This window comes from Mustela lutreola, chromosome 4 (assembly GCF_030435805.1).
Source record: "Mustela lutreola isolate mMusLut2 chromosome 4, mMusLut2.pri, whole genome shotgun sequence".
Lineage (NCBI taxonomy): Eukaryota > Metazoa > Chordata > Mammalia > Carnivora > Mustelidae > Mustela > Mustela lutreola.
Genome location: NC_081293.1, coordinates 1,268,831 through 1,389,424, shown reverse-complemented (window position 1 = coordinate 1,389,424; position 120,594 = coordinate 1,268,831). Strand labels below are relative to the sequence as shown.

The 120,594-nt window shown below is 58.3% G+C and overlaps 2 protein-coding genes and 1 long non-coding RNA gene across 4 annotated transcripts; 2 read left to right on the top strand and 1 right to left on the bottom strand.

Moving 5' to 3' along the window:
* Positions 1-55,996: 55,996 nt before the first annotated feature.
* On the top strand, positions 55,997-101,796 carry PPP2R2D (protein phosphatase 2 regulatory subunit Bdelta). Of its 2 annotated transcripts, none has more exons than XM_059172806.1 (10): positions 55,997-56,150; positions 56,252-56,344; positions 87,333-87,498; positions 87,608-87,637; positions 87,905-88,017; positions 90,872-91,049; positions 93,872-94,036; positions 96,094-96,263; positions 96,336-96,427; positions 101,040-101,796. In XM_059172806.1, the coding sequence occupies exons 6-10, from the start codon at positions 90,890-90,892 to the stop codon at positions 101,317-101,319; spliced, it is 867 nt and encodes a 288-aa protein (XP_059028789.1). In that variant the 5' UTR covers positions 55,997-56,150; positions 56,252-56,344; positions 87,333-87,498; positions 87,608-87,637; positions 87,905-88,017; positions 90,872-90,889; the 3' UTR covers positions 101,320-101,796. The 2 variants fall into 2 exon arrangements, with proteins under 2 accessions (XP_059028789.1, XP_059028790.1); XM_059172807.1 differs by lacking the exon at positions 87,608-87,637 and adding an exon at positions 83,319-83,416 and having other exon boundaries at positions 56,095-56,150.
* A 5,429-nt stretch (positions 101,797-107,225) lies between these two features.
* Positions 107,226-109,296, top strand: LOC131830530 (uncharacterized). Its single transcript, XR_009353197.1, has 2 exons — positions 107,226-108,970; positions 109,250-109,296. It is a non-coding gene; the product is annotated as an uncharacterized LOC131830530 (long non-coding RNA).
* Positions 109,122-119,693, bottom strand: BNIP3 (BCL2 interacting protein 3). The gene is made up of 6 exons (XM_059172808.1): positions 119,545-119,693; positions 113,520-113,667; positions 112,942-113,026; positions 111,728-111,834; positions 111,507-111,656; positions 109,122-110,044 (listed from the first exon to the last, which is right to left on the bottom strand). The coding sequence occupies exons 1-6, from the start codon at positions 119,588-119,590 to the stop codon at positions 109,999-110,001; spliced, it is 582 nt and encodes a 193-aa protein (XP_059028791.1). The 5' UTR covers positions 119,591-119,693; the 3' UTR covers positions 109,122-109,998.
* Positions 119,694-120,594: the final 901 nt, after the last annotated feature.

Here is a 120,594-nt window from a genome sequence, read left to right as displayed (position 1 = left end):
GATGGACCCCATATGAGATTTGTCAGAGGACGTGCCGGGGGAAACAGGAAGGGAGGCCGAGTGGACTGGCCGGCGGACGGTGGGCAGGGCCAGGCCTCAGGAGAGGAGGCAGGGGAAGGAGAGCTGGCGGGGGCAGAAGCCTGAGACCTCAGGGTGCAAAGCAGCTGTGAGGAGCCCCGCACCCTCAGCCACCCCTCAGCCCCGTGCCCCGCCTAGCCCCAGGCCCGGCGCGACGGCACCCTGTTGGCCCTGCTGCCGCAGCTCTCGGGCCCAGTCAGGAGGGGAGGCTCCCACGAGGGCAGGACGGGGCAGAAAGGCTAGACGGTTCCTTTACAGGAGCCCGACGCACGAGCCCCATCTTCGGCAGGAGAGCGTCCCAGTCCCGCCATTAATCCCTCCGAGCCCACCGCAGCCGGAGAAGCAGCGAGGTCCCCGGGCTGCAGCAGATGGACCCCAGCACGGACTTGCTCGGAGCACTTTGGGAGGGGGGAGGGGTGCCCTAAGTGGCCCAGGGGTGGGACTGGCTGCCCAGACAGGAGGGTCCCACCGAGGCTGCCTCCCTTGCTGACATGGGCCTCCCCGGGGAACCTGAGCAGACTTCACTGTTTGCACGAGGCAGGCCCTGCCTTTCCGAAGCAGAGTTCATCGCACCTGCCAGCAAGCACCCGGGACAGCAGGACCGTTCATGGAAACGCAGCCCAGCTGCCCCACAGGGAAGGAGGGACGATCTCTGTGTGACTCTGCTCCTGGCTCCCCGGCACCTGGGCCGGTTCATCGGGAATACCGCCTTCATGAAGCCTTTCCAGGGGTCTCCGGGACAGAGATGGCAGAGCCACCATCTGCCCCTGCAAATGCTCCTACTTCCCCAGAAGTTACCAAGACGCCTCCACACGCATGGACGCCTGAATGGCTATTACAACCCCCCAGAGACAGGCCTCTCTCTGGGACACTGGGACTCCCAGCCTCGCAGAAGCCATGCCCAGAGGACAACCAGTGGCTCACAGAGATGTGGGAGCTCACAGGCGGGGCCAGCTCCTGTGCCACCGAGGAGGGACCCAAGTGCCACATCTCACAGGACAGAGTCCCGGGCACCCGGAGTGGAGGATCTGGCCTCTGTGCCCGACGCAGCCCTGTCAGTCCCCATGGCTGAGACGCCCCCAGCCCCACAGCCCCTGGTGTTCCTGGACCTGCTCGGCCTTGCCGGGGCCCTTCTGACATGAGGACTGGGTCAGGAACCGGGGGACGGGGTGGCTTCTCAGAGAACCCGGCCCAGAAGAACGCGGACTGGACTGCGTGGCCTCTGTGTGCGCTGGGGTCCCCACTCCTGTCCGCTGCAGCGGCTGACCTCATTGGGCGCAGACCCCTGAGATGGTGTGGAACCAGGGCGGCCGTGACCTTGGGCATTGACCCTCGCTGCTGAGCCTTCACACTACAAGCACGTGGCTCACATCATGACCCACGAACCACCACGTTCGCGTTTGCTGAGCAAGCCCAGGGCCCACCCATGGGCCTCCCGGGGGGGCAGGTGCCACTTCACTGAGGGGCCTCTGACCACAGCCTCCCCGAGCGTGCCCGGGGCCGGGTGTGCCCAGCACTTGTCCTGCGCCCTGTTGCTGACCGGCCTAGAGACGGGTCCCCGTGCCCTTCTGGGGCTGAAGGAACTCGGGGCTGCAGCAGAGACGCCACAGCCGCCCGCGGCCCAAGCCTGCCCCCATTACCGGGGCTCTGTCCGGGCCCACGGCCTCAGGGATGGGCAAGACATGGGGATGCCGTCCGCCCCGAGAGTTCCCAGCCCCGGACGGGGACACTCACCGGGCAAGAGCGCAGGCTGGATGCCGGAGACACACGTTTTCCATGAGGCTCTGAGAACGTGTCGGCCTCCCTCCTGCTCACGGCTTCACCTCAGAATCGAAGGGCACCCCCACCTTCAGGGGCAGAGCCCTGTGAATCAGGGACACGGCGTCACTCTAAAAGCTGCAGAAAACCCATTCTGGCAATCCTCGGGCTATCTGCTGTTTAAATACAGTAAAATCCCTTGTATTTGGTGCACAATTCTCTAAATTTAGACAAATGCATAATATTACATCACCAACGACACAGGGTACAGAACAGCTCCATCACCCCCAAAACATCACTCCTCCTGGCCCCCCGTGGTCAGCGCCTCCCGCCACGCCAACTCCCCACCATCGCTCATCTGTTCCCGGTCCGCACGGATCTGCCTTCCCTAGAACATGAGACAGGCTGGGCATATTATTGTAAGTCACGTCACCTTCACTAGGAGTAATGCCTGTGACAGTCATTCATGCCGGACGCACCGCTGGTTCGCTCCGTTTCTGTCGCAGAGGAAGATCCCGCTGTCCGAGGGCATCCGTTTTCCTGCGGGGGGTAATTGTGTTGACTCCCACTGGGAACAGTCGTGAGTAAAGCTGCAGTAGTCGTTCCCGGACGTGTTCGTGCTAACGTGAGTTTTCCCTTCTCTCTGGTAAAGGCCCGGCAGTGGGATCGTCGGACCAAGTCGAAGTGGGTTTCTCCGCATGAGAACCCCCAGGCTGGTTTCGGGGCGTCTGCCGCACCGTCCACTGCCCCAGCAGCGGATGAGCGTCGCAGCAGCTCCGCGTCCCGTCAGCACAGGGTCCCGTCCTCGGAGTCTTCGTCGTGGGGGTGCGGGGTCTGCCCCTCCCGTGTCCCTGCTGACCGACCGAGCTGAGCACCGCTTCCTGGGCGGGTTCGCCGTCGGCGTGCCGCTGTGCTGCGGGGCTGGTCGGGTTCCCCGTCTGTTGTTTAAATCGGGTTTTCATCTTCCTGTGGCTGAGTCTTAGTGTTTCTCACACACTCGGCTCACCATCCCTTCGGTGAATAACTACGTAATTTCCAATCTCTCGGCAATCCATCTGAGAAGCAGAATTCTGAATTGTGAGGAAATAGTATTAATTTTTACGACTCTTGCTTTCAGGGTCGTATCGAAGAACTCTCGCCCAACCCAAGTTCACAAAAATTCTCTCCCACATTGCTCTGGGGCCTGCCTCGCTGCAGCTTCACGTCTGGGTCTGCCGCGTCCTCCGGCCGGTTTCGTGGGTGCGCGCAGACGGGGAAGAGTCTCGCTTCTTGTCTTCTGTGCATCTGGAGAGCCACTTGTTCGGCACCATTCCCCGACGCGCACTCCTTTCTGCCTGTGACAGCCTTCACACTCAGAGGGACCAGGATCCCCAGGCACATGGGGACACTCGAGGACAGTGCTCGGTCCAGAGTACCTTTAAACCCCACCTTCTCCGTGTCCCAGAAGTCTGCATGGCAGGCGAGGTCCATGCAGAGATCCCAGAGGATCTCTGCAGCGTCGCAGGCTTCGGGGGGTTCGGAGGAAGACCATATTCTGCCCAGTCTTGGCCGCTGCCCGAGGACGGCAGGAAGGACCGTCCTTGGAGGCACAGGGCAGCCCCCAAGTCCCTCCTGAGGGCAAGTACAGGGCTTGTGCCCCCAGATAAACCCGCATATAAGCACATCTAGAGCTTTATAAACCTGAGGCCTCATTGTTTGTTTCCAGACGGCCGTATTTAGAGAATCTTTACTCGGAAATTTTTTATTAATAATTGATTAGGTGATTACTTTTCACTCGGCCCACTCAGGACATTATTTGCTTCATGCATAGCACAATTGGTTTTATAAACAGAGCATATTTAAACATAATTTGACAACAGTGATGGTTTATTTGATGTGATCCTTTAAAATTATGTTTATCAAGCCTCTATGCTTGGCATTGGCAACAGCCACGGCTGAACAAAGCCATCGTGAGTCCGGCCAGCCTCAGTCTCCCAGAGCTGCATGCCCGCTCCTGCGGGGGAGGGATTAACACGCAGGGCTGGGTGCCAGACTCTGTCCTCGCCCCGCATCCACCCTGCCCTGCCTGAGGGCCTGGACGTTCCTGCGCACCTGAGCGTGGACTGCACACCCCTCTCCAGCTCACCCCACCAGCACACGGGGGCGCGGGAGCTAGAGGCCGCATTCCAAGGAACACTGTGTGTCCAGAGGGGGTGATCCAAACTACATCCACTCCCCTGTCCTCACCAGCTTGGAGGATGGGGCTCCCAGCCTTCTCACCGATGGCCCCAGAAGGCCCAGTACCTCGTGCTCCCTGAAGCCCTGGCAGAAATGCAGGCATGCTCTCCAAACCCAGTCCGTGCTTCAGGTTCCCCCAGACTCTACACAGAAACCCCTCACGGTCCCCCCTAGCCCCTACGGGGGCCACCACCACCTCATAGCCAGGCTCAGGCTTCTGCTGCCTGTCCCAGCACACAGTCCACTCTCCACTAGCAGCCCAAGCGATTCTCCAGAAACACAATTCAGACTGAGTCATAAACACGCTACTCCTGCCCCCACTCGCTCCCTGACTGCCGACTGCGGTTTCTCTTGGGTCTTTGCGAGCAGCAGCCTCCACTGCCTCAGGGCCTTTGCACCCGCCTCCTCTGCCTGAGGATGCTTCCAGCCACCATTGTGATCCTGGCTCCTGCCAAGGGCTCCCGGCCTGGGAAAGTCTTCCCACGTCTTTCCTTATAGAGTAATCTTCCTCTTTGTCCCTTGGGTACTCGTCGCATTTTGAATTATCTGATGTATTTGTTTACTTGTAGACTGTGAGCTCCACGAGAGCAGGAGTCTGGCGGTGCCAGGTGCATCCCACAGTGGGCTTCCTGCGAACACGCGGTGAATGAATGCATGAAGACCGCCTCCGCCAGGGCCGCAGCCAGAACACTCAGACCCATGTGTTTGCTTTTCATTTCTAAAGCAATGTTTCCTTCCTCTCACTAACACATTTCTCTGGCGAGGGATGATCTCCCCAAAAGGGCAGCAGCACCTGGGAAGGGCTCCTCACCGCAGGACGTCCACGTGCGCCCTCCTGGGGTCTGTGTATGACTGTCCTGTCACTGGGCAGCCTTCCCCGGGTGGCATCCTGGGACCGAGGCCCTGCAGGTGCACAGATGACACTGAAGTCTGTGCTCTGGGCTCGGGCCGGTGAAGAAGTGAGTACGCAGCCTCCTGGGGTCTGCACTGAGCACAGTGATCTCCCAGAGGGGAGCTGAGCCCGGGTCCTGGCTTCAGGGCTCCGTGGGTGGTGAGTTCACCACTAATGGCTTACAGCGTGTTGGAGGAAAAACAGAACTGCCCCGAGCAGGGCTGCACACACCATCTGGTGGGCCCCAGGCCTAGGGGGGTCCAAGACTGAGGACTTTCTGGGGAAGGCAGGATTCCCGTGCTAATACCCGAGCCCCCCAGGGCCGGCCGGGGTCCCCCGCGGCAGCCCACTGCCAGGATGTTCAGGTGCAGCGGGGAGGGGGAGGGGAGACACAGCTGGGAATTCGCAACATCTTCCAACCACGCGCCAAATCGTTTAAAGGGCACCTCGCAGGTTCCCCCAGAGCTGTCTTCGGGAAACGGCCAGCTGAGCCCATACTCAGAGAATTTGCACCTGCCCAGGCCTCAGACAGACCCAGACCCGTGGCTCCCACCCGACAGGACACCGACGAGCCTGGCAGGGAGCTCGTCCGGACCCGAGGCCGCTGGGCCCACACAGACCCCTTCACCTGCTGGATGGAGACCTTTCCCGTGCAGCGGGACGGAGGAGCCTGTGCCCGCAGGGGCGGCAGACGGGATTAGCGAGGTCGCTGGGGTCAGCCGCTCACGGTCCGCCGGCAGGAGCCAGAGCAGCCTTGAGCCCTCGGGACATTTCCGTCGTCATTAACCTGCCTGGTCACCCAGATCGAGCCTAGCGGCCGAGATTTAATGATCTCCATTTTTAGCAAAAACACGAGTCTCGGGGAAATCAGTGTGGTGACTCCGTTTAGCCTTCATAAGAAATCAAAATTGGGTTTAGGAGAAAACAATCACACGCATAGTATTAGGACCCGAGCATGAGGGAATGTGAAAACATTTTGCCCCTTTTAATAACCAGAATGTTTTAACAACTGAATAATCCCGGAGCACTCGTGGGAAGAGACCGTCGCCGTCTGGAAGGGGGTCGAGCTGACAGGCAGCACCGGGGACGCGGACGCCGTGTGTGGGGAACGCCCGGCTCGAGGGGGGGCTCCTGGAAGCCACTGCAGCAGTCCAGGCAGAAGATGCCCCGGGGCGGGCAGATTCTAAAATCTGCAGGAGGGCAAGCGGCTTTTGAGCAAAAACAATGCTGGAAAGGAAGCCCGAAGTTGGAGGCCGTGCCCCGTGCGTTTTTAGGATGCGGCGCGACATAACACAAGTGGGGCAACGCTGGCATCAGAGTGGGCACGTAGATCAGCGGAGCGGGACAGTCCGGAGGCAGACCCACACCGCAGGCCACCGGGCATCAGCACCAAACCAGAGCAGTTTAACAAGGGAAGTAGTATGTTTGCAAGAAACAGTGTCGGCGCAGCTGGAGAGCCGTCAGCAGAAAACACCGTCGCCCCTTGCCACGCGCCACGGCAAAGCCCGCCTCTCAACCTAGAACCATAAACCACAAAGCTTCTAGAAGAAAATACAGGAAAACATCCCTGTGATCCTGGGCTGACCCATGATTTCTTAGAATCATTCAGAAATCGATAAAGTGGATTTCATCAAAACGAGAAACTTCTGCTCTTCAAAAGGGTCATTAAGGAAAGAAACAGGCAAGACAGACCCAGCAAAGATTGGCCAGACATGCATGGGACAAAGGACCTAGAGCCAGAGCGCTCAAGGGACTCGTGTAGCTCCATATTAAGAAGATAAACAATTGGGGTTTTTAATGGGCAAAATTTTGAGCAGACAATTCATGCAAGAAATACGCTGGGGGCAACTGAGGCTGTGAAAGGTGCTGGTGGGAAGCGAGGGGAGACCCCACCACCACGTGCTCCCGGCGGATGGTGGGAAGCGAGGGGAGACCCCACCACCACGTGCTCCCGGCGGATGGTGGGAAGCGAGGGGAGACCCCACCACCACGTGCTCCCCGCGGATGGTGGGAAGCGAGGGGAGACCCCACCACCACGTGCTCCCGGCGGACGAGCTCACCGGAGCACCTGACGAGAAGACCGCCCGGGCCCGGGGTCGAGGAGAAGGCGTGGCGGCTCGAAGCCCCTCGTCCTGCTAGGGGGAGCGCGAGGCGGCACAGCCGCTGGGGCCAGCCTTGAACTAAAGGACGGAGGACAGGGCAGCCGGGACACGCCTGACCAAGGGAAGAGAATTCCAGAAGCAATTCAAGACTGAGCCACAGACCCAGAGCCAAACCAATCCCAACCACGATAAACCTGGCAAAGCTCACCCAGGACACATCGCCCTGAAACTTGACAAGACCCCAGAGTGGCGAGAGAGAAAAGAAATCCCTCCCTCGGGGTCAGCAGGAGACACAAAGCCAATCTGCTCTCCGAGCCGTTGGGGTCAATGTCAAGTCATTCGAGTGGTCTCATCCCCACTGGCTGTGCCCCCTGCTCCCGACATGGGCACCGGCCTCTGTACACCTGAATCCCCCAACCCCGCACCCGTGCATGTCTACCGGACTCCTCTACAACCCTCAAAGCCCTCTCGGGCCACACTCACCGTGTTAAGCCTCTTCCCGAGTTCTCCTTGAGGACCCATGGCCTTTCTCTGTCTGCGTCACCCGCCGAGCCCCTCTGCCTCCTATGCCGGAACCTGCTTCGTTAGCCTGGGCATCCATAGCGCAAGCTGCTTCGGGCTGAAGCTTATCTCCTCTGCAGACAGAGGTTCCTGGAGAAGATAGTCCGTCTCACCCGCTGCCCTGCTCCACAGCCGGTCCCATGGGTGAATGCACAGCACTGACCAGCAGAGCGCCACGAGGAAAACGCAGCTCCAGCAACCCCCACGAATGAGGGCCAGGAGCCCGCATAGAAGTGGGGCACGCTTCAGCCTCCAGTGGAAAGAGGGGCCACGCCCCCAGACCCCCAGAGCAGCAAAGACGCACAGGGGAATCTGCCGGCACGCCGCAGCTTGAACCGCCACGTTGTGGGGAGAAGACACGTGCCCACAGCCAGGAGTGGCGTCCGGCCTCCTGTCTCCAGGACAATAGGGTCTGGGGACCTGGCGGAGTCCCCAAAAGCTGCTGCATGGAGCCCGACCCTGCATCCAGGCTATGGGCGAGCTGGGTGGGGACCTTCTGCTCCACGACACACACACACCACCCCACTGTTCAAAAGGCACAGCACGTCACTGATCCGCGCGCCCATCCAACAGAACATAAAGCTCCACGGCGGGCTGACGGCCACCGCGGGAAATCAATGTTAGCATTAACCAAAGAAATCCATCGAATCACAAATATTCTGAAGTACTTATGGGGAGAGCTTCCTTGTTAGGAAGTGGGTTCGCAGATAGCAAAAAATAGCACCAGCCCTCTGCTTCCAGAGCGACTAACTCACAGCGAGGAAGCGGAGGCAGATCTAGTTTATTCTTAGTCCCACGGTTTGGTCGTTAACCAAGCCTGTCCGGCTAAAGCGGGCATCGGTCAGATTCGGGCTTTAGCGGAAGCTGTCTACAGCAACTGCCCCCAAAACAGAAGCGTGCAGCCCCAGATGGAGAAAGACCATTTCAAGGAAAGTCATTGCCCACAGTGGCCCCCCGAGAGCCGCGCCCCGAGGCTGGCCACGAACTGGTGGTCTGGTGCTTCTGGGAGCAAAGAGCAGGACAGCAGTTTGCTCCAGGGGATGTGAAACCTGCCGTCCACACCACAGAGCACAGGGGCGCTGGGCCTCCGTGTCCACGCACCTGCTCCCCTCTGCGGCGCCACAGAACCGGCCACGAGCCCCACAGCGTGGGAGGCCTCCCCTCTGTCTGCCTCGCAGACTTTACACCAAAGAGTTTAAAAGTTACGGGGAGCCCCACAGAGCTTCCATGCACATGGCTGAGCTCTATGTATACCGTAGTGCGGATGAGAGCAAAGAAATGTTAAAAATTGATCAATCAATTCATTTAAAAATAACAATTATAAACTCATTCTATGCTAACATAAATAACATATTTTAATGAAAAAAGTAGATCTTCCAAATTAAAAAGTAATAGTGAGAAGGTCAATGTTTTAATGTACGTGTATGTGTGTCCAACGTGTGGCAACAGAGGACAGAGCCTCGTAACTGCTGTGGTGCAATCTTTCCTGATATTTGTTTACAGTTTTTTAAGAAAACACAACCTCACGACCAACATGTGGTAGGAAAAAGAGGATTGTTCCAAAAGCCTTTTCGGAAAACCGCAGACCCCCTTGTGCGTCCTCCACCGAAAGTCCAGCAGTGGGAGTTTGCTGAGCGCCCGCTGAAGCCCGGGAGCCCGCATCAACGTCCTTCACGCTTGTGCCTTCAGCTGCCCCGACCTCTCCCGCACATCGGTGGTTCCCCCCGCCCCCGAAGTAGGGCCTGGGCGTCTTGTGTCCCGCAGACACCCCCGCGCAGTTCCGTTTCCTGCAGAGCAGCCCCAGGATGGGTACCGGAGGCACAGGTTACAAGAGCTCCCAACCCTTCCACAGCACTGTCCGGGGCACTCCCACAGGCTCTGGGTCTGTTCTGTGACCCTGGGGGCACTACCGTCACCAGGACCCCAGGCTGCTGCCCAATGCCCACCGAGTGAGGCGCTCCTGCCCCTCTGCGTGACCTCAACACTGTGAGAACCGCAGGCGGCATCTTAGGGTGGTTACGAATGTCATTCTTACCTTCCAGACCCGCCCGGAAGGACCTTAGGGGCCCCCGCGGTCGGCGCCCATGACTGCAGTGGTGCTGGAAACTCCCGACTCTGGGTGCTGGCCCAGAGCTGGCCAGAAGAGGACGGGAGTCCCAGGGTGGGGGACTCGGGACACGCCGTCTGCTCCCAGGAAACCACCCCCACCACCCTGCATCATAACTTCACACGGGGATGCCCGGCACCACCAAGCTCTCCAAGTGCCCCACCAGGGACATGTGGTACCTGCAGGACACAAGAGCCCGTGACCACAGCTGGACCTGGAGGGACCGACAGTGGCCTCTCAGGGCGTCCAGCCCCCCTCCAGACTCAGGGTCTGTGTGTCTCTTCTAGACCACACTTGAAACCCAAACAGCCCATCCTGCTGGTTTTTCTGTCTTCTGTCCATTTCCTTGGCACAGACATTTTTATCTTGCTCCAAAACGCTAGCCTCCGGTCAGCTGCCTATCATCTGTTCCTGCTGCTACCCCAGAGCAGCGGAGCGGCCCCGCAGAACGTTCCCAACGCTCTGGAACGGCCCCCATACCAGCGCGGCCCCAGACAGCTCTCCCGACTTGGAGAGCTCCCTCCACAAGAAGTGCTCGTCCCGCGCCTCCGCGCACCCCCCACGCAGAGATAAGAGCAGAGATGCCCTACTTCTGTGTGCGCTGTTATCAGGGACAGTGAAGAAACATGGATTTCCAGAAAGAACAGCTTCCAAGTCACAGCAGCCTGAGGGGAGAAAAGCATCTCTCAGCGACAAAATACTGTTCCCAAATTTATCCAGACTGACCCTGGATATTGGAAAACAGGAAAGGTCACCTACGTCACTCTAAGGTACGATGTCTTTTGTTTAAATGTCTCAGCATGACAAGTCTATTCTCTCTGCAAGGGGAGGGGCTTGGAATCCGTGGTCCCACGTGGCGGGAAGACGGGGTCTGGGGGAAGCTCCACACCTCCACCTGGTCCTGCCCGATGGGGACTTGTTAGCGCCAGTCCCTGCTGCGTGCTGTCTTCCTCACACCCAACCCCTTCCAAGATTGTGGGAATCACGAAAGAGCACCTTTGTGCTAAACTCAGATGAAAAGCAGGAGAAAGGGCGGATGAGGGATCTCTACGCGAGGGTCCCCCGAGGGAGGCATTCCCTCCCTCACTTCCCTCGGAAGCACCTGCCCGGGGGCGCCCTGCAGGGATGCAGCCTCCTGCACCATCGCTCCCAGAGCTGCTCTTCTGGGCAGCAACGGCACTGGAATAGCAGTAAAGACTGATTTTCAGAGCAGGGTCGCTAAGACCCTCTCATCTCTCTCTTCGGACAAGGTTCAGAGGTGAATCGACAAGTGTGTGAGCCCAGCAGGGGTCTCAGGTGGGCTGGGTGCCAGCACTGCGACAGACAGCAGGACGCTGCCCAGCCACTTCCACCTACCTTCTCTCCCCCAGGACCCCAGCTCACGAAGATGCCACAGCAACAGAGATGCCGAGGTGGGAGGGCCCAGAGGGAGGACCAGAACAGCTGGGAGCCCGCAGGTCACGTAACGTTGTCCTCTGGACTTGTGCCAACACATGCTTAGCTGGTAGGAGTGCTCCTCTACCGCCAGCGCCATTGCCATCAGCAAGACCACCATCGTTACCAGAGCTTTGTCTGAGAGGACTGGTCATCTGGACCACCTGAGCAGCTCTGTTTTCCCACTTCGGGGATCCCCCCTAAAAAGGAAGGAGTCCAAGAGGCAGCTGGGACAGTGCATGGAACACCCTTCTGGCATCACACGGAGGGTCTAGGATCTCAGGTCTGCCGCCTGCAAGTTACGGACCTCCCTGCACCTCCGTCCCCTCCCCCGTAAAATAGACAAGAGCCGTGACTCATCGTGGACATTGACGAAGGGCCCAGAGCAGTCCCGACTCACCGGAAGCACTATTTGTCTGTTCCTTAGACAGATGTCTGTTATCCTGGCTTGGTCACTGGGCAGCTGAGTTCCAGCATCCAGCCTGAGTCTGTGCCTGCATTCGCGCTGAAACCACAGCAGAGGACCCCATCTACTTCCATAGACAGAGGGAGCCTGTGTCTGCCACTTGGGGCTTATTGTGAAGAGGTTCGTTCTCACTTTGCAGTGTGAGAGGGAAAGCAACAGGTGCATTGTCCGTAGCCGTGGCAGGTCAGTAATAGGAAGCCAGAGGTCTCCTCCTTGTAAGTTATTTCTACTTCACAAGCACAGAAATAAGCAAGGCAGGAAAATTCTGCAGCTAAGATAGTAGGTAAGTCAGCTGACATTATGAACCAGAAAGAAGAGCTGCCCATCATACTCGGCAGACACAGACCAGATGGCCAGAGATGCCACAGAGATGTCACAGACACAGATCCCCGCATCCACCCCAAAATCCAGGCAGTGCTTCTGCTGCCTCATGAATTTCAATGCAAAATCACCTTCAAGTAAACAGATCTGTGAATGCAAATCAAATGTCTGGCTGTCCCCATTACAAGTCTCTGGATATAGAAGGAAAAGCAATGAACTGGCCATCTCCTACCAAGGGCCGGGTCCCGCTCAACCAATTCTGAGAACAGTGAATGAGTCCCAGGATCAAGTGCATGAGATCTCTCTCACCTCTAACTGTGGGGTCCACCCTCTGCACTCAGACCCCCATCCCACTGTCATACGCAGTCACCAAGCCTGGTCCTTAACTCTGTGATGGTATGTCCCCAACAGATGGACAAGGCAGCAGACTGGCCATCTCTGGCTATGTTTCATCTCACATCTCTCCTTCATTCAACAGGCTTCATTCTTTGCTTCCGTTTGTGCCCATCACGCAGCACTCCACCATGTCTTCCCTGTTTCTGGGTCCTCTGAGAAGAAGATCCCAAGGCAGAGTTCCCTGAGAAAGAAAGTCTTAGGAAGTGTCTTAGGGAAAAATGCCAACAGAGCAGGGAAGCTGAGTAAACTGTCAGACTGTGTGGGGCCTGACCTGCAAGCAGGAGCTGGGGAGGAAGAAGACACCAGAGGCCTCCATGCCTCCAGCAACGCCCAGCCTGCCTGCCTCAGCGTCCCTGCTGCACGCTCTCGCTTTTGTGGGGAATGAGACCTCCATGCAGAGCTATAATGCAAAGATAAATAAGTTAAAATATAAATATAACCGAATGCTCAAATAACCCAAAAGAAGGCAGAAAAAATGGAAAGAGATAAAATAAAACCTGTGGAAAGGAACAGACATAAATAATAAAACAGTAGAGCTAAATCCAACCATATCAATAGTTATATTAAATGCAAATGGTCAAAAATACAAATTATAAGGCAGAGATTATCAGAGTGTATTTTTTTTAAAAAATCTGAGTATATGCGGTCTGGAAGCCCACTTCAAATATACTGATATGCACGAATTAAAATAAATGGATCACCTACACACACACACACAACTAAAAATAATCAAAGGCTGAAATGGCTACATTAGTATCAGACAAAAAAGAATTCAGAACGAGAAAAATTACCAGGCTAATAGGGGACACAGCATGATCATGAAAGTCTCAACTCACCAAGAACCCATAACATCATAAATGTATATGAACCTGATAATAGTGCGGTAAAAGATATGAGGCAAAAACTGATTGAACTGAAAAGAGAAATAGACTATCGTAGTTAGGGATTCCAACACTTGTCTCTCGGCAACCGATAAAAAAATAAGTAGAGAGTAAGTCAGCAAAGATATGGAAAACCTAAGCTCCTCAACAACTGGATGATGTTTATAGAGCACTCCATCCCAAAGCAGCAGAAGGCACATTCTATTAAAGTGCACATGGGACATTTGCCAAGGCAAACCAGATCCATATCCTGGATCATAAAACAAGCCAGCACACATTTAGAAGAATAGAAATCATAAAATGTATGTTCCTCAACAGGAATGGAATTAAATTAGAAATTAATATTTGGAAAATCTCCTTATACTTAGAATTTATACAAAATAATTCTAAGTAGCCCATGGGTCAAAGAGGAAGTCTCAAAGAAACATTAGAAATTATTATAATTAAATGAAAATTAAAATATATTAAAATTTATGGGATGGAGCTGAAGCAACGCTTAAAGAAAATGTACGCCATTAAATGTGCACATTACAAAAGAAAAGAAGCACTCAAACCAATGATCTATGTTTCCACCTTAAGAAGCCAGAAAAAGAAAGAACAAAATAAACACAGAGCAAGAAGACAGAAGGAAAAAAAAATCAGATAAGAGTAGAAACTGATTATCTTGAAAACAGGAAAATAATACCAAAAAAAAAAAAAAAAACCATAACCTGCTCCCATGAAAAAAAGTTCAATAAAATTGATAAACTTTTAGCCAGTTTGACCAAGAGAAAACAAAGACAAAGATACAAAATAGCATCATAAGGAAAGATGTGAGAATATTGCTACCAACCCGCAGACATTATACGGTAACGTTCGCACAACTTTATGCACACAAACTCAATAGCTTATATGACACAGATCAATTCCTTCCAAAACACAGATTACCAAAACTGACTCAAGGAGAAACAGGTCATCGGAATCATCCTATTGAAGAAACGTGTTTGTAAGAAAGAGAGAAAGAGCTGGGTGAGAGTGCTTCCAGAAAAGTAAGCTCCGGGACATTCCACCAAACGCCTGAGGAAGACGTGATACAGCAACCCACAATCTTCCCAGAAAACAGAAGGACAGTTAATCCTTTCCCCCTTAATTCTGTGAGGCCAGCATTACCTTGATATCAAAATCAGACAAAACAGTACAAGAAAACCACAGACCAATACACTCATGAACACATAACCAAAACATTCAGCAGAATATTGGCAAACTGGATTCCTCGATACATTAAAAGAACAGTGCGTCACAATGAACTTGGGTTTGTACTGGGAATGCCAAGTTGATGCAGCACTTGTAAATCAATTAATGGAACACACTACACTTACAGACTAAAAAATAAAACCACATAAACCTATGGATTAATTAGCAGAGAACATATTTGACAAAATTCAACATCCTTTCACTCAGGAAAGAGAGAAAAGAACTTCCTTATTTATTTTATTTTATTTTATTTATTTTGTTTTTATATTTGAGAGAGAGTGAGAGAGATCACAGAGGAAGAGGGAGAGGAAGAAGCAGACTCCCCATGAGCAGAGAGCCCAACACAGGGCTTGATCCCAAGATCCTGAGATCATGACCTGAGCCAAAGGCAGACACTTAACCAACTAAGCCACCTGGGTGCACCCTTATCTTAATAAAGCACATTGGCCAAAAAAAAATCTATGAATATCATCTTATTTAATAGTTAAAGACTAAATGCTTTTGCTATAATATTGGTGACAAGCCAAGAATGGCTTCTCTTTCTTTTGCCATCCCTAATCAATACTGTTCTAATTATAGCCAATGCAATAACATAAGAAAAAGAAACCTAAGGGCACACAGATTAAAAAGGAAGAAATAAAACTGTCCCTCTACACAAATAATAGGATTGCAAAAAATTTTGAAGAATCTACACTCCCCCCTCCCAAAAAAAAGTCCTGGTGCCAATGCATGAATTATAAATCTTCTCACAAAATGTAAGGTCAACATACAAAAACCCCCTATTATTCTACACACAAGCAATGAATGCTTAGAAAAGAAAATTTTAAAAACAATGCCATTTACTTTAGCTCCAAAAAAATGAAATATGTAGGCATGAATCCAGCAAAGTAAGTAAAAGATCTATAGGCTGAAAACTATAAAATACTGGCAAGAGGAATCAAAAAAGGGATGAATGAATGGGAAGACAAACCATGTTCATGGACGGAGACATTCAGTTTAGGTAGATGTCAATTTTCCCCATAACAATCCACACGCTTAACACATTCCCAGGCAGATTCACAGCAGGGTTTTTTATAGACATGCTGATGCTATTCTAAAATATCTGTAGAAAGAAACCATAATAGATAAATATTTTTTAAAAGAACAAAGTTGGCAGGCTCTGTTTCCAGATTTTGACTTATTCTAAAGCCACAGTGATTAAGACAGCCCCGTGTTGGTGAAAGAAGAAATACGTCTGTCCGTGGAACAGAACTGAGAGTCCAGGATAAACCCACGCAAACACGGTCAGTTGTTCTCTGACAAAGGAGCAAAGGTAGTTCAGTGGGGGAATGGCTATCTTTTTGACAAATATTTCTGGAGCAATTGGACATCCATATACAAAAAAAAAAAAAAAAAAATGAGCTCAACCTATACTTTACACATTATACAAAAATTAACTCAAAATAGATCCTAGGCTCAAATGTAACATGCAAAATTACAACACTCCTAAAAGAAAACACAGGAGAAAATATAACCCTTTGGGCCAGGCAGAGTTCTCGAGCGGGACGCCAAGAGCCTGGTCCATGAGGAAAAGCAAACCGACTTCATCAAAGTGAAGCATGTCTGCTCTTTGAAAGGCACAGTTAAGAGGAGGAAAGACGGGGCACTTGGAAGCCTCAGTCGTTAAGCATCTGCTTCAGCTCAGGTCACAATCTCAGGGTCCTGGGATCCAGCCTCACATCGGGCTCCCCACTCTGCAGGAAACCTGCTTCTCCCTCTCCCACTCCCCCTGCTTGTGTTCTCTCTCTCCCTGTCTCTCTCTCTCTCACACATAAATAAATAAAATCTTTTTTTAAAAAATAGAGAGAGAGAAGAAAAGATAAGTCACAGACCTGGGGAATATTTCAAATCATAAAGCTGATGAAGGACTTGTATCTGGAGGATATAAATAATTGTCTAACTCAACCATAGAAATATAAAAACTCGGGTTTTTTAATGGCAAAAGATTTCAACAGATACTTTTCCAAAGAAGATACAGAGATGAGAAGCAGCTGAGCAATGATGGTTTTCCTGCTCTCTCCCTGGAAGGAGCTGTGCAGAGCCACCGGCCGTGGGTACTCACACCCGTGCAGCCTCTCTGTGTCCTGGGGCCCCGGCCTCTGTCTCTGCACATCCGTGCTGGTCGCGAAGCCCCGGCAGCAGTCATAAAGAGGAAGATCTACAGCCGGTCCAGCATGCGGCGCGCCAGCTAAGCAGACTCACTTAAAAGACTGAAATGGAATTTTCTTCCTTGGCCTTTTCTCGGACAACCTGGATTTATGAGCTTTGGTAAAGAGCATCTTCGAGAAGGCCAAGTTTGTAAAACACGGTTCCCTGCTGGAGGACGACGGCTGTCTGAACTCCTAACTCTCCCAACTTCACACTCGTGCGTCTCAGCCTGCACACTGCGGATGCACACGCAGCCCTGGGAGAGAGCCCCTTGGTAGACCCCAGACCCCCACATCCCGTCCTGGTGCAGCGTCCCCCTCTCTCCCCTTCCCCCGGGATCTGCAGGCCTCCAGCCCGCTGCGGCCTGATGGCACAGGGACAATTTGCAGCAGACAAGGGGCCTAAGTCATACTCGCACCCAACACGGCCTCACCTGCATAAAACCCCGAGGCTCCAGGAAAGAAAAAGTCTACATTGGCAAGACCAAACTAGAGAACAGACAGCCCTGCCCCTGCCCCGCCAGGCTGGCGGAACCATCTGCAGGGGCTGGAACTGCATTTCCCAGAAGCCCCTTCCCCTGCCTGGCTCCCGACTGGATTCGGCCGCAGGAGAATGTGTGCAAGTCACGGACGGCAGAAGTGACCCAGGCAACTTCCAGGGCTGGGTCACAAGAGACGCGTCCCTCCGTCTCGCTCACTGGAACACTCATGCTGAGCCGCCTCAGGCCGCCATGCTGTGAGAAAGCCAGGTCAGCCGGGGTAGCCCCGGGTTCTAGTCCTCCCAGGCCAGGCTCCAAGAGCACGTGGCCACGCCTCCCAATGAGTCCAGTGCCCGGCTTCAGGTCACCCCCAGCCTCTGAGTCCTCCTGGCTAAGGCCCAGACACTGAGGGTTGGAGACCAGCCATCCCCGGTGTCCCCGTCCATCCCCCGACCCTCTGAATCCGTGAGCGCAATAAGACGACAGCTGAGTTCCAGGGTGATTTGTTACGCACAGTAGCACCTGAGACGCTGCCTGTGACCGCCCGTGACCGTCCACCATGCACCAGAGAGCCAAAGCTCTGGGCAAGACTGGGAGGTCCAGAGAAGTCGTGCTTGCAGACATGCCCTGCTTTCTCCTGCTCGCAAGGACCCATTTGCCCAGTCTAAGCCAGATGCTCCATGGCTGGCTTCTTCCCTGTTCCAAAAGAGCAGCGCTAACGGCACTGGCCAGACTCGGCTCGTCACCGTCCCTTTGCCGCCGAGAGGCCGTGGTGACGCGTCGCAGGTGAAGGCTGCTCTGGACGGTGGTCACGGGCTGCCGGGTCACGGCGAAGCCCCTTCTGGGAGGGGGTTTCCTCGAATTTCTGCTCGTCCCCATCCTTCGGCCCTGCGGGAGCCTCGGGGGGGGGACAGTTCTCCGACGACGAGCCTGGGCAGCCGCGGCGCGTCCCCCGTACTGCGGCAGGGGAAGGGGACGCCGCACGCGGCCCCGAGGAGGGCTTCGGCGGGCGTCCGTCTCGAGAACGTTTGTTGCAGTAAACACACCGGGATACATTTCTTCAAGGGTGTTTGACAGACAGTCTCGGGAGGCCATCTTCCCACACCACTTTTCTAGCAAAGGCACGGTGTTTACTCTCACTCTGGAAGATTTCCTTCCTTCCTAATGGGAGTCCCGACGTGGGCGGGTTTCATCGCGCGCCGGAGCTAATGCTGGCTTGTGCAGCCCATTCCCTGTGCGAGAGGCCTCGTTGACGACTTGAGATTTGCTGCAGCGAGGAGACGGGACATCTGGGGAGCGGGAGAACCGCGTGTTTCTGCAGCCTTGGGGCCACCAGCAATGTGATGAGCAGAAGATACGGATAATTTAAGTGTTTAAGCATTTAATTACTAGCAAACGGGAGAGGTTTTGTTTTATGTTCTGTAGCCTATTATTTCATAGGTCTACATGGAAAGCACGTGGGAGCAGGAGCCAACTTTCTAAGCGTCTCTCCCCGAAGCCGTGGCTTTCTGAGAGCGAGCACGACGCGGCCTGGGGGGCCCCGGGCGGAGCACAGCCCGACCCTCCGCCGCCAGCAGCTCACCCAGACCCACCTCGCGCAGCCACAGTGGAGCGCAGGCGGCCACCACCTGAAGGACGGTCTCCGGCGGCCGCCAACAGCCCCCACCCAGCACTAGCGGGGCCGCCAAGCCTCTGCGGAGACCCAGGGCAAGAACCAGGACCAGCCTTTCCCCGCCCGCCGAGACCGCTCTCGGTCTCCCTGGGCAGGGAGAGTTTCGGGGAACCTCAGACGCACGACCACAGATGGGACCTGAAGACACCCCCGTGCCGGCATCCTATGGACAGCGTGGGAGCCCAGGCCGGCTCCTTCCCACCTGCCTGCCGGCTCCTCCCGGCGACCGCGCCTCCCTCCACTGGCGTCGGCTCCCCGCCTGCCTCCAGGAGACCCGCGGTGTAAGGATCTCGGATGACGGGTTTGTCCTCCCCCTCACAGAGACACGGGTGTCCAGATGCTCAGACGAAGATACAGTTACAGGGTCCTTTGTTTGTTCGGCAAAAACAAGAACATGATCCATAAGTTTCTCTGAGATCGGCTTTTCTTTCCTAACAAACTCTGACACAACGGCTGCTGCTGCGTTCCTGTCTTGGTATCAAGGGCTCCGCCTCTGTGTCTGTGGCGTCCTGGGCCCTGGACACACGAGGTGGTGTCACGCGTGGCCTCTGTGCATGAGGCTCCGGTCGCTGTTGTAGAACACGAGTCCTTCTGGAATCACGGTCTCCTATAAGGAGAACATGTGTATTTTCAGTATTACCATGAAGTATTATGATAAACAATATTATGAAATACTGGGGATGCAAGATGAGGCGATGTTCTAGAACAACTGTGAAGGGGGCGCGCACACGAACATGGTCACTAGGTTGAGACGGGCCGCCGAGCATGGAGGGAGCCGCGGAGCCAGCAGCGCACCCCTGCCCAGTCACGCTTTCAACCTGACGCGAATTCTCCATGTGGGGGGAGCGGCAGCTCCATGTGGGAAGGTCCAAACGCCACCTTAATGGGGGGCAGCTCTGTCTGCCGCCATTCCAGAACCTGAGTAAATCTACAAGCACCGGCCCGCTCTCCGCCAGCGTCCAGGGCTGGTTCTCGCCACGCGCCGTCAGCTTCCCTGCCGGCCATGTGAGTGTCCTCCAGCAGCAGCAATGCCAAACCTGCTCTGCCAGCCTTGCTGGACGAGCCCCCACTGGGCAGGTTCCATCTGGCCACTGTACACCTGACCTCACCATGATTGCCACCTGACGTCTTCCAGAGCAGTACCCAGAGCTGGTCCTGCCACCTGGGGGACCACCCATCCCACTATCTACAGTCAGACGACAGGCAGTCTGAGCCAGGCACTGGGCGTGGAATGGCCAGACAGACAGATCTGTCATGCGCCAGGAGCTGGAAAGGGGAGGCTGACGGCCCCTGAACAGAGGAGGGACAGGCGTCCCAGCTGGGGACAGGCCTCCCAAGAGAGGGGAAGAAAGAAGGGCTAGACCATTTCCTGGGAAGTCTCCAGGTGGGAAAGGGCCAGCACACAAGGGGACCGCAGAGAGCAGCCCAGGGTAGCTGGAGCTCGACAGGACAGGCAGGGCTGTGAGTGTGGGGCCGGACCCCAGCAAGGCAGGGCTGTTCAGCAAAAGTGACAGGATCCCTGAGCCTGCCCGGTGCCCCGGATCCTCAAGCCGGCAGAGAATTCCCAGCATGGCCCATTTACTGCCACGGAGTGCCCAGGCCGCTGCGGGGGCAGCCCCCAGGCCTGTGTGACCCCAGCAGCACCACCGTCCCAGCACCCTGCGGACCGACTCCAATTCAGACTGCATGTGTGCAACTCTAAGCGCCGTGCTGACTTTTAAATCTGGCCAGCTCAGCAGAAAGATGGGAAGCAGAGAGTGCCGATGCTGAGAACAAAGGTCACTGGGGAGACGGGGCTGGGCGGGCAGACACGCCCCACATCTGAGTCCTGCTCCCGTCACTTACGGCTTATGTCGAAGAGTGGTTTCGGGTTATTTACGGCAACGCCTAATCCTCCAAAATCCCCCGGAGAAGCAGCTCAGCAACAAATGATAAAGCAAATCTCCATGATTCAGGCCACGAGGGGAAAGCCTGGCCTTAATTCAGACCCCAGGTAATTGGCGCAGGACACTAGCAAGAAGCCAGTTCACGGCCCTTATTAACACGGCGGCCGAGCCGCTCCTTAGCGGCATGAATAGGAAATGTGAAATCCCACAGCTCTGCGTCAGTTATTTGAACCCTGCACAATTTGGGTGGTTAGGCTAACCCACAGGAGGGCTGGTGAAGGCCATGTCCAGAAGGCTCCTCCCAATCTGGCAGGGCCCGGGGCCTCCCCCTCGCCTGTTCCGTGATCAACACCCCAGGACGGCCGAGGGGAGCTTTCACCTGGCACCCCCCATGCCACCCCCACGGGCTCCCTGACACCCGACACCTATGCGCCCCACTGATCCGTTCTCCCTCCAAGAGGAACGCACGTGCTGCCTGGTTTCTGAAGGTTCGGCTTCCGTGGAGGGTAAGGCGGTGCCCCGTCCCATCCGACAGTGTTTCCTTCACGTCTTCTGTGAGTTCCGTAAATATTTGGTAGCACCGTGAAAACAGTAATTCTGATTTGAAATCCAGACTGTGAAGGCAGGAAAACCTGAGTGAAATATTTATTCCAGCCAGATGCCCACTTTCCCCAAAGCAGGAAAACACTAAAGTTGGCGTTTAGTTTGAATCTGAGATCATAAGACAAACTAAATGGCTTTCCCTCATTTTATGATTCGTGTTATTCCCACCGTAACAAACCCTACGTGAGCGAAGGTAGCAGCACTAAACAGCACCCAGGCAGATGCCAGAGCCACGTGCGAAGACATTGCATCTTCCGACGGTGGGTGTGCGCGTCCGTCCAACTATGACTCACCAGATCCAGAGACCAGTGGGCAGCGGGGGAGCCCAGGCCACTCCCAAACCCGTCAGCGTCAGTGGAAGGGGAGGGAGTGACACACGTCTAACCCACTTCCTCCCACCGCGGCACCAAACACTCCCCCAGATGCTCGGAGAAAGGGGAAGGGGCACCCCAACCCCAACCCCAGAACTTGCTCTGCAGGATCCAGCAGCTGTCCCCCCGCCCCCACTGGCCAGTGTGAGGTCTGGGGACAGTCCCATGTGGCTCCCATTGGCCCCACACCAGAGGGAGGAAGCAGAGTCCCCAAGCCTGCCTACCCCGATCAGGCCCCTCTCTCCTCCCTGAAACAGTCCTAGCACCAGACACCCTAAAACCGCCCACCCCCACCCTAAAACCGCCCACCCCCACCGCAGGGCCTCTCCGCCCCATCTGCTCCCTGAGATTTTCCAGGCCCAAGGCCTCGAGATGCATCACAGGGAGGCCAGTGTTCCCCTGGGGATGAAAGGATGGAAGTCGTGTGCTTTCAGAGCACACCGTCCGGAGCCCCAGCAGACTGCTCCCGCCTCGCCCCCACCCCACCCCCGTCCAGGAGTGGGCCTCACACTGCCAATGGGGCTGTCCGCACCCGATGCTGGGCGGTGACCGGAGCCACGGAAGGTTGTCTCGTTGCAGTGAGACGGAGTGGGGTGGAGGCAGGAAGAGCCGCCCTCCCTCAGCCCTTGGGGACGCACAGAGGTCTCCGCGGCTGTCTCCAGGGGCCTATCTCTGGCGAGAGCGTGTGGACCCCTGCCTCAGGCAGCAGCACCTTCCTGCCCCATCTGGTGTCCGAGACGCGGCGGGTTCCCGAGGACGCTCTGGAAGGCCTTCCTAGGTAAAGCAGAGAACACAGGTCCCGGCTGCAGAAGCACATGCTGCGGGCAAACGTGGGGGATGGGTTCGGAATGTGTCCGGTGCTGGGAACACGGGGCGGGGCGCGCGGGTCACTCTTATTCAGGAGGAGCGGCACCAGGGATCGGGAGGAGGCAGGAGCCCAAGACCAGCCGTTCCCCTCCCCAGGCCTGGAGGGTGCCCTGACTCCCTTGTGGGCTCAGGCTGCTCGGCCCTCAGCCCCGGAGCTGCCGGAGGCCAACGGACCACAGGGCTTGGAGGTAAGGATGCCAGACCCGGGGCCGCGGGTGGGTCTACGGGAAGTCACACGGGGCCAGCCGCTTCTCTCGCCGTGAGCCTGACCCAGCTGGCAGTGACAGGAGGGGTGCACTCAAGCCTGCTCAAGTGTGACGTCATGCTCGAGCCCCTACTCCAGTGAGGGTCCACAGAGCCTGAGTTGGGCAGTTCTGGACGCAGGTGCCCTCGGGGATGCCACGGCAGGGCCCCAGGCACCCTCACTCCTCCTGAGAGCTGCCCAGGTGCCCCCCGGGCTCTGTTCCACCTGCTCCAAGCCCTTGGTCTCATTTCTACCCAGATCTCCCGGCCAAGGGACCAGCCTTAGCTTCTCTCCAAGCAGTCCCGTGAGATCTGGACAGTCTGATTGACTAGCCGATCTACTGACCACGACCCAGAGGCCCAAGGTCACCGGCCAGCCTGATGCTGGTGCCCTCGGCCAGGTGCCCTTGACGCTTGACTGTGCCCAAGGGACCCAGTGTGGTGGCTGTTCCCAGCAGAAGCTGCGGGGAGGCGTTTTCCTTGGAAGTGAGAGGGGCTGATGGTTTCGTGAGTCACCAGTGAACATGAAAGGAGAGAAAACAGGGTCTTCCCTGGGCCTCATCAGACACACGGTGCCTAGCGGGGCCTCCAGCCCTGCACGCTGCCCCAACAGAGGAGCTCGTGGGGACTGTCCAGGGAGGCATCCGGGATCCCGGCCGGTGCCACCGTCCACCCCCAAGAGTCCTCCTGGGCCGCTCAACATACGACCACCCACGAGACGCCTGAGAAGCCCCGGTCAGCTGCTGAGAGTCCAGCCGCTGCCCCCCAGATGTCCCCGAGACCCCCCCAGGAGTCTGGGGCAGGAGTTCAGCCCGTCCAGGCAGCCCGAGAGCAGGTCCTCATCTGGTGGTCCGAGCGGCCTGTGGGTCTGAGACAGCTGAGAAAGGCCAGACCACACAGGAAAATAAGCACTTGGCTGCGAACCCTGCTTCTGCGGGACAGCCGCTGCTTTTCCAGAGATTGTGAGCGCCGTCTCCCCACGAAAGAGAGCAAATGGGCCTGGGGAAGAGGTGGGCTGCTGGCCACACGCCCCACGCACAGGCCTTTATTACGAGAGAAAACACGATCCCCCCACGGAGATGCTTCTCTAACGGGGAACACCCGGCCACGACACGCCCGGCCACACTGGTCCTGCGGGAGGAGGTGGCTGACGTCACAGCGTGCCCCGTCTGCTGGCTGTGCGGCGGCCACACTGTCCTGAGCCCCCAAGCCCCGCGCTGGCTATGCCTCTAGGTTCCCATTGGACCACCGCCCCGCTGCCCCCCACCCCCGCCGGTTCTCACAGACAGAGCCCAGGCCTCGGCCCCTCGCGCCCCGTAGAGACCTTGTGAACTCCAGCCACCCACCCCCAGGAGTGTAACATGCCCGGCTTCCGCTTAGCCCTGCCTGGGTCCCGTCAGAGGTTCCATTGTCCCGCCATGACCCTCCCCCAGCTTAGCTCCCCGTCTGCCCCACACCCAGATGGAGCCACACATTCCATTCCCCAGAAGCACGCAGAGAAAACGGACCAGCGCCCCGACACCCTGACCTGGGGAGGAAAATGGGGGGTCGTGGGGGACAGAATGACAAGCCAACAGCCTAGGAATGGTTCGTGTTTTCTTCCAAAAACAACCCCCCTTCTGAGACGTTATCTTGACACCCTGGTGGGGGTTTCTGCTGAGCCATGACAGGTAAACCAAGGCCGCGCTCTCCTATAACCTCCTGACACAGAAGGAATTGAGAAATGGCAAAGGGAGAAACCTGCACCCCGCTTAGGGACAGAAGCCACAATGGGGGTCCCCAGACATGAGAACCAAAGGCCCAGCCCCTGAACGTGGTGGTTCAGGAGATGCTAACACAGGTGGCTTGTGCCGCCGCAGCCCCCAGTGGTACACACAGCCGGCCCAGCAGAGGACGGGGCTGTCCTTCCGGGGAGGCGCGCAGACCCCACACCCAGACGTGGGAGGCCGCAGCGGGGCTTGAGCCCCCAGAGAAAGGGTCTGCGGACCCTCGGCGAGGACCCAGCCGTCCACCGTCATGCCGATCGGGGGCCCGACACTCAGCAAGCCACCAGGCACCTGACTTCCTGTCGCTTTCCACTTGCCTCATGCCTTAACACCGGGGCGTCATCCAGAGACCAGAAGACATCTGGGAAAAAGCTTCCTACCTTAGGACGGGCAGAGGGATGGGGTGAGCAGAGGGCTGGGGAGACAGAAAACACAGGGCTCCGAGAGAAAATTTTTTTAAATTATAATTAATCACCTGATGTTGATAAGAAAAGTTATCTCACCTACAGAAAAGAACAGGCTCCCATTTTTCAAATTTAGAGAATGATTTAAATTATTCTGTAATTTCAAAGTGAGAAGGTACAGGAAGGAAAGCAGGAGGAAGATGAGGTGGAGTGTGATCTGTTCGGGAGATCAAACCTCCGACTGAATCCATTCCGGAGTGTGACCTGTTCGGGAGATCAGACCTCGGACTGAATCCATTCTGGAGTGTGACCTGTTCGGGAGATCGAACCTCCGACTGAAGTCCATTCCGGAGTGTGACCTGTTCGGGAGATCAGACCTCGGACTGAATCCATTCCGGAGTGTGACCTGTTCGGGAGATCGAACCTCCGACTGAAGTCCATTCCGGAGTGTGACCTGTTCGGGAGATCGAACCTCCGACTGAAGTCCATTCCGGAGTGTGACCTGTTCGGGAGATCAAACCTCGGACTGAATCCATTCCGGAGTGTGATCTGTTCGGGAGATCGAATCTTGGACTGAATCCATTCCGGAGTGTGACCTGTTCGGGAGATCAGACCTCGGACTGAATCCATTCCGGAGTGTGACCTGTTCGGGAGATCGAACCTCCGACTGAATCCATTCCGGAGTGTGACCTGTTCGGGAGATCGAACCTCCGACTGAAGTCCATTCCGGAGTGTGACCTGTTCGGGAGATCGAACCTCCGACTGAAGTCCATTCCGGAGTGTGACCTGTTCGGGAGATCAAACCTCGGACTGAATCCATTCCGGAGTGTGATCTGTTCGGGAGATCGAATCTTGGACTGAATCCATTCCGGAGTGTGACCTGTTCGGGAGATCAGACCTCGGACTGAATCCATTCCGGAAAGTGGAAGCAGAAAAGGAAAAGAGAGAGGGAGAGGACATCACCAAAGAACTAACACAAGAAAATTTCCCAGAACTGGAGGTTCTGGATTGAATCAGTCCAGCAAAAGTCCAACATGGAACCTGAAAACCGACTTATCCTGAGAACAGGGAGTGATGAAACTTCCAGAAACAATATAAAAGGCCCAATTTTTTAAAGAAAGAAATAAATCTTCCCCTTGTGGTTAGAACTCGGGATTCCGTGTCTCAGCGGCGTCTCCATGGGCCCCTAGGCCGTGTCCCATGGTACCTGGCATCCCCAGGCCGTTTTATCTCACAGATGAAAGTCTGCGCCTCTGACCTCTCCTCACCCTCTGCCTCTGGCAGCCACAGGTCCCTCTCCTTTTCTGAGTTTTTCAGGTTTTTTTAGATTCTGCATGTCAGTGAGTTCACACAGTTTGTCTTTCTGTCTGACTGCCCTTACTGAGCATGATGCCTTTGAGGTCCATCCACGGACAACCTCACTCTTTTTTTTTTTAAGATTTTATTTATTTATTTGACAGACAGAGATCACAGTAGGCAGAGAGGCAGGCAGAGAGAGAGAGAGGGAAGCAGGCTCCCCGCTGAGCAGAGAGCCCGATGCTGGGCTCGATCCCAGGATCCTGAGACCATGACCTGAGCCGGAGGCAGAGGCTTTAACCCACTGAGCCACCCAGGCACTCCAACCTCACTCTTAATGACGAGAGGCAGCTGTGGTACCCATGTGTCCAGTGCGTGTGCACCCCAGACCCAAGGGAGTAAGGCCCACCGGCTCCTGCGTGCTGCGGAGTACAGCCGTTAAAAATGATTATGCAGACCCACGTTGGTTGATAGGAAAATGGGCACAGTGTATTGTTAAGTGGGGAAAAGGCATATTCAGAGATTGCTATCCTATGGTTCTTCTTATCGAGGTTTACAAGAAAACCTGAAAGGACTCACGGCGGCGTCGGGAGAGGGACCTTGGGGACGAGCCTGCAGGTGCGTTTCCCTCGCCCTTGGCACTTTCCTACCTTCGCAGTTTCTTCCAAGTTAAAATACAAGTGATTTCGGGGAATGTGTTCATTGAGCTTTCTTGAGACGGTTTCCCCGACGCAGGCCACCCCCACGGACTCCCTGCGGGCGGCACGCACTCCGCATGGCCCCGGGGTTGTCCAGTCCTCAGGCAGCTGACAACAGCTGGGCTACGAGCCCCTCCCTGCTGCGGGCGGCCAGAAGCCGTCACACGCAAGCGTCACCTGAGCTGTCCCTGAAGGTGGCTGGCAGTACGCTAAGTGCCCCAGCACCCCATGGACCTCCCCCAAGAATGTTCTGGAAAAGAGGCCTCGCTGCCCAGAAGAGTCACCTTCCTGGGAGGCCCCTGGCTTCTTGGGACCTCAGCGCACCTGGTACCAGGTTTTTGGAAGCAAAGGGAGGGAGCGGTAACTAACCCATTTTTTCACTTTTCAAAACTGTATTTTTTGTGTGTGCCGTTCTGTAGGTTAGATCCCCAGCGCAGTCAAAATACGGGACCTCCTCACCACCCCAACCCCCCCAACGCTTCACCAGCCTCAGCCTCTGGCCATGGAGCTTAGAAGACGAGCGCCCTGGTCCCCTTATCTCGCTTTCCAGGGCGTCATTGTGGCGCCCGGCATCTTTGGCCTGGTTCTCCCTGCACACCGGGTGCTGGCGGTCCCACACGGCAGGTGTCCTGTCCTGCTGCCGGCAGCCCCGGGCGCTCACCCGTCCCCGGCGGGAGGCCGCAGCCGTTCCCGGTTCCTCCAGTTACAACCAAGCCCTTGCGAATGTTCGTGGACCGGTTTCCAAGTGAACCAACTTCTTCCTGCCCTGGGTGCTTCTCCAGGCCCGGGTTCCTGTGTCTGCTTGTAAAGGCGCGTGCACCGGGTCCTGGGCTCCCTCACGCTTCCCCACGGGCCCAGCAGATGTGTCTTCTGGCTCTTTCTCGTTCTTCCGCGGTTCCGACAGGGGGACCTCCTGGCAGCTCCAACCGTGTTCGCGCGTGATCATGGCTGGCGACCGTGACCCTCCCCGGCACCCGGTGTCCGTTCAGATCTCAGGCCTGCACGTTATACGGGGTGGTAGGTTTTCTCATTCCAGACTTTGTTTATAGATTCGGAAGAGACGTCTCCCCAGGAACGGCACCGGCCCAGATGGCCCCCGTGGGCGCTTGGCTCTCCTTGGTGCCGCCGGCTACGCAGCAGCGTGCGCGTTGGGGAAGCTCCCGTGTTCTGCCGTTCGTGATCTTGGTGCCTCCCCTGAGAAGTCCTTACCCAACCCAAGGTCGCAAAGATTTTCTCCTGTTTTTAACTGGACCTTTTAAAAGACCATTCCCGTGGGTGTTCAAAGTTAACTGGAGAGTTTGTCGGCCTGGAGGATGTCGCGACAGCTATAACCAAGGGAAAACCTTCATTAATGTCAGATATGAGACCCTTCTTTCCGCGGCACGTTAGGCTTTTGATTTAGGTGTGGGACGTTCAGGGAACACACGAGAGAACCTCGGGCTGGCTTTGAACCCGAGCAGCTGACAGAGGAAGCGGGGCCAGGTCTATGGGAACCCCTGCCATCCGCGTCCAGACACTGCCCTCTGCTGCCCAGCGAGCAAACAGCGCCGCGGTCCCCACAGCCCAGCGGTCTGCCGCGGATCCTGGGGAGCCCACACCCGTGGGCCACGAGGCAGGGCTGTGATCCCAGCACCCAGTCCCACGCAGGCTCTGCTTCACCCTTGTGTCCTGGCTCAGCGCCCCCCGTGGCCTCCCCCGAAAGCAGGAGCCCACGGATGGTGCCCTGTAAGGCCCCACGAGGGCAGGGTGAACGCAAGCCTGCGTGAGTTAGCGGAAGGATGCCCAGCCCCCGGGAGCTCCTCCCCCAGGACCCAGCCCTGGAGAAAAGCAGAGTTTTCAGTTCAAACAAGACTGAAGAAATTGGCAGCATCCGTTGACCCATTACTGCATGTCTCGTAACTAAGTCTGAAGAAACAACGCTAAATACGGGCAACATTTTCCGTGAAGACCCCCTATACTGATGTGTTACAGGGACACCCAGAAACAGCAGAGGTGCCTGCCCTCTTATGTTGGGGGGCGGGTTACTAGGCTGTCACTGAAAATAATGACACAAAAGATTTTGAAATAATCAAAACCAGGATACAATGTTGTACCTATAATTTAATCAAAATGTGTAAAAGTTACATACAAAACTCAGCTGACTGATGACTCTAGGGAGGCAGGACGGTGACATCTTTCCTCGTGTCTCCCAGTCACGGTGACCGTAACAGGATGCAAGTAAATGCCTCAGGGACGCGTGGCCCCCGGAAGGTCGCAGCCCGGACTCAGCCTTTCGCTACCAGCCGGGGGGGGGGTGGCTCGCTCATTCCAGGGAGGGGCCACAGGATTGTCCTCAGTGTCCCCAAGAGACTGACGTGCCTCTGAGTTGTGGAAGGTGGTCGTCACCCAATACACACACAGGACCTCGACCTCGACGGTGACCCTTGGGTCCCAAGGCTGACAAGGACCGTGGGTTCTCCCTGGCCCTGTGCATGCGGGTCAGGATGGCACACAGGGTCAGCAGGACCCACCACTGGAGGCTCAGAGCGCGAGGCAGTCTTCCACCCACCTGGCACAGGAGCCCTGCCTGGGACCCCGGACGGGCCAGGAGGAGGTCGCGCCCCTCCAGCCCCCACTCCACAGCTCCCCGTGTCCGGGGTGGAGTCCCAGAGCCGAGGGAGAGTTTCCGGCTGCAGGTGCTCCAGCCCCATCTGGAGGGTCGCACCTGCCCGCAGGCTGATGTGGGCAGAGGGGAGAATCGTGGGCTTCACTGGGCTCCCTGAAACCCTGAAAACACTGGTGTGCTTTCAGTCTTGCTCAAGAGGTACGAAAAATACACTTGTGATTGAAGCCACTCTGTTAGAAAAGCGCTCCCCTTCTGCGGGGAAGCCCACCGTCAGGCAGCTGGAACAGCTACTGGCTCGTAACTTGGGGGGCTCCCTTCATCTTTACTCTCGGGAGGAAAGGGCTCTTGCTTGGATCCAGGTGTAAACAACCCTGCAGGCTCGTGGGGGGCGTGTGCAGCAGTGGGAGCCTCCAGGTGTGTCTTTGGGTGTTGGGACCTTGGTCAGAGGGGTCGGTAACATTGGAGGGACCCCAGGTGGACAGTCAGGAACAGTGTCCCTCTCTTTACGTCAGCCCCTCCACAACCTCAAGCCCTCCCACTTGCCGAGGAGACTAACAGGCTCCAGGGGGCAGCGTGTGGGCATCCTTGGGACCTCCACTCCAGCACGTGCAGGGCCGCTCTCCAGTCTGGTTGGGGAGGGAAGGAGCAGAGACAGAGCCTCCCTGGGCGCCCTCGGGGCAGGGTGTGGGCCCAGCCGGGGCAGAAGCCGCCTATCAAGATGGCAGGTGTGGCTCTAGAGAGGAGAGACGTCAGGGGCCTCTGCGGAGGCAGCGCCGGATCTTTCTGAGTGATCGGATGCTCGTCCAGGTTAACCCGCCGCCCCTCAGTCAGGCCTGTTCGTGCGGAAAACGATTCCGAACGCACCACCTGCGACCACGGGAGCCGGTAGGGATAACCCTCGGCCACTGGACCAGGCAGAGGACCAGCCCGGAGTCCGCACGAGGACATGGTGGGCTCAGGGCCAGCCCCTGGGGAGGGGTGAGCAGCAGCTGTCGGGGTCCCTGTCCAGGTCGCGGGTGGGCCCCGCAACACCACCAAAGAACCCACGCCTCTCTTAGCCGCTGCCGCTCGGGGGACAGGCATCACGACCCGCCTCACACAAGGAAGAGCGGCCAGCCGGGAAGCCACCGTGACCCCCGCAACAGGACCGAGGACGACCGTTCCCAGCCTCCAATCCTCCCTGGACAGCAGATGAAAGGTTTACGTGGACAGACCAGCGAGGGGGAGAAAGTCGTCCGTACCGACAAGACACTGTCCATCGTGACATCACCCAGTTGCATGATGGGAGATGAGCCCCGCTCTCTCCCGGGGACTGACGGACCCCACAGAAGCAAATAGAGGGGAGAAGCTACAAAACTCAGAGGGTTTCACTTCGGCCACTCAAGCCCAAGGAAGAAAGTCTCTACATGTGCAAATTTCTTAAAAGAATGTTTCTGACGTGTGTCAACTTTCCACCACAACTAACGAGTGCTGCCCATGGCGTGGCTGCTCCGACAAGGCCTCTCAGAGGCACGGAGGACCGGCCGCGGCTCTGACAGCGGCCAGGCACCCTCCCGGGGGTGAGCCAGAAACCCAGGCTGCCAGCAGAAGACACCACGGGCCGGCCGGCGCGGGAGCGGCAGAGCTGTGGGGGCTAACGCACCAGCGGCCTTCCAGCACTGAGACCGTCACGCAGAGAGACAGGCCAGAGGGACGTCTGTGCGGGCGTGTACACACACGTGCAGAGAGAGGCAGGGAGAGTGTGCATGGGGTTGACTCAGGCGATCCTGGAAGCCGGCGCGGCAAAGGCGACACCACAGACAAGCAGGTTAAAGACCCAGGGACAGTGGAGGCTGCAGCCTGGGCTCAAAGGCCATCCGCTGGCAGAACATCCTCTTCTTCACAGGAAGTCAGTTTTTTCTTAAGACCTTCAACTGATAGGATGCGGCCCACCACATGATGTAAAGGAGTCTAACTAATGTTTACTGACTTAAATGTGAATCTCATCCAAGAAACACCTTCACAGCAACAGCCAGACTCTTATAGAGAATTCATAGATCGGAACAAGTATCCGGGTACTGTGGCCTGTGACAGTGAGCACCGCAGAGGCCTGAGAGACGGACCCAGCAGCACAGTGACAGTGAGCACCGCAGAGGCCTGAGAGACGGACCCCAACAGCACAGCACCGCGCGAACACACACGAAAGCTCACTCTTCCACACCCGAGAGCGACTGTCCGTACAGCTCCCAAGGAAGGGGGTGAAACAGGGAGCCGCATCTCCAGGTAAAACAGACCTTCTGCACGTGGCACCCAGAGCAGGACCCGGGCGGCGGAGGGCGGCACCGGGATCCTCGGGGACTCAGCTCATGTTGCTAAACACATCAACACCTTCCCTAGGAATGTGTGAGCGTGGTGCCCCTCGAGCTAGAATCCTAGAGACATCTCATCTGTTTTCTTTCCTGGAATAAGCAGTGCGGTGCTTGAATTCACACGGAGAATTACTAATGTCTGTAAACAGCCAAGAATGTTTTCTTAACTGTGAGATGGGAAGCACGCCGATCCGACGCGAAAATCCCGACCGGCCAGTGGGATCCTGACCGGCGGGGCACCTGGGGCTGGCCATGTGGTCACGGCCACGCAGGCAGACTGGGGACAGCAGGGACAGCCAGCGGGAGGTGCTGGCGGGTTTGGCCATGGAAAAGGAAATCCAGACCCTGAGTCCCACCGCACATAAAAACGGGCTCCACGGGATGAAGACATAAAGTGTGGAAATACTGAAAGGTCAGAAACCAGTCTGCATCCCTGGGAGGGGACAGGCCGTCCCCCAGAAGGAAGGTGTCCAGGAGCCACAAAGGAATTAGGGCTGTCCCGTGGGCTACAAGACTTTTCTTCTCCGCCACAGTGACTGTCCCTTCCATGGAAGGGTTCGCACACTGACAGAACGTCCAGCAACAGCATGCGGAGCATCCCTCGAGGAGACGTGGGCCGCCGGTGACGAGGCAAGGAGAAGCCCTCCCACCCGGCGGGCAGGCGGTGCCCAGGGCCTGGAGGCTGACAGCCGGCCAGCCCAGGGGACCCGGCGTTTTGGGGGGCGGGGGGTGCTGAGCAGAGAAGAGACTGGTAGTCAGAGTCAGGGACCCCAGACGGAACAGATCCAGCAGCCTCACTGGGCTGGGCTGTCCCAGCACCGCGCACGAGACAGGGACTGTCGCCATCCTCGGACTCTACCCACATCAGGGGGACCGTCTGGTGACCCAAGGAAAAATGTCTGGGTCCCTAAGGTGTTCACTACGAGGGTCCCCGGCCCAGGAAAGGGTTTCTGGAACCCATTTCCAAGATCGTCCCATCAGGAAAGAAGAGGAAGGTCCTGAGGCTCCACCTGGGCAGCGACGTGTGGGCCGTAACTCCGGACCGTCAGGTGCCCCGCGAGCCGGTGTCAGCGGGGCCGTCCCCAACCGCTCTCCACACGGTCCTGTCAGCCAGCCAAGGTGAAAACACTTCTGACAGCAAGTTCCATCCCAGGAACCTGGCACTCTCCCAACATAGGGGGATTTTTTTTTTTTTTTTTTTAAACTAAACCAGAGGATGGAGCCAACTTCTGCACGTCTCTGTCAGGAGATGATGATGATCATCTTCTGTGGATGATCTGCCACAGGCCAACCTTCCCGTTAGCTAATTCCTCCTCCTTTCCAGGACACCAAGAAGCTCAGGGCAGCAAGCGCTCCTGGTCCTCCTCCGGAACAAAGCCGCCCCCGGCTGATGCTCGAGCAGGTGCCGTCGCCGCACTCTTGATAAATGACATCGCACTAATAACACACTCATGACTGCCCTGAAGAGTGGATTTTCCTGGAGTCGCAGAGGGGAAGACAAACACTGCATTTGAACAGAGCGATTCCTGAAGACGGAATTGGGGTGTCCCCAACCCCCGGCTCCTGAGCAAGGTCGGCCCGAGGCCTCCGTAGGTGAGCCTCCCTTCCCCCAGCCGCTCGCAGGCAGCTCTGGGCACAGGACACAGCTGTCCGCCGGTGATGCTCTGGGGAGCCCCGCCTCGGATCCGGCTAGAATGTGAGGACGTAGCTGCCACAAACCACACATGCCCTCGCATGCTTGAGTCTCCAAGACATCGTCTTCTCTGATTTAGGTCCTTCTGTTGCCAAACCAAAAACCACTCATAATATTCTATTTGCTTAATGTCCAATTAAGGCATTTTCAAATAAGCGAACTTGCAGTGAAAATGTAATTTCAAGTCATTCTTGTCACCAAGGGTCACCCTGCTTCATCCTGAATACCACAAAAGGGACCATCTCCAACAGGTCTCCTTTCCTGCAAATCTGAAACGGCCCCAGGCAGAGCCCCAGAGCGACCCTCCCCACAGGGACACCGCGTCTGGAGGGAGTCCCGTGGATGGCGTCCGAGCCTGGCAGGGGGACAAAACGGCTGTCCCTGCAAACAGAAGGAGGCCCCTCCAGACGCGGCACCAGGCTTCCTCAGCACAGCCACACCTGGGGCGCCCCCGGAGCAGTGACGAGATAGGAAGGCCCCAGGACAGAGCTGAGGCCCTCTGGAGCCCTGTCCCCGTGGAGAGTCTGTTTGCAGCCGAGCTGCTCCCATGGGAGCCTGTGTCCCCACCGCCCAGTAAGCGTAGCTCAGAAAGAACCCTCGGGCCCCGTCTGGAGCCTTCCAAGCCTGGGCATCTTTTCGAGAGAGAACATGAGCAGGGAGAGGGGCAGAGAGAGAGAAAAGAAGAGGAGCAGACGCCCCACGGAGGGCAGAGCCTGACACGGGGCTCGATCTCACGAGCCCAAGATCATGACCTGAGCTGAAACCAAAAGCCGGGCTTTCAACCGACGGAGCCACCCAGGCACCCCAAGCCCAGGTGTCTTCTGAGTGTGTCACGGGGCCTCTGACCTTTGCTGGCCCAGATGTGGACAGTGGCCTCCCCCCGCCCCCAGCCCCGTCCCTCTCCCCTGCTGTGAACCGGGCTCTGGTTTGCAGCAAACCCCTGCAGTTTACTGGTCAATGCTCAAAGCCCAGAGTCGTTCTCGGGGTTCGGTACATGAGCCCCACTCGGCCTCCCCCTGCCGCCCTCACCCAGCGCCCCTGCACGGCCTTACCTCCTGGCGTGAGAGCTGCCTTCAACGTGGGGTCAGCCTCGGGAAGTGTGTGTCCTTCTGCACGAGCAAGGGGAGTTACGCGGGAGACTTTCCGAAATCTCTGTCGGTTCCCTGGGCCTGGGGCCCACTCCAGGCGTCTGGCAGCACGCCGTCTCCGCGAGACCGCTCGTCCAGCGGCTCTTCTGCTTCCGTCTCCCGGTAATGCCAAGGGTCTCCAGAGGTCCCAGAGGGTCTCCAGGAATGCCCACCCAAGGTCAGGTTTGCGACTAGATGGCTAACGGTCCCGAGTGCAGAGATGAAAGCCTGCAGGTGAGTCAAAGCAGAAAACGGAGGGTTGGTCCAGCCCTTCTTAGGCAATGTGGGGCTGTCACGAGAGTGGGCGCAAGGGCCACATCAAGGCCCTCAACGCCCCGTCCCAGCTGGGTTTGTTCTAGGCAGGGAGCAGGAGCCCCACAGCAGGCCCAGCATCAGAACCCCTGGACCCAGGCCGGCGGAGCGGGGGTTACCTCCTTCTGCCTGAGCCCCGGGCTGCTCTGGGCCCTTCTGGGATCTTCCAGGCTGGTGTCTGCCCCCAGCCAGGACCATGGACCTCCTTTGTGGAAAGCTTGTGTCGACAGACGCTCCCTGTCTGGGGTGATGCTGATGCCCGGCCAGGGGCTGCCCTTGTAGCCGGGAGCACAGACAGACTGCAGGCCTGCCTACCAGGCTTTCAGCTTGGCCTGGGGGCTCTGATGGGGGACCACATTGCTGTCCCCAGGTCCCAAGTGGGGGACCCACAGCCAGCCCTGGGCTGAAACGGACATGGAGGCGCGGCCGGGTGAAACTGAGCAGTCAGTGGCCAGTGGCCCAGGGACGTGGCTGCCGGGGGGACTTGAGAAGAGCCCACAGCTCTGCCCCTCACCCTGGAGTGGCTGCAGTAGACCCCATCCCCTGCACTTGGCACTGGGTCCGGCAAGGCCTGGGGACCGGTGCACCAGAGAGGGACTGAGAAGGGGCTGAGGTCAGACCTCTGCTCCGGGACGCAGTCCTGGGTGCCCGCCCCCAGGTGAAGGACTCTGAGGACCCAAGGGGGTGCATTCACAAGGACTCTGTAAATTCCCAAGAATTAAACAAATGCTGGGGTTATTATTATTATTACTTCGCAGATTAACCACCCATATTCCGTAATTGCAAAGAGCTTCTGAGCAGAGCAGACCGGGACACCAGTGCTCATCAGAAATGCCCGGCAACGCCACATCATCCTGCTGACCTCGGCATTAATTCTTGCCTTTTCTCTCCTCGTTAAATCCTGTTCCTGGAGCTGTTATTAGCTCCCCCGCCTCTCCCCTGCTTAGGTAACGACCCAGGGTCACTCACGTCGGTGTTTCCCATTTTCATCCCCCAGCAGCCCGAGGCACCCCCACTTTGGTGGAATCTGCATTGGCCGCTGGTGCTGATGGACGAGGTAAGCTTCACGAAACCGTCCCCGTACGTGTGCACGGAGTGTGCTTCTCACACCAATTATTGAAAGCTTGCAGTTTTCAGGGGGGAAAAATTCACTTTCACCAATAATTAGGTTGGGATTTGATCTTCCCGGCAGCGAAGAACAGAGAACACTAACGACTCCCATTCCGTCAGCCAGACCTCTTATCTCGAAGGTTGAGGGGGGCGAGGAGTGACTTTCTGACAGCCCGCGGGAGGCTCTCCTCCAGGGGGTTTCTTTTGTCCTGGGTGGAGGCCACCTCATTAGCCTGTGGGCAAACACCCAAACGAGCCTCGAACTCAAGCATCTGCCCCCACACGCGGATTTGCTGACTTGTCCTCGAACGCCCGACCGACGGGCCAAATGCTGCTGTGCAGGGTTTGTAAGTGGGTTTGAGTTCGAGGCAGGTCAAGGGCAAACACAAAAGCCACGTCAACCACGAGCAGGACTTGGAGAGACATTGCTCCAAGAGGCAGACAAATGGCCCAGAAGCGCATGAGAAGATGCCCCATGTCTCCGATCATCAGGAAATACAAACCAAAACCAGAGAGAGATGTCGCCTCACATCCATCAGGTTGTCTGTTACCAAAACAGCAGCAGCAACCCGAAAACGAGGGCTGGCGAGGACGTGGAGATCCCGAGGGCTGCGGACGCAGATGCGGGGATGTCAGTGGAGCAGCAGCAGGAGTGTGGTGGCTCCCCAAAACACTAGAAGCAGAGCCATATACACACCCCTAATCCCACCTGTGGGCACGCACCCCCAAGACCCAAGAGCAGGGACTCCAACACGTGTCTGCACCGTGTTCACAGCAGCGTGGCTCAGGGGCACGGGACAGGGACCCGAGCGCCCAGCACAGATGAGGGTATGAAGGGACGAATGTCCTGTAGTCTTGAGAGGAGGGACAGGCTGGTACCTGCCACCACACAGAGTGGCCCCAAGGGCCTAATGCCGACTGAGAGAAGCCGGCACCGAAGGACCAGGAGCACGTGCTACCACCGTCGTGAGGTGCCGGGAGCCGTCACAGTCTCCAGACAGAGAGGAGCCCGCGGGCGCCAGGGGCGGACGCAGGGACGGGGCAGAGCTTCGTCCGGGGGGTGAGAGAGGCCTGGGATAGAGGCTGGGGCTGGCTGCGGGACTCGGGGACATGCTGGTCCCCACGGAACTGTTCATGTGACATGGCTAACATCGGGGCTCCTGGATGGCTCAGCAGGTTAAGCGTCCAACTCCAGGTTTCAGCTCAGGTAGTGATCTCAGGGTCATGAGGCTCTGTGATCATCATGGAGTCTGCTCAAGATTACTCATGCTTCCACATGCGCGCGCGCTCTCTCTCTCTCAGATAAATAAATCTTTACAAATGGTTGAAGAAGGGTGCCTGGGTGGCTCAGCTGGTTAGGCGACTGTCTTTGGCTCAGCTTGTGATCTTGTGATCCTGGGATCCTGGGATCAAGTCCCACGTTGGGGACGGCACCACGTTTTGAGATCATAGCCGAACACGCGGACGGCTTCCGTCGGGCTCAGCCGGTGCTGTGTCCCTTAATGCCACAGAGCAGAGCTGAGCCTGGCAGCCCCGTCCAGGCCGCTCTGCCCTTTCAGATAGAAGAAAGCACCCGCTGCACGGTCATCTTCTGAGAAGGCCTCTGCCTAAGCGTGGTGAATAGGTTCTGCAGCAGCCAGAACTGAGAGGGACCCCCGTTTGGACTCTTGAAGTCACGGAAAGAACAGACGGAGGCAGCAAACAGCCTTCCCAACAGGCCTTTGCATTTCAAGTCTGGGCAGAGGGACTGACTTCCCAGTGCCTGCCCGCAAAGCAGAGTCAATGCCACGGGGGGCTGGGGGACAAGACGACTCGAGGTTTCTTGAGGACAAATGGGGATACGAGACACACGCATCTGTAATAATGACCACAGCCAACTTTGCCCTAATCCCACATTAACGGAAATAAAAACGATTTAAGGGGATTAGGGAAGGACACTGCAGAAAGGATGAACTTGCCAACTGGGAGGCGGTGCTCCTCCGGTGGCCATCTGATCTCTGGCTGGCCCTTCAAGGTGGCCCAGTTCTCCCAGCATGCACAGCGGTGGTCGCCCCCCGCAAACCCTGGGATTCTCCCAGCATGCACAGCGGTGGTCGCCCCCCGCAAACCCTGGGATTCTCCCAGCATGCACAGCGGTGGTCGCCCCCCGCAAACCCTGGGATTCTCCCAGCATGCACAGCGGTGCCCCCCATCCCTGGGATTCTCCCAGCATGCACAGCAGTGGTCGCCCCCCCATCCCTGGGATTCTCCCAGCATGCACAGCGGTGGCTGGACTCTCCCCAGAGGCGGAATTGCAGGCCGACTGCCAGAGGCTTCTGTAAAGAGGGTCGAGGGCTAAGTGCCCGCTACGGTGCGTCACACAATACCAGAGCCTCACGTAACTCTCACACCTAGATTCAAATTCGTTAACATCAGGTAAAACTTAAAATTCAGCTCTTTAGCCACACTAGCCACATTTCAAAGGTTCCATAGCACCGTGTAGCCAGTGGCCACCCAGACTGGACAGTGCAAACCTAACTTTCCACCTTGGCAGGCAGTTCTGCTCACAGAGTTCTCTTGGGGGTGAAACCATGATTCTGACCTCAGGGCCACAGCCGCCCAGTCTGGGTAGGGAGATCACATCGAGGACGGATCGCTCCCCACCTATACAGCGGCCCCAAAGCAGTGTGCAGCTCCAGAAGCAAGAGAAACTCAGGTGGGCTCCCTCCCTGCCACGTGCTTGGGGATGTTTCCAGAACGTCCACCAGTGTGTAAGCAGCCGATGACCTCAGAGTCATGTTGGTGTCCTGGGAGGGCAGCTGGCTCAAGAGAGTGGCGTTGCTCGTGCCTGCCGGGGGTCAAGCTCAGAGCCACAAATCCACGTTTACTGATGAAAGATCTAGGATCACCCGTCAGAGCCATGGGGTTCAATTTACACTCCTGAAGCCCTCCTAACTGCTTTTACTGTTGTGCCAGAAAGTTTTCCTTTCGCATTCTATTAAAAGTGCTAAAAGGCTATATTTAAGACCCAATCTTGCCATTATGTTGAGCAGACTAAGTTAATCAACACTGGGTCTGACTCTGTTCAACGGAAGAAATTGAACTTCTGTTAATTCAACTATTTAAAAAGTCAGAACCGATAGGAATGCCTGGGTGGCTCAGCTGGTTGAACAGCTGCCTTCAGCTCAGGTCATGATCCCAGCGGCCTGGGATCGAGTCCCACATCAGGCTCCTTGCTTGGCAGGGAGCCTGCTTCTCCCTCAGCCTCTGCCTGTGCTCGCTCTCGCTCTCTCTCTGACAAATAAATAAAATCCTTAAAAAAATAAAATAAAAGTCAGAACCGATAAACACTTAAATACGGTCCAAAATGAGCATATTTAATTTATGGCAACAAACACGTGAGCTCACTACCTGCAAAGTCCCCTGCTGGGGGTGGTAAGGAAGGGAAGTGGGTGGGCCGCCGCGAGACCCGGGGAGGGCTTGGAGGGTGCAGGAGCGTGAACCAGAGGAGCACCGAGGGGCACATGCTTCCCCGAGTGCGTGTTCACGGAGACGCCGGAGAGCAGCATTGAAAACACGGCCCCTCTCACGAACGCAGGTCCCCGTGCGGTCATGCGGGGGAGACGTGGAGGGAAGCCCAGGGTGGCGGGGGTCTGCACAGACATCGGGGGGGGGGGGGGGCTGAGGGTCTCTAGGACACAGGGTGCCAGGCACTTTCCACAGCTTGGCTCAGTGTCCGCGGTACTGCTTCTCTCTGCCCCCAGACGTGACGTGGAGAGCATCTTTAAAAGGTAAAACTGAGCCTTAAGCCTGAAATCTAAATCCGTTCCCTGGCATCACGTTCTAACGCACTCAGACTCTCACATCGTGAATAAGCACAAGTCGGCTTAGCTGGCAGGCCTGAGTGGCTCCAGCCGGGGAGGCCGTCCAGTCCGGGGGCAGCGACAGAGGTGGCAGGGCAGGCACAGGTCTCACAGCCATCCGCCTGTGCGGTCAGAGCCAGGAAGCAGCCAGGGAGGCTGAGGCTCTGGAAGGCAAGCTATTCGCCCTGGATGACAGGACCCAAGACCCCGCCCTGCAGCGCGACACCCCCCGCCCCCAGGCCTGCTGGAGCTTTCTCCAAAGGCAGGGGCAGGTCAGCTCGCCCCACAGGGATCTGGGGTGGGTCTGGAGCTGCCAATGCAGGAGAGATCCCACAAGTTCTATTCAGTATTTCTCTTTAAATTCCCACACGTCACTCTGTCTGTAGGACACTCGTTCGTTTTACCATGGAACACAATGTTTGATTGGCTGCCACAGGGTCAGCGGCGCACGCTTCTGACCCCCAGGTGCGCCATAGGCTTCCGGGACCCCTGCAAGGCCGGGAAGCCATCCGGCCCGAGCAGGGGAGACCGAAGTCCGCACGTGCAGGATGACGCTCGGCCGAAGACAAGCCTTTCTTCCGCGCACGCCTGTGGCATCGGCGCGGGCTGAGGACGGGCCCTCTTGCTCACTCGGGCCTACCGGGTCTGGAAGCAGAGGCCACTGCGGTCCCAGGGGCTGCTGGGCACGTGGCAGACGTGGCCGACCTCAGCTTTGCCCGGTGTATCCAGCTAACAACAGGGACAGGGCACCATTCCGAGCCAGCGTCTCAGTGCTCGCTATTCTGCAAAGCCACCCAAATTACTCATGCATTGTTACTTATGCATTTTATGGAGACTCATTTTTTTCCATTTTCAATTCTTTTCTTCACGACTCTGATATATTGGTCTAAAAGGACAAGTGTTGAAATGTTGAGCATGAAATGAGCTCCAAATTAAAAAGAAATGAACCTTTGGGGTGCCTGGGTGGCTCAGTGGTTTAAGCCTCTGCCTTCGGCTCAGGTCATGATCTCAGGGTCCTGGGATCGAGCCCCACATCGGGCTCTCTGCTCCGCGGGGAGCCTGCTTCCTCCTCTCTCTCTGCCTGCCTCTCTGCCTACTTGTGATCTCTGTCTGTCAAATAAATAAATAAAAATCTTAAAAAAAAAAAAAAAGAAAAAGAAATGAATCTTCAGGCCTAGCAGTAGAAGTTTCTGGAAACCTATCTGAAATCTGTGTATTTGGGATCTCAGACAATTGGGAGATGTTAGAGAAAGATGGCGAAACTGAGTGAGTCACCTCACAGTCCCTTGAACTGTCTTCTTCCTAGGAACCCAGGTGACCTCTCAGGCACCAGCAGCCCGCTCCTTCCGCTGCCGGGTCAAAGCCCCTCACCTGCCGCTTGCAGACAGGGGCAGCAGGGGGGCGGTGGGTGAGCAGGCCGCAGTGTGCGTGGGGACGGCTCCCGCCCTGCCACGTGTTCTGGCACCTCCTGTGCACCCGGCATGGGGGAGACCGGGGCCCCAGGGTTCACAGGCGGGGGCTTACATGGGGTTCGCCCACATTCACTGCCGTGGAACGGGGGATGTGAAGACCCACCCTGGCACTCTGCTTGCTCACGGTCTGGCGGGAAACACGATACAATGCTTCAGTTGTGCAGAGGTTCTCCCCGAAGCCCAGCATCTCCACGGATGCCCACCGTCCCGCTGACCGCTGGGGAAACTCAGAGGCCATGTGCCCTGGTGGCCACCGCAGCTGGTGTCCTGTGGAGATAAGTCTCGGTGGCCCACGCTAGCCATCTGTGCAGTCTCCTGTGGCCCTGGAAACCAGACGCCCAGGGCCCTACAGGTTCATGGGGGCCCCGGCCCCAGCTCTCCTGGCCCACTGACCATCAGCAACCCAGTGTCATCGCTGTCCCCCTGCCAGACACCAGGTTCCCCTTTCGTCAGCTGCCTTCGGCCCTTCCTGCCGTTGACGTGAATGGAACCGGCAAGGTCCCCCAGTGCTCCTCTTCGGGAGGGAAGGGCTCCAAGTCCTGACGGCTGCCCTCCGGAAAGGCTCCCAGCCTTCGCACACAGGTGACTCGCTGCTGTAGGACCAGGGACTCAGGGAGGCAGGGCGCTCCTCCCACCCCCACCTCGCTCCGTTTGTGGTGAGGAGGGCAGGTCCGGGGACCCTTCCCCGAGTGTGACACCTACTGTCATGCACCAGGAAGGGCGTGAGCAAGCCCCCCCGCCCCCGGGCAGCTCCCGGCAGGACGCCTGCCGGCCACACGGAGGACGGATCGAGCAGGTCCCGTCGCAGGAGACTGGCGGGTGGGCCGTCCTTGCTGGGGACCTTTATCCTGAGCAAAGGACAAGCCACACGTGGCGGCAGGGTCCTCTGACACGGAGACAGAACAATCCTAGAAATGGGCCTCGGAAAGGGGGGCTTGGCTTCTAGCAGTTCCAACGATGCCCTCAGGCCCAGGCCCCTGACAGCACTGGGGGGGACCCAGAGGGTCTGGCTCACCCATTCCAACCTGCCTCGACCACCTCCCTTCCTGTCACCGGCCATCACCCACTAACCGCTGACCACCTGCCCCCTGCCCCGACCATCACCCCTCCCCCGGGTGAAAGCAGAGGAGCATGGGACCCTAACTCCGCAGGCACCTGCGTCCCCAGAAGGAAATGCGTTACCCGGTTACCCTACATTCTTTGAGTGTCTCCTCTGTCCTAGAAAGCGGCTTTTTTCCTCTCAGGTGCTGGAGATCTAACTAAAACACAAACCAAGTGCAATTTTTCCTAAAAAATGATGGTTCAGTGGCTGGTCACACTGCAAGATCCCCAGACCGTCCCCGGGGCTCCTCGTTGGCAGGGCTGGGCCCGGCCCCGGCAGCTACAAACCCGGGGACCCACAGACAGCCTGGAGGTGCCGGCATCCCAATCTGTCAGACTCGCCTCTCGCCGTTTCCGGGGGCTGCTTCCGTGACACCGAAGCGGGAGGAAGCCCCAAACCTGCAGTCACAGACCTCTGAGGCGCAGCGAGGGCGCTGTGACCTCGGGGCTCCTTGGGTAAAGTGAGGCAGCCGAGGGGTGTCCGAGAGGGTGCCCAGGACCACCCTGGCGGGAAGACTCGGGAGACATGGGCGTCATCCTTGATGACAGGGATGACAGGCAGGGCCCGCGGGCTCCGACGGGACGACGCCAGCGGGGGAATGAGGAGGCCCTGGAAAACGGAGCCGGGGGCCAGGACGGACGCCAGCAAACCTGTCTCCTTCCCCGCGCTCCGGGGCTTCTCACCCCAGCGGAAGGCGGGCAAATCCCGGTTGCCTTGGCCAGGCGGAGCCCACAGACAAGGGACAGGAGCACCACCCGGTGGCAGGGACCCTGTGGCTCGTCCCTCTCCGGGGCAGCCGTGCTCACGCTCGCTGCGAATGTCCTGCTTGGACTCAGGGCCCCTCGCATCTGCTCTCTGGTTCATTTGAGGGCCTGGGAGGCCCACACCCGCCCGCCGCACCCCCGTGCCCCACATCCAGCTGGGAGAGTGCAAGGCAGGGGGTGGCGCTGGCCGTCAGGGCTCCCCCTTTCTGCGCCAAAGGAACGCACCCACCCCAGCCCGGGAATCCTCACTCCCGGCAGTGGGGGCTCCCCGGTGAGGGGCTCTTTTCGCCTTGGAAGAGGCTGGGGCCGAGCCTCTATCATGATCTGGTCACCCCGGGCAGCCGGCCAGCCCCAGGAGGACACGGTGGTGGGCCCCAGGTGGTCAGACCCACGCCCTCCCACGAGGTCTCAGGGACGCTGAGCCAGAGAGGGTGCCTGTCTCACACCTTCAGCGGCCACTGCCTTGTGGGGAGAAAAGGCTGCTCGCCTGGTTTTGCACGTGTTCTCTCTTTGGGGGCAGCTCCAGGTCCAGTGACAGATGCGAGGCTTTATTTCCCACGGGCTGTGGGCCTGACCCCAGTTCCAGTCCTCCAGACCGACCTGTTCACCCCAGCACCCAGCAGCTCCTTCCTCCTGCAGGGGTGGGTCAGCTCGAAGCCTTCAGCAGAGGCGTGTGTGGCTAGAGCCGGGGCCTTGGTCCATGACACTGTCCCTCCCTACCAACCCCAGGGTCAGTGATGAGGGACTCCCTCCTCTGGTGGCCTTGAGGACCCAAGAAAGTGGGGGGCAAAGCCTTCAGAGAGGGCCTGGCTGGGAAGCACATTCCCCTCCGGACTCCCCAGGAGCAGAGGTGCTGGGCCGACCCCCTTGTGGTTACTTCTGAGTGAGAGTCAGGGTCCCAGGGTAGCTGATTCTGGGCTGGGAACCTGGGTCCCAGGCCCACACGTGGAGCTGAGGGAGCTTAGAAGTGGGTCCCCTGCCTCTAGGGCTGGGAGAAGGAGAAGCCTGCAGACCAGACTCCCACCCTCTCTCCCCACTGACCCACGCCCTCCCCAGAGGACCCGAAGGGGGTGGGTTCAGCCTGGAGGGGAGGGGAGGGCTGGAGGCCTCAGACTCAGATCCCACTGCCCTGTGACCTTGGGAAGGCGAGTCTTCCCTCTGTGCCGACTCTGGGCCTGTGAGGGGATCTTAGGAGTCCTCGTAAGAAAAGTTTGCTCGAAAGGAAATGGGTCCATTGTGGTCTCAGATGTTTCTAGAACTCGAGAATGATCTAGACTATGAATGTTTCGTTTCTGACATGACGCATGGTCACTTAAGGTCACGTGAGATTGGATATCGTTTCTGGAGCCGAACTACGGCAGGCACGTTCTCGGTAAGCAGCCAGGCCGTGCGATGCAACGCCCAGCCAGGACCGGCAGCCCTAAGCACCAGGTCAGGGGCGTGATTTCCACTAAGGGAATCTGTCGGCTTCTCAGCACCACAAAATGCCTCCCCGGGGTGTCCCGGGACTGTACCCAGAGCCCCGTCCCCACTGCTCCGTGGACTCTAGACAGTGGAGGGCTCATCCCGGGGCGGTGGTCTCCAGCGCCGAGCTGGGCCTCGAGTGCCCAAGCACCGAGCACGTCAGAAACACAACCATCACCCAAAGTCCTGCCGTCGTGGGTTCCGAAGGTGAACACAGAACCCCGGAGAGGGTCCCTGGAGGGGACTCACCTCCGTTCCATGCAGCGGCCTCCTCTGGGGCGAGTAGGAGCCAGGATGGACAATGGCTGGCCGCTGGAGGTGTGCATGGGGTTATGAGCAGCCTGAGGGACAGAGGGGTAGCTGCGAGGGGCCAGCACTCTGCTGAGAAAACTGCCAGGGAAAGCCGTGGTCCTCAGCTCCCCGCCGCCCCGGAGGGAGGCTGTGCTGCTCCCCAGTCGTCCACACTCTCCCACCGGCCCAGGGTCCACCTGCGGAGGCCAGAAAGAGGGCCTGAAATCTCACAGGTGCACCGCAGGCAAGGGTGTCCCCAGTCCTCCCGGGAGCCCAGCTCAGCCCCCGGGGTCAGCAACCCAGGGCCTGGCCGTCCCCGCCCTCTGCACTTGGGCCATATGAGCCCGGCAGCTCCTTCCCGGGCCACTGGTGGAGACTCTGCCCCAGAGGATCCGGCCGGGGCACACCTGTGTCTGGCACACCCTGCAGGCCAGCCAGCGGCCAGAGCTCCCCCAGGGACACTGAACGCACACCCCTTATCCAACGTTTCCTTGGCACATACTTTCTAGCCGCCTATGGCTAGTCTTTCTATGCTCTTAAGAGCGTGCTTCACAGAGCACACGTTTCTTGAACGTGATGAAGTCCAACTTACACGTCTTTCTTTCACGGATTGTGCCTTCAGTGACACCTCTAAAATCTCACCTGCGGGGCTCCTGGCCGGCTCCGCGGGTGGGGCTCAGCACTCCTTGTCTCAGGATCCTGAGTTCCAGTCTCGGCACACACGAGGTGGAGAGACTTTTAAGCTCCCTGCCAGCCTGAGGTCACCTGCCCTTTCTCCTGTTGTATTTCCCAGCGTTGCCGTTTCACGTCTTACCTTTCGGTCTGTGATGCGCTTTGGGTCAGCTTCCATGAAGGTGCGCGGTCTGGCTCTCGACTCCTTATCTCGCACGTCTCCCAGCACCATCTGCCGAAGACGCCGCCTTCGCTCCGCCGAACGTCAGTCACTGCCCTCCCTGGGTCTGTTTCTCTGATCCACACCGTCCTGATTACCGCACTTCGCAAGGAGCCTTGAGGCCGGGGAACGCCAGTCTCCGACCTTGTGCCTCCCCTTCAGTGTCCGTGAGATTCTGAGCCGTGTGTCCTCTGCATCCAAACGTCAGCATCGGTTGTCGACAGCCGCAGCACCGCTTGCTGGCTCTTGACTGGGACGGTGTTGAATCCCTGGTCTCCCCATCCATGAACATGGGATGCCTCTCCACTCACTTCGTTCTTTGATTTTGGCGTCAGAGTTTTGTTTTCTCGGATGGATACTGGCATATTTTGTTAGATTTCTACCTAAGTATTTCTCCTTTTTTCTTTCCTTTTTTGGCACTAATGTAAATAGTGTTTTATCTTGAATCTTGAATCCTGTTTGTTCCCGGATAGGACGGCAAGAATGACTCTTGCGCATTCCCCTTGTATCCTGAAATGTTGCCAACATTACGTATCAGCTCAGGAGTTTCTGTGTCAATTTTTTGGACAACCTTGCCATCTGTGACCAAAGACAATTTTGTTTCTTCCTTCCCAATCCGTATGCCTTCGTCTCCTTTTCTTGGCTTATGGCTTCCACCAGGACTCCCAGCGTGATGCTGAAGTGGTGGTCAGAGGGGACGTCCTAGCTCCCGACACTGGGAAAGCACCCAGGTTCGCACAGTGGAGCATGATGTGGCTGTGTGGGCTGCGGGTGTCCTTTAACAAGAGGGGAAGTTCCACTTACTAAACATTCACTAATAGTCAATATGAAAAGTTCCCGTCTTGTCAATCAATTTAGAAGTTATTTTCCAGAATTAGTGGTGGAGGCAATTTTCAGGAAGCATCTCTCCCCAGGTGCTGCCCTGAAGATGCCCCTGCTCTGACCTCTTGTCTCCCAACTCCTCATTCCAGGCAGACCCGCCAGCTCGGGCCCATAGGACCCTCCCCAGCCCTTCCATCAACACAGGCTCCGACCTGTTTCTTCACAACACCCCTCACCCTCCCTGCTCCCCCTCCCCCGCTGCCCCCCTCGCCGCCCCCTCCCCCACACCGCCCGCCCCCTCCTTCACCGCCCCCGCACTCCCCTCCCCTCTGCCTCACGAGCCTTTCCTTTAATCTGGAAAAGTCACCAAGCCACTGATGAAGCAAGTTGGATTTATTCAAACCATCTGTTTTTAAAGGGAAATCTGCCTTTCTAAGTTACTTTTTTTTTTTTTAAATAAATTCTACATGGAAGGCAGAGCTATTTGTGGGGCTGCTTCGAGTGCTAAGGAGCTGTGTCTGGCCAGGACTCAGGGACACTGCTGCCCCAGGGGAGCCCCATGCCCACTGGGGTCTCAAGGCAATGGAAGGTGGGGCTCCCGACAGCCCCAGCAACAACTCTAAGGGGCCCTCAGGACACCCCTTCCCCAGACTCCCCCAACCCGCTTCCTTCCAGGGACCTGGGGAGGCCAGCAGGCACGGAGGTGGTGGGCTGGCGGCAGCCTCTGTCCCCGGCGGGATGTGGGTTCTCAGGACACCAACCTCCATCTTCACTGCTTTGTGGTGCCCTCGTGCTTCTCTGCCTCAGATCTGGAAGACGCCTGCTTCCTTTCAGGGGAGACTGTTGTTTTTTTTTTTTTTTTTAAGATTTTATTTATTTATTTGACAGACAGAGATCACAAGTAGGCAGAGAAGCAGACAGAGAGAGAGGAGGAAGCAGGCTCCCTGCTGAGCAGAGAGGCTAAAGCAGGACTCGATCCCAGGATCCTGAGATCATGATCTGAGCCAAAGGCAGAGGCTTAACCCACTGAGCCACCCAGGCGCCCCAAGACTGCTATTTAGGAACCAAAATTCAGGCAGAGATGCCCATGCCATTCAAGCGTCACTGCTTCTGGGTCATGCTGAGGACAGAGCTGGGAAGCGTGTGTGAGCGAGTGTGTAAGGCCACGGCACACTGACGTAACTTGGCCAACAGGTCTCCATTCAACGTCCTTGGTCTGTATTTGTGTGTCTCGTGTCAAAAACCGTCGTTGCTATCGACATCCCCGAGTGGCTCATTCGCTTCGTCCCCCGAGAAGGCACCGGGTTCCGGCTGCCCTCCCTGCAGGGCTGACCAGCGACAGGGCTGGCGTCCCAGCCTTCCGGGCAAGGGAATGGCCGGCATTACAGGCTTCTGGGTAGTTGTGGGCAGAACCATCCCCCAGGGGCCGTCCAGGAAGACACACCCAGCCCGTAGTTTCGCCCTGGTGACCTGGGCCAGCGCAGGTCTCACGGCAGACAATGCTTCCTGCCTGGGAACTGGGCCTGATTATGTCTGACCTTCTCAGCCAAAGTCCCAAGCTTTAACCAGGACAGCACAGCTCATACCTCCTCCTTCTGGAGTCTGGGCTTGATTTTTTTAATTTAAATAAGAATAAATTAAAGACTACCTCTCCTCCCAGGATGTGTATCGCACTCATCAAAACATCAAACTTACAAGGCACCTGGGGTTCAGTGGGCTAAGCGTCTGCTCCTGGCCCAGGTCAGGATCTCAGGGTCCTGGATCGAGCCCCACATTGGGCTCCCTGCTCAGCGGGGAGCCTGCTTCTCCCTCTCCCTCTGCGCCCTCTCCCTCACTGTCCCTCCAATAAGTAATCGTAACGAAACAACCTCACACTCACAAGCACTTTGCAAGACATTGCCCACGGGGCCTGTCAGCAGAGGTGGTGTTTCAAGAGCCACACTTCGAAACTGGGGACTGGAGGACATGCCACGCCTCCCGACAGGGCAGCCGCAAGCTCTGGCCACGGAGACCCATGATGAAGGGGGTCAATGGTTGGGCACAGGGCAGCTGTTAGAGACGGCAGATAACCCGCTCACCTCCACCGGGCCGGTCCCCGCAGCGCCCTCCTGCTTGCCCCAGCTTGGCCAGCAGAGGGCAGCAGCTGCCAGGGGACAGGGCCGGGCCCTGGGTCACCAGTGGCCTGGTGCCAGGACAGCATGGCCCATCTGCTTGCGTTTTCCCCTGACATCTGCAAGGCTGGGCGCAGAACAGAATTCCCCACCCGTCTAAACCTTAAGGACAAAGACCGGTCACATATATTTTGACGCACATGACAGTTTCCAGAGCTTTAAATCTCCAGGTGGCCCCTGGGGGCTGGCAAAGCGGCAACCTCGGGTCCTGTCATTCTGGGAAGAAACAAACAGGCTGGGGACTGCGCGAGGTCCTTGGGCTGAGAGAGCAGAGGGGATCTGGAACTTCGTGGCGGAGCCCGAGTGCCCTCCCAGGCCCCCTGCCCAGCACCTGCTCAGGCTGAGCACGCCGGCGACCAGTCTCCCAAAACGGGGATCGCCTGGGGCACGTGCTCACCCCAGCTGTGGGATCCCCACGGTGACGACCACGGGGCTCAGACCCCGACACAGGCCCTCCGGCAGGCGAGCGTCTGTCAGTCTGGGGGAGGGGCGCTTTCTTGCATTTTGTGCTTCCGTGGATTCTGGAGCTCCGCGTGTTCGAGTTTTTGGGTCGTGAGGTCCACAGCGTGCCCCGAAATGAACCAGTCTGGGTGACGGCATGACTGCGGCAGGCTCACCGCAGGCACAGAGCGCTCTGCAGAACAGACCTGACTGACCACCGGTGCTCGTGGGATCCATCAAGCCGCCTTCCCCCACAGGGAGAAGGGCCACGCCTACTGGCAAGGAGCCTTTGAAGCACAAAGGTCTTTTTTCAGTATTCAGAATCCGTATGTTGCGGAGATAAATGGGGTAAGATGTGACATTTTTTGTGCATAATTTAAACTGAAATCGCTCCCAGTAAGGAGAATTACCAGCTATTCTGAACCGGGGGCCTCTGTCCTGATCTCGCTGACATGAGGGTACAACCTGCTTCAGAGCTGCCTTCGTTTTTATAATTTGGAGGAAAAAACCATACTGTGGAGTATCGTGAAGCTAACATTTTTATTTTTGAAACGAAGTCATGCCCATCTGTGAATTATTTCTTAAAAGAAAAAAAACACTTAAATTGGGCAACTGTTTTCCCACTTTTGAAACACCTGCTTTAAAGATAAGAAGCACCACATGGTTGACAGTGACCCAAACCACAAGAGACACGCAGGTGCAGGGGACTGTCGGTTTGGGGAGGAAAGATTTTGTCCGAGGGCATGTGCAGATTTCCCGGAGGCCCAGGGGCTCCTGGGCGCACGGGGTCACGGGAGCTGGTCACCTGCCCGCCCACGGCCTCACTCTACTACCGCAAGGACACACAGCGTACAGAAGCCCGCAGGTTCTGCGCAGGGCCGCGGTGGTAAGTCCCTCTGCCACCCCGGAGCCCGGATATAGACCCAGAGGGGACCATGTGGGGCCCCATGGGCAGTGCCAGGCCCATCGCCCTGAGCCGCTCTGCCTCCGCCCCCTCCCGCATCGGAAACAAGGTGCTATTGCAGGAGCAGCGGCGGCCAGCACGGTGTGGTCACCCCCGCCCCGGGCTCCCTGGAGCTCAGGAGGACGTGGTGGGCAGCACAGGCTGGGCTGATCCTACCCAGCAGCTTTTCTGACCCAGTTCCCAGACTCTGCTCGTGGAATGTGTCCCAAAACCACCTGACGCCAGGGGCACCGAGGCCGTGGGAGATAGTGACCCATCCCACGGGCACACAGGGGGCAGGGGGGGTGGGGCCGGGTGGCCTAGGATTCCCACGGAGCTGCTCAGATGTCCCTGGGAAAGGCCCATGGCTGGGCTCCCTCGGGCCAGCCAGCTCCCCAGCAGAGGCACAGGGATGGAGGTGGGCAGGCAGGGCACAGCCCGTCACTCCCACAAGGGCTCCTCAGGGCCGTGTCTGCCCTGCAGCTCCAGGAGGGCAGCCGCTGGGTCCCACGGCCACAGCCAGCCTGATTTTCACCGTCTTCTCCCGAGGGCCACCACTCAAGAAACCCCACACTTTCACCCGGACTCAGCGTCTTGGCTTTGGCTTTGCAGGGACCCGGCCAGCCTGTGCGCTGCCCATGTCTACAGCTCCATAGCTCATCAAATTCGGGTCGGGGGCACCTGGGTGGCTCAGTGGGTTAAGCCTCTGCCTTCGGATCAGGTCATGATCTCAGGGTCCTGGGATTGAGTCCCGAATCGGGTTCTCTGCTCAGCGGGGAGCCTGCTTCCTCCTCTCTCTCTCTCTCTGCCTCTCTGCGTACTTGTGATCTCTGTCAAATAAATGAATAAAATCTTTAAAAAAAATAAAATTCAGGTCCAAACGTCTCAGCCTCACAAAAAAGGAAGTGGGGGTGAGGAGGCAATTTTCTTTTGCTGCCAGAATGAATGGCCACCGATGTAATGGCTGAAAACCACACCTGTGTAGTACCTCCTGCCTCTGGAGGCCGAATGTCACCCTGGGGGCTGGTCAGTGGCCCTCTGCCTGGGCTGGGCTCTGGCTAGGGTCCTGGGAATGCAAGCACTTCCAAGCCCTTTCAAACAGTTGGCCAAATTTTGGTTGTAGGGCTCAGGCCCCCTTTGCCCGCGGGCTCGCAGCCAATACTGGTCTTTCCTCTACAGGCTGTTTGCATTCCTTCTAGCATTTTCCATGTGGTCACTGCCAGCAAGGGCCGGCCGAGTCCCTCACAGGCTCGCAAGCCCTCTGACTTGCCCTTCTCTGTCTCTCTGACTCCCGCTGGAGAAAGCTCTCTGCCTTTTTAAAGTACTCATGTGATTCAATGGGGCCCACACAGATAATCCCGGATAATCTTCCTATGGGCATCCGGTAACATTAATTCCTTCTGCAAAGTCCTTTTGCCCTGTCTCATAACGCGGCCCTGATGTGGTCCTTTGTCTGTTCCTTCCTCCCCTTCGTCATGGGGAAAAGTTCAGGGGACAGTGAAGAAAAAAGGTGGAATGAAGTTTAGTTCCTCGCGGAGCTCCGGCAGGAAGGGCGCAGCGGGACGCCGAGTCGAGGGTGCTTATAGCAGCTTTAGTCGTGATTTCCAAAACTTGGAAATGACCAAGTTGTCTTTCGGTAGGTGAACGGTCAAATACACTGTGGTCTGTCTAGACTACGGAGTATTATTAATGATAAAAAGAAGTTATTTATCAAGCCATGAAAACACAGGGAGAACCTTAAATCCATGTTACGAAATGAAAAAAAAAAAAAAAGCCAATTATAAAACATTCTGCAAAAGGTAAAATCAGGTAGACGGTAAGAAGATGAGTGTCTGCGGGGTGAGTGGGAGAGAGGAACAGGGGATGGCCAGGGCAGAGAAACCACTCCGTATGACAGCATGACGACGGGCACATGCACTCGACATTTGTCCAGACCCGGCGCAGGTGCAGCGTGAACCTCAAGCATGAACGAAACCCCAGGGCAGGCTCGTCTCTGGTCACACACGTACCATTCTGACGAGTGTATTGACGGTGGGGGGTGTGGTGCATGTGCTGGGGCGGGGTGTGTGGAAAATCTCTGCACCTTCTGTCCCATTTTCTTTGTAAACCTGAAAAACCTGCCCTAAAAAAATTAAGTCTTTCAAAACCAGAATCAGAGACACAATTCCAGGCACTGCATTCTGCCAGCCACACAGCTGTGCTCGGAGGGAAGCAGGTGAGGCACCCGTGGGACATACACACGGGGGCTTCCTCCAGCCACGCCCTCCAGCCCACGCGGCCCCCAAGCAGCCCACAGAGGGGACTGGGACTCCCCGCACTTGAACAAGTCTCTAAGCCCCACGCGTTTTAGGATGGAACACGGTGCTCCCTGCCAACAGGGCACGTCTGTGATGGCTCTGAGTAGCTGCTGCCTCTGAACTCGAAAGCAATCCACATGCAGTGTTCTAAGCGGTAGGTAGTTGCTGAAATCTAAGTAAATCAAAGAAATTTTTTAAAATAAAGGTGTTCATGGAAGAGCAATGAACAGGGTAGCTTCCTCTGTGATTTCCTTCAAACTATTAAGATATATAGTCCGCACAAGGCTTGCGGGAAATTTAGATATATGTTAGACTTAAAAACCAGTGTATTGAGACATAACTCACGTTAAATAAGATGGACACACTTTCAGACTCGAGTTTGATGGGTGGTCCGACAGCTGCATACACCGCATAACCATTTCTCCAACAAGACACCGAACATCTCCGTCACCCCAGAAAGCTCCCTGCTTTCTCCCAGTCAGTCCCCTCCCTGCCTCACAGCCACGCTCGCCCTATCCCTGGGGACCACTTAGCCTCTTCCAGACTTCAGGGTTCTCCAGAAAAACAGAGCCGACCGCATCTCTGTGCCTGTATTAAGACTCATTTTGAGGGACTGGCTCCCAGGATTGCGGGGGTTGGCAAGTGTGATGTCTGCATGGCGGGCTGAGAACGCAGGCAGCAGTTGGCCATGCAGCCTTGAGGCAGAATTGGATGAACCCCCCCACCCCTGCCGCTCTCAAGGGTACTCTCCGGTCATCAGACCCAGCTGGCTGTAGGTGGTGATTGTATCGGCCAAGTACTTTTACGGCAACATCTCTATTCCCGTTCAATTAGGTCACCAGGTGCTACGCCCCCGTCGCGCAGACCCAAGACCATCACTCTGACAAGACAGGTGGAATCACGCATCGTGTGTGGTTTTGCGCCGGCTCCTCTCATTCGCATGATGTTTCTGAGTCGCGGACACAAACACAGTCACCCGTTTGCACGGGCACCCCGTTCCTTTTTATTACAGAATCGTATCTCTAGCACGAATACAGCAGGCTAGATCCTAATACACACCGGGCATTTCACAATTTGACCGTGAGATCCAAAAACAATAAAATAAGAAAACTGCCCAACACCAATTAGAACCCGGAGTAACTCACAGAGATATTTAAACCCCTTTAGGTCATAAAACAGAACAGCCAGCTGACGCACAGGGCGGGCAAGGCAGGCAGCACAGTGCTCTCCGGGACGCGGCGCCTCTGTGTGGCTTCTGCTGCTTTTTAATTTTAATTTAACGAAAGCTAATTAATAAAGAATACAGTCTAAACTGAAGCCAAACATGGTGCTATTGCTTCAAAAGACATACCTGTAAGGCACAGCAGAGCACCCGTTTGTGCGGGAGCCTGACCACTCGCAGCCGGGCTAACTACACGTGGGAAGGGCGATTACAGCCCCGGGTCTCTGCTCGTCGTCACAGCGAAGCATGGTTACTGCTCCCCACCCTTCTCTGAAGCCCTCTCACAGCCGATTTGCACAGTGCACTGCACAGCCACCGCTCTTGTGAAGGTCAGCCATGGCATCCCAACTGCTGGACCACACAGGCCACCCTCCGCCTTCATCACGCCGCGCTGGGGAACCGGCCACTCCCGGCCACTCCCGTCCCCGTCTTCACCCAGCTCGGGACTCCGTGGGCTTCTGGCTCCCCGGAAGCGCACCTCACGGTCCTTCCCCCTGGGCCTCCCCTGGAGGTCTGTAGTGGCCCCTTCCCCACCCACCTTCCCTCCTGGGGTGAGCTCGCCAGTCTCGCCTGGTTTGGGACCCCGTGATGCCCTCCTTCTCCGAGTGCAGGGCTCCAGGCGGCAACTCCCCGGTGTGCCCGACGTGTGTGCCTCTGCAGCAGCTCGCAGCCAGCCTGGGCTCCCGCTCAGCCGCCCCCTCTGCAGCCCCCCATGTCCGAGCCAAGAAAGTCCTTTCCACCAGGTGCACAGCCGCCCGGGGGCCATTCCTGAGCGCCGTCCTGCTGTCGCTCCGCGTCCACCGCACCGGTAAATCCCAGGGGCTGTGCTTTCCGGGGGCTCATGTCTGAAATGGGACCGGTCTCCCCCGCACCGGCACACCCAGGACCACCAGCCCCTGCTCTTGCCCGGGTGGCCCAACGACCCGGCCAGGAGGCTCCCCGATCGGACTCTGGGCGCGCCACCCCCGTGTCTCCCGGGCAGAGCAGCCGCACTGGCCCGTCCGAGCCCCGTCACCGCCGCCGCCCTCGGCTCGCGGCCCCGAGGCCTCCCGTCTCGTGTGGGGCCCATGCCCCTCCCAGGCACAGCCTTCGGCTCGCGGCCCCCCGGTCGCTCGCGCCTCCTCCCGCGGTCGTCCCGCGCCGCCTACTGCTACGCCCGCGCCCGCGCCGCTTTCCTCCCCGCCCACCGGGGTTCTTCCCAGCCGCCGTCGGTCCGCCGCAGACGCGGGAGCTCCGCGAGCGCAGGGCCGGCTGGCTCCGTGGACGTCCGCGTCCCGGACGCGGTGCGCAGCGCGGGGCCCGCGGCGGGAGCGGCCAGGGGGTGAGCGCGGGCGGGACACGCTCCCGCTGGGGAACGGTCGGCGTCCCGAGGCGACGCGGTCACGGCCGCATTCACCGCGTGGCGGGGAGAAGGGGCGGGTGCGGAGAGCCCGTCCGCACGCCCGGAGCGAGACGCCCAGAGAGAAGGAGCCCCGGGCCCCGTCGAGCGGAGACGCCACACGTGCCCTGGGGCGGCGTCCCGGGGCGCAAAGAACCGCGGCGGACGGCGCGGCCCCGCGCGGGCTGCGGCCCAACGGGGACTTGGAACCGCCGGGGCTCCGCGCGGTCCGGAGGGGCCCCGTCCAGCCGGCGGCCGCTGCGAGCGCGCGCAGGGCGCAGGGCGCAGGCGCGCAGGTGCGGCCCGGGCCAGGGGCTCCGCCCGCCGCCCTCCGATCGCGCCCTCCGCCGGCTGCTGCGCCCACGGGCCGCGCTCCCATTGGCCGCGGCTCAGACTGGGGGCGGGCCCGGCTCGCGCTGGGGTGGGGGCTGCCGCCAGCCCTGCAGGACGCCGCGACCGAGGCGGGCGGAGAGCGGCAGCCGAGCGGCTGGCCTCCAAGGACGCGCCGCCCCGAGCCCCTACAGCCCCGCCGCTCTGGACGCTGGGGTCCGGCTCGGGGCGGCGCCGGGCTCGGGCTGGGGGGTCGGGGGGGGGCGTGGCGCAGCAGGGGGCGGCTTGCGCAGGCGCGGTCGGCTCGTCCCGCAGCCCCCGGCAGCCCCCGCGGCCGCGCCGCGCCGCGCCCCGCCCACGCAGGGGAGCCTCCCGGCGGCCCCGCCCCCGCCCGGGCCTGCGGAGGAGGCGGAGGGGGATGACGTCATCGAGCGGGGCGACGGGCATTGGGCGCCATTTTGAAAAGGGGGGAAAAATCCCTCCCGGCGGCCGCGGCGGCGGCGGGCTGAGGTGCTCGGGCGGCAGGAGCGCGGCGGCCGCCTCCCTCGTGCGCCGCCGCCTCGGCGCCCGCCCGCCCGCCCGCCCGCCGGCCGGCCGGCCATGGCAGGTGAGCGCCCGCGCGGGCCGAGGCGGGCGGGGGGCGCGGGGCGGGCGCGGGGCGGGGGGCGCGGGGCGGGCGCGGGGCCTGACGCCGGTGTGTGTCCGCAGGGCCCGGAGGCGGCGGCTGCCCCGCGGGCGGCCACGACTTGCAGTGGTGCTTCTCGCAGGTCAAGGGGGCCGTGGACGAGGACGTGGCGGAAGGTAAGGCCGCGCACCCGGGCGGGGCGGCGCGCTCCCTCCTGCGGCCGCGGCCCCGGGAAGCGCGCACCCGGCCCGGCGCGGCGTCGGCTCGCGGGGGACCCGAGGGGCGGCCCGAGGGTCGTGAAGGGGGCCAAGGTCAGCGGGCCTGCGGCGGACTCTGGCGGCGCGTCCCGGCTCCTCCCCGCGGCGGGCGGCGGGCGGAGCGGCGGGAAGCGGGGCCGGGGCGGGCGGCGGGGCGGGGGCGCCGCTCTCTGCGGCTCCGACGGCCGCCGCTCGGCTCGCGGGGTGGGCGCTGCCTTCCGAGCGCGGGGACCGCGCGTGCTGCCCCCCGGACCGCGGCCGTGCGGGACCCGGCGCCGGCGAGTGGGCGGGAGCGGCCCGGGAGGCCCCGTCTGCCGCGCTCCCGCGCCGGGTCCCTGGAGCGCCCAGCGGCGGCCCCGCGCTCCCGAGCGTCGGCCCCCGCGGCCCCGGCCCCGCCGCCCCTGGCAGGCTGACCCCGCAGATGCGCGGGCCCCCGAGACGGAGCGCGCGCGGGTCGGCAAACACGCAGGGGCTCCGGAGGGGCCGGTGCGGGCGGGGGTTTGGGCGCCAACACGCGTTTCCCCGCGCTCGTGCGAGCTGCGCGTCCGTGCTGCGTCCGCGGGCCCCGGGCGAGCCCGTCCCGCCGGCCGTGCCCCCTCTCCGCGCTCGCCTGGGCGCACGGACGGACCGACGGCAGGGCCGGCGCGGGCGAGGCGCCCCAGCGCGGTGTCCGTCCGGAGGGCTCCGCGCCGACGTCCCTGTTGGCGGAGTCCAGCCGACGGGGACTTTGTGCGGGGCCCGCCCCGACCGCGCGGTTCGGCACGGACGTGCGAGTTCGCGGCTCCTGGGAGTTTCTTTGTGGTCGTTCCTCGGGCGTCTTCGGCGGCTGCGTGCGCCGCGCTTCGCTGTCACCCGCGTGGCTCCGGCCGCAGTGCTCAGTCGGGGCGCGCGCCCGGACGCCCTCCGGGTCCGTCGCCGGGTTGCGGCCGCGCCCGCGCAGTTGTGCCGCTGCCGGACAAGACGTGGACAGGGACCCGGAACGGCAGCAGCCGGGCGTGTGGGGCGGGGGGCGGAGGAGCCGCCCGAGCTCGGCCGTGGGGGGAACGTTGGCTGGAGGCAGGAGGTGCGGGGACCTGCAGGGGCTCCCCGTGCCCTGGCGTGCGCCTCCGTGTCTTTGTGCGGCTTGGCGGCCCGCGAGGTGTTCGCCGGGTCCGAGCCACGTGGAGAGCGTCCGCGGACCCGCGCACGGTGCGCGTCTCTCTGCCTCCGAGACCAGGGCTGGGGCGCAGCGGGGGCCCTGGCCGCACTTGCGAGGGCAGCGCGGGGCAGTTCGGGACTCAGTGGACTGAGGCTGCTCGTTTCCTTATTTTTGAGACTGATAGTTTGGGGGACTCGAATCATAACCGTGCGGAACCGTGGAAAATGTGATGGTTTTTTCTTTTCCAAGAGGGGGGTTCTGCTTAGGCGTGGGCCGGGTCGGCATCGCGCTGCCGGATTTCTCGTTTCTCGCAAGTAGCAGTAGAGCTGGGCTTGGAGGGAACCTGGTAGTTTTCCTGCTGGGGACGGGGCGCAGGAGACACGGTCACTGCTCCTCCCCTGCAGCTCGCTGCTGGTGGCCGTCGTCACCACCCTCTGCAGGCGCACAAGGTGCGCTTCTCTACCCAGGAAAGCAAGAATCAGGAGTAAAACCAGGGCGAGGCTTCCAAAAGGAAGTGAAAAGGGAAGTGGTTGTTAGCTTGTTTCTTCAAATCGTTATGCTCCAGGCAGTGAGCGCTGTGCGGAAGCTGGTGGGTGTCCGTGCCATCTCCGTGTGTGGTGCCCAGTCACCACTGCCCACCCTAAGCCCTAGGCCCTTTCCTGGGGCGACTTGCACTGAACAGATGTTCACAGATGCCGTATGATGCTGAGTCCTTTGCTAGTGTGTCTCATCCAGCTGGAAGGCTGGGTGTCCCCCCACACACACACCTTGTAGAGGACCTAGTCTGCAGTGCTGCTACCAACAGACGGAGTGCTTGCTGCTGCAGACCTGGCTCCTTTACCTGGCTCTGTTAGTTCCCAGTCACAGGGCCCTAGGAGGGAGGGACTGTTCCTCCCAGTTCTAGATGCAGAAGCCGAGGCACAGAGGGCCATTAACTTGGTCAGCAGCCACTGTGAGGTCAGAGCCAGGGTTTGAAGCCAGCCTGGCTGGCTCCAGAGGCAGTGCTGCGGCCCTCGAGGTGGGATGTGGCTGCCAGCCTGGGGATGGCTCCTTCGAGAGCGCATGAGAGCGCTCCCTGGCCAGAGTTGTAGGAAAGCAAATGAAAATGAGATGCCTTGAGAGCAAGTGTCTATCCCAGGTTTGGAAGGTTGGGAACAAGGGTTAAAGCGTGGCCATCAAAGAGCAGATGTCACAAAGATGGTTTGGTGGGGAGAGCCTGGAACCCCTGCGCACCCAGCCGACGAGGCAGTAATTCTGTGAGTTACTTAAAGCACAAACGTACTCGCTTCTTGCAGGAAAGCTTTGGGTCCTGCTGCCTCTGCCCGTGATTGTTTTTCCAGAGAAGCTGTGGGGAGGGCTGGAGGAGGGCGTCGTAACCAGCTGTGACCTGGTTTTATAGCTTTTGTGTAGCCTGATGACCACTGGTTCATCAGTAATTTTACATGTCTTGACTTTTTACTTGATGGTTTTGTTTTAATCTGTTTCTTAATCCGTGATCTGGCGTGTGGTCTTGAATTTGACATTAATCTTTCTCTAAAAAGATAATACTAAATGTTAATCTGTAACTCCAGCTTAAGTCTGGGGAGTTGTATAAATCCTATGGGTATCTCAGTGATGTGGTCCGGCCTTTCTAAAGCGGTTTATGTAGATATATTATTAAAGGAAAACCTTGAAGTTGGAGAAAGAAACAAAAACTAAGGGCATTTGGGTATCAATATTAAGATACTGTTTCATAAATTTGAGGTACATCTGATTTCAGAAATGTTAACATGTAGGAATCTGTGCTCCCTACAATCAGTGAGAAACAGTATTTGTGAATGCAAAACTTTTCGATCATATTATTTTTAGTGTTGTGGGTTTCTTTTTTTTTGTTTTTTTTTGTTATTTTTCTGTATATAGGAAGTGAACACTCAGTATTTATCATTGATTTTTTTTTAATTGTGATGGGACCTGGGTCTGGCTACTTGAAGTATTCCTAATCTGATACATTGTCTACATTCCGTTGTAGGGTTCTCATTTACTTAGTATTTGTGTTTATGCTATCCTGAAAGTTCTCCAGGAAAGCATCTTGTGGGGGGAAGCCATCAGACAAGAAAACGATCTACTAACATTCTTGCCGTTTAATTTAGAAGAGAGTTTCATGGGGAGATTGTGCCATTAGGAAATCACATACTTGTGGTTTTCTTAAAATTAAGGCATTTCACATACTTAGGAGCACAGTTACATTGTAATGCTTCTGAAATCAGGCTGTATGTTCAAGAACCTGGGCTAACTGTAGTTATATAATCAGATGTAAGCATGAGATTTATGGTAGTATTAAATCATACTCCTCAATTTTTTTTTATTCCTTGATTTTAAAAGTCTTGTTTTGGGATGCCTGGGTGGCTCAGCTGGTTAAGCGTCTGCCTTTGACTAAGGTCATGATCCCGGAGTCCTGGAGTGAGCCCCACATAGGGCTCTCTGCTCGGTGGAGGCTACTTCTCCCTCCCTCTGTCTCTGCCTGCTGCTCTCCCTGCTTGTTCTCTCTCTCAAATAAATAAAATCGGGGGGGGGGGAGTTTTATTGGGAAATTCTGGGTTTAGTTCATGTCTGCCATTTATTGGGTGTGAAGGCCCGTTCTGAACCTCAACTCACTTATCTAGAATAGATATCAACAGATTTTTGTCAGGGAGCCCCTGGTGGCTCAGCTGGTTGGGCATCTGCCTTCAGCTCAGGTCATGGTCCCAGAGTCTGGAGATGGAGCCCTGGTTGAGTCCAGCTTCCTGCTCAGCATGGAGTCTGCTTCTCCCTCTGCCTCCCATGCGAGTTCTCGCTCTCAAATAAAGACATAAAATCTTTAATTTAAAAAAAAAATTATTTTTGTCAAGATTAAACAGTCTGCAGTGTTTTTGTTTCCTGTAAATTTTTAGTGCTAGATACGACTGTTAATTAATTCTCATGTATTTTAGGATGTTTGGGTTTGGTTGTTGCTGTTCTTAGACCTAAAAATCAGTTTCTTGATTTTTTTTTTTTCCTGATTTCCCCCCAGTCTCTTCATTCTTCCTCAGTCCCTTCGGTTGGGCCTAACCACTTGGCTCTTGTATCACTACGCAGGGTTCCTTTCTCGTTTGTACTTATTTTCTCCTGCTCTGTGACCCTTGCTCTTGTTTCTTTCCCAGCCACGAATGTTCTCCGTGTTTCCTGCCTACCTTGCACACCCTGCCAGTCCTCCACCGTCTGCTTTTTCCCCAGTTTTAGTGCATGGGTTAGTCTTACCTCTTCAACTTGGTACTCAGGATACGGAAAGGCAAATCCCATTGCGACGGTCTTACTAGCTTCGTGTTAACTTGACAGGTTACTTACCGTGTGGTTTTTCGTCTGTACAGCCGGGGTACTGTTCCCTATGGCGGTGACAGGTTGTTAGGAAGATTCCACACAAATGCAGGGAAAGCTCTGGCAAACAGGCAAATGCGGGAATGTTGTCCTAAGAGATGCTCTTGCACAGAAGAGCTTACTCTGTGTTGCTCCCAGGAGCCAACTGAAAAAAGGAGGGATGTTACAGGCGCCGCTTTCAGCTTAGCTGATCTGAAAGTTCACAGCCATGTCCTCAAGGGCAGCTGGTGTGGATGTTGGATTAGAGGAACTCTGTTCCTGCCTCGAGAAACCCTCTGGTGAGACAGACACCCTCCTGAGAGCAGAGGGAGTAGAGGGAACGTGCTTGAAGTACCTGCTCGCAGACTTGGGTGGGAAGTGAGGTGAGGAAATCAGGGTGTGGCAGGGTGTGGAAAGAGAAGAGGTGAAGAATGTTCCAGAAGGAAGAAGGAGGAGGCTTGGAGAGGAGATTGGGGAGAACATGGTGCGTTCTGGGAAAGAGCATGCTTGGCAGGTCTTTCAGCAGAGAGGGTAGTGGCCCTGTTGAGGGGCTGAGTGGCCAAAGAGTGCCCAGTAACAGCCTTAGATCACCATGCTGACGACTTGTGATTGTACCTGCAAGTGATCCTGAGCGCAGGACTTTAAGATTCCAAGCAGAAGAGTAATAACCCGTTTTACCTCTTTTTAGGGAGGTCACTCTGGCCCTGGGAGAATGGCTGGTGAAGGGGAAGAATGGAGGCCAGTGGGAAGTTACTGCAGGAGTAAAAGCTGGAGACGGGGCTTACTCGAAGTCAGAGGTCTCCAGGGGTGTTTTTGTGAACGGCCAAGTAGTCAGTAGTTTAGATTTTGCAGGCCGGGCAGTCTCTTGCTGCTAGTGAGCTCAGCTCTGCCTGGGTGGCTGGCGGACCCCATGGAGGCCGGCCCGCAGCACTGCGCGAGGCCGGTGCCCTTGGCCCGCCCCGGTGCGCAAACTGTGCTTCTTGAGCCTTTGGCTCCGGGAGGATCAGAGCGCTTTTGTTTGTGTGGGTTTTATCTGTCGCTCTTTCCTGTATTTGAATTAAAACGGAGGAACTTCAGGTATTTATTATTTCACTTCAAAGTAGTAACAAGTCTGATGCGTGGAAACGAGACATCTTCCATGAAAAGCAACTCTCTCAAACAAGCAAAAGTCCTAGAGAGAGGACAGGCCTCTTGTGTCACACTCTGGACCCTCCGGCGGGGTCGGCACACGGCGGGGAGCACAGGCTCTGCGGCGGCCTCGCTGACGTCCGCGGGGAAGGTCTGGCCTCACGCTCCAGGTCGGCAGGAGGAGGGAGGAGGAGTGAGCAGCCGTTCCACGGAGTCCGGTCCGTAGCAGCGCGGCCCAGCCGGCGCCCGACGGCGTCCCGGGATCCCTGGTGCCCTGGGACCGCCGCTGTCGTCGGCTCGAGCGGGGCGCGCCGGAGCCCGCGGTCTCTGCCCCGTGCAGAGCCGGTTCTCGCCCGCGGGCTCCCAGCTCCGGCGCGCCGGGCTGTTCGCGTCTCCGCCGCAGAAGGTGGGAGCGGGTCGCGAGTTCCCGTCACACGGGAGCCGTCGGGGGGGCGGAGCCGACGCCAGCGTCCCGCAGTCCAGGGCCTCCTGCAGGCGGGCACGTGCAGGTCGGCAGCCCGCGGGGGCCGGGGGCGTGCGCGAGGCCCGTCGGAGCTGCAGCCGCGGAGGAACCGCGCGCTCCGCTCGGGCAGCGCCCGGCCCGAACCCCGCACGCGCTTCTCCTCCCGCCCGGCTCGGCGCTGGCAGGCGGAGCGGCGGCCGTTGCACCGCGGCGGGCGTCGGGACACGCGCGTCCCGCGAAGCTGATGCGCCCGACGACGGTGCATCCGCGCGGTCCTGGGTGGGACTGGCGCGCCTGCGTGCGTGCGCGTGCCTGTGTGCCTGCGTGCGCGTGCCTGTGTGCCTGCGTGCGCGTGCCTGTGCGCGTGTCTGCCTGCGTGCGTGCGCGTGCCTGCTGCTGCCGCCCTGCCGCGCGGGGAGCGAAGGGCCGCACTTGGCCGGCCGCGCCCTTGTGGGTCGGTGCGCAGGGCGGCGCGCCACTAGGAAGGTGATTCTGGCCTCGGGGCCTCTGGACGGCGCTCCGGGCCCGGTCCGCAGAGCCCGCAGAGCAGCGGGGACGAGACGCTGATTTCAGGACCGACGGCCCTTCCTGGTCCTGGGTGCGCGTCTCCGCGTGAAGCCGGCGCGGGAGCAGCTGTCGCTACCGGACAGACCGAGGCCGCGGGCGGGCGGGGCGCGGGGTCCCGCGGAGAGAGCCGGACGCGGGGCGCGCTGCCCCGGCCTGAGCCGCGAGAGTCCAGCGGCGCGGACGCGAAAGTGAAGCGTCCTCGCCGCGCGCCGCAGCGCTCCCCGGAAGCGGCTGTTCCGGACTGTGTGTTTGGGCCGCTGCCTACACGCGGATTTACTCACTTCTGTCGGAGACCTGTTCGCGCGTGAGCCGCTCTGCTTCGGCGCCGGCGTCCGTCCCGCCGGAGCGCGGCTCCGCGGCTTTCCTGCGCCCCTGGTCTGCGCCCGAGCTTGTGCGGCGACCCCGGCTTTCTGCTCGGCTGTGTGCACGCGACCTCCTGTCGGTCGGAGCGCCCTGGAGCTAGCAGCTGCTTTTGTTGGATAAGAGACCGCGGACCCTCGGGACGATGAAACCACTTGGCCCAAGGGCACAGAGCTCGTGGGCGCCGGCGTCAGGATCCATCCGGCCGGGTGTCGCGGGTCCAGGGCCTGCTGAAACCGTGTAACCGCGCCGTCCTGTTGCGGAGCTCGGGGTGGTCCTTTGGGATGGCCGGCACGTCTTACAGATCATCTCCTCTATCTAACGGGTCTCACTGGTGGCTCCCAGTGTTTGCTGTTGGTAAAGGTGCCACAGCAAATAGTCTGGTCGCCCACCCGCCATGCAGGCGTGGACGTGGCTGGATTCCCAGGAGTGGGCGCACTGGCAAAGCCGGTCATGTACCTCTCGGTGCTGCCAAACTGCCCTCCCAAAGGCATGACAACCGACACCTTCCATGGAAGTTCTGCTCGCCTCACCCACTGGCTGAGGACAGGACGCTTTTCCAGTCAGCAGACTTTGGGCAGATTAGTGCGGTGAGTGGTGCTTCCTTATCAGCAGCACTTTCTACGGACATTTGTTTCTTCGCGACTCCGCTGTTCTCCGGAGCTTTCTAAAGATCAATTTTTAAAAGCTCTTTATACAGTATGAATATTAACCTCTAAGTATTTTTTATTATGAACCTTGAGTTTTAATTCTTCTGCCCCATAGTTCATATGCTCTCCTGCCCAGAGTTCGGTTACCTCTGCTAAACACATGTCCTTGCAAAGGGATACTTCTTGCTTCTCATGATGCATGTTTCTGTATGTTAATGACTTGTTGGGTAGCTATTAAGGTACTAGAATTGATAAATGTGTGCAGGGTCCTTTTGCAATAAAACTGGCTATGACTTGATCCAAGTGTTTAACAATCAGGGCTGCTAAGTCTGACCGTACATCACTGTGACAAAATGTGGGCTTTTTCAAGGGTGAAGATACAAGTCTTAACCACAGTGTAACTTACAGTTTCCTGGAAAAGAAAAGAAACAGCAGCTGTTGCTGCTGTTGGAAATCAAGGGACAAGTCAGATCTGTCTGTGGGTCCGTCGTGGCGTACACGGGGAACGGTGAGTGGGACAGGGCGGCTCATTCGCTGAACCAAAGTAGAAGCTGGAGTTGGCAGCTCGGAGGCAGGGACCAGCCCTGGAAACAGTAACCCTGGACAGGACTTCGGGCTCAGAGCATGGAACACACTGTGGCCTGTTCGATCTCCATCCATCCGAAAACCACAACTAAAATGGGGATGCATTTGTCTTTTCCTGTGTCTTGTGCAGTGCTGAGCACAGTGTGGGCGTACGGGACACGACTTAATGAATTGTGCGTTCTCAGTGAGTCCTTATTCTTGCAAGTTCCCGGATGATGATTGGGAAATTTGGGGTGAAAAGAGCACATGAGAGGTCTTCGCCTTTAGCCCTGGCTTAGCATGTTTCATGTTTTAAAAGGGGCAAGTGAAAGAGTTAATATAAATCATCCAAGAAAGGGTATTGAGCAAGAAAAAATTTAAAGGAGTGGTGAGACTTTGTTTGACATTTCTGGAGAATATCTCTGCACTCGTTTTCTGGAGGGCAGTTTGGCGTTTGTGTCTGTTACACTCAAAGCCAGGCTGCAGCCCGGTGATTCTACGTGCCGGAGCTCGCAGCTCTGCGGGACTGCGTGTTTACAGAGTCGCGCGCTGCGCAGCAAGCAGACATCCGGAAAGACTGGGATGCCCAAAAGTGGTGAAGTGATTAAAAGCATTCTGGTACGGCGTATTGTGCGTAACGGGGTCCGTGCCTGTTAGAGAGCGGTCTGGGACATGAGGTTAAAAACAGGAGCTTGGGGCGCCGGGGGGGCTCAGTTGGTGAAGAGACTTTCTTCAACTCAGGTCATGATCCTGGAGTCCCAGGATGGAGTCCTGCATCTGGCTCCCTGCTCAGCAGGCAGCCTGCTTCTCCCTCAGGTCCGCCCACCTCTCATGGGTGTGTGTGTGTGTGTGTGTGTGTACGCACACACATGCATGCTTTCTATCTCAAATAATAAATACAATATATGTGTGTGTGTGTATAATATAAAAAATTAAAAAAAAAAAAAGAAAGAAAGAAAGACTAGCAGCTCACAGAATAGCACTGGGCTGTAAAACGGAGTGTAGTTGTGAATACGTAGGCGTGGAGACGACCTGCCCAGTGGGTCACAGTGGGGCCTGTGGAGAGGGGGCTCACATTTACAAAGACATCGGCTTTTATGCTGGATGCGTCTGTATGGTTAGATGTTCTGCACCAAGGACGCATTGTGTTTTGTAATGATAAGGAGAAAAGGGCCATGAAGGAAAGCCTCGAAGAACTGAACCCGGAAGCGCGCCCCTTGCTGCTGCTTGTGATGGGCTGCCCTCACTGTGTGTGCGGACCCCAAGACCCTGCTGCTGACTCTTCACGGTTCTGCTTCGAGCATCTCGAATGGCAAAATAGATACTCATAAAAGCACACCCGTTAAAAAGCACTAGTATTGTTAACTCGCTATAAAACAAAGCCAGACAATAACCCAGCTAATAATTACTGAAGATTGGGGGGGGCTTCCGTGCCTTTTCCGTATCAGTGCGTCGGTAAGCACACCGAACTTCGTAAAGCAGCGAGCGGGGTTACCTCCGGCTTTGTTTCGCCGCCTGCGTGCTCTGGAGAAACGCTATGACGTCATTGTTTCCAGGACACACCTTGCATGTAGGAGAATACCTCCCGTTTTGATAGACCCCGTAAGTCAGCTTTAAACACAATAACATACGTACGTGTCGTTAGCATGGTGCAATAATAATACATAGTCATGCTTTCAATATCTGGTCTTAATTTGTTTCAGATTTTTTTAAGAAGTAAAAGTTACAGGGGCACCTGGGTGGCTCAGTTCAGCATCTGCCTTCAACTTGGGTTATGACTCCAGGGCCCCGTGTTGGGCTCTCCGCTGAGTGGGGTGTCAGCTGCTTCCCCTGCTTGTGCTCGCTCTCTGCCAGATAGAATCTTTTAAGAAAAGTCACAGTTCAAGTTGAAGTCCCTTTCGTTAATCCCCAGTCATATCGCCAGCCCCTCTCTGTTGCCCAGTAAACTGGGGAGACCCTGGGCTGTGGTGCCTCATCCCAGCCTGTGCCAAAGGAGTTGCCAAAGGTTCTTGGTCTTGTCCTGAGAAGGAATTCAAAGGCAGATGCGGCGCAGCAGACGGGGAGGAGAGCCGCCCAAGCAGGGAAGCCTGTTAAAGGGAAGACCCACTCTGGAGATGGGAGAGCCAGGGGCTCTAGGGAGGGGGGCTCTGCGACCTGGGGGTCTCGGCTTTCTGTCTTTTAAGGACAGGTTAACTAGGGGGAGGAGTATCCATCACTTGGGGTAGGGATTTCTTGGAAGGAGGTTTGCACCTTTTCTTCCTTGTTTGGGCAGAGGTCCTGTGCTTGCACCCACCATCTTGGGCCTGTCTGATTTGATCCAGCCTCTTGCACGGTCTTCCAGGACAGGCCTCTGACCTTGCCCATTCCTGACCTCCAGATACCCCATTAGAACCTAACTAGCTGCCTCATTCCCTTCCCTCACCAGCGGCAGCTTTTGCCATGAAGTTGGCATCTAGGCTGTCCCCACTTATGAATTTGTGCCAAATCAGATGCACGGCTCACCTGCAGCTTCTCATCGAGCAAAGATTTCTGTGGCCGCCTCAGCCCTGCTCCTGCTGCTGGTTTCCCCAGCGCCCTCTCGCCAGACCTCAGTGATCGGATTGAGTGTTAGAGATCACGTTACTTAGGCTTCAACTCTGTGGTCTCAGAAAGGATGTGTCTGTCACTTGTTGAAGTCCTCGGAAATGTCAGACATAGTCTGGTCTGGGTAGGAGCAGCAGTTACCAAAAATCCTCCTGCGAGAGCGTGAGTACCACCGAGAGGGCAGAGGGAGGAGGAGAAGCAGGCTTCCTGCTGAGCAGAGCTGGATCGGGGGGCTCAGTCCCAGGACCTCAGGATCCTGACCTGAGCTGAAGGCAAATACTTAACCAACTGAGCCGCCCAGGCGCCCCTACCAAAAATACTCTTTTGCCACAGAGCCCAGTTAAGTTCAGGTAGGAATCCTGATTGCAACTGGAAATTTGAGAGAATGAGAAAGTTTAACCATTCTCAGCTTACTTACTGTTCACAGAGGAACAGTGGAATTCAGTAGTAAAAGGAAGAATTGACTTGAATTATGAAATTAACCACTTGGGACTTTCTGTGGTTTTTTTTTTTTTTTTTTTTTTTTTTTCACTGGTTGGGGTGAAGTGTGTCAGTAGGTAAAGTCGTAATCACATAAATTGGTGATTTAGAAATCCATCCACTGTTCCCTTTGGGGTTGCTGGCCACGAGGGCCTGTGGAGTCCTGGTGGAGGGGCCGGCTGGCTTGCAGAGAGCCTATCTGTGTCTTGAGAACTGGCTCCTGGGGCTGCATCTTTTCATGTCATCTGATGCAAGGAGAAATACAGAACACTCCGGCTGTCATTGATTTGAACCTTGTTTTTTGAGGACTGTATTTTTTGTGTTTGGTTTTTGTCATGGTGGTTGTGGCTCTTTTGTTTTCGGGGATTTTTTTTAGATTTGACTTATTTGAGAGAGAGCATGGAGGGGTGAGGAGTAGCAGAGGAAGAGGGAGAAGCAGACTCGCAGCCCAGCAGGGAGCCCTGATGCAGGACTCCGGGATCACGACCTGAGCAGAAGGCAGACACTTAACCGACTGAGCCACCCAGGCACCCGAGGTGGTGGTTTGTTTTTTTTTTTTTAATTGACATCTGTATTAGATTCCTATGTTATATTCGAATTTCTTTTTATTTAATATTTCTGTAGAGAGAGGGAAAGGGAATCTTAAAGAGGCTCCATGTCCAGTGCCGAGCCTGGCACGGGCCTTGGTCTCACCCACCCTGAGATCTTGACCTGAGGCAGAATCAGGAGTCAGGTGCTTAACCAGCTGAGCCACCTAGGTGCTCCCAAGTCTATTTCTTTGAATCCCCATCACCTTTTTCACTTGTTCCCCGCAACACCTCTGGACAGTAGCCACCAGTTCTCTCAGAGTCTGTTTCTTCACTTTGCCTCTCCCTGCTTTTCCTCTGCTGGTTTGCTGTGTCTCTTACACCCCACGTACGAGTGAGATCACGTGCGTGCCTTTCTCTGACTTATTTTGCTCAGCATCATACTCTCTGGCTCCGTCCACGTCGTTGTAAGTAGCAAGATTTCCTTCTTTTTGGCGGCTGAGTAATCCCCCATTGCACATCGGTCACATCTCCTTTACCCATTCATCTGTGGATGGACGCTTTGGCCGTTGTAGGTAATGCTGTGTAAACACTGGGGTGCGTGCATACTCTTTAAACTCGTGTTTCTGCATTTGGGGGGTAAGTGCCCTGTAGTGCGATTCCTGGGTGGTAGGGTGGCTCTGTCGTTCACTGTTGGAGGAGCCTCCACACTGCCGTCCACAGCGACCGCCCGGGCCGGCTTTCCCACCTGCAGGGCACGACGTTCCCCTTTTCTCCCTGTCCTTCTTGTTGTTGTATCTTAAGAGTTGTTGATTTTAGCCATTGTGACAGGTGTGAGGTGACGTCTCATTGTGGTTTTGATGTGCATTGACCTGATGGCAGTGATGTTGAGCATCGTTTCCTGTGTCTGTTGGTCGTCTGGATGTCTTTGGAGAAATGTCTGCTCAAATCTTACGCCCATTTTTAAATTTGGATTGTTTGGTGTTTTAGGGTGTTGAGTCAGTTCTTTATGTATTTTGGATACTAGTCCTTCATCTGATAAGACACTTGCAGATACTTCCATTCCGCAGGCTGCCTTTTAGTTCTGTTGCTTGTTTCCTCTGCCGGGCAGAAGCTTTTTACTTTGATGTAATCTCAGTAGCTTATTTTTGCTTCTGTTTCCTGTGCCCCAGGAGACATAACTAGAAAGTTGCGGTAGCAGGTGTCAGAGAGATTACTGCCTGTGGTCTCTTCAGGATTTTTATGGTTTCAGGTCTCACATTTAGACCTGCATTCATCTATTAATCCATTTTGAATGAATTCTTGTCTGGTGTGAGAAAGTGGTCCGGTTTCATTCTTATGCATGTGACCCGTTTTCCCAACACCATTTGTTGAAGAGACTTTTTCCCATTGGATGTTCATTCCTCCTTTGTTGAAGATGAATTGACCGTGTAGTTGTAGGTTTAATTCTGGGGTTTCTTGCTGTTGCGCAGATCTCTGTGTCTGTTCTTACACCAGTACCGTTCTGTTTTGATGACTACCTCTTTGTGATTTACCTTGAAGTCTGGGATTGTGATACCTCCGGTTTTGCTTTTCAAGATTGCTCTGGCTCTTCAAGGTCGTTTGTAGTTCCAAATAAATTTTAGGACTATTTGTGCTAGCTCTGTGAAAAATACTGGTGTTATTTTGATAGGGATTGCATTAAATGTGTACATTGCTTTGTGTAGTGTACACATTTTATCAGTAAGCTTCCAACCCATGAGCATGGAATGTCTTTCCATTTCTTTTCACCGTCTCGAAATTATTGGGTCAGTGTTTCAGTTTTCAGAGTACGGGTTATTCACCTCTTTGGATAAGTGTATTCCTGATACTTTATTGGTTTCGGTGCAGTTGTAAATGGGATTCTTTTCTTAATCTCCCGTTCTGCCACTTCATTATCAGTATTACGGGAATGCAACAGATTTCTGTACGTTGATTTTTGTATCCTGTGACTTTACTGAATTCATTTATCAGGTCTAGCCGTTTTTTGGTGGATTCTTTAGGATTTTCTGTATATAGTATCATGTCATCTGTAAATGGAGTTTTATTACTTAGCAATTTAGATGCTTTTTATTTCTTTATGTTGTCTGCCTAATTGCCATGGCTATGAGCTCCAGTGCTCTGCTAATAGAAGTGGCGAGAGTGGATGTTCTTGTGAGGTGTGGGAATTTTCTTTTTTAATTATGGTAAACTATACAGAGTCTGATATTGATCATTTTAACCATTCATAAGCATAGAATTCACAATGTTGTGTGACCATCAGCACTATCTATACCTAAACCTGCCAAACAATAACTCTGTCCCCATTAAATAATAAAAAAGCAAAGAAAACCTTTTCCCCTTACCCCCAGCCCCCAGTAATCTTTATTCTGATTTCCGTTTTATGAAGATCACAGGCCTGCTGTAGGGACCGCACAGACATGCGATTACACGACGTTGTCCACCTGCATCTGGCTTCTCACCGTGCATGATGTTTTTAAGGTCTCTCTGCATTGTAGCACGTATCAGAAATTTTGTTAAGACGTTATTTTTCTAGAGCAGTTTCAGGTTTGGTGTAAAATTAAAGGGAAGCTACAGAGATTTTCCGTGTCCTCCCTGCTGCCCTCCGTACCACACACCCCGCTTCCCCCGATCAACGACCTGCACCAGACCGTGGATTTGTTACAGGAGGGAACCAGCGACACGCCCTCGCTGGCCCGAGTCCCATCGGCAGCTGCGCGCATGAGAGTTCCCTCCGGGCGCTGCACACTCTGTGGGTGGGCACACGTGTTCTCGCTCGCGGCTGTCCCGGCGGTATCACGCAGGGCTGTTTCTGGGCCCCGAACACCCTCTGCCTGCTTGTTCCTCTCCTCCATTCACCCCTGCGACCTCTGATCTCTTCACTGTCTCCGAAGTCTGACCTTTTCCCAAGTGCCTTGTCTTTGGGGCCACGCAGTACGCAGCCTTTTCATTCTGGCTTTTCTCACTTCATTGTAGGCGTTATTTTCAGGACTCGATGGCTCATTTCTTTTTAGCTCTGAGTAATAACACCCCGCGTCTGGTTGGACCACAGTTCACCTACGGAAGAACAAAGAACATCTTGGTTGCTTCCATGTTTTAAAATATTGAATAAAGTTGCTGTGAACATCTGTGTGCAGGTTTTGGTGTAGATGTAAATCTCCAGCTCCTTTGGGTGAATGCCAAGGAGCACAGCTGCTGAATCCTGTGGGAAGAGAATGTTTGATTTTGTAAGAAACGACCAAACTTCGTTGCAAAGCACCTGCAGGGTTTGTGTTCCCGTCCGCGGTGAGAGTGAGTTCCTGCTGCTCCGCATCTTTGCCGGCATTCGGTGGTGTCCGGGGCTCGGGGTGTCGGCGTGCTCATAGGTGTGTGGTGGTACCTTGTTGAATTTGTATTTGCCTGAGGTGATGTGCGCTTCTTCCCACACACTTATCTGCCTGCCTTAGCGCTTTTCTGCTGAAATGTCTGTTAAGGTTTTTGCCCATTTTGTAATTGGGCTGTTTTCTTATTGTTGATTTTAAGACTTCTTCATCTGTTTTGGATTACAGTACTTTAGCAGCTGTATCTCTTGCACATACTTTCTCCTGGTATGTGGCTTATCTTCTCATTCTCTTGAACGGACCAGAATTTCATTCCATTTTATGGCAGAGTTAAATGTGGATTTTTTGAACATCTCTAATTGTTTTTTAGTTTTATTTTTAGTCCTTGAAAATCTTAAAAATTTTATTCTTAAACAATATATTCCTCAAAAGCTGTTTGGAAATTGAATTATTTATATGCAAACTTACTGGTCAAAAATAACTTGCTACAATTTTTCTAGAATCACAAACTGGGGGGAACGCCTGGGTGAACGCCTGGGTGGCTCAGTCCGTTAAGTGTCTTTCTTCGGCTCAGGTCATAATCTCAGGTCCTGGGGTCAAGCCCCACGTTGGGCTCCCTGCTCAGCGGGGAGTCTGTTCCCCCGTCTGCCCGCTGCTCCCCCTGCGTGTGGTCCCTCGTGCACACATATTCTCTCTCTCTCTCACTCACAAATAAATAAAATATTTTTAAAAATAAAATCACAAACTGGGTTTAGTAATCATTGTTTGCTTAAAATCTGATAAAACTTGGACTTCTTTTACCATTTAGCTGGTGAATATGTCACTTACTTGATTATTTTTTATTTCAGGATTTATTTAACTTGGAAGTGTGTGTAAGTTCTTCCACATGTGTTTAAATATACTGAATTGGGTTTATTTAGCATAAGGAAGACTCTGAGGGCTGTGCCTGTGCCTACCACACTAATAAAAGATGGCACTCGAGTGGGCATCTGGTGGCTGCGGGTGGAGCGTGTGACTCGATCTCAGAATTGCGAGTCCAAGCGCCATGTGGGGCACAGAGCTCACTTTAAAAGAAAAAGGTAGCATATAAGGAGAGAAATGACAGCGGCCTTGTTCTGCTGATGACAGACGGCTTAAAGGTCATTTCCCAGATTTAAAGAGGGATTCTTCCCCTTTTGGTACCAATTTATCAAATTAGTGGCCTTTTTTACATTTCTGACGAATGTGCCAGTGCTGTCTTCTTGCTGGTTTGAGTCTGAAGTACCAGGGAGTAGTGGGGTAGTTCCCGGTCCAGGTGTGCAGCAGGCGGGGAGTCTGCTGGCTCACGGTGAGTGACCGGGGCCCACAGATGGGCTCACAAATGAACTCTCCGAGCTCCTCATTCTTTTGCCTCTTGGTGCATCTTTCTGCCGGCGCGTCCCTGCTGCTCCTGCCCCATGCGCGAGCACCGCTGCGGCACACGCGGTCCCGAGACGCAGGACCGCCGAGGTGACAGCTGCGAGGACGGCTCCAGAGGGTGCTTGGGTGGCTCAGGGCCCTGCGATGGAGCCCACATCGGGCTCTGTGCACAGTGGGGAGCCTGCCTCTCCCTTCCTCTGCACACCGTGTTCACTCCCGCTGTCTTGGTCTCCTCTCTGAAATAAATAAATAAAATCTTTTAAAAAAGAAAAAAGAGAGACTACGGCCTGGATGACCAGACGTCAGAAAGCCAAGGGAAGAACAGAAGGAGGTTCTGATGTTTATCCTGAGGGCAGTTGCGACTTCACCTGGTGCGTGTGAAGTAGGAGGATCCCATGACCACGTTTGTGTTTCAAAACTAGAAGTGAGGGCGCCTGGGGGGCTCAGTGGGTGAAGCCTCTGCCTTCGGCTCAGGTCATGATCTCAGGGTCCTGGGATCGAGCCCCGCATCGGGCTCTCTGCTCACTGGGGAGCCTGCTTCCCTCTCTCGGCCTGCCTCTCTGCTTCATTGTGATCTCTGTCTGTCAAATAAATAAAATCTTTAAAAAAAAAAAAAAAAAAAACTGGAAGTGCCTCTGGCTGCAGTGAGTGGGGCTGGGCTGGCATCGTGTTGGGGGCGAGAGGTTCCGTTGAAGAGTGTATTTTCAGTCTTCTAGTTAGTCCTTGGATGATTGTGTTACAAAGGTGCTGCCCTGCCTTTGTCCCTTCCGGAGCGCTCTGACTTGCCTCGGGTCAGACTCGGGCCGGCAGCCGTTTCCCAGAGGCGTGGCTGTGAGAGTGAGCAAGGTCCCCTCGTGGTCGCGGTCCCCTCCTGGTCGCCCCGGTGCGGTGCCCGCGCGCTCCACCGGACGCCTCCGGGGGTGAGAACTCCTCCTTGCCGGGGCGGAGGAGAGGGCGCGAGCGCTGTGGCAGGTTTGCCGGGAGCGCGGCGAAGCCTGTGACGGGCCGGGAGGGCAGAGATGGGCTGTCCTGGGCTCCGACGCCCAGCGGCACCGCGCGGCGGGGGCTGGGGCGACGCACCCCTGCTCCGGCCCCCCCCCCCCCCCGGCGCCGGGCCGCAGCCCCGTCTCCTTTCAGGCCGCGGACGGGGGCGGGGTGTGTGAGAGCCCTCCCGGGGCCCGGCCCGAGCCTCTCTGTCGGGTGCGTGTAGAGGCGACCGTGACTGCTCTGTTGAGATGCCGACGGCCTCAGCGTGCGACCCGCTCGTGCAGTTTGCAGTGGGGGTTCACCGCGCTCGCCGGCGTGAGCCGCTCATCCCGGTCTCGTTCTAGAACATGTTCATGCCCCCAGAAGGCCCTCCTCGGCAGTCCGCGCCCATTCCCTCCTCCCCTCCGTCGCTGTGGATTTGCCTGTTGGGGACGTTCTGTGGAAAGGAAGGAAACCGTGTGGTAGGCGACTTTATGTCGGGCTTTTTCCCCTCAGCGGTGTCTTCGAGGCTCACCCGTGGTCTCGCCCACGTCCGTGCCCGTGCCCGTGCCCCGTCCGGCGGGAAGGTGTCCCGTCGTGTGACGACGGACCCCGTTGCGTTTCTCAGGTCGTTGCGAGCACTTGGGGCTGGTCCCAGTGTGCGGCTGTTCGGGTGACGCTGCCGTGGCCGGGCTCGCTCAGCTCTTCGCCGTCGGCTCCAGGCGTGGGACGCGGAGTGGGGCTGCTGCCGCCGGCTCAGTCTCTGGGCCTTTTGGAGGACATCAAGCTGTTCCCCGGAGGGGCTGCCCCGTGGCGCAGGCTCCGCAGCAGTGTGGGCGGGTCCCCGTGTCTCTGCCTCCCGCTCGGCAGTTGTGGGGCGTTGGGGGGTGCGTTCAGCCGTGGTCGTGGAGCCGTGCAGTGCGCCGCTCTGTGCTTTCTGATCGGCCTTTACCCGGAGACCAGCGACGCTGAGCGTCTCTTCCCGCGTGTTCGACATCGGTGTGTGCTCCTGGGGAGGAGACGTCCCCTCAAGTCCTTTCCCTTGTTGTAGTTGGCTTTCGTTCTGAGTTACTGAGTGCTGGGTGTGTGCGGTGCCGGACTCTGGCCTGAGGCACGGTCTGCGAGGGTCCCCCTCACTCTGTGCACGCCCTCCTCGTGCTGCCCGGGTCCTCGGAGCACAGGATGTAAGGCTTCTCTGTTCTGCTCTTTTGTCTGCGGTGCTCTTGGCGTCTTGTCTAAGACCCCAAAGATGTGCTCCTGCGTTCTTCTGAGACTTTTATGGAGTTAGCTCTTATATTTAGGTCTTTGTCTCATTTTGAGTTAATTTGGTGTGTGGCATTAGGTAAGGATCCGACGTCTCTCTTTTGCACGTGGATGCTTCGTTGTCCCAGACGCCAGCTGCTGAACGTACTGGTCGCTCCCCCTTGAGCTGTCTTGACAGCTCTGTTAAAAAGGAGTTGGCCCTAGATGTAAGGGTACGCGCGTGGACTCTGGATTCTCTCCCCTTGGTCTGTATGTCAGTCTTTATGCCGGTTCCGCTCGGTCTTCATCATGGTAGCTTTGCCGTGAAGTTTGAGATCAAGAAGTGTGCGTCCTCCAACTTCGTTATTTTTAGAAATTGTTTTGACTGTTCTGGGTCCCTTGCAGTCCCACTCGCATTTTTAGATTTGGCTGGTCACTCTCTGCCAGGGGTGGGGGTGTGGGGGAGACTGCTGGGGCCTTCCTTAAAGGGGTGTTGCCTGTTCTCTCTGTACATCGATCTGGAGAATACTTCTGTCTTCACATGAAATCTTAACATTTCTTGAGGGTTTCTTTAGTTTCTTTCAACAATGTTTTATAATTTTTACTTCATAAATCTTGCAGTCTTTCGTTAAATTTATTCGTAAATACCTTACTCTGATGATACCGTGAGTGGAATTGTTCCTTAATTTCATTTTGGGCTGTTCGCTGCTGGTGTCTAGGAACAGTCGGTCTTTGTTCTTGGGTCCCGAGTCCTCCCTGCACGTGTTATTAGCAGCGGTGGGAGGGTCGGTGGGAGGGTCGTGGGTCGCTGAGGATTTTCTGCAGGCGAGGTCATGCCGTCTGCGCAGAGTTCTGCTTCGTCCTCTCCATCCCGACACCTTTCGCTTTCCTTGTCTGACGGCCCTGACTGGGCCCTTCAGAAGAACACGTCCCAGAACTGGCCGGGGGGAGCGGCCGCATTCTCCCCGTGCAGTGACACTGGCGTGAGCTCTGGATTGTTGTGCGGGTCCTCGCTGTCCGGTTGAGGAAGGCCGCTCTGTCCTTCGTGCGCTGGGTGCGCGCATCGTGGTCCAGTGTTGCTCTTGTCGGTGCCGCGTCCAGACAGGAGAGCACCTGTGCTTTCTGTCTGCGTTCTGGTAACGGCGTATCAGTGCGTCGGTTCACTTTCACGCCTGGACACTGTCCTTGTGTTCCCAAAATACAGTTCACGCTTCCTTCTGTTAAACCCTGTTCATTCTAGTAGCAGAGAAAGGGACTTTCATTTCTCCCTTCTGACTTTTCCAGTTTATTCAATTTGGCACAAACTGGGTTTTGGGGGGTTTGGGGGGTGGTTAGTGACCGACTAGAAAGCGATATTCAGATTTTTCTCCTTTGTCACACGTTACTCAGTCCTCACAATTTGGAGAAACTCAATTTTGAGTGCTTCTAAGATGATCGTGTCTCTAGTTTGGAACCTCACTGCCGCGCGTCCAGGTGGTTTTCCATTTTTTCTGTCTGGCGGAGGCTTCTGACTCGCCTACCCGTTCGTGGCTGGTTTCTGAAGGAGAACTTTGGCCGCCGTTGGTGATCTGCTTTACGGAGACAGTGGGGAATGCTACAGACACATGCATCGTATTTCCTGTGCCCGTTAGTAGAAAACTGTCCCCTTTTTAATGGAAACGTGTGCTGTTTCGGCGTGTTCTACGCTTGTATTCACCTCAGTGAGGAGAAGTGTTCTGACTTAGCGGACATCCTCACTGGACATTTTGTCCTTGGAGAGTAGACAGTACTTCGAAGTCTGGATGTAAGTAAAGCATCTTCAGTATTTTTGAGTGTGATTTTCCCAAAGCCCCTTTTTTTAAAAAAAAAAAAAAAAAAAAAAAAAAAAAAAAGATTTGATTGATTGATTTGGCATGGGGTGGGGGCGCTCAAGGGGCGCGGAGAGCAGCAGCAGAGGGAGACGCGGGCTGCCCGCTCAGCAGGGAGCCCCGTGCGTGGCTCCGTCCCAGGACCCCGGGATCATGACCTGACGGAAGGCGGACACTTAAGGACGGACGCCCCCCCTCCGGCCACCCCTTTCCCGAAGCGTCTTGTCACCGTGGGGGTGCCTGCAGTGTATGCCTGCCCTCTGACGGGTGCTGCGGAGCACGCGGCGAGGGATGTGGCCAGGGTGGTGTGTGTCCAGGCGGTCCGGGGATCCGGGGCCAGTGTGTCCCAGTTCGGGGAGGGGATGAGGAGCTGGCCGGGCGCAAGCAGGCCGCCTTGGCAGAGGTGGGGGCAGAGCGCCACCCGCTTTGCTGTGGGAGCCTGAGGGGCAGGTCCGCCAGCTTTCGAGGATGAGGGGGGACAGTGTTTCTGCGTGAAGTTGGGCCCCTCTGTTGCAGGGAGGAGGTGGCTGGGCCGCAGAGGGCAGGAGGGTTGCCTCGGGAGCGCCGGCGGCCGTGGGGCGGACTGGCCTGGGAGCTCGAGGCTCCGAGTGCACGGGCGAGGTGGGGCGGGCAGAGCGCGGGGTGCGCAGAGGAGCGGCGTTCGCAGTGCCGGGGGGCCGGCGGGGGTGACCCACGGAGGACTCCCGGGTCTGGGGGCGTGCGCCTGCTCTGGGGCTCAGCATGAATGGGGTCCCTTGGCAGGTGCCTTCGGTGTCTTCTGGGGAGACCGCTCCATTGTTGGGCGGACGTGTGGCGGTCTCGGCTGCCACCGCGGGGGACACAGCCTTCGCGGTGGGGCCGCTTCCTGCCCCGCTTTTCCTGCCCACTGGGGCGGGGCTGGGGCGTCCTGGTGAGACGGTGAGCGGAGGGGTCCGGAAGGGGACAGTGGGGTCAGGAGGCGGCGCACAAGCCTGGGTCTCCCCCACGTCCCACCAGTGCAGGCACGGGCAGCCGCCCCGGGAACAGCGGGCCCGGCGGGAAGGGGCGGTTCCAGCACCCCCAGCACCCGGGGACAGAGAGAGAGAGACTGCGTGGATGGAAACAGCGTCGTGGTCGTGGTCGTCGTGGCTTCGTTCTGTGTTGACGTGACTCGGCAGTTTGGGTGCAAAGTTCCGACTCGTGGGTCCCTCCCGGCCCAGGGAGCCACAGCGGTGACAGGGCGGTGACAGGGCGGCCGCCGCCGCCACTCAGAAGGGGTCCCAGGATTTTGCCGCAGGTGACGGTCAGGTCGCACGTAGGGCACGAAGTAGAGGAAGCTTGAGGCTTGCTCGCATGTTTGGTTATGAAAAGCTCAGAGTCTGGGGAGGTAGAGACCGTGGCGTCTGTGTACGCAGAACGGGGAGCTGCCCTTGGAGTCGGCTCCCCCCTGCCACCTGGGTGGGACCTCGGGCCTGACTCCAAGTCCCCCCTCCTCTCTCTGACCCTCCTTGTCTGTCTCAGCCCCTGTCCTCACACCGCGGGCAGAAGCCCAGACCTGGTCTGGTCCCCTGTTGCCCGCGCGAGCAACTCTGCAAGCTGCAGTGAAGGGGTCGTTCAAAGTTCCTCCGTTCGTGGAGATGGCGGCAGGGACTCGGCCTGTGCTGTCCCCAGCGCCCAGGGCACTGCCTGGCTTATAGTAGCTACTCGTGTGTTTGCTGAATTTTAGAAAATAAGCTGCAGCCCTCAGATCTCACGTGGGCATTGACCCAACCCTGCATTTCTCTGCTGCGGTTGGCTCCTGCCCTGAGAACACTCCCTTCACTCGCTCCCACGTGACCTGTGCTCCAAGCAGGTGACTCTTCTGTCCTGCCTCCTAGAAGAAAGAGCTGCCGTCTCGGGACACCGCGTGTCTGCCCAGGTCTGCTCCTGTCTCTCCTGTGCCGCACACTCCCTGACCCCCGCACCCCCACCCCCAGTGCAGGTGCCCCTGTCCCTGCCTGTCTGTGCTAACCCAGCTCTCGTGTGTCCTCAGCCCCTGCGGCCGCGCCAGGCCATGGGCACATGAGCGTGACCTCATGTTCTCCGTCTTCTAACGCCTTGCTGACGGCGTGTCCCCTCGGGGGCCCCTGCCCCTCCACACGTCCTGTTCCCGCTTCCTTATGTCCACGCGGCCCGTCCTCTTACGTCCAGCGCCTCTTACCGCCTGCCCCCTCCGGCCCCGAAGCACCCCACGGCCGGGCTTCTCACACCGCTAACTTCCACTTTCCGGACTGTGTTTTGAACGGGAAGTACTGACTTCCTGTTCTGGTGACTGATGAGTTAGCTTCTTTGCCGACATCACCTTCCACCCACATGCACCCGCCTCCCTGAAAAGGGGCAGAAACAGGACAGGAAGGAGAGTCGGGAGGACTCCGGGGGGCGTCTCCGTGCCCTCCACGCCGCGCTGGCTGCAGACACGGGTCGGTCCCACGCTGCGCTCCCTGTTCTCTTTCTCCTACACACTTCGCCTTCCGCAGAGCTGACCACTGCCTGGTGGCTCCGCACGCTTGCTCCTCTGTGTCTGTGGCGGTGGGAACGGGCTGCTCCCGGCGCCGTGGCCTCCTGGCCTGTCCTCGCCGGTGCGGGGACGTCCGCACGCCCCCCGTCCGCCTTCCCCTGGCTTTGTTCTCATTTTGCCAAATTGCATCACCCAGTATTTGCTGAGAAAGGGGCTTTTTGTTGTGGTCTTTGCTTTTTTCCCCTTCATGTTTGAAATATCTTTACTCTGCCCTTTTAAATGCAGTTGAAAATTTGGCCAGGTGTAGAATTATGGGTCAAAAACGGGTTTTTCTCGGAACTGTGAGGACAGTTGGCGTTCCGGCCACCGTCTTCCTGCGTCCTGTCTGCTGCCCCCTGATTGCTTTGCTGTGTGACCTGTTCGTTTTCTCGAGAGAACTTTAGAGTCCCCCTTTGTCCCCAGGGCTGTGGTTCCCACAGTGAGGCACCGTGGGCGAGGGTGTGCTCCTGGGCCCGGCCCAGCCCCCCGAGGACCTCGTCAGCCTGGAGGCTCCTGGGCTCCTGCTGCGGACACGCTCCTCTTAGTCCTTTGATGTTCCTGTCGCTTCGTTTTCTCCTTTCCAGAGCTTGTTACCTGGTGATGGGCCACCTACCCGGGCCTCTAATGACCTTTTCTCTCCTCTTGTCCGTCTCTGTCTCCTGGCTCTACCCTTCGGAAGAGCTGTTGAGTTTTGAAATTACCACCGTTGAATTCCAAAGCGCATTTCCTTGTTTTTCTTTCTCTGGGGCAGCATGTCGCCGTCCTCCAGGGACCCCGCCCTGCGCCCTACTGCCTGGCTGGGGTGCCGCGCAGGTGCGCCAGGCGCCAAGCCCAGGGCCTGCTTCAGGGATGGCGGGAGCCCTGCTTCCGGGCTGTTGGAGGGGCGCCCGCTTCACCTGGGGCCCCATTCGGTTACAGCAGCCCCTGGCCCCTGGCAGGCGCCCAGCCAGCATTGGTGATGTCATTCCAGTTGGCAGGCATTAGCTCCCTTGAGGACATTAATTGTCATTTCTTCGACATTTTGTCTATGCAGTCTCCCTCTTTCTCCAGCTGCCTTGTTTTGGGGTTTTCGCTCAGCCGTCTGCAGGTCGGGAGCGATGGGTTCGTGTCTAAGACGCAACCATCTGGAGCCGGCAGGCAGTTCCGTGGGCAGGTGGGCCTTCCAGCTGGAGGGCTTCCCTGAGGTCGGTCACTTCGTAAGGACCCCATGTGTTAGAATCTTGAACCTTTTCTTCCGAGATTTTTCCTTTTGGGGAGGAGTCTTTCACTCGCGGCAGCCGGCGTTTGGGAAACAGGAAGGGGGAGTAACTGTGCACCCACCTGACAGGATGGGGCCAACCTGGGGGACCTAGCAGTTCAGGAAATGGCCTTCTAGCTCCATGCCCAGCTCCTGATGTGCAGCGTGGCCGAGGCCCCGGGCAGGTTGAGACTTCGCCCCCCTGTGCGTACTTAGACTGTCACCTGCCACGCCTCCTGTCCCTTTGCTGTCACCTGCACGTCAGAGCCTGCCCACCATTGTTGCTTAGTGGTGGGACACTTTTCCAGTCCTCTCCGGCATCGTGGTGGTGGTGGTGGAGAAAGGCCTCTCCCAGCCGTGGGCCGCACTGGACAGAAGGTCGGAGCTGGGTCCCTGGGCACTGCCAGGCGTGCGTCACGGTTTCTGAGTATGACTTAAAACATAGACTGAGTAAGCTCTGCACCAGCCAGATGTCCTGTCCTACCAGAGTGCCTCACTGTGGGTTGTGTGCACTAGCGCCCGGGCCGTGCTGCCACTCTGCAGAGACGCAGCGCCACCCCCTGTGGCCAGCAGGGCCCGTGTGCGTGTGGGCCCAGCGCAGGGGCCTCCGGCTGCTCATACCCAGCAGTGCGTCCCGAGTCCTCGTGCCGTGTGTGGCCGCTGCGAAGGCCCCTTGGGTGCCCTCAGTACCATGTTTTTGCTTTTAGCATCACTCTAGTTCTGTAGAGTAATGGCCATCATGTTAAATTCATGTTGGTAATTTAAATTTTGTTGGTTTTGTAATTTTGTAGGTATTTAGTTTGTATATTTATTTTGACTTTCGAGCTCTTTTAAACTCTGTGGACAGCATTTTCTCACTTTAGATTCATACATATTTGCGCAGCGTAATGAAAATAATTTCTCGCCAGTGGCAGTCATGGGAGTTTCTCTTTTAAAAGATTCAGTCCGTTTTAATTAAGTTTAAAAATCACTGACAGAGCGAGAATGCCGTTAATTATATAATATCATAGACCCCCGGGTGTGAACGACAGAGGTGGAGTCCCGTTTAGTCCAGTACAGGATATTTTAATTCCATTTAAGCAAATTGGGTTATTTTGAGTCGTTTAATTTAAAAAGTGACACATCTGACAAGAAGCCTGGTCCTTTTTCTGGCTGTGACTGAAGGGGTGTTTTTGTTTCTTTTAAAAAAAAAAAAAAAGGAAGGCAGGACATCCCAGGCAGGAGAATTCTGTGTGTTTAAAAGTCGTGCCCAGGGGGCGCCCGGGTGGCTCATTGTGCATTAAGTGGCTGCCTTGGGCTCAGGTCCTGATCCTGGTGTGGGTCGAGGCGCCTGCTGGGCAGGGAGTCTGCGTCTCCCACGACCCTCCCCTTCTCCTGCTCTCTCTCTCACTCTTTCTCGCTCTAAATAAAATCTCTTTAAAAATTAAAAACAACGCGGAGCACAGTGCAGGAGGTGAGAGCTCGTACGGCAGTCCCGTGTCAACTGTGTGACTTGCGGGTTTGCGCACACCTCTGAGAGCCCCGTTACGGGCCGGGTTCTCCAAGTACTTTCAGTGTCTGTTTCCTGGTGTTGGACGAGGAGCTGCGCAGCAGTCGTGTCTTTAAACACTCCCGCCGCGGCCATGGGGTCCCCCTGTGCAGAGCGCGCAGTCTGTCCTCCAGCGGGACAGGCCGTCGGCGTCCGTGCCCCAGCAGCCGGGCGGGCTGTACTGATCCAGCCCGGCTCGTCCTCAGGACAGCCAGAGCGGAGATTGTCTGGGGCAGCTGACGCGGGCGCGGAGTCCCTGTGCTGGACAGAGCAGGGGGACAGCGGCTCCTGGGGGATCAACCCATGGCCTTGTCTTCATTCGGCCCGCACGCAGCGTGCCCAACCGGGAGAAAACGGTCCTTTCTGTTTTTCTTAGTCCAGGGGTCCATTCATGAATCCAGATCCGTTCCCTCCAGGCCTCGGCCCCGGGACGCCGCCCTTGCTGTATTGCTCGTACCCTGTGCCCTTCACCTGTAGTGAGCCGATGGCCAAGGTCTTTGCGTGTCAGTGTCCGAAATCTCAGGCGTCCAGCGTCGCGTCTCACTGGGTAACGATGCTGTCGTTATTGGTGGTCGTGGTTGCATCCAGTCAGAGAAACAGAGTTTGTGCTCTATTTTATGAGTTACTATCAGGCGTGTGTCGTAAAATCAGACAGCAGTCTTCTAGGACCAGTGTTTTTGTTTTCTTTTCAAAATTAATTTTCTTAAGATTTTATTCCATACCCTTATATCAGGATAATGCAGCCTAAATAAACCCTGGTGCCCCAGGGACCGAGCATTCAGTCCACGGAGCGGAGCCCATGAGCTCGTATGTGCTCTTGGGCTCTGGGTGCCAGAAGCGGAATCAGCTGCTTGGGAATGATGAGTTTCCTGTGAAAATGTTGCTTTATCCAGTGACAAAGTTGTATATGTGTGTGTTTGTCTCTTGGACCTTTTTTATTGACCTTTGTTATTGATTATAACTCCTTTCCAAATCGTAATCTGGTAAATTGCTTCTGTATTTTATTGGCAGCCGACATCATCTCAACTGTCGAATTCAGTTACTCTGGAGATCTTCTAGCGACGGGAGACAAGGGCGGCCGAGTTGTTATTTTTCAGCGGGAGCAAGAGGTCAGTGATGCGCAGTCCGCAAGCCGAATGAAAGCCAGCCTTTCTCGTGTCGCTTGGAAGGAGGGAGAGAAACACGGGCGTTTTTCAGTCTGTGGCTTCGCTGCTAGTCATTCGCAGCACACGGCCTGTGCGGGAGGCGTTTGTCCCGGGCAAGCCAGAAGACCCGTGCTTCCGCCCCCCAACGGCCAGCCACGGAGCTCCGATGGAGTCCCCTGTGCCCTTGCCTTCGGGAGAGGAGAGTCCTTGCTCTGCCCACAGGCTGCCGTGAGGACCGAGGGAAGGATGTGGGGCGGTGGACGTCCACATAGCTTTGCTCTCGTCCTGTCGTTGTGCCGGGGGCCGTGGGTGAGCTTCACTCCCGCAGCCCCTGGAGGCGCTGGCTGCCAGCCCCGTGGCCCAGTGGGCAGTGCGCGGGCCGTGCGCGCTGGACGGCTGCGGCGACGCCAGCTCCAGGGAAGATTGTGTGTTGGGGGCCATGATTTCTCTCTTCCTCCTCAGTCAGAGGGGAGCTGCCTGCCTCTGCCATGCCCCCCGAGGACCCCATTGTCCGTGCTAAGAGGAAGGAGTCCTCAGAACGGGGCCTGGAGGGCCCCCCAGAGGACTCGCACTCACAAGCCATTTTGTAGGTCCCTCTCTTTGGGGGAGAGGGCAGAGAAACCCGTCTTTTTCAGTAATGCATAAGGAGAGAATGGGAGGTAGAAGCAGGCCTTGCCCCGGAGCCTCAGCAGAGCTGGTGGGGAGCGCTGAGGAAGGAGGCGCGGTGGCCGGGCGCGCACACCCTGTAGGCGGGAGCCACGGTGCAGCCCGGCCTCGGTCTTTGCCGCCAACTTCACTCGCAGGGCCCTCGTCTGTGTCGGGGCAGGTCACGGGGACGTACTTTCTCGTCCTCGGAATCTGGTCTCTACACTTCCGTGGTGGAGCTTCGCCGTAGCACCTCGTGGGCCCTTGTTCCTTCCCGCGGACGTGCGTGCGGGCGGCGGCCGGCCCTGCCACCGGCGAGGCGCGCTCGGGGGCGTCTGTGGGAGGGCGGGCCCTGGGCTCCCCCAGCCGAAGCGGAGGACGGCGCTGGTCCGTGGGAAGGGCGCTGTGGAGGGTCAGCGTCTCGTCATTAAAGTGTGCCTGCTGTAGCTCTGACTTTGGTTATGTCCACATAGATTTAAGAACTATTTTTTAGTTTTTAAAAGGACAATTTCTTAGTTCAGTAGATCTAATCCTATTGTTTCTGATTTGGGGTGGCAAGAATTCTTGCGTAGGTCGTTAGTCTGCCTAGGTCTTCACGGACGGTTCGGTGAGTTCATGACTTTGCACCCCCCACGTCGCTCGCTGGCCGGGCTGCCGCGAGGGAGCGGCCGCACCTCCGACTTGCAGGAGGGCCCGGACGGCAGCGGGCCGAGTCGGAGCCGTCGGCCGGTTGGCTCTTCGCTCCTTTTCGTTTGCCATCTAAATGTATCCTTGTAGAAGAGGAGATTTTTCTCCCTTTGCGAGTCCTCGTTTAAACCTAAAAAGTACGAGGTTCCCATGGGAGATAGATCATAGGGTACTCGAGCGTCCTGTTACTGTGCTGGGCGCCTCCTCCGTGAGAACCTGCGGCTAGTGTTCGTTAAGGTGTATCGTCGTGGTCAGTCATGTGAAGCCACGGGTTCACGCAGAATCGGGTTGTTGACATGGTTTACATTTGATACCCGGCTGTCTGCAACTTAAGAAACCCTGGGCAGCTTTTCTCCTGTCTTTTTCTTCATAGTTCGGTTGACATGAAAAGCCTTCATGTTCCTCCTCTTGGATCTTGGCGCTCGCCGCCGCCCTCCCCGCAGACACCCCGGGCACAGGGCTGTGCTGCAGTGCGGAAAGGGGCACGGTGTCCAGCCAGGGGGTCGGAGCGAGAGGGGACCGTCGGAAAGTTCAGGGTGTGCCCGAGACGCGAGGCCGGGAGCAGAGTTCGCAGCGCGATTTCCAAGCTGTTTTCCGTCTTAGCGGCAGAGCCCTCCGTTCCCGGCAGCCTAGTGTGTCCGTCTCAGGCCAGCAGGGTTGAGGGACTTGGCTCGGCTCTGCAGTTCACGGGGCCAGCCATTGGGTGTAAGTGGTTCTGACACCAGCACGCAGCTTATCGGAACCAGAATGCACCTGCCACCATCTTCCTGTCCTCGCCAGCCTGTGCCCAGGACCTCAGGCGGGCAGCCTTGGTGGCTCTGGCTCTGTTCTCTCCTAGGGACCCAGCTGCCGTGGGCAAGCAGGTCTTCCTCGAGGCCCTTCCTCTGGCTTTTCTGTTCTCCTCTTCCCAGACACATGGAGACTGCTCCCTGCCTGGGGGTCCTCGGAGGCTGACACAGGGTCTCAGCCTGTAGGACAGAGGTTTTAGGGCTGGCAGGGGGTGGCGTGGTTCTGACAGGAAGACGTCTGCAGCGCGTCTTTTCGGAGACCGTGGTCGGGAAGGACCGGTGGCCCCGGGTGTGGGTACCTCACCCAGTTGTTCGTATCCTGCTGTTTTCTCGGAGTTGGTTACGGTCTTGAGGGACTGATGCCACAGATTTTTCTTCTTTGAAGATTTCAATTTCCTTTTTCTCATGGGCAAGGTAGAAGCATCTGCTGGTGTATTCTGCTTTATCGTGGGGGGTGCGATGCAAGCCTGAAGAAAGAGCGAACGCGCCTAACACAGCCACGCGCGGCAACCGGGTCCTAGACCCTGGGGTCTGCACGTGGTTTCCAGGGGTGTGCGGCACAGAGAGCCATGCAGTGGAGAGATTCAGGGAGCTGGGGGGTGTTTTCTCATAACGTGATCTAATTCAGTAATACACAAGCCCAGACATAAAGGTTTCTCTGCTCGTTCGATATCCTTGACACACAGCCTCGAGTGTGAACATGTAAGAGTTCAGGTGCCAGTGATAGAGCGAGAATTAAAATCTTGCTGTCCTTGGTTTGTAATTATGTGATATTTTTACTGTTTCATAGAAAATGTCACTTTGGGGCACCTGGGTGGCTCAGTGGGTTAAGCCGCTGCCTTCGGCTCAGGTCATGATCTCTGGGTCCTGGGATCGAGCCCCGCATCGGGCTCTCTGCTCAGCGGGAAGCCTGTTTCCCCGTCTCTCTCTGCCTGCCTCTCTGCCTACTTGTGATCTCTGTCTGTCAAATAAATAAATAAAATCTTAAAAAAAAAAAAAAAAAGAAAATGTCACTTTGGTTACAGAAGATTTCAGAGATTAATGTAAATACATTTATGGACCCACCACCAAGGTCGAGGCGGCCCCTTGGCAGGTCGAGGCGGCCCCAGTTGGGCTCCCCCTAGTTTGTCTCCTAGCGTGGTTCCCAAATCTGCCGCCTTCTCACTCTGCTTTCCCGGAGTTGGTTATTATTTTGAAGACAATATGCATCTTCCCAAGCATGTTTTTCTGCTTTCACTGTCATGTATGGAACTGTTTTACGTGTGTTGAAAATTCCATCGCGGGGGTCCTCTGCTGGTGCTGGTCACGGCCTGAGTGCTGCCCCGTCCTCCTCTTCCTGGGGGTGGCGTGCGGGGGGTGTTGTCTTGGCGGGCCTTTCTGGGGCTCGGTGTGGACCGCACGGGGTCACACTGCACCGTGCTGCCCCCATCGTGGGCCCACCAGCCTCTCGGGGAAAAGTGTGTCCGTGGAGGAGCCTCCTTGTGTTAAGGGGCCCCTGGCTCCCGTGCAGGCGGCAGGCATGTTCCGCAGACCCGCTCTAACACGTGTGCCCCGGGGTGGGGTAGAAGGTCTGCGAAATTATCAGATACTTGTTTTTTCCAAGTAAGTTATTTCAGAGTGTCCTCTCCTGGATAATTTTTGACCCAGGGTTTTCTTTAATTTTTAAAAATGTGTGTAGTCATTTTATATCCAAATTGGTAGTACTGAAGTTTTCTCGGTCCTGTGCTTTGTTCATTAACCCAGCTCGTGTTTCCTTGCAGAACAAAAGTCGCCCTCACGCCAGGGGAGAATATAATGTTTACAGTACCTTTCAAAGTCACGAACCAGAGTTTGACTATTTGAAAAGTCTAGAAATTGAGGAAAAAATTAATAAAATTAGGTGGCTACCACAACAGAACGCTGCTCACTTTCTACTCTCTACAAATGGTAAGAGCCTTTTTTTTTTTTTAAGGGATTATTTGATTTAGGATTTTATTTTTAATTTGCTGGGTGTAGCAGATTTTTACTTTACTTGTTACTTTAACCCGTTCTCCAGGTCGTTTCTGCTTTAAACTTCGGGGACAGGGTAAGTGACTAGCGAGGGAGCAGGCGGAGGACGGAAAGCGCACAAGGAGCAAGCGGCACGCCCCATGCGCCCTGCCCTCCAGCGCGCCCCGCCTCTCCTCATCCTGCAGACGGAGCGTCCGCTCTGTCCCTACCGGAAAGTAACCTTCAGAGTCTCGTAGCTTCTCAGTCAACATAGAGCCATACGGTTCTCTGATGTGATACTCGACTCCGGTGGTGCGTGATACAGTTTTTCTTTTAACATGGACACTGAGATTTTTATTTTCAGATAAAACTATTAAATTATGGAAAATAAGTGAACGGGACAAAAGAGCAGAAGGTTATAACCTGAAGGATGAAGACGGACGGCTTCGAGACCCATTTCGCATTACCGCGCTGCGGGTACACACTTTTTCTCAAACTACCCAGTTCTCTTCCTGGTTAATCAAGGGCAGTGTGTAGTCAGCTGTGTAGAGAAGAGCCCTGCGCAGGACTGTGGTGACATCTGCCTTCCCGACCCGAGGAGGCTGTCTGTGATCACAGTTGTCGTGTGCGTGTGTGTTACAGTGGGCTTCCCTGGATTTCACGTAAGCAGGAAGCCGCACAGTACGTTCAGAAAGATCTGATGGTACTAAAGAAAGTCTAAACTAAAGGCCGACCCTGCAACAGAAATCCCTCTCAGTGTATCAGCATTCACTGCGAAGGTTTTAAGGCGTACATTGGTGGTGGTGAGGTCCCCGTGGGACTCAGAGCGGTGCCCCGGGTGAAGCCGCACGGGCCACGGGTGCGAGATGAACGACACAACCCTGGGGCTCTCGTGGCACCTCCGCAGTCAGCTGAGGCACCCTCGGAGCTTTCAGGGTTCTTTGCCTGTCAGTCCGTAATACCTTCACTTCCTTTTTGGTATCCCTGGGCACCCTGTGACACGACCGTCTTCATCAGTTCTGACACCTAGATTGGGTTCACACTGTAACGGCTGTGAAGTTGGGTCAGGTCGTTGCCCAGGAGTGCCCACCCTGGAGTGTGCGGAGGAGATAGGAAGGGGGTGGGGCGCCAGGATGTGCCGCGTGCGTGGGGCAGCGGCAGGAAGACCAGCACTGTCCAGTGCCCGTGAAAATTGCTGGTTGGCTGGTTTGTTTTATAACGAGGTTTGAAGCTTTGCTGAATATTGTTTATCAAATGAAGACCTTATCAGTGACCTCGTCACGGGTTATTAGGTGCTCCAGGGAAGGGCACCCCGCTGAGAGACCCTAGTGACACTAGGTGCAGAGCGCGCAGGGTCTGTCTCTGCTCCGTTCCCCAAGCTCTCAGTGCTGGGCGCACACGGGGTGCTGGGATGGTGGGCGCACAGGACAGCCACAGCCCAGACACGGGGCCGGTGCTCCCCAGGGTGCGGGACACAGCATTGTCAAGGAGGAGCGCATGTGGGACCGAGGTGTCACCACGCATCCAGGGGGTTGACGTGCAGAAGTAGCGTGATTGACTCACGGAGAGTTTTTAAAATCCTGATTTGAACCAGGATGTTTTGATGTAAACACTGGGGTTTCTCCCCCGCCGTGCCCTTGCTTCCACGACCATGCGGTGGTGATGAGCCACGGGAGTGACCGTGGCTCTCGGGTTCCAGCTCCCATCATGTGGAACTCTGAGTGTGACCGAACGGAGGAGGCTTTGGGTGCCCTGCGACGCGGTCCTGCCTCCCCCGCTGCGTGTGCCCCACCGCCTTTAGGGCCTCCCGCCAAGCACGCTGTCCCGGCTCTCAGCCTGCCCCGCCGCACCAGACGCTCGCGTGCCCGTTGGAAAACCCACAGTCTCGCCGGGCTCCATGTCGGTTGTACTCAGTGGCTCTGCTGCACGTTTGCCAGAGGCACGTGGTGTAACTGGACCGAAGTGTCGTTTCATCAGAAACAGCTGTGTGAGCACCCCGATTTAGACTCACAGGCTGGAAACTGACGGACCTCTGTGACTTTAGGCCTCTATTTGATTTCTTAATTGCCTTTCTAAAAGCTAAAAAGACTATTTGCCCAAATTTGGCTGAGTAGGAGTCAAATACTCCTCTTTCTGAATTTTGTTTTCCTCTTAGATTCTTAGTGCCAGGAAAGGGACTGACTTAGGAGGAGGAGCCTTTCTGTCCTAACATGAGAGTCGCCATGTGCTCGGATCACTGAGAGACCCGTCGGAGGGCGGTGGCCGCCTGCCGTGCGCCCTGCGGGACAGATGCCTCCTACTGAGAGAACACCGGTGTGGGGTCAGCCCCTAGCTGCTGGAGAATGAGGGCGGCATTTATGCTTGTCCCCCAAGCTCATTTTTGCAGACTTTTGGGCCGAGACGAGGCGGGCTCTCCTCCGGTCCTTTCCAGGCGCTCCCTTTGGCTTTTAATTAGAAAAGCCACAGTTACTACTGTTAATTTTTATTGTGCTTTTAAACTCCTGCCTTCTTTCTCACTAGATGTCACTGGTGTGGGGACTTCCTCCTCCTTGTTCACATGTGGACACGATCACCCATGATGGCGCGCCTGCCTCTCGTGGGGGCCTTGGTACGCGCAGGCGGCCCCTTGCTCTCCTCTGTCTGTTGCCAGGCGACTCCACTGTTGCCACATGGTGTGGCTGTCCTGTTCCCTGACCACAGTGCCCAGCACGGAGGTGGGGATTTTGTGCTCCTTTTAAAACCCCTTTCACTGAAGTCCGTTACACGTTCCAGAAACTGTCTCTGCCGGATTCGGTGAGCTGCTGAGGAGCACAGACAGGCGGACCAGCCCGTGTGGCCAGGAGCTGTTGGGAGCGTGGCCCCACATCAGCTCTCTGGGGCCCTCCTGTGCGCTCTCCCCTCCCCGCACCCCTCCCTGGCGCCCAGCACGTGCACGGAGCAGCAGACCCCCCAGGCAGTGAAGAGGTTCACACCGTCACCCCGCAGAGCAGCGGTGGCAAGAGAGGGAGGGGGGTTCTTGACGAGGTCTCACAGGGGCGCGCGGTGGCTGCAGGGCAGGCAGGCAGAAGCCCCGTCCTCGGGGGCACCCGCCCTGGCGGCAGTGGGTCTCCGTGCCGGGATGATCTGCCGCAGGGACAGCGGCAGGGAGGGACAGGACCCCGTCCGCAGCCTGTGTTCACAGCTCTGCTCTTTGGTTCTTTGGGGAGTGCCTGTACAGAAGTCTTAGCTCGCTGGGGATACAGACTTGCTCCCTTTTGTTTTCTGCTGTAAGTGTTGTACTTTGATGCTGTGGTGATCTTTGTTTTGAATTCCTATTTCCTTCCATTTTTAGGTTCCAATATTGAAGCCCATGGATCTTATGGTAGAAGCAAGTCCACGACGAATTTTTGCAAATGCTCACACGTATCATATAAATTCCATTTCAGTAAATAGTGATCATGAAACCTATCTTTCTGCAGATGACCTGAGAATTAATCTATGGCATTTAGAAATCACAGACAGAAGCTTTAGTATCCTTCATCGGTTGGCTGTCTCGGCATTGTTCATAGGTTTGTTCTTCAGGAAAGTTCTGGATGCACGTCCGCTCCTGCATCTGAGTCGGCACCTCGGAGCACGGCTTGCTGCGTGGCAGCCTGTGGTGTAAGATCTCTGGTTTAACCTGTCCTTAAAACCGGAAACTGCTTTCCGCCTCTGGGGAGAGTTCTCCGTGAAATGAGCACGACCTGCCTTCCTGGGTTCCTGAGAGACAGTTTTAAATAGTGTGTGTGTGTCTGGAGGTTCACTGCTGCCTGGTCCCCTGCTCTCCACCCCAAACCTGCTCGCAGATACTAGAATAGAAGACCCTGGCTTCGGTCAGAGGGGTGGTTAGGAGTGACTGATCGCGGGAGAGCTCTGTGAGAAGACAAGCTGTTGAAGGCCTCTTCCGTGTCTTCAGAACGCTGCCGGGCTGCTGTTTCTGGTAGGGTGACCGTCAGCGTGCGGCTGCTTGGGCACGCGTGTTAGAAGTTGTCGATTTGTGCAGAAGTGAGAGCCCTGTCCTGTGTGCACATCGAGGGGCACTGGTCAGGATTTCCCCCGTTTGGGAGCAATGTCGGGCCGGCCACAGTGGGACAGATGTCCACAGGTCACCTGGGCTGCAGTTTGGCACGTGTGTGTGTGCTCCCTTGTACTCAGGAAGAGCTGCAAGATGAAGTGTATGTGGTGTTTTAAACTCGAGCGTTTCACCACCAGATTTTTATGGCCTGTTGTCCCTGTGCTTGGTGTGGCTGTTGACCCTGTTTGCAAAGAGAGAGCGGGGCGGCTCTGTCCGCCCCGAGGTGCTGCTGGTCACCGAGGCGCTCCGATGCCTACCCGCAGGGTCTCCTCTTCCTGCCGCCGGGCACAGCCTCCCGTCTCACAGGGCTCATGCCCATGCTCTCTGCTTTCCCTCCTTAAACTCATATTTTAAATCCTCCTTTCTTCTGTTAATATGTGACCACGTTGAACAAAATTCAGATAATTCAGAGGAAGTTCTTCCCCCCAGTCCCCCCTGCACCGGTAACCGTTGTAGGCGGCGGACGTTGTAGGCGTCTGCGTGAGTAAGTTCGTGTCCAAGAATGACGGGCTCCTCCACCCGGTGGCGATGAAGTTGCAAGCGCTCGGGGTGCCGAGGCCCGAGTTCAGCTCAACGACCTTAATGAGCATGGAGTCCCTCCGTCGCCCAGGCCTTCCTCTCCCTCTGCAAACCCGCACTCCTGGGGTGCTGCCTGTGGTCCTGTGGGACCCGAGAGCCCGTGGGTGCAGAGCTGTGTGCACAGGGCCTGGGGCACATCCAAAAGCTCCAGAGTTCCTTCCACTGGCCTCCTTGATTTCTTGGCCCGTCTTAGCCATCTGTCCCCCGGAGTCAGAATGCAGGTTTGCAGCCGCAGGGTTGGGTGTACACCCGGAGCCGCGCATGCACCTGTGGGCCTCAGTCCCTGGGACGTGAGCCGCAGAGGGCTACGTGGGGGCCGCCTCTGGGCAGGCTTGGAGACGGGCGTTCCCACCGCCTCTGAGCGTCTATTTTAGCAGAACCCTGGACCTTCTTAAAATAACTTTACATCAATAAAACCAAAATAAGACCATCTTTAATTTATTTGATTATAGGTGTGTTGAAGTATATTCTGTTAATTTACTATTCATTAGTGTGAACTTTTTTTTTACTACCCTTTGTGGGCTTTCTCCTTTTGGAATCTCATCATTTTTCTTTGTGTTTTGTGAGAACTCTGACTCATAAATGATTTATGTGCGCAGTCACATTTCTCATTGTCTTTGCAAGACTCTGTCCCACGGTCATGTTTCAGTTGCCCTTCCTTGTGGCGACGTAGGTCATGGAACACACGGCGCTTTACTACGCGCTTCTGTTAGCACCGTGACCCTCTGAGTGCCTTTCGCTCCGCTCCCGTGAATGCTCTGGCCGCGAGTCGTGCTGCTCCCCAAGGCTCGGGCCCCTCCCCTGCCCCCGTGCCGCTGCACCGGTCTGCGCACTGACCGCTGTCCCCTCAGCGCACCTCGGGCCGCAGGCCGTGCACTGGCCTGAGCGGGGGCCCTGCTCGGTCTGTCGAGGCGCTGGCCCGGCGGTGTCCTCATGGGCTGCTGCTTGTTGCTCCTCCCCGACCCTGCCAGGACCTCTGCTCTGGCACAGAAGGGCCCGTGAGCATCCCCGGGCCGGCTGCAGGGCTCCGGCCCCTCCAGGGCCACAGCCTGTGCTGTCTCATGTCCAGCGGCGAGCTATGGTGGCCCGGTTCCTGGTTCTTACACGTTTCAGTGGAAGGGCCCATCTGGACCCTGTTGCTCCATCCTGACCCAAAGCCAGAGCCAGATTCTGCTTTTTTTTTTTTTTTTTTTAGTTGAATGATGTCTAAAGATGGCAGACTACAGGGTTAGCAGTGTTCTGACCGCTTGGAATGGGCTCTTCGTGGCAGATCAAGAAAAGATTTTTGAAAAAGCAGATTTTTGCAATCTGACAGTTCTTTTCTGTGTGTGATTTATGGATGGAAGTGTGGGATTTTTGCACAAGTGGCTGCTTGCTTCCTTTCGTTGTTTGCTTTATCAGACATGTCCGGTCTTGCTGGGAACGGCCTCCCACCGGACGCTGGAGGGCAGGACGCCGGCTCCGCGTGTGCGCGCGTGAGTCCGGGCCCGAGGAGGCGCGGGGCGGTGGTGCGAGCCGTGCAGGGACCCAGCTTCTCTTCCTGGGCTGGCGTGCCGTGCGCGTCTGCGTCGGCCCTCGCGGTGGGGTGATGCGCACCAACGTTCCCTTGAACGTGGACCGAAGCCCGCCGAGCGCTCTGCCTTAACTGTGCGCCCGCAGACATCGTGGACATCAAGCCCGTGAACATGGAGGAGCTGACGGAGGTGATCACCGCGGCCGAGTTCCACCCGCTGCAGTGCAACGTGTTCGTGTACAGCAGCAGCAAAGGGACCATCCGGCTGTGCGACATGCGCTCCTCGGCCCTGTGTGACAGACACTCCAAGTGTAAGTGCCCGAAAGGCTCCATACGTCTCGCGTCGATGCCGTTTCCCGGACGCGAGACCATCTCCAGAGACTTCGTGTCTCTTCTGGGCTCCTCGTGCCCGCGCAGGCATAGGACCGGCTTTTGACCCTGAGTCCCCGGGTGGCCTCTGGTGGGCCCTTGCCGGCACCCGTGGACCATGAGGCCGTGCTCCCACGGACTCGCCGTCCGCTGTCCCCCGGGGGCAGCTGTGGTGTTCCTCCCGCTCAGAGTCTCTGGGCTTCGTCCCAGAACTCCCAGCCGAGAACCATCTGTCGCCTCTGCCTCTGTGCATTAGGACCTCGGCAGGGGCTGCCGGAATGCACCTCACTCGCGACGGTTCTCAGCTGTCGGGGCGGGCTCTGTTCGCGGTGAGCTTTGCTGCCCTCGAAGCCCGTTCCCACAGGCGAAGCTCTAGCTGTAATCCTCTGAGCCTTGAAGTGTCTTCTAGGTGAGGACAGTTTCGTTTTCATGTTTAGCCGTAAAGAGCAGGCCCAGCCTTCTAGGAAACCGGAAGTGTGCGTGTCGCGCTTTGGGTCCCGTGGTGGGGACTAGGCTGTGACCGGGGACTCTGCTCACGCGTCCTCACGGACCATTGACCGGTCCCGGCAGCCTGTCCGAGGACGTGCTGTTGTCTTCATTGCCCACGACGCTCGCTCCGCTGGTGAAATCCATTCGCGGTCGTGGCGTCCAGAGTGGCTCCCACAGGACGCGTAGCGGCACCAGCAGGCCTGGCGCCCGTGTGTCGCTCTCCCCGCTTCTCAGCGGCCCCTCTGCCCCACGCAGTGTCCGCGGCCGACTATTTCAGAGAGCCTCGTCTAGGACTCCCGCGGCCGCGATGAGCCTCGTGCGGTGCCGGCCTGTGTCTGAAGAGAACGTTCTGTTGTTGTCCATAGTGGCGTCCACCCAGTGGGGCTGGGACTGACCGCCCCACGATGACCAGTCGCACGCTCCACCGAACAAGCCAGCCGGGCGCCCCTTAATGCTCTCGAGTAAACCATTCTAGATACCAGAGTCGTTCTTGTCAGCGAAGTAACGGACTTGAGCGAATGTTTGTGCTGCCCCTGGCTGGCTTAAAATCCACTTGAGATGCGGAGCCGTTTCCGGGTTCCTGCATTTAAAAGAAAATAAAGCTAATGCAGCTTCGCAGGCGGACGCACGCACGCGGAGTCTCGGGAGCCACAGGCCTGACGGAGCAGTCAGGGCTCCGGTGTCGCCTCTGGGCTCCCGACCACGGCGCAGGAGGAGGGCCGCTGAGCTTCCTCTGAGAAAGCGAAACTTGTGGGAGGAAGGAAGGTCTGCTAAGGAGGCGCCTGGCGTCTTCCGGAAAGTAGTAGTTTGGTTTGGTTACGCGGAGCTTGACTCCTGAACAGCAGAGACGGATCCCTTTCCTGACAGGCTTTGGTATATGGGACCCGTTCTGGAGGTCACTGTCCAGTCCCGGGGTTCCTAGGTGACGCTGCTTTTGTCTTCCTGTGGTGTGGACGGGACAGGTCTGCATGAGGCTCGCTAGGGCCTGCGCTGCTCGGACACGCTGGCACCGTGGTCAGCACAGGGTCTTGACCAAAAGGCACGTCGGACTGTCCTGAGGGGCTTTTCCAGGCCACAGCCGAGGGCCCGTGTGTCTGGTGCTCTCCCTTAGCAGTAACTGGCACTGGGACGTGGCATCTAAGTCTCTTAAGCTCGGCAGTTGACGTACCAGAAAGATGAGAAGCGTGAGTGCTGTGCGGTCTGCAGCTCCCTGGGCTCCCCAGAGAGGGCCTAGGGACTTAAAACGGGGTTTGTTCTCTGGGTTTGTTGTTTTGGGAGGCGGGGGGTGGAGGTGTTGGTTTGGTTTTGTTGTTTATTTTAGAGCGCAAGTGAGCAGGGCCAGGGGCAGAGGGAGACGGGGAGAGGGTCCCAAGCAGACTCCGCTGAGCGCAGAGCCCCACATGGGGCTTGATCCCACGACCCTGAGCTGAAATCACTTGGCCAGCTCTGCCACCCAGGCGTTCCCGCGTTGCCTGGTTTTTAAACAGAAGCTGAAAACTTTGTTTTTCAGTTTTTGAAGAGCCTGAAGACCCCAGCAGTAGGTCCTTCTTCTCAGAAATCATCTCCTCCATCTCCGACGTAAAATTCAGCCACAGCGGTCGGTACATGATGACCCGGGACTACCTGTCGGTGAAGGTGTGGGACCTCAACATGGAGAGCCGGCCCGTGGAGACCCACCAGGTGAGGCCGCCGCGCAGGGAGGGCGCCACAGCTGCGCACGGCGCTTTCTGACTTTGCTGTGGTTTCCTCAAGGTGCACGAGTACCTGCGAAGCAAGCTTTGTTCTCTGTACGAAAACGACTGCATCTTCGACAAGTTCGAGTGCTGCTGGAGCGGTTCAGACAGGTGGGGCGCGCGTCCTGGAGGAGCGGCCTGGGGGCTGCCGGGCTGTGCCGTCCGGGCTGCCTGCCTGCTGAGCGGCAGGTTCGAGGCCGAGACGGGGCATCTGAACAGCTGTCCCCTCACTCACGACCCCGTCCTTACTCGGTGCACAGAGTACTACAGTTCCTTTTGGCTGTTTTTAAAATACTTAAAATGCTTCTTAAATATTTCAAAATAATTTTTATTGTCTTATTTCCAAGATGAGTGAGAAGGGCTTAGCGCTGAGCGTGTGCGATGGCCACGTTCCAGTCCGCCTTTTCTTGGGGAGGGAGGAAGGGAACTGCTCTCCGAGTTCACTGGCGGGGCGGCCGGCCTGAAGTCCCAGTGGCCTTGACGAGGCGGTGGCTCTGGTGTCTCGTGGTTTATTTCGTGCACGTCCTTTGAGGAGGGCAGTAGCCGCAGTATTGTCGAGGCCGTGTCTTCGATCTCCGACAACACAGTGCGGCTGGTGCTGGAAGGAGACTGTCATCGTCCCTAGAAGTACAGGTGGGGCCTCAGGTGGGGCCTCCCCGTGACGTGAGCGGCAGAGGCCTGTACTGCTGGCCAGGCCGCCACAGATCTCTGCACGTGGGTCATGGAGCGCACGTGAGCGAGGGAGAGTGCGCGATGGCCAGATGAAGAGGAGACGGGAAGCAGAAGGTCCGGGAACCTGGGGTGCCAGGCTGGCCTGGGGACATCTGATCCCAGGACCCTGCTGGCTCAGTTTTCACAGTGGAGGGCTGGTGGGCGTCAAGAAGCCTTGGGTCCGCACAGTGCGCGCTGGCAGTGAGACCCTCAGGGATTATGGAAACGGCATCATCCATCCTCGTGCAGATGGGAGTCCTGAGGGAAATGTGCCCGAGACCCTGGCGGCTGGGAGCAGCACAGAAGTGCCCAGAGATGTGGAACCGTCGGCCGGCCCTCCCTCCCAGGATGGGGCATTTGTGTCTGGACCGGCCGCGGGACCTGGAAAAGTTAACTGAGGAGTCAAGCCCTACAGAGCGGGCAGGATTCTGGGCTTCGGGAAGGGCAACCACTTCAGGTCCCGCCTTCTTGTCACGCCGACCGCCACCTCTCCGTGTTGCGTGGGCACTGCGGCAGACGCGAGCCTGCGGGGGCAGAGGCAGAGCACCGGGCTGTACCCGCCCCGGCAAACAGTGCGCGCCTCGTGCGGGCATCCGTCTCCCAAGGCCCTGGCAGCAACACCAGGGCCCTGGGCAGGGCCACACAAGCAGTGGGGTTGGGGTCCCGACCAGCACGCGCGCAGCTCCAACAGAGAGAGGCTGCACGCCTGCGCTCGGACACTGCGGGGCCCTGGCGCCCGGCCTGGGAGAGAGCACTCCAGCGTTGCGCTGTCGGCAAACCCACCGATGACCTGGCGGTGTGCCTCGCCCAGCACCCTCGGACTCGGGATTTCCGCCGATGAAAATCCGTTAGATGCGAGCATATAGGTGAGAAGTACCAAGTACACACGGAGCTGCTGGGAACCAGTCAGAAACAGCAACGGAGCTTCCCCTCTGAGGAGTCCGATCCTGGAGCGTAAGCTGCAGGGCGTGAGAGTTGAACGCTGGAGATGTTTTCAGGTCATCGGAAGGAATCCTGAGAGCCCTAAATATGACGTAGGAAATTCGTAAAGGAATCAAACAGGACTTCTAGAAACGAAAAGCGCAGTGGTTGAAAATGGCTGTGGACTTGGTAGGAGACCCAGAGTAGGAAGAGAGACCTTGGGTTTTCGAACTGAGCCGCATCAGAGGGGCCCCAACGTGCCTCTGGAGTGTGGCCAGTGGGACCCGTGGAAGGTCAGGAGCACCGGGGGCTGGGGGGGTACCGGGCAGATTGCAGATGCGTGCCCAGGAGTGCCTGTACCGCAGCCAGATCGGGGTTTCTGGTAGCTGATGGGAGAGTGAACGCGTGGATTCAGGAGGCGCAGAAACCGCCCCCACCCCCGTGTCAGAACGAAACCACAGGTACCCGATGCAGAGACCTTGAAAACAGCCGTGGACAGCCCGACACGCTACTTTGGAGAGCAGACGGTCCGGCTGAGAGCGGCCCGCTCCGCGCAGCAGGTGGACGCAGCAGGTGGACGGTGCGCCGTGGCCCTCGTGCTCGCGCCAGCACGTGAGGCGTGTGTCGAGATGGGGATCGCTCAGAACGCGTGTGCGATAAGCTGCTTTCAGGTGGAGAGCAGTTCACCCTCATGGGGAGCTCACGAGACGGGGGTGCGCCCCCCGGAAGGGACGCCATCGAAAGCAGCCGCTGCTGGCCCCAGCCCTGTGAGCAAAGCTGAGGAGCGTGGACGCTGAATGAGTCACTAGTCTCGGTCGTCCGTGTTGGGGGGACAGTTACGGCTCTCCCTCAGCCGGAGGGAGCAAGCTGAGTGTTGCAGGGACGGGGCCAGAGCCGTGGCAGCGCCGCGCGCTGTGAGCCCGGATCCAGGTGGCGGCGGTGTTGGAGCGTCAGCGGCGTCTCTCAGGCCGATGGACACACGCTGGGCACGGCGGTGAAGGCGAAACCTGCACGAGCAGAGAAGTACGGCTGCTCCAGAGGGAAGCGTCCAGACTCTGCACAGGAGTCCCGGTCGGTAGGACAGTGACAGCTCAGGAATGGGAGTTACTAGAAATAGGAAGAAAATGGATAAAAATGCTCATTTTCATTAGGAGACAGCAGGTCAGAGTGACCGGGATGCCACCCCAGAGCTCTCACGACGACAGCGATGTCGGGCAGGCTGGGGGCCGGAGGCCGATGACCGTGGTCCTCTGGAGACTGGCAGGGCCCGCGTGCGTTCGTAAAGCCGCACAGGCAGGGAGAGCTGTTGAGAGACAGGAGCGAGCGAGCATCTGACGGAGCCCCAGTGCCCGTGTCGGGTGAGGGGCAGGGAACGGGTCTTCTCGTGACCTGCGACAGGAAGAGCCGTAGATGGCCTCACGAGGATACAGACCGGACAAAGCTGTTGGAAGACGACGACCCGATGGCTTCTGTGTCTCGTAGAGCGCACGAGATGGATGTGTTGTTAAGAATGTGTAACTGTTTGACACGTAAACATGTCCCGGGATGATCCTGTCCTGCTCTGAGGACTCACCGTCCTGCTGGGGGCCCCGGGTGGGGACCCGTCTTTCTGGACCCAGCGGGCGGTGGCCTATGGGTAGGTGGACAGTCCGTGTATTTTTCTTTATGCCTCTTGGTCTGTCCGAAACACTGAAATGTTCCCTTAAGTCTCCCACCCCAGGAACGCCGGAGAACTTTCCAGGAACACTGCCTGTTCTTTCCTCCCTGCAAACCCTCCCCTGCCTTCTGGCCAGGAAGCCCCTGCGGAGGGATGCTGTGGCACGAGGGGGGACCTGCCCTCCGCCCGGGGCTGTGCTGTCCCTGGCACCGCCTGGCTGTGCTCAGGTTGTCCAGCAGCAGAAATGGACATACCACTTGTTCCCAAGTCTGCTTTGTCCCAGCGAACAGGGTGACACCTGGCCAACTGCTCGGGAGGGTGGTCGTCTGTGTGGTTTGGGTCACTGGACCAGTGTGGCTGGGGACGCCGCCTTTCCTGCTCCCGTGCGAGCACGGTGGTCAGAGCAGCCTGGGTCCGGGGTCTGCCGCGGTCGGTCCGCCGTGGGTTCTGCCAGGCACAAGACAGCGGGCCCTGAGGGAGTCTCCCGCCCTCTGTGTTCCCAGGAAGTGCGGCTTCCCGAGCGCGCACGGCAGCTCCCCGTGGGCACACCCTGCTCAGCCTTCCCTGCCGGTATCTGGCCCGAGGCTGAGCGGGCGAGTGTCCCCGGCTGGGCGCTCCCGGGGCTCGAGAGCAGAGTGGTCTCGGAGTTGAGCCTGTTCTCTGCGTGCGGTTTAGTCAGACCCCGGGGGGTTCGCCCGCGGTCAGGGTCAGCGGCCGGCCGTGCGCGATCAGACGGCAGGCTGCAGGGTCTGCAGTGGGGCTCGTCCTAAAGCCGTGGGCCAAATCATGGCAACACGGGCTGTGGGCCATTTTCCTCTCAGTTTTATAGAAAAAGACCAGAAGTTTCAACCTGTGTAACACATGTTTTGACTATAGAAACGGAAGGTCTGGGACTTCTCCTCGTTGTGTTCCTGTTGCTTCCTGTGAAGTGACTTCGACATCCGAATGCGTCACGGACTGTTCAAGCAGCCGTGTGTTGTGCTGGGACAAGCCTGACTGGCGTCCCCTGCGGCAGAGTCGCAGACGCTCCAGACCTGAAAACAAACACACTGTGACTGTGTTCTTTTACTTTTTTAAAAACGCATTAGCGTGCGGCCCCTGGCTGGCTGCGTCAGGAGAGCGTGGGACTCCTGTCTCCGGGCTGTGAGTTGGAGCCTCACGTTGGGTGTGGAGATCACTAAAAAAACAAAAAGGTGTAATGAAAAGTGTGACGGTTCTTTTTTCCTTTTCTCGTCTGTACTGCTTTTTGCCGACGTGATTGTGCGTTCCCCGTTGAGCAGGACGTTTCCCCTGCATGTCTCCCCGGCCCATCCGTAGTGCCGTTTGCTCTAGAAAGGTCTTGTCCGGGAGGGGGGTGAGGGCAGGGGCCCGCGCGGCCGGGTGCCGAGCGCTTCCTCCTTGACGGGCGTTGCTCTCTCTTCTTGTCCCGAGCAGCGCGATCATGACGGGGTCCTACAACAACTTCTTCAGGATGTTCGATCGCAACACGCGGAGGGACGTCACGCTGGAAGCCTCCCGGGAGAACAGTAAGCCTCGAGCCTGCTTAAAGCCTCGGAAGGTGTGTGCGGGCGGGAAGAGGAGGAAGGACGAGATGAGCGTGGACAGTCTGGACTTCAACAAGAAGATCCTGCACACGGCCTGGCACCCGGCGGAGAACATCATCGCCGTGGCCGCCACCAACAACCTGTACATCTTCCAGGACAAAGTCAACTAAGGAAGCCGGCGCGGGGACTGGGCCCGGCCGCCTTCTCCGAGGAGGGGCCTGTCCTCCCCGTGAGGAGCAGGCGGTGCTGCCCGCTCCCCTTCGCAGGCTGGAGGGGCGGCCGCTGCTCCGCGGAGCCCCGCTCAGCGCGCGGCGGGTGGACAGTGCTCAGTAAAGGCCGTTCCTCCAGATCGTGTATTTATTCAGTCTGAGCCTTCCCTTCCGGTTCGCAGGCCGAAAGGTTAACGCCCAAGAGGAAAGTTGTCTGACGGAACATCTCTTTTTCTGAGACTCTTACCCCCCGGCTCCCCCGTCACACTCGGGCCTTCACACGCGCCCCGTCCTCCGAGCCCGGGGGGCCCTGCCGAGGGCGTGGTTCCCCGAGCAGGTCCCGCAGCTTTTTACCCCCCACACCTGTACCTGCCATCACAGCCTCGGGTGTGACCACCGAATAAAACAACACACTATAAAAAGTGGTTTTAAATCCGAGATCAGTATCGGCCTTTTCTTTGCTCGTTGCACGTCATGAGATTCTGCAGATTCGCGCTTTGGAGCAAGGGCACAGCTTCTGTCCCTGGCTGGCAGATGGCGGCTCTTGGGCTGGGAGCCCGTCCGTCCCAAACTCAAAGTCTGTTTTATTTCTGTGGAAATGGTGCAGGTAATGCGCCCGGTAAGGTCTGTGCGAAGCCTGGCCCCGGCCCTGGCCCCCGGAGAGAGCCGCGAGCAGCACCGTCGCTGCCCTGAGGGGACACGTCTGGGTCCCACAGCGCCTCCGTTCACAGCGGGGACGTGGACGTGCTTTGTTTCTAAGCCTTGTCAAAGAGGACTTGTGGGAGGGACGTTCTTCCTGCGAACTGCCGGGATCCCGCGCACGCTGGCCTTCTGGCTGCTTCCCAAGCCCGTGTGTGACGCCATCACTGCCTTGGGGGTGGGTTTTTTAAGCAGGATCTTTGATACCAGAAATGAGCATTTCCCAAGACAATACAGACATGTGCCAGGGCCAAGTGAATGGACCTTACTGGGATTCCACACACGGCCCTAGTCACAGTGTCCTCCAGGGGACAGGAGCGCCCGGCCACATGCGCTGGTCTTGAAATTTTGAGGCGTATCTTGATTGTGAACGCCACCTGTAAGGACAGAGACCTTCGTGGGGAGCGTGCGCTCGCACCCTGAGTTAACGTTCACAGAATGCCACTTTAATACACGCTGAGTTAGAAACTTCCCCATAATTCTCACGGTGTGTCCGTTGCTGGCAGTGACCGAGCCGAGGTGCGCAGCTCTGCAAGGACTCGCCCGCCCTGGTCCTTCGGGAAAGTGCTGGTGGGACGGAGCCTCCGCGTCAGCTGGCGGAAAGGCGTGACGAGTTGTCAGTGTTGAACCGGATTCGGCTGTGTGTTGGGGCCCGCCGTCACCCGGGGGCCCCCGCGGAGGGCAGTGCTGCGCCTGCGGCCGCCACGACACTCCCCGTCCTCGGTCACGGTTACAGACGCCGTCTCTGTTCCTGGAAGTGAGCTGTGTGAACGGTTTCATTCTTAGAATTCTGTGCTGCTCTTTTCCTCGAAGCTTTCACGTTCTCCAGGCTGGGGGCCGGCGTCGGGGTGAATACGCTTTATTCGTGTGCGGATTTACACACGCTTTTTTTGTTTTGTTTCTTTGTTTTAAAGAAAAATCGAGCTTCTAATAAGCTAGTGTGAGATTCAGGAGCCTGGTGGTCAGCCGTCCGCAAATCACCAGCACTTGCAGTGTGACGACAGCAAAGGCCACGGCTCTGCCCGCTCTCGGAGGAGCTAAGCGGCCCCGAGTCCGCAGTCGGAGGCTGTGTGCCCCGCACCCCAGGCAGCCCCCGTGGGCGTCCCTGGCAGCCGGGCTGAGCCGGGGGCTCTGCTGGTCCACGGTGTGCTCAGGAGGACTCGTCTGCAAGTCTTTGCTGAAGGGGGTTGAAGAGGGTCCGAAATCGCACTTGGACTTCTCTCAGACCCGTGCCCTGTGCACGGAGGAGCTGGAGCCCTGACCCGGTCGGCCTGGGTGACGGCGACGACTCGGCTCCGGAGGGGAAAGAGCGGCAGGCCCCTGCCGTCCGGAGGAGGTCGGTCCTCGTGCAGAGCCCCTGTCTGAGGTGGGGGCTGCCCGAGGACCCTGCTAGGCGTGTGAGGCGGCGGCAGAACCATCATTCCCCTTACGGCCTGGCTCGGGTGCTCCGGCCGCCTAGTGTAGCAAGTCCAGAAAAGTCTCGCGTAAGCTGGTGTGAAAACCAACCAAGACCCAGACCTTGGCCTTCCCGGGGCAGAGAAGGCGGCCGCTGGGGCCCCAGACGGCAGCCTCCAGGCCTCAGCCTGCTGAGCCCGAGTTCCTCCGCTCGCTGGGCCGGACCGACCACCGCATGCTCTGCTCACACCTGCCTGGCCGGCCTCCACCCTGCTTGCCGTGGGTCCCGCCCTCGGTGCAAAGGGGCTCCTTTGTGCCCAGGGCAGGGAGCACCCCAGGAGTCTCTGCCCGGTCTGGGGTCAGGACAACACGTGGGTAAAAGGCAGCCCTCCCCCCCGACACGGGGCCGTCACAGGCAGCCATGGGGTGTCACCAGCCTGGGCGCAGATCCCGGGGGTACACACCCCTTCCCCTCGGCTAGCAGTTCCCCCCACACCAGTCTGCTGGGGGTCCAGGTGGATACCCGGTGGCACATGGTCACGGTGGGGGCTCTGGCCTGCACACTGGACCTCTGGGCCCCACACTGCAGCCCCCGGAGCTGGCGAGGGGCGGGTGCGTATGGGATGCGGAGCGCGTGCACGCAGTGGAGCTGAGGGCCCAGGGCGACGAGCAGAAGAATGTGTGGAGGGGGGTCCGCTGGGCCTGGTGTCCGCCAGCCCCATCTGCACCTCGTCTGGCAGTGCGTCCCTGTCCTCAGAGCGTGAGTGCCGGTTGCGTCCCAGCACCAGGGGCCCAGGGCCGGCAGCTGCCCCCTTGGCTGGGAGTCTGGGCTGCTGCCGCGTGGGACCAGCCGGCCCGTCCTTCCTGTCCTGCCTCAGGGGGTGCTCCTCCCCCGAACACTGGCCTGCGTTCATTCTCGGCCCCCTGCCGTCGAGGATGGCGGAGCCGGTGACACCACCGTTTCTCTGATGGCCCCGTACCCGGTAAGTCCCCGACAGAGCCCCTACCCGCGCGGATCTGCACACGTGTTCTGTGGAAGATCCCTCCAGGCCGCACACTCTGGGGCGCGTCGCTGGCACCCTGGGGGCACCGCCGACAGCCTGCTCCTGGCCTGGGTCCGTGGCTATGCGGGCAGCCACTGGAGCGCACAGGGCCCGGAGGTGTGGGGACAGCGCTGCCCCCGTGGGGTGCTCCCTGGCAGCCTCACACCCTCCCCAGGCTGTCGGGTGCGTCTCTGAGAGTTCCTGAGACAGTCCACTTGTCTGCCCCAGAGGTCTTGGTCAGGGTCTCTGCAGATATCGAGATATCTTTGAAAATGTGTGTTCCGTGGGGGTGAGGAGCAGGAATTTGTCATTATTCCAAGAACTTTCAGAGGAAAAGTACATTCTCTGAAATCGAAGTATTTTAATGCAGTGTGATTCTATGGTTCTTGTTAGAAATGGTGATTTCCTTTTTTTTCAATCGAGGTACCGTGAATAGAGACCAGTTTCAGGGGGACATGACCGCTGTCTGCTCACCGCAGCGACCGGTCGGCGTCCGTCCCGACACTCACGGAACGCCGGTTCCTGTGCTGAGAACCGCTCAGAGCTGCTCCCGTCGGAGCTTCCAGGTGCTGTAGCCCCACGCCCCGACTTCTGTCCCCGCGGCTTTGGTGTGTGGCTGGACGGCGGAGCCTTCTCGCTCCTTCCGCCCGTCTCTGCCGCCCGACTCCGCTCTGGCGGCCACCAGCCTCGCCTGCGTCCGTGAGCCTGATGGTGGGTTTGTTCTTACATCCCACGTGGGGGGCGCCCGGGGGGCTCCGTCCGTGAAGCGTCGGCTTCGGCTCAGGTCCTGATCTTAGGGCCCTGGGAGGGAGCCCTGCGGCGGCGGGCTCTCGGCTCAGCAGGGGGTCTGCTTCTCCCCCTGCCTCCCCTGCTCGGGGGCTCTCCGCCTCTCAGATAACATCTTAGAGAACAAACAGGAGATCCACATGTAGGTGAGCTCGGGCGGTCCCGACTTCGACCACTGGGCGCCAGGGCATCGAGGTCCGTCCATGCTGGAAATGAAGGAAATGGCCCGATTTCCTGCTGTTCTGCGGCCGCATCGTATTTCTGAGTGTGTGCGAGACACGGAGCGCACATTTAATCCATTTAAGGTGAACACTTAGGCTATTTCCCAATTTGGGCTGTTGGACGCACCGCTGTGAACCAGGGTGGGGTGTAGCGTCCGATCAGAGCGCTGCTTGCTTCTGCGCACGGGCAGGGGCCTGGGCCGCGACACATCGGTCTTCACCGGCCGGAGGAGCCTGCTGTGCGCAGCAGCCGCGGCAGCTTGCACTCCGCCGGCCGGCCCGAGGGCTCCCTCTCCCCACACCCTTGCCAACGGTGACCTGCTGTTCTGATGTTGGCCATTGTGACCGGCGCGAGGCCACGCTTCACTGTGGTTCGCATGTGCGTCCGCCTGATGGCTGTGATGTGGAGCACGGCTTCCCGTGTCTGCTGGCCGCCCACATGTCCGCATGTCCGAGAAAGGTCTGCTCGTGTCTTCTGCCCTTTTTTAACCCAACCGGCTTGTTAGAGGAGGTCGTGGGGCTTGTTCTGAAGGTCAGCTCCCTCTCACACAAATCTTTGTAGACATTCTGTCCTACTCCGCAGGTTTCTGCTCCGTCACGCCCGTGGCCTCCCGGGTGAGCACCAGCTTGTCCGTTTGCTCTAGTCCCACTGGTTTATTTTTGCTTTTGTTGCTTTTGCATTTGTCTCAAATCCAAAAATCCATCCCCACGATCAGGGTCAGGGAGGTCACTGCCCATGGTCTTAAATTCATTGTTGGGTGTTTTCAACAGTTTTTCTAAAGATTTTATCATACTTTAATCAGGGGCGCAGGGGTGGCTGGCTGGGTGGGTTAAGCGTCTGTCTGCGGCTCAGGTCCTGGGTGGGATTAAGGCTCATGTCAGGTCCCCTGCTCCCTGGGGAACCTGCTTCTCCCTCTTCCACTGCCCCTTCCCTCACTTGTGCTCTCTCAAATAAATAAAATCTTTAAAAAATAATACTTTAAAGGGCATGCAGGCAGGGGCAGTGGGAGAGGGAGAGTCTCCAACAGACTCCCCACTGAGGCAGAGCCCTACGCGGGGCTCCATCTCACGACCCGGACATGACCTGAGCTGAAATCAAGAGCTGGAGGCTTCACCGACAGAGCCCCCCAGGCGCCCCAAGACGTGAACGTCATCTCTGCACCCCGCGGGGGCTTGAACTCTCTCCACCCGCAGAGCCAGCCGGCGGCCCGCGTCACACTGCGCAGTAGCACAGGGTCCGGACTCCCCAGCCCCGGGCTCCGGCCGCCCCTCAAGGGTGCTGAGCGTGTGCGCGTGGGTTGATTCCAGCCGCACGAGGCTTCCTCACCGTCACGCCCCAAGTTCCTGTTTTGTGATGACTCTTTGGGGGAAGACATCCTGGCGTCTTCACACCCTTACCCACCCCTCCAGCCCCCACGCACTCGGCAGGCGTCCGTCCTCCCGTCGGCCCTTCTGCCCGTCGCTGCGGTCCTGAGGGAGAGCGAGCCTTTCTGCCACCTGCCTGCTGCCGCTGTGGCCCCGGGCACGCCCGCCAGTCTCGGGCCATCGTCCATTCCTGTTGGAAGCTTGTGCCCTGGCTGTCCCACTGCTGGGTTCCTCCGCTTTGGCGTCCGTCCTTTCTCGGTGCTGGCTTTGAGCCCTTCCTGACTCCCCGCCCGGGAAGCGGCCAGCCCACCACCGCTGATGGGCATCAGGCCCTTTACACAAAGCTAGATCCGAGTTTGCCGGCACACGCGCGTGGAGGGCCATGACTCAGGACCGTGAGCGGCTCCAGGTGCCCCGTCCGCATCCCCCACCGGCTAGGACCCGCCCCTTCCTGGCCGCCCTGTGCCATCTGCGGGTCCACCTCCCCTGCCCCACGAGGGTGTCTCCTTTAGGAGTCAAGTGTCCCTCCTGGCATTCCAGGTTGAATCCCTTTGAGAACGTTGGTTTCAGTGATGGATTCTGGCTGTGAAGCATCGCTGGGGTTCTGAGTCACGGAAAAGGCATTAAGCCTTCTAGTCCGCCTCCCCTCCCTACCCGCCAGCACCCCTGCCTCCCGGCAACAGCCAGTCTCCCGCACTTCTAGGTCTGTCCGTCCTTCTTCCCAAGTGAGTTCTAGTCCCTTCCGCGCGGTTTTGCACAAACAACAGCACACCAGATGTGTTTTTTCAAATACTTTTTGTTCACCGGCTACAGCTAGGGTTCAGCTCCTCTTCTCCGTGGTGTGGTTAGTATCCACTGGGCAGCGTCTGATGCCAGAAGGCCCGTGTCCGAGCTGGGCCGCCTTCCCCAGGCAGCCTCTCCCCGAGGCGCTCGGAGTCCCTGGGAGCGCAGCTGGCCCAGAGCACACCCCCGCCTCCCGCTATCCGAGCAGGCCGGTCCCCGGAAGGGAACTCAGGGACACCGACCCGCTGAAACGTGGCGGCCATGCTCCAGCTGCCGGCCACCAGCTGTGGTGCCCGTTTCTTGGAGAACCAGCACACCCCAGAAATTCCCGTTTGTTGAGACCTCTTGGTCCTTTTGAGAAGCCTCACGGGGCTGCAGCACGGGAGCCCCGTGGCATGTGCACCCGACCAGCTGCGCATACGCACTGCGCCACCACGGAGCATATGTTACTGGACATGCTCCTGTAGGTTGTCAGGCCTCCAGAGGTTCATCTTCAGGACAGATTCCTACGAGTGGGTCACCGGTCAGAAGGAGCGAGCAGGTGGCTTTCCAGGTGCCTGATTTCTCTCCAGAGCCGTAGCCTCCTGTGCTCCCAGCGCCCCAGTGCCCCACTGGAGCTTGCAGGTGTCTGGACCAGAAACCGCGTTCAGGATGACCAGCTCTGTGGCCGGATTTCTTAACATAATCCAAGCACGTGCACTTGCTCCTCAGTGAATTCAGCGGCAAGTACAAAGGGCCATCTGCGAGACCCCAAGGCCTGCAGCGCTATTATCCCTCCCAAACGCGAGGACACACACACACACACACAATCCACGCAAACACAGCGCTTCGAGGAGTCCAATGTCCACCTTCACGCTGAGTGGGAGAGGCCTCGAGAAGGCCTAAGCCCCAATCCCCATGTCACTCCGAAAAGCACTTTCCCAACAGCCCTGGAGGCCTTCTGCCCAGTTCTGCTCACTGCTCAGTGCCACCGAGACGGGGACGAACGGCTGCCTTGCAGAGGACCCCCAGTGGCCCAGGCGATGGCTCGGGAAAGCCACAGGGCAGCGCCCAACGCTGAAGACGGGGGGTGGGGGGGTGCCCTCGCGCGGCCCTGCTGGCTGTGGCCCTCACAGGCAGGCGCTCCAGACCCAGCAGCGGAAGAACGAGCCCCCGTTCCCAGCGAAAGGCAAATCCACCCGCTGTGAGTCACACAGGACTGGCTAGGCCGAAGCACGTCCGCGTCACTGGGAGCCTCACCTTTGCTGGCGGAGTCCCACGAACAATTCTTCTCCCAGTGAGGCAGCGGTCCACAGCTGGGTCCAGGGTCATCATTTAAATGTAAGCAGAAATGTTAAAAACTAAAATGCTATTTAACACAACTGAGCCGAGGGTGGAAATGTAGGACAGATACACGCGGGGACACACGGGGCCAGGAGGCAGCCTTGCGGAGGTCACGCCTCGGGAAGGTAACTGGACAGCGGGGCAGACGCCTGGTTTAATCAGAAAGCTTTCTGACCTTTATTTTTTTTTTACTGTTTTTTAACATTTCATTTAAACCATACATGACCACAGTCATCTCTGAAGGATTCAGCGGAGATTTATTTTTTCTATTTCCAGTCTCTTGTAGACAGAGGTTTGCTTAGAACGAAGCTGATTCTAGGAGACACGAACACAGAGAGAAGGACTCGCGTCAGCAATCCAGGCGCTGAGAGAGGAAGACGTGAGCAGGTGCCCAGGACAGGCGACGACCGTCTGGGGCGGCTGCAGGGCCCGCGGCTTCGTGTTGGAGGCAGATGCAGGCGGCGGCATCTGCTCACCAGACCCCGCTGTGTGACCGGCAGCGGGGGTCGGCGGAGTCTGCAGCGGAGACAACCTGCCCACTCACACCCAGCGCTTCCTAGACCAGTGTGCGTGTAAGGCCACAGTATTCACTTGGGACAAACCCCGTATGTAGTCATTTTAATAAACATTCATTCTTATTTTAATAAACATTATTCATTCTTTTCAAATATAAAGTATTTTAACTGAGTAACGATACAGATAATTTTTGTTAAAATACTACACGTCCTATCTAGTGTGTTGAAATTACTTACACTTTGCTACTTATGGTACCCGAACAAAACTCACTACCCGACTACTACTGATGTTCCTCAGCAGCACATGCGCAGTAATTGATCCCGTAGGTTTGATTACAGCTTAGCGTGTTGGGGTTTTCGGTCTTGTCTTTCGTTCTAGCAGACGAGGAGCGCACGGTTCTCTGAACAGCCAGCCGGATCGAGAGACGCGCTCCGCTCGGCCCCAGGCGGCTCTTCAGCTCACAGCGCCGACCCCCCGCTACGGGACAAAGGCCAGCTTCCAAGTCTTCATCAGAAGGTGCTGGTGGAAGTGGTCAGGCGCCTCCCGATGTAGATCCTTCACAGAAAAAGCAACAGCTGTTAGCACGGGGCCCGTGGCTCTCCCGGCGGAGACTGGGTGCGCGGCGGCCTAGAGCTCCTGCCGGCGAGGACGGGCTACCCTCCACCTGCTACTGAGAAGCTGGTATTGAATCCCTCCGTGAAGGTCTCTTCCCGGGGGAGCGCATCAGGGTTCAGCGCCCCATCTTTACATCTACCTCGAAAAAGGGCCAGCTGTGCTCGTGCACGGATGCGCTCGGTCCCCGTACAGAGGCGGCCGCTGGCCAGCTGCAGAAAGGCCGTCGTGGTCTGTCTAGAAGTTCGTGCAGTGACACACTGCTGGGGAGTCACCACCCGCCGCACCCGCGGGCAGGAGAGAGGCCCCAGGGCCTGCCGGGAGCTGCCTCAGAGGAACGAGGGGGCTGGACTCCGGGCACCAGAAGCTCCACGAGCCTCGCAGGAGCGGGGAGGGGCAGGGACAGGGCGCGGGAGCGGGCTGCAGGGACTTACCCCGAAACGAAGGCCCAAGCCAGGGACTGAATGTGCCCTGGGCCCTGCTCCCACAGAGCCTAAGCTGCTAGCCCTGGAGAAAACCCGAGCCCGGCTGAGCCACATGGGCCAGGAGGAAGCCAGCGGGGCCGTGCTGAGAGCCAGAGCTCCGAGCCGGAAGGGGGCACGGTCTGGCCCAGGACCGGGGAGGGCTTCACATCGGACACTGACGTCCAGGAGCCTCTGGCCCACTGGGAAGCCATGTCCCAGGCACAGTTCCCGGAACGAGGGTGTGGGGCTCCAGGGAGTGCGGGGAAGGCAGCCCTGTGCTTGCTTACTTCCCACAGAGCTGGAGGGCGACACAGAACCTTCCAAGACCAGGAAGCGTCCACCGGCCCGAAGACTTCCAACACCCCAGGTCTCTTGCGCCCCAGCCCCGGGATCTGGGAAAATGCGGGCACAGTGCTTCAAAGGCTGTCTCGTCCCATTTCCCTGGGGCCCGGGAGGCCAGCCTCCGACAGACGCTCACAGTGACCGTCCGGTCTGTCCGGCCAGCTGCATGCACGGAACACCGCGGCACCCCAAGACAGAGGCTGGAGGGGAGCTCAGCCCGTGGCACGGGACACCAGAGTCAAGTGGGGCTCGCTTCCGGGCTGCCGGAGCACGGCTGCGCTGTGCAAGTGGCGCGGCTCCCGAGCCTGGCCCGCTGTGGCGAGGGACAGCTCAGCCTGTCCATGCAGCATCCGTCCACACGGTGCGAGAACGGACAAGTGTGGCTGAGTCCGCACGGACATGGACGGTCACGGAGGCACCAGGCAGACACGCGCCAGGGCTCCGTCAGGGCCACCCCACAGCAGGGTCAGGAGCAAGGGGGCTGGGGCCCGACGCGGGCCCCACGTTACAGAAGCGGACGGACGATCTACACCCGGAGGCCAGGTTTCCAGATCCCCTCCCTCGGGAGCAGGCAGAGGCGGCCCCGCGGCCCCACTCACCCCAGCCCGATGGCCAGCAGGTGAGACAGCAGCAGGGACGGGAGGAAGACCTTGAGGAACTCCGCCGAGAAGACGCCCCCCTTCTTCATGACGCTGGTGTTTCTCATGCTGAGCGTGGCCGTGCGCTTCGGGTGCTTGAACAGCAGCTCCCTGGGGAGGGGACACGCGGTGAGCCGCCCGCCCCGCGCCCGGGACGCCCCCGCGCCACCGCACACACTCACTTGGGGGGGATGTTTTCTGGCCGACTCGACCAATCCCAGATCCAGTCCGAGTTCTTCTTCAGGATGCTCTCGAGTTCCTTCCTTCTCTCCAGGTAATCCTCCTCCGACTACGGCAGAAGCAACATGCGCCACCGCTCAGCACCGCCTGGCCCCGCCGTGCCCGCACCGCGCGCCCCCCTGTTCCAGACAACACGGGGCAGCAGACGCGGTCTCCTGAGGAAGCAGGGCGCAGGAGGACGAGGGCGTCCACACACTGACGCCAAGGGCGGGGCAGGTTTTCCGAGGAGAAAATCCAAGTGCTCCGCAGGCCCACACGGCTGGGGCGACCCAGGGCCGCGCGCCACGGTCTTGGAAAGGGCGGTTTCGTCCAGTGGGAGGAAAGAACCAAAAACTCACACCTGCGATACGTAAGGCCAAACCCTAACGACAGGAGACTTTCTGGTGTTTTGCTTTTAAAAACTCTGAACCTGAGTCTGTGATTCCTTCTGAAAGTCGGCAAGACCCCCGCTCCCCACCCTGGAAGCGCTCTGGAACGCAGGGTACACCCAGCCGGCTGCCCTGAGATGGCCAGCTGGGGGACCCGGGAGGGACGGAGCCTGGGTGGGAGGAGACCCGGCAGGGGACCCCCACGGGATCAAGGGTCCCGGCGGTACGGATCACAAGACCTGCTTCCGAATCAGCACAGGGAAGTCCCGTGACCACCACTGGGACACCCAGAGGACGCTTCCCCCACATCCCGCCGCGCGCCAGGGCAGCAGTCCTAAGGCCCGCGTTCCCGAGACCGGGTCTCCCCGACAGCAGGACGCAGCCCCGCCTGGCACGTCAGACCCAGAGCATCCGCACACGTGCACGCAGGGGCCTCACGAACTGGCCCGCCTGTTCCTGACCCGGAACACCAGCACGGCTCGGCACGGCAGGGCCAACCCGACGGCCAGCCGCGACACAGCGCCACCGCTGAGGGGCCCCCAGAGGCCCTCCCTGCCAGCCCCATGGGTCCAGCCGGGCTCCAGGCCTGAGGGAAGCCACCCGCGCTCCTCATGCATCCTCGGTTGGCAGCTGAGGGCAGTGGAGGCCCCATGACCTTGACACCTGCTCGGGTCAGCTCAGCGGGAGGCCGAGTGGGGGGAAGCCCCCAGCGCAGCTGTAAGCAAGGCAAGAGCCCCCCACCCCCAAGAACAGCGTTCTCTGTCCTCCCCACTGCCCGCGCTGCCCACCTGAGAGCTGTTCTTCTCGCCGATGCTGTGCGTGTCGAGTTCCAAAGCTCGGGTGGTATCCTGCGGGGTCTGTGAGCGAGGCGGGCTTGGGGGCGCAGGGAGCAGGACAGAGAAACCGGGATGTGAGCACGGTTTCTGCTGCGAGGAGCCCAGCCCCCCGCAGGCCCGGCCCCCAGGCCTCCCTCCCACCGTCCCCGGTCCCTTCGGCTGAGCTCGGCAGGCGGCAGGAGCCGGGGACCACACGACCCCCAGTGCAGCCCGCCTGCGGCCTTCTCACCGGGTCGGTGCTCCGCGGCACAGCCCGAGGGCCCCCGACCTTGGCTTTCTGACTCAGCCGTGCTAACACCCGGCAGCTCGCAGGGACCCAGCTGACGGGGCCAGGACATGCCGGGGGCACTGCGTGCATGCCGGCCGCCCCCCAGGCCCCCGGCTTTACCGCGGTCCCTCCACAGGCCAGACCCCATCCTTCCCAGCGGAGGGCAAGGCTCCGGCAATGCAGGCAGGGGTGGGGAGGCCACTCTGGGGCTCGGCCTGTGCCGGGGTAACCCGCACGCGCAGACGGGCCCCCTCACACCCACCTGTCGCAGTGGGAGCTCTTGGAGCTACTCCGTCCGGACTCGTGCTGGGCGTCCAGCAGGATTTTCTCCAGGTCGCCGTTATAGACCGACACGGAGGCCGGGACGCTGCTCCCGCTCCCGTTGCTGAAGTGCAGCTCCACCCAGGAGCCTGGTGGACACACAGAAGGGCCTGTGGGATCTGCTGCCCACTGCGGAGCCCACACGCCTGGCGCCCACCTCCCGCAGGTGCACCCCGGCGCCCCCAACACGCACCGGCCGGTCTCCTGCCACCCCCGGACGCAGGGCAGGTGCCTGGCAACCCACTGGGCCAGCGGAGGCCAGCAGACCGCGACGCTTTCTTAACACTCAACTTTCAGAAGAGAAAGGGCTCGACAAGAGCTTCAGAGATTTAAGTTCTCTGAAGGTCTGTACGATCCCTGCGCCACTTATTTCCACGGCAGCATCGCATTCGGATCCTGACGCCCCAGGAACCCCGGACTGCTGGTCTGTGTTCACGCCCCTCAGAGCCAGAGGAACACACTCCGCGTAGGACAAAGGCAGGTTCCCCCTGAACGAGACTGACCAGGGCAAGCCATCCCCGACGTGCGCCGTCAGCCACGTCTTTGCAGGAAGAAGTCTGCCTTCTCCAACTAGAAATGACCGCAGGTGAACACCCCGCGCGGCCGTGCTCCGGATCCTGCAGGTACAGAGAGCTGTCTGGGCGCCGATCGGCCGCTAGCCCAACCTGGACGGAGAACCTGCCGCCCCGGCCCTCCCCCACGCCCGACACGAGCCATGGTCTTCGGCAAGGCTGGGCTGTGGGCACCCCAGCAGCTGCACTTCCGTGCAAGTTCTCTCCGACCTCAGCACCGTCCCCGGCACACCACGCCGCACAGAAGGACCGACACGTCAGCACCGCCGTCCGGGCGGCGAGGACAGGCTGCGCAGCTGCAGCCCGTGTCTGGGGAAACCCACAGCTGGCAGAGTCCCGCAGCAGCCCCAGCCCGGAGAGGGTGGCCGCGAGCCCCCCACACACGTCCTGGAAGCACGGCAAGCAGCAGGCTCGGCCCTGCTGGGGAGGGGGCCGGGACCCGACAGCAGTGCCTGGGGGGCTGGACGTGGGGGCCCCAAGCGTGGGCGGATGCGTGTGTGTGGCTGAGCACCCCGCGCTGCTGTGGTTCACGAGCCCCTACTGCCCCACCACAGACCGTCCACCCGCGAGGCCTGCTGGAACTGCGTGCAGGAAGCGAGTGCGCACCGCGAGGGACCCAGATCGTGACCTGAGCTGAAGCCAAGAGTCAGTCCCCTCGACGACTGGGCCACCTCAGCGCCCCCGGACTGCTCATGTTTCGTGGCAGCCACACTCTCGCTTCTGTCCACACGGACCCCAGGGCAGGCCTGCGGCCAGCAGCAGCACGTGCACATTCAGTGGCCCTAGGCCTCTGACACAGCCGAACGGGGGTGCGGTCCTCCCAGTCAAGCAGTCTTGACGTTGGGCCGTTCTGGGACGGTGTCCTGTGGGGCTCCTTTGCCGTTTCTCGGATTTCGAACGGAACTGGCCGTCTTCTCCATGCTTCCTGGCCACTTGGACGGCACCTTTTTAAATGAGCTGCTCACGGGCACCTGGGTGGCTCCGTCGGTTGAGTGTCTGACCCCTGGTCTGGGCTCAGGTCATGATCTTGGGGTCCTCAGGTGGAGCCCTGCGTCAGGCTCCGCGCTCTGCCGGGGTCCGCCTGAGACTCCCCTCCCCCGCCCCCCGCCCCCCCACGCGCTCACTCTCTCTCTCTCTGAAAAACAAAGAAATCAATCAATGGTTCAAAAACCTCTTCCTCTTCCTGTGCAAGGTCCACATGTAAGATACAAGCCTTTCTCCACCGAACGCACAACAACGTCCCTGCGTCTCGCCCTTTCGGGTTTAATGTCCGTTCTTCCCAACGTTAGGTCTTTGCTTTGAATTCCAAGTCTCAATCTCCTTCTAGGCTTCAGGCCTGCAGACCTGGCCGGTGCCTGATGAGCCTGGCTGCTGTCTGTGCACGTGGTCCCAAACGGGTGAGGTTCTCCCTGCGGACGAAGAGCTGCCCGGCGCCACTCGCTGCCCAGACCGCCCTCGCTGCCCCCGGCCACGCTACTTCCTCCGCAAGAAATCGAGCTGGCCACATGTACAGGCCCGTTCCTGAGCCCAAGACAGTTAGTTTCTCTATTCTGTGGCACAGGTCTGTGTGTCTCCAGCACCATCTGTTAGAGGCCACTCTGGTGGCCTACGGAGGACGGGGCAGTCGGGGCACGGTGAAGGCGGACCCCAGAAGACAGAAACACAGGGACCAGACACACGCCATGAGCCAGGTTCGCAGGGAACTTCAGGGCCGGCACCGTGACCCACGACAGCACCGTGACCCACGACGGCACAGCCCCGCACACCGTGCGATCGCCTGGCCCCACCCGCTCCCCTCTGCCGTGTGGACCGAGGCACCAGCCGGCCTCCAGCTGCCCAGTGAGCCCAACACGCGGCTAACCTGCCCGTGGCAGTGGAACAGGTCCCCTCCATTAGAGAAAACGCAAAGACCCAGCTCGCTAACGAAGATCACACACGCTTTCCAGTGACACGCGAACTTGTCTCTTTCACGCTCAACTGCTTGGCGCCGGCCGGGCCCACACCAGCACGTCCCTAAGGCACGAGGAGGCAGAGCGGCCCGCAGCCAGCACATCCCCAGGAGCTGCCGTGACTCCAGGCCATTCCACAGCCCGGCTACCCGGCGACCACGCGTCCGACCGAGCTCCGTGCCCCCAACCCTGACGCGTCATGAAGAAAGCTCCGGAGTGGGAGTCCGCCCCCGAGCCCCTCGGCGGGCTGGCAGGGCAGCCCGGGCACACAGTCCCGTTCTCTGAGGCTCCTTCCCCGTCACGCAGACGCCAGGCCGGGCTCGGCTCAGTCTGCAGGCGAAGGGGCGCTCCAGGGGGCCTGTGCTGCGTGAGGTCAACCAAGTCTGAGGGGTGGCATCACTTCTGACATGACCGGGGTGGGGAGGACGTGGGGGCTGTCAGTCCCCCCCACACAAACCAGAGACAGATTCTCGGGCCGAGCAGCCGACACGGGCTCGTCCCGCTCCTCACGCACCTGCCGCAGACTCCAAGCTCGGGGCTCCGACACCCGGCCCAGTGCAGTCACTCCCTAAACAACTCCCAGAGCTCAGGAAGCCACTTCACTTCCCTCTACCCCGTTATCGGGAAGGACAGAGCTCAGGTACGCCCGCTGGAAAGACCCCCGCGCTGGGTCCGAGGAAGGGGGGGCCCCGCTCCCCGCGCGTCCGCTCGTCCAACCAAGTGTCTCTGAACCTTGCTGCGTGACGTTGAACCCACCTGCAGCCCCCGCCATCCCTGGAGGAGGGTGTCCACCCCCGTGTGGTGGCCACGGCCCCCGAGGCACCACACTACCACACTCTGTGTTCCAAGGGAGCACCTCCCGGTAGGGGCCGGTTATCAATAAGCCACTAATATCACTCAAATTCCGAGGGTTTGGGGGCTCAGTGCCACAAAGCAGGGAGAAAGGTCAGAGACGAACATTTTCCAGCAGACACACCTCAACGCCGAGCCGGCTCAGCCGGAGGAGCACAACTCCTGCTCCCGGGGCCGCGGGCCACACTACGTGCCGGCGCGGACGTTCCTTCCAAATCTAGTCTTCGAAAAAATAAACATCCATAACGGACACGGAACGCCACGAGATGCACGTGATGTGTTTTTGTTGTTGTCGTCACAGCACAAGGGCCGACGGAAGACCCCAGTGAGACAGACTCCTGTTTCTACAATCACGTCCCAGAAAGCCCTAAGCACCGCGAGAAAGCAAAAAAGCCCATGCTGGACTGTCCACGCCGTGGAGTCCAAAAGCTGTGCTCCCAGAATGATTGACCAGGACGAGAGTTTTATTATTAACCTGAACACCTGGGCAGGAAGCACAGCACGGCCCGAGCCTGGGGGCGGCTACCCCGCCACCCACGTCAGCCAGGTGTTAAGCTCCCTCACCTTTCTGAGCAAGAAACGTGGGGCCTACGGCAGCTTCAGGCCTCAGAATCACGACGTGTCAAGTAACTCGGTACAATCAAAAAAAAAAAAAAACCCAGACGGTGGTGTTACTGGCCCAAGGCCGGCCGGCCTTCCCCGGCAGGCCCCTCCCGCGGTCTCCCCAGCACGCACGCGGCTAACGGGACGCCGCTCACACAGCGAGTCCATGTCCCATCTCCCCACAAGCTACAGACGGGGTGCCCAGCGCAGCACCTGCCTCTCCTGTGACCCAGGAGACAGCCCTAGCCCCACGGTCCACTCCACGACCCAGGGCAAGTGTTTCCGGCCACCATGGTGGAGCCCACGAGGAAGGCCACCCCGCGGCGTGGCCCCGGCGGCGGCGGGAAGCCTCGCCCGGCACTCTGGAAGCTGGCCTGGAAGGCCGAGGCAGAGCCCAGCACACGCACGTCTTGCTCCAGTTGTAGCGGAGACGCTGGGCAGCCAGGGCGGGCGAGCACGGACGAGGGCAGCGGCAGGCACCCCAGCCACCTTCGGGACGCTGGGACGCAGCCCTCCCACGGCGATGCTGGACGCGGCGGGGCAGGGCGGGCTCGGTCCTGGGAGAGGCGCGTTTTCTCTCAGAAGCGGCGGGTTCTCACCGCTCTCCGTCCACACGGCCACTGGTCACCGTAATAGAACTGGGCTTCAGAAGACCAGACAGGCCAAAGCTTCTCGAGTTGGGGGACACGGAATGAGACCGGCCGGGCCGTCAGCTCTGACTGTAGAGCGGCCCGGCGGGAGCACTCCGGGTAAGCCCGTTCCCTCCCCAGGTCGGGCGCCCGCTCCCTGCTGGCTAGGCCGCCGCCATTCCGGCCCCCTCCCTCTACGCGGGGTCGCCTGCCCTTTTCCACTGGGCCTCGGGGCCTCTCACGGTGACCGTCGGGAGATGCGGGGGATGGGCCAGGATCGAGGGGCCGAGCCCCCTTCGCTGCCGAACTTCCCAACACTAGTTTCCCTTCAGGAGATCAGCTCTTCCTCTCCAGACCCCTCTGGCCAGTGGGCGGCCGGCCCCAGCGGCCCTGCGGCTGGCTGCAGACCCCAGCGCGCGGGGTGGGGGGCTACACCGCCCTGCAGCCCCGGGCCCACGCGCAGCTCGGCTCCGAGTCCAGGGGTCCCGCGGGAAGCCAGTGAGGCCACCCCCTCCCCGTGGCGCCGTCACCATCAGCTCGGCGAGCGGCTCTCCCGGGCCGGGGGCAGGCCCTGACCGGTCCGGCTGCACAAGGCGTCAAGCAGAACGTCCGCGGGCAGAGGAACAGCCCTGCGGGCACCTGCGCGGGCCGAGGTCTGCCGCTGCGCGGGGCGGGCTCCCCAGGCCCGGCGCGGCCCCCGCTGCGCACGTCCACAAGAGGTCACCCCGCCAGGACAGGCAGGGGACAAGCACCGCCTCGGCCGGGAACCGGGCCGGACGCCCATGGCTCGGGGCAGCTGCGCGGCCCGCGTGACCTGCGGCGAGTGGCTCCGCCCTCCGCGGCCGGCCGGTGCCCGCAGCACGGACGCCCCAGACGCGGCCCAGGCCGGCTCCCCGCGGTCTCCGCGCCCCGGAACCGCGTCTGCCGAGCACAAGCAGCGCAGAGACGGCGCTGGGCCGAGAGGCCGGGGTGCGGCCGGCGCGGGGCGGGGCCGAGCCTCAGCGCCGCGGACGGAGCAGCCGGGCGGGCGGAGCCCTGGGTCCCCGGCCGGTCCCGGAGCGCGCGGGCGCCGGCCACACCCGTCGGGGACCTGCCGCGCCGCGGGCCTGCGCCCGCCCCGGGAGACCCCGCTCAGGCCCCGAGGCCGCCGGGGCCCGCCGCGACCCCCCGCAGGCCCGCGGACCCGCCGCCCCGACCGCCCGTCCCCAGCGCGCGCCGGCCGCACGCGGAGCCTCCTCCGGCGGCAGGACCCGACCCCGCAGCGCCCGGCCCGCGAGCCCCGCCGGTCGCCCCGAGCCCGCCCTGCTCCGGCCCCGGCCCCGACCCCGGCCCCGACCCCGGCCCCGGCCCCGCGGCCTCACCCTGCAGGTTCTCCTCCTGCAGCCCGGGGGTCCCGCTCTGCGACATGGCGCCGGGCGGACGGCGCTGCGGCGGCGGCTCGGGGGCGCCGGGCGGCGGGCGGGGTCGCAGCTCCCACGCGGCCGACGAGCCCGACCGACTGACGCGCCGCCGGACGCACGACGGATAAACGGCGCCGAAGCCGCGGCGCCGCCTACTGGCCGGGGGCGGGGCCTGGGCGTGCGCGAGAACGCGGGGCGCGCGGGGCGCGTGCGGCGCGTGCAATGCGTGCGCAGGACGGTGGAAGCCTCGCCCAAGGACCGCAGCGCGCGTGCGCGGGACAGGGGCCGCCGAGCGGAGCGCGCGTGCGCAGGGCAAGATCTGAGGAACAGGACGCGCGTGCGTGAGGCGTGAGGCGAGGGGCCTGGGGGACGGGGTGCGTGTGCGCAGGCGCGGTGGGGGGCGGGGACTGAGGTGGTGCTGGGGTCGCCCTGCGCGGGCCGGGGCCGCAGGCGGGACGTGGTCTGCGGAATCCTGGTAGCGGATTGCGGGACTGACCGACAAGGGCGCTTCGGGACTGCGGATGCGCTGAGTACCCGCCCTTCACCTGCAGCGACCGCCCACGGGTCCCGCCCCTCGCCGGTGTGACCAGCCCACGGGTCCCGCCCCTCACCTGCAGAGACCGCCCACCGGCCCCGCCCCTCACCTGCGGAGACCGCCCACGGCCCCGCCCCTCGCCGCAGGGGCAGGTCAGAAGGCCGGCCTGCTACGAGTCAGACGCCCAGGAAGTCAGCGCAGGATCTGGAGCGACCGGTCCAGGCGGCCGCACGTCACCCCGCCAGTGAGCCCCACAGGGCCAGCCCCCGCTCGGTCACCCAGGGCTTCCCGCTCCCTGTGCCTGCCTCCGGCTCAGGACCAACGAGAAACCCAAGCGCTCCTTCGCCAGCCCTGAGGACCCCGGCTGTGGTCCCCCGCCCCAGCGGCCATCAGGACCCCGAGCCCCCTGCCCACGGTGCCGTCGGGCACTCCGCTCCCTGCCCCGGGCTCCCTGCCACATGGGAGCGCCCTGGGAC

Bases quoted from the DNA above. Each gene is read 5' to 3' on its own strand.
- PPP2R2D (XM_059172807.1), top strand. The intron at 83,417-87,332 runs GTCAGTGATGCG...GTTTCCTTGCAG, and splicing joins TTTTTCAGCGGGAGCAAGAG to AACAAAAGTCGCCCTCACGC. The intron at 94,037-96,093 runs GTAAGTGCCCGA...TTTGTTTTTCAG, and splicing joins GTGTGACAGACACTCCAAGT to TTTTTGAAGAGCCTGAAGAC.
- BNIP3 (XM_059172808.1), bottom strand. From the start codon at position 119,590: ATGTCGCAGAGCGGGACCCCCGGGCTGCAGGAGGAGAACCTGCAGG. The intron at 113,027-113,519 runs GTGGGTGTGAGG...TGCGCCCCCAAG, and splicing joins AAGAGCTCCCACTGCGACAG to CCCGCCTCGCTCACAGACCC. The intron at 110,045-111,506 runs GTGAGTGGGGCC...TTTTCTGTGAAG, and splicing joins CTGCTGGCCATCGGGCTGGG to GATCTACATCGGGAGGCGCC.